This window comes from Bacillus rossius, chromosome 7, assembly GCF_032445375.1.
Source record: "Bacillus rossius redtenbacheri isolate Brsri chromosome 7, Brsri_v3, whole genome shotgun sequence".
NCBI lineage: Eukaryota > Metazoa > Arthropoda > Insecta > Phasmatodea > Bacillidae > Bacillus > Bacillus rossius.
In genome coordinates this window covers 55,150,099-55,294,277 of record NC_086335.1, presented here as the reverse complement: position 1 = coordinate 55,294,277, position 144,179 = coordinate 55,150,099, and the positions used below count along the sequence as shown (strand labels likewise).

The 144,179-nt window shown below is 37.5% G+C and overlaps 8 protein-coding genes across 28 annotated transcripts; 3 read left to right on the top strand and 5 right to left on the bottom strand.

Moving 5' to 3' along the window:
- Nucleotides 1-1,856: 1,856 nt before the first annotated feature.
- On the bottom strand, nucleotides 1,857-4,491 carry LOC134534062 (nucleoporin NDC1). Its single transcript, XM_063372050.1, has one exon. The coding sequence runs from the start codon at nucleotides 4,263-4,265 to the stop codon at nucleotides 2,550-2,552; it is 1,716 nt and encodes a 571-aa protein (XP_063228120.1). The 5' UTR covers nucleotides 4,266-4,491; the 3' UTR covers nucleotides 1,857-2,549.
- Nucleotides 4,492-6,288: 1,797 nt separating this feature from the next.
- LOC134534060 (transcription regulator protein BACH2-like) lies at nucleotides 6,289-26,062 on the top strand. Of its 2 annotated transcripts, XM_063372047.1 has the most exons (7): nucleotides 6,289-6,442; nucleotides 9,236-9,381; nucleotides 9,750-9,928; nucleotides 11,442-11,646; nucleotides 13,155-13,296; nucleotides 14,875-14,928; nucleotides 23,070-26,062. In XM_063372047.1, exons 2-7 carry the CDS (start codon nucleotides 9,236-9,238, stop codon nucleotides 23,319-23,321), a joined length of 978 nt encoding a protein of 325 aa, XP_063228117.1. In that variant the 5' UTR covers nucleotides 6,289-6,442; the 3' UTR covers nucleotides 23,322-26,062. The 2 variants fall into 2 exon arrangements, with proteins under 2 accessions (XP_063228117.1, XP_063228118.1); XM_063372048.1 differs by lacking the exon at nucleotides 9,750-9,928 and having other exon boundaries at nucleotides 6,324-6,442; nucleotides 9,236-9,371.
- Nucleotides 26,063-34,801: 8,739 nt separating this feature from the next.
- On the bottom strand, nucleotides 34,802-61,644 carry LOC134534059 (histone-lysine N-methyltransferase SETD1B). Of its 2 annotated transcripts, none has more exons than XM_063372045.1 (14): nucleotides 61,607-61,644; nucleotides 60,607-61,112; nucleotides 57,142-57,234; nucleotides 55,320-55,497; nucleotides 52,336-54,532; nucleotides 51,987-52,116; nucleotides 49,959-50,144; nucleotides 48,752-48,862; nucleotides 48,125-48,354; nucleotides 45,223-46,229; nucleotides 42,594-42,712; nucleotides 41,566-41,757; nucleotides 36,355-36,612; nucleotides 34,802-35,462 (listed from the first exon to the last, which is right to left on the bottom strand). In XM_063372045.1, the coding sequence occupies exons 2-14, from the start codon at nucleotides 61,108-61,110 to the stop codon at nucleotides 35,289-35,291; spliced, it is 5,379 nt and encodes a 1,792-aa protein (XP_063228115.1). In that variant the 5' UTR covers nucleotides 61,111-61,112; nucleotides 61,607-61,644; the 3' UTR covers nucleotides 34,802-35,288. The 2 variants fall into 2 exon arrangements, with proteins under 2 accessions (XP_063228115.1, XP_063228114.1); XM_063372044.1 differs by having other exon boundaries at nucleotides 61,402-61,629.
- Nucleotides 61,645-63,274: 1,630 nt separating this feature from the next.
- Nucleotides 63,275-81,495, top strand: LOC134534058 (large ribosomal subunit protein uL30). The gene is made up of 7 exons (XM_063372043.1): nucleotides 63,275-63,364; nucleotides 66,836-66,962; nucleotides 67,083-67,258; nucleotides 67,974-68,064; nucleotides 70,837-70,993; nucleotides 78,036-78,133; nucleotides 81,309-81,495. The coding sequence occupies exons 1-7, from the start codon at nucleotides 63,351-63,353 to the stop codon at nucleotides 81,417-81,419; spliced, it is 774 nt and encodes a 257-aa protein (XP_063228113.1). The 5' UTR covers nucleotides 63,275-63,350; the 3' UTR covers nucleotides 81,420-81,495.
- Nucleotides 78,406-89,822, bottom strand: LOC134534057 (uncharacterized). Of its 5 annotated transcripts, none has more exons than XR_010075438.1 (3): nucleotides 89,596-89,822; nucleotides 85,240-85,297; nucleotides 78,406-78,620 (listed from the first exon to the last, which is right to left on the bottom strand). XR_010075438.1 is itself a non-coding variant. In XM_063372042.1 (2 exons), the coding sequence occupies exon 2, from the start codon at nucleotides 88,197-88,199 to the stop codon at nucleotides 86,934-86,936; it is 1,266 nt and encodes a 421-aa protein (XP_063228112.1). In that variant the 5' UTR covers nucleotides 88,200-88,843; nucleotides 89,121-89,341; the 3' UTR covers nucleotides 83,713-86,933. The 5 variants fall into 5 exon arrangements, 1 of the variants encoding a protein (XP_063228112.1); XR_010075439.1 differs by lacking the exon at nucleotides 89,596-89,822 and adding an exon at nucleotides 89,361-89,447; XR_010075440.1 differs by lacking the exon at nucleotides 89,596-89,822 and adding an exon at nucleotides 89,121-89,341.
- Nucleotides 89,823-90,758: 936 nt separating this feature from the next.
- On the bottom strand, nucleotides 90,759-93,364 carry LOC134534567 (uncharacterized). The gene is made up of 3 exons (XM_063373048.1): nucleotides 93,349-93,364; nucleotides 92,014-92,588; nucleotides 90,759-90,764 (listed from the first exon to the last, which is right to left on the bottom strand). The coding sequence occupies exons 1-3, from the start codon at nucleotides 93,362-93,364 to the stop codon at nucleotides 90,759-90,761; spliced, it is 597 nt and encodes a 198-aa protein (XP_063229118.1).
- A 51-nt stretch (nucleotides 93,365-93,415) lies between these two features.
- On the top strand, nucleotides 93,416-104,633 carry LOC134534056 (probable enoyl-CoA hydratase). Of its 6 annotated transcripts, XM_063372036.1 has the most exons (8): nucleotides 93,879-93,998; nucleotides 97,588-97,676; nucleotides 97,961-98,108; nucleotides 98,704-98,936; nucleotides 100,413-100,557; nucleotides 102,317-102,466; nucleotides 102,708-102,868; nucleotides 103,472-104,633. In XM_063372036.1, exons 2-8 carry the CDS (start codon nucleotides 97,656-97,658, stop codon nucleotides 103,586-103,588), a joined length of 975 nt encoding a protein of 324 aa, XP_063228106.1. In that variant the 5' UTR covers nucleotides 93,879-93,998; nucleotides 97,588-97,655; the 3' UTR covers nucleotides 103,589-104,633. The 6 variants fall into 6 exon arrangements, with proteins under 6 accessions (XP_063228105.1, XP_063228111.1, XP_063228108.1 ...); XM_063372035.1 differs by lacking the exons at nucleotides 93,879-93,998; nucleotides 97,588-97,676 and adding an exon at nucleotides 93,416-93,663; XM_063372038.1 differs by lacking the exon at nucleotides 97,588-97,676 and having other exon boundaries at nucleotides 93,815-93,998; nucleotides 103,472-104,632.
- Nucleotides 104,634-107,769: 3,136 nt separating this feature from the next.
- LOC134534055 (phenylalanine--tRNA ligase beta subunit) lies at nucleotides 107,770-143,079 on the bottom strand. 10 transcript variants are annotated; one of them, XM_063372029.1, is made up of 13 exons: nucleotides 138,989-143,078; nucleotides 137,688-137,917; nucleotides 129,417-129,472; nucleotides 126,143-126,297; nucleotides 123,946-124,018; nucleotides 121,797-122,063; nucleotides 118,551-118,730; nucleotides 117,491-117,666; nucleotides 114,812-115,016; nucleotides 113,808-113,888; nucleotides 110,500-110,710; nucleotides 109,368-109,529; nucleotides 107,770-108,146 (listed from the first exon to the last, which is right to left on the bottom strand). In XM_063372029.1, exons 4-13 carry the CDS (start codon nucleotides 126,280-126,282, stop codon nucleotides 107,995-107,997), a joined length of 1,647 nt encoding a protein of 548 aa, XP_063228099.1. In that variant the 5' UTR covers nucleotides 126,283-126,297; nucleotides 129,417-129,472; nucleotides 137,688-137,917; nucleotides 138,989-143,078; the 3' UTR covers nucleotides 107,770-107,994. The 10 variants fall into 10 exon arrangements, with proteins under 10 accessions (XP_063228099.1, XP_063228101.1, XP_063228102.1 ...); XM_063372031.1 differs by having other exon boundaries at nucleotides 139,058-143,078; XM_063372032.1 differs by having other exon boundaries at nucleotides 139,098-143,078.
- Between the last annotated feature and the right edge of the window lie 1,100 nt (nucleotides 143,080-144,179).

The following is a 144,179-nucleotide window of genomic DNA, read 5'->3' as shown; positions in this document are numbered from 1 at the left end:
TGAATGATGTATGATAGTAGCATCTCCCTCTCTCAGGTTCATTAAAGATAAAGGGGGAAGAGATAATGGAGCAGACGGAATGTACCTGCTCACAGCAACAACAGACGTGTACCAGACTGGTCGTTCAAGAGCACAACATGCTTGTTTCACATGGTACATACATCATATTCTCTATTGAACATAAAATAGAAATTTTAAGTCTTTAAACAAGGTTGAGAGCCCATTAAAATTGTCTGAAAAGGGGAAGGGATACTCAGTGATTAGCTTAAACAGTTCTGTGCATAGTTGGTTTTGTGCAAATGTGCAACATTGACTGGTTGAAGGAATGGAAAAATTAAGATCTAGTGAAATCCATTACTGAATATATTTTTGATCCATATGTTCATGCAATAAGTCCAATCATTTAGGTACAAAAATTATTTCCTCCAGCACACCTACGGTTTTTTCCATACAAAACATGCCTTGCAATGGCACTACTGAAAGCAAACTAAATAAAGTAGAATGAAAATAGAATTAAAAATAAATGAATTCATAAAAAAAAACTTTCAAATAATGTTAAATGCTACTTTTAAAAAGGAACTTTACTTCAAGCACTTTCAACATATGACATTATACATTTATACTACATGGTGTTACAAACATTTGAATTAAAAAGTTAACACATCCCATTAGCCATTATGTATTCCAGATATAAAATTACAAAGTTCACAAGGTGATAATGTCGATAACATTTAGTTTTTAAAGGTTTTACAATCATTACATTGCAGTGTCAGGTTCTAAAACAATAAACACCACTTTTCTATTAATAATCTGCTTTTACCGATTGTGAATCCTGCAAGACACCAGTTGTTTCATAAGAATAAGGCCTTCCAAAGGAGCAGTTACTTACTGTACAAGCAGATGCAATAAATTAAATAAATTAAAGAATTCACTATAAAACACAATATTACCCTTACATACTTTAAGGACATAATTTGGTAACAATCACAGGCATTTGTTACACAAATTTTATGAAACACTCATTTTAAAATAAATATATATATATTTTTTTTTTTGCAGATTAACTCTCAGACTGTATTTCCAGTTTTTAACCGTATTCTGCTACATCAAAAATAAACATATTTTCCTTAATTCAAAATTTATTATTAGTTTAATTTAGTTTCCAAAGAAAATGTACGACAATTTGTAAACAATATCCAAGAGCAAACCTTGTGGTACATTAGGTTCTTATGAAAATTACCACTTTGTATTGTGAAGTAAAAACTGCCATTAGAATATTATCAATTAAAACTTTCACATTGAACGCTATAAACCTTGGAAATTAGAGTACCCTGACTTTTCTAGATGACATACTCAATATAATCCTAGTTTTTCTGGTTTTTGCCAATCGGGGCATTACAGATTCGCCTGTGGTGGTTGTTGTGTAAAACTGATAGGTCTAGATTTCAGAACTGACCGAGCATTCTGTTAGTATTTCACCTGTATCCTAAAATATGCATGAACACTGTTGGTTAGCATAGGTCAAATGTCATTCACCAAATACTATAATGCTGTTAGCAAGGGTCACTGTGATTCATTCATTTAAGCTTCATTCACAGTGGTTTCCTGCAACTACACTGTCATAAGTGAAGTCAACCATATTTATAAATATGACAACTTAGTAACCTTTTAGTTTCAATTTTGTAGAGTGAAATTAATTAAAATGTGTTTTTTTTTCAATGGTTTTTTATGATCCTTTGTTTTGACCAAAATTATAATAGTACATAAACAATTCTATGAATAAAATTGTATCAATTACTAAGAAAACATAATAGACAATACCTCTCTACTTACAATTTTTTCACTAAAAGAAAATCAATATTTTTTTACAAATCTTATTAAATTACTATATTTCCAATGTGAAAACTTAACCATGCATTAAGTCATTTGCCATGTTACACTAGAAAAATTTGCATCTTAAAATTCACCTCAATACAGTATCTCAGACAAAAAAAAAATAAGCACTATAAAAACAGATGCAGTACTATTTTAAAAACTGCAACTTTGCAGATATTTCACAACACAAATGGCACTAATTACACTCTCAAAATGAATAGGATAACACAGCCCCTTTATGTCAGGAATTCACATATAATCCTTAACACTTGTGTAACAACTATGGCCAGTAAATTTGAGTTTTTACACAATCATACACAACTTTAATTAAAAAATAAGGAATACCCTATGACCCACAGTTGCATCACCTCATACCGTGACTGACCTGCTTTATAGCAAACTAATTACCACAATGTTATGAAAACCAACTCTATTGATCTGGACTAATTAAATAAATGGTCAGAACTTAATTTACATAAGCCTTACTAAACACTTTGTGCAGTCATGTTTATAACAAATATATTCTTGTGTCAGAATCAAATATTATTAGTCCACCAAATTGTCAGATTAACAAGTCTGTCACACTTGATTTGCAGGACAAAGGCAACATGTGTCCCTATTCTGAAGAACAAAGAACTTGAAAACTACAACAGTTTATTAAATTGTGTATTAGTTCAACCTTCCTTGAAGAGGATGAAGGGTTTCAATTGGCCCTTTACACCACTTGACAATGGAAGTTCATTAATGTGGTGCTGAAATGCAATGGTTATCCTATACAGGCTACGTTTCACCAAAGCCTGGAGCGAAAGTCTCATCTTCACATCTTCTTGGTAACTTCTCAACTCCTTCTTGAATGTGCTCATCTTGTGTAACCTGTCCAGCACTTGCTTCAGGTCCAAAAGAGCAGTAATAAGTGCTGGCAAGTCCTTCAAGGCAACACCATACTTATCCGTCACTATTGAGCTTGCTGCCAGCAAAGACAGGCCATCAGCAGCCCACATAACTGGCTGAGCGTGCGACAGCACATGATGTACATTTAACTCCATGCGGTCTCCAAAGAAATAACAAATTACTGGTTTCTCCAACAGTTGAGTGAATGCTCCCTTGACGTGCCGAGCAACAATATCCAATAATGTATCCTCAGGGACAGGAGCTAGAACTGTCATGTTGATGGGGTTTAGGGTAGTAGGTTCACTACCACTGGTTACTAAACTACGCAAAGTATATCTATATGGTGAGCCCACCTCCAACTTGGTATTATTTTCTTTCAATTCAGTCTTGCAAGCAGATGCAACCAATTTTGGTTCATCGCTCACAGCCATCCTCAATCTGCCTGTGAATTCACAGATCATCTTCAAGGCTGTTTCTACAACCGCATTCCAATTGTGGGGATGCCCTCCCAAATGACTGAGTGTAAATAACTCACTCCGTCTGGAGAGGTCTTTTTCAGCTAACACTCTTAGATCCAAATATCCCAGCTGCATGATCACAGGGTTGCTGGACAACAATGCTTCATGAATGGTTAACAACGAACCACTGCTAAATGGAGCAGTGACTGGGAATTTATGGTGTTCTGTCAAAAAAACCCTAAAAAGTAGTTTCATTATGTAAACAGTGTAGAAGTAAATGCTTGAAAAAAACCAAGTCAAGAGAATTGTGCTAATAGACAAGACACTGTACGATGTATCCTTACACCATTCATTGTTAGCAAGGCCATATTCATACACAATTTCTCGAAGTGTGTTTCCTTTCCATATATAGAACGCAAAAAAAACTAATGTTAGAGAAACAGCATCCACCACAGATCGTTGAAATAATGGGAACAGAGACATTTTCACTTGTAAGAACTTCAGTTGGTGAATGACAGGAAACTGAAGATACCTAGGGGTTGGCTTCTGAACATTTCTGCAGTCAAATATAAGAAAATATCCTCCAAACCAAACACCACTGGCCAGCAAAACAACACGATTTTCACTTAAACATTTGTCCTCCGCATCAATTAAATTTTTTTCAAAGAGTTCCATAATCATCCAACTCATAATTCCCCACACAACCATATGCAAATTTAACAGTAGCCAATAATTAAGCGAAAAAAACGTTCTCAACTGAGCAAACCGATTAACAGCAAATTTGCTTTCATTAACAAAGTTTTTGGAGTATGAATAACACTGAACCGCTGTAACGCAGACAATTCCGGCGAAACAGCCCCAAATCCTAAGAGAGACAAACTTAACCAAAGCGGAGGTTAACCACTCTAAAGGATTCCACGGATCAAAATGTGTTAAACATAGCAATACAAATAAAAAACACAACTGTAAAACAGACACGCTTAAAGATGAGTAGAAAACTCTTTTCTTAAAAATACTAGCCGACGTTTTACACCGTTCCATGCTGAAAATAATCAACAAAACAAATGCAGTAGTTAACAGAATTCTTCGACCACAATAGTAACATACGTTTTCTTTCGTTGTCACAACAGTTCTGCAATAAAATTAATCGTTTTCATCCAACCTCCACTGAATATAAAACAATAACGGTTGCATCAAATATTTTGTTAATCCTACATTCTTCGTCGCTCCGTTTTGAATATAACAAAACCCTGTGCTCTGATTGGTTGTTCCCAAAACGGGAAACTATTTTAGTCAATCGCGAAAAAAACATTTTCCCTACAACTGCTTAATAATTTTTAATTTTATTTTTTATTTTTTAAATAAAAATATTAAAACGAAGGCATCTTGATACTACATATAATAAAGATAATATATTTAAGCAACTAATCTATTTTTTAACACTTAAAAAAAAAGCTCAATTTTATCAACAAAACTTAAATTCAACAGAAACAGAAAAAGTGTTAGTACAAATTTAAATTGATAACTTCCATTTTCAAAGTCTCTAAATAATTGTTTGCAATTCAGTTGAAACAACATCTATTGCCAGCCCCACACAGACGATTTAATGCAATGGCCTCAGAATTAAATTTTTGTGCACGAATGCATTTTTATCGTAGATACATAAAGCCAAGCCTGGACTCGAAACATGCCTAGGACTAAACCTAACTGTAATTATTTCTTCAATAATTTCTTAGTAGTAGATATAGTATAGTAGTCTTTCATTTCGCTTGGACAGTACAGCTAATAGAAGATACATTTGCATATTATTAAACCTCCAAAGAACTATCAGTGACCACATTTAATAAACAAATTTGGTTTCTAACGAAATCTCCAACCTAGATAGTCTTTACTATCAAATAGTTGTTTTCGCAATGTGTAAAATTCAAGATCGTAAGATACAAAGAGCACGTTGTTCTGCATATGATGCGTTTGAACTAATGAGCTAGGAAAACCCACGTCATCTTATGGTGGTCCACGAGGCACTGTAATCACTGGCCCAGACAGCCACCAGAATATTTTGCTTTCTTATAAACTTGACGCCATACAGCACTGGGTAGTAGTCGAAACCCGCTCATTGCAGCTGTCAGAAAGCACCTGGTGACATAGCCATTGTGGTCAACAGCTGTCTTGTAGTAAATTGTTTAAATTAGTTTTGAAAGACAGTTTTCCTCAAAACGGACTTGATTAATTACAATGAAAATTATGTTTAATTTTTTAGTAGGTACTTTTCAGAAAAACTGGGTGCCATAAATTTTAAATAAATTGTTTTCCATTAGGTACATATTTCATCATCACTGACATATGAACACATTAACACTTAAATACAGAAATGTGCAACTTCGGCATTGCCACCGATGGTTGCACTTGAACATACTTTAATACTGCCCCAGATCATTTAAATGTCAAATTTAACTTCAGCCCTTGAATTTCAGTTTTATTTTCCATATTTACAAAAAAAATTGTTTTCCTAGCCCTCTGGTTTTTTTGTGTGAAAATATTTATACAATCACTTATACAATATGTACGAAATACATACAGGTATCTATAGCATTGCTGTGTACCATTGTATTTTCCATTAAGTTTTTTTCCATATCCCCTTTCCACCCCCACCCAGCCCACCAAACAATCTGTAGATATTGCGCACACTGTAACCAAATATTGTAGATGGACAATATAGGAAACTCAGGACTTTTTTACATGTTTGTATGCTGGTGACACTCGACTGCAACGATTCTAGCAGCTCAGCCTGAAGAACCCCCGCGAAATTCAAATTCTCCACTCCTATTAGAAAAGTAAAAGTGGTACGGTTCATTTGAATGTATAACCGACTTCCGTAGCGTAATCGGATGCATCCTGGCTTATGGTGCGAGGGGATCTGGGTTATGAAAGTCTCGGACAAGACATGGGTGTTAATCTACTAACGGCAATTGGATTGATGATATGATAAAAATAAGAGGTTTTGAATAAGGAAGAAATTACCCTATGGCCGTTAATGCACACGAGTAGGCCACACTGCAAAAACAATATCTCTTTTCTATGGCTCGTCGTAAAGTACAGGCTCTCGAACTGGAACATAGCCAGTTTTCAGGTGTTTGAAATATCAAAAGAGCGCGGAAAAGGGTCTTTATACTATTATTTTGAACGAATTTATTTGGAAATAAAATAAGAAGTGTGAAGTAAGTTAAATTCTTTTTCTGGCATCTTGTTACCGATTTCTCGTGGAAACAACTTTAAAGTGGGGGAAATGTGGATTTAACCTTCAGTAGTTTTTTTTTTGTAGTACTACCTTTTCCTCCGATCATAAATAGGTTTCCTCCACGTATAGATTCTGTCGTTGCTCCATTCATATCGCTTCATCTATTATTGTGTAGAATGACTTAAATTCGAAGATCCACTGTTCATTTTTAGTTTCAAAATCGCCGGAATTTATTAATAACCATCATAATGTTACCTTAAAAAAAAAAAAAAAAATACGATCACGTATTTGTGCAAGGGATGAAAAATAGTAATTTTGAAGATCAAAAATAATTGCATGATATAACTACGTTAGTAGGCATAATATGTAATTCGTTAAAACATTCAATACTGGAAGCATAAAGTTTAAAATATTCAAATAGTATTGCGGCATTTTACAAACATATTGTGAGCACATACTATGTTATGTAGGTTACATTAAGTTCTTAAAATGTTCCAGAAGTTTATATAAGTCTCCAAAATAATTCCAGAAGAAATAGTTACTTTGAAATGTAGGTACCTACTTCTGTAGGCTGTACTGAAAGGAATTTTTTTTATATCACATCTCTTAGGCCTTCAAATCATATTTAATGTATATCTTCTGTTCTGTTTTACAGTTTACTAACTTAAAAAATGTTACTGTGGCAAAATTAACCAATAACGTAAATTACCTCTAATCGAAAACTTTCAGGGGAAGAAGGCTTGAGGCAACCCTCCTCAGGTGTTGGAATTCTACCCTGACCCTTGTCCTTGTAGGTGATGGTGTCTATCACTGTGTCGTCGCCTGGCCGACTAGCCCCTGAATGATAGTATTTAGCCGGCTACTCAGTGTTCGGTAGAGAGGGTTCGGGCCGCGTGGCCAAGGGACTAAGTCACCAGGATAGCAATTAATACACTCAAAGACGGTTTCCAGGTTCTTTATATACGGAAAATCAAACCCTTTACAAGGGGCTGCCGCGTTCCCGCCTGTGACCGATCCTGTAGGGCGGAGCCCGGTTCTGCGCACTGTTGCTGTATGGGAAAATACGTGATGTCCTGTTCGTGAGGAGCAAGACCCGAAAATTACCGTGCAAACGAAGGCGAAAATCCAGCCAGCAAAAGAACTCAGCGACTCGTAAACTGCCGGAGAAAACACGCACGCGAGAGAAGTGACAGACTGCACGCCGCGACTGAATGACACGATGACACACCAAAATGACCACACGACTGTGACAGAGGAATCACTTCCTCTCGGCAATGCATGAACTGCAGCGAGACACCGCGCCCGTCCTCACCGTCTCGGAGAGCTCTCGTAGACACGTCTGTCGCCTCCTGAGTCCAGCTGCCGACTGACTCCCTCCCCGCCTCGCGCGACCCAGCGCCTGTGTCCCACCCCTCCCCGCGAGCCCGCAGAACACGCTGATTGGTCACAGGCGGAAGCCACGGCCTTGGCGCCCGGTAAACACGTGAGAACTTATTCTACATAACATTTCATACAATATAAAAACTATTTACAACAAAGAAAACACGACCCTTCAAATAATATTAAAATACACCAGTTACAATAAGTAATGTTACAAAATATATACAACTATTCGTCCCGTCCGGTTATTAAGTATTTACATTAATTTTCACTGACGCGTGAACCTCCCCCCTGCCCTAGCCGCACTGCACATCGGCGCACACGCAACACAGGGCAGGAGAAGGCGTTGGCGTGGCATAGCGGGCTGTGCGAGCTGGTTCGACACTTGGGTCAACGTCAACTGTCACCAAGAACCTTAAATGTAAATACAGCCACCAGACTAGTGAGAGTGCTGTGAGGTTACCTTTACGGTTTATCACTTTCGCGTCTGGTCTGTGACTACTTTTTGAACTTCCAGGCAGCATGATATGTTTTATTATGGCTTAAAGGCAGCATCCTAACTGTTACAATGATTGAGCAGAATCAAAATGGTTTAAACTAGTTTAATATTCAAAATTTTACACCCACTCGCATGCACATATGTGTAAAAATCTGTCTTTGGGCACAAACATTTTACATGGTTCACTGCATGTGAGAGAACGCATCACATGAAATCTTAATGTGAAAATTTGGCCCGTTGATCTTGGGCACAACCTGATTATTCATCGTAATCTAAAAAAATTGTGAGGCCACTTTACATAACATTAGTAGTGTGCTGGGTTAACATTACTTGTGTGTGTGTGTCACATTTGAGTCTAAACTATATATTTAATATTTTAATTTATATACAGTGAAATGGCTCTGGTCTGACACATTCAATGGTTCGGCATATTTTGTCATCTGGCATCAAGCGAGCAACTCGTACAGAGGCTGAGTTTTTAGTTCGCCCAGAGTTTATCGTGATTGCCGGTTTTAATTTTAATACAGTGTTTCTTGTTTTCTAGGAGGTTACGTTTCACATTTTACAGGTACATTTCCGTACTTAATTTTTGAAGAAAATCAAAGTTTACCTCTATTTTTTCTTTATTTGAGTAGTTTATTACAACTTGTTATAAACACCATTGTACAGAATAACAGAATAATAATGATTATTTCATATTCCTGTTAAAACTGGAACCATGCCTTGCTGTGGTTCCTTAAACAATTTCTTATATTTACAAGTTCCTGGGCTGTTTATAGTGTACTGTTTCTTTATGTATTTTGCGTGAAATAGTTTTTGCATATATTTTGAAAATGTGGTTATTTTAAATGTAATTTTTGACGCTTGTGAGCGTGTCCGTCGTACCTTGTGCAGATGTCGGGAGTCCTGTTCAAGTGGCACGCCCACAACCTGCACCAGTCGCTGCAGCAGATGTTCCAGTCGGAGACCATGGTGGACGTGACGCTCGCTGTGGAGGGGCAGCTGCTCAAGGCCCACCGCGTCGTCCTCTGTGCGTGCAGGCAAGTGGCGGCCATCGAAAGGCGTAGAAAATGTCACCAATTTTTATTTTAGTAGTCTAGCAGACACCCTGTCATGTCTCCCATCAGTTGGAGGATAGGGAAATCTTTTTTTTTTTTCCCCAAAGGAAAGGGGTGTTTTTTAAAAAAAAATTAGAGAATAAAATAAAATTAGATTTTGAGTATTAAAAAAACGTACATCAACTGCAAGGAGTTTGGACTCTTAGATTACCATTCTCAGCATGCGTCACACAAAATCACATACTGCCTCCTGGAACTTTTGGGCAAGGGGGAACGGGGTAGGAGAGTGGAATCATTACTCCCTTGTGCCACGCTGACGTGTGCTGTGTTCGCTGACGCCTGCCTCTCAGCAAGTACCTGAGCAGCATGCTGGGCGCGTGCTCCAACCCCCACCCCATCGTCTTCATGCGGGACGTGCGGGCGGAGGAGATGAGGGCGCTGCTGGACTTCATGTACGCGGGGGAGGCGACGGTGAGCCGCGACCTGCTTCCGGGCGTGCTCAGGACCGCAGAGGCCCTGCAGGTCACAGGTAGGTGCGTCCGTCGCGTCTGCCATTGTATCAGTGGTACCATTAGCATGTGTTCAATGTTTTTTTTATCATTCCTTTAACGATATGAGGCAAATGAGACTGTTTGTCTAACATAATCCTACAACTTTTTGTCAACAGGACTGTTGAGAGAAAGAGGCAGGGAAGAGAAGGAACCAGGCACCAGGGAGGCTCCGGTTGATTTTCGAGATTTTTTTTAAAAATTCATGGTTTTACTCTCATAGAACGAAATTTAAAAGTCTATTGTAAATAGAATTCATAGGAAACCGTTCAAGTAATGTGATATGCAAAGATCATATTTACTATAGAATGTCAAAATTCTGGAAAGTCAAGGGAAAGTCACGGAAGTTTTAATTGGTCATGGAAAGTCAGGGAATTTACTTAAAAACTTTGAAAAGTCATGGGAAAAATCTCAGTGATAATAATTTGATGAAGCAATGTAATGCTCTGATACGCAATGACCTAGACTTTAAAAACTCTTTTTTTTTTTGTTCCAGGTGGTGTTTAGTACATAGTCAGACATACTGTAAAATTGATTTATTTGAACTAGTACAGTTAGTATAGGGATAGGTGAGGCTGGATTGATTTTATTTCTTTCAGAAAATTGTGAAATATTAAATTATTTAAAAAAAAAAGAGGGGTTGTCTGTAAAGTCATTTTACGGACGATAATTTTACCTGATAATGTCATAAGAAAACATTGATGAAAAATTGCATACTTTTTAATTTTCAAATAGTATTTACAGTTTTTGCAAATTTAATTTAAATAATTTGTTTAAATATAATCACAAACAATTAGTTAAAAAGCCCGCCATAACCTGTTTGATATTATAGAAGATTTTCTCGCACGGTGGTTGGTTGGTTCGTGCACGCTCGGCTCAGGCGGAACGTGACAATGAGTAATGCAATGCTTTTTCGTGCGTGCAGCCGGCGTTCATTATTTATAAGACGTTATCACGTCAAAATTTCATCAGGGAAATTTGTAATTTTGGTCATGGAAAAGTCAGGAAAATTTTTCTACAGTTTTGTGTGGGTATACTATATATGTAGTTATGGTCACAGTAACATTTACAGTCTTTAGATTTTGTTTTTGAATGTGGGGGTTTATAAAGTTACACATTGATCATAGGGTGGGGGCTTGACATAATTATTTTCCCCAGAGTCCTTGGTTTTTTTTTCGATCGCCCTGTTGTTAAGAAACCACTAAACAATCATAATACACATTTCAAATGGGAGAAGTGTTTTTTATTAAGACTATTTATGACATGTTCATTTTCTGCTTGATTTATCTGCTGTATTCCTGTTAAAACTACATATATACAGACAGTTGATTATCCAGCATAATTGCTTGCCTGGCACAATATTGGTTTAAAAAATGCCGGATTAAAGATCCTTTACTGGAGCAGGATAAATATTTGATAAATATATTTTTTTTTAATATTCTACTTAATTGAACTTTTATTTAAAAAAATTGTTATTTTCCTGTTACTGTTCAGGCCTTATGAGCACATCGTCCGCAGAGCCGCAGTTGTATCTGCGAGTAGACGAAATGTCTCAGTGCGATGAGAACGATTTTGTGACGCTGGTGATAGGCTCACAAGTTAACGAAAAGAGTGGCGAAGCCATTGGTGGGGAGAACGCAAGCACCCAGGGCAGTGAGGGCGTGCTTCCCGAGACACTGTGCTTGGACTCCTTAGACTGGTAAGCAACGTCAGGTCTGTGGGGCCGAGTCTTGAAGTTAGGTGCTTGAAGCTAGTGCATGATTTAATGAACATCTGTTATTCTGTTAACTGTTGCTGCCTCAGCACGGGACATAGTTTTTATGTTTAAAAATATCCTTTGGCATGGTATATTTATCACATAGAATTTGAATAGAGGCATTCTTAAATTATTCTGGTTTTTCATTGTGGTCAAATGATTCATGATTATACATTTGTTATAACAAGGCTTCTTTGCTTAAGTTTTTGTAACATGGGTATTAGTGTATTCTTCAATTGATTTTGGTTTGCATGTGCATTTATTTCAACCTTTTCTGTTCACTTTCCTTGCCTTCAACACAACCTCTCCCTCTCTATTGTTCTCTGTGTTTTTTTTTTTTGTTTGTGCGTACTGGTACTGGTACCGGCAGACGTTTGTGCATGCCTGATAGGGGTGTAGCAGGGTAAGGAATCCGAGGACGTGTTGTAAGACTAAGCTGTCAGTCAGCTGCTCTAAAAATTTCTGTTACGATGAGTTCAGTTGTGTGGAAGGCTATGGAGGGTAAAGAACTGTCACAGCAGTACGGGAAAATTATCCACAGCAGTGAAATATTCTTCTCCTATTTTAATATTCTTTACGTTTTTGTTAAATATTGACAGAGAGTGTTTGGAATTATAAATATATTTCAATCAGTTAAGTACTTGAACTGAATTTTAAATATATTTTTTTGTACTCTATTAAACCCATTTAAATATATTTTGGCACTGGAAATTTTGTAGTTGCTTGAATTTAGAACAATTTGTACAAGTTGCATTATTTATTGGTATGAATGAGTGGTTATACATGTTAATCTGTGCCCTCTGACTGTACATTTGTAGTAGGTATGTATTGTTTATCAGAGAACTTTTTATGCATGTGTTATATCATTAAAAACCGCAATTCTTTATTTTTATTTGATTATATCCGAGCACTGTGCAAACTTTCCTATAAGTGCATTAGTTCTTTTTTACGATATTGTAAAGTGATGCTTACTGTTACAATATTTGTGTGAATACACTTAATGAAAATTATATAACTGATTTGACACAAAACAAGAACACTGTTATATGATGTAGCTCACAAATGCCTCCTTGTCTCGTATTGTTATCTAATATTCACTGTTGTTACTTAAGAACAAAAAGCAAATGGTTTTAGGTCCATGCGTATGCTGCCGGGCAGTACAGTTGTCGCCCGGCAACAGACAGGGCTGTGATAAACTTTAGTCAAGCAGGTGGGGGGACTCGCATGCACAGATATCTGCCGGTAACAGTACTTTGGATGTGTGGATGTGCACACGTGAGTTTGTGTAGGTGTGTTTCTCGTGAATACAGTGCAAGTTTTTTAATCCTGCATTCTGTGGTCCTGCACATAATGAAATTTGTCAACTGTTCTCTCTGGTGCAATGAGCTGTGTAGACAGTGGAGAGTGGGGGGAGACAGTAGCATTGTGATGTGGCGAGTGTTTGCTCGTAGCGCGGTGGAGGAGAAGTGTGTGCCGCCCGTCGCGAGCGAGTGCTTCTTGCTGGCGACCGGCTCTCCCGCCTCTCGGCTTGCGGACACCGTCATTGTTTCCACCTGTCCCGAGCCCGCCGTCGTCATCAGCACAGCACAGCAGGCACGTGGTCTGGTTCTGTCAGTACCTGGGCCAGCTTCAAATATTACACCTCTTTTCATGTTTAAAAGAGTTTAATTTACTTTTCTTTGCTATAGAAAATTAATAACTACACAAGCAACATGTTTAGTTTATATATATATATATATATATATATATATATATATATATATATATATATATATATATATATATATATATATATTTAATTTTTGGTTTTTTAAATATATTTGCTGCATTATTAATGACTGAAATATTTTAGGCATAGGGCCTAGGCCCCTAAGTCAGTTCATTTCATTCATTCCTTTTACAAGTGTGTGTATGTGTGTAGTATATGTATATATATTATGTGTGTATATATGTACACACATGCACGAGTGTGGCTTAGCAGGTTGATGGTGCCTCTTGTGTTGAAAGTTAGAAACACTCATTGTGCACTTTATACGTTACTTAATGTATCACTGTCTACATTGGCTAACACTGATGTGAGAGTCGAAAGCTGATAAATTTCATGAAGTAAACATTAAAGAAAGGAAAAATGTTTTCACAAAAAATATCATAGTGAGAATTTGTCGTAACAAGATCTCAAGCATGCAAATGCAGCAATAGAAGAATGAATGAATTAAGGCTTAAACATCTTTCTATTGGGATCATCACAGACTATGAGGAATGATCAAATGAGAAAAGAGAAATGTTAGAATTAATTGGAGGGGGCCGGGAAGTACCATGAAATATCCCATTGGATCATGGCAACATCCGCCACGTTTCTCATTGTCCGGAAATCAGGGTTTGACTCCACCAGAAATATAACCTTACTCAACGTAGTGAAAGGAGAGCGATCAGTGTCTTGAGTACCATATTTTCACTTTTAAGGTCGTCGACCTTAGTATCAAGTGATTCAACCATTTTAATTAAATCTTCTATTTTAAAATCTTCCAACTTGGAGACTTCTGTCGTGCGCAGTTGCTGTCTTTCAGCTGGTCTAGATCTCGTTTTCTTGGGAGACGTTTTAAACACGTTCCTGTGTTCGACCTGTCCTAGGTTTAAGGAAATGGCTAACTATGGGGTAAAAGGAAACCCCAGAAGTCCAGTTGTTCTGATTTTGAAGAATTAACATTGGTAAGATACTATGCAGACTATGATAAACTAAAGAATGTTCAAATAAATAGACAACGGTGCCACATCTGTCGGCTATGAACACCCGGCCGCAACTGATAATAACAGTTTAGTATAAAGTACTTTCATTATTAATAACCAAGGGCATGTATTTTGAGACTATCTGTGAGTTAAAACATTGTGGCATCATTTGTATTTTGTGATTTGTTGAGTTTTTTTCATGTACATGTCTACTGTGTGGAAGCAAACACGTCCTGAATGGTGTGGTCATATAATGCTCTGGCTTCTCTAGCAGACGGTCACCAACCACAAAGAAGAAACCATTGGCACTGGCGTATCTTATTGCAGTTTAATGAGCGTTCAGATTACATGGCCATATTAATAACCAAAACTGTGGTTTTTTTAAACTACATTGTAATGTGATTTTTTTTAAATTGAAACTAAGTTTTTGTATTTGGTTTTCAGGAGCAGCACAGTGCAAGACCACCTGGACGCCAGTACACAAGAGATGACATGAAAGTATGCTCACACCAGTTGTTACCATAGAAATAGCACAGTTGTACAGGTTTCTGCCGTTTCTGTGTTTGGGATTTATAAAATTGTATGCTCCTTTTTTTTTTTACAGTATTGACATTGTCCCGGGCTGCGCCTTTCTGAGCCCGATTTGTCACCACCTCCCCCCTTACAAGCTGCGAGCTCCCTCCTTCCACCACCACCCTCTACGACCCCGGTGTTTAACCGCCCGTTGAAGTGTGTGTGTGTGTGTGTGCGTGCGTGTGTCGGCCCGTGCCCACCGGTGTGACGTCAGTGCTCAGCTCCCGAAAGTTGCCGAGCGAGAACGAATGGGCAGTGAGTTGCGAGCTCTGCGAGAGGAAGGAGCTTCATGCACCTGTCATTGTTTTCGGAGGTTTTGAGTGATACAGGGGGAAACGGGCCTCGCCACACATGGGCTACGTCACGGCCCTGAGAACAGAGTAGCCGGGTCCACATGCCCGTTATACATGTGGTGGCGCCCTAAACTTCGACTGACACTTCAACCCCCATTGCGGTAGCAGTTGACGTCGTTACAAGTGCTCCCTTCGCTCGCACAGGTCGTTATGTTCCCTCGTCGCCTCACTAGGGTGGGGGGGGTAGTTCGCGGCTTGAGGAGTCCTGCTGCGCTTGGGACGTTTTTGCGGGAAGCGGGCTCCGGGTGACGCGCAGCGATGCGGAATGCAGGCAGTCGAGCTTCAGACCTGGACCAGGCAAGTTGTGTGTCGCGCCCGCAAGTGAACAGTTCCGCCGGGAACTGAGCAGCTCCACCCTCACCGGACCACCACCTCTACCGATCCAGCTCCCTGCCAGCCACTTGGCGACGTCACGACCCCGAGGATCTCCGCTCTACCTGTGAACTGGCCCACAGAGTCTAAACTTAGGCTTGTTTGGCGCCCTCAGCAACGGCAACATCGTAGCAGGGACCGGTAGGGCGACAAATGGCGCCCAGCTAGTGTGGCTACCAAATTTTAGGCAAATCAAAAAAAAAAAAAAATTCAGCTTGATAGAGACGTACAGCGCAAACCAGTGAAAAACGCAGGCGAAAACGGCATAACTCGCAGGGTAGGGACAAAGGACTTCAGGCGCGCATCACTAGACAGACAGGCGCCGGGAAACGGGACCCGCTGGAGAAATAAGGTCACAGCACCCCCCACCCCAGCAGCGCGCAGGCTCCAGGACACCACCCCTCCACCCGCGCGCGCTAGCGCGCGCGAGAACGCCCGAGGATCACCGAGGTAACACATTTCACCACCGACCGCGACCGCGCAAACATCCGCGGGGCGAGGACGTGCGGACAAGACCGCTCGGACGATAGCGAAGGGAGCGCCCTCCCGGATCTGTCCGCGCCCGCCACCGACGCCGCGACCCGTCGTCCGGGTCTGACAGCCGCGAACCACGCCATGTACGCGGGAGCTGACGTAACCATCGCCATGGAGGAGCCCTGCGACCGCTGCGGAAAACCATACACCAACAACAGCTGCGCTGGTGAGTACCCTCATAAGTGCTGCACATGTCAGTTTCCGCACTTAAGGGCAGAGAGCAATCTCCGAGCCCCGACAGGCCCTCTGTGCGCCGCGAACAGGTGTCCGGGCCGCCATGACGAAGTAGCACATTGTCAACAGTGTGGGACTATCAGGCACCGCGCATGCGCTGACGCACTCGAGTTTGTAAACTTCCGCGACGGACTTTACCTATGTGTCGAGTGCGAAGGACGCGCACGTAGGCGACAGAGTGGCTCCCTGGCCTTAGTGCACCGCCCCCCTAGCGGACCTGTCACTCTCCCAGAATTCATGGGCCACGCCCACGACGACCCGCGTTTATTCCTAAGTGCCTGTGAAGAGAAACTAACCCGGCACAACACAGCGCCCGAAGACTGGACGGAGCGGGTCAGCGGACAGCTGCGAGGGGAAGCGCGCACTTGGTGGTCTCAGGCGGGGGGATACGATGTGGGCTGGGATGACTTCTCACGCCGGTTGGAGGCTCGGTTCAACGACGCGCGCACCCAGAACAAATGCCGCAGTGAACTGTTCAGCCGCGCGCAAGAGAGTGGGGAGAGCGTGGAGGCGTTTGTTTATGGCAAACTCCGGCTTTACCGCCGCCTTTCACTCGGGGGCCGCGCCGACGACGTGCTCCCTTTCATCGTAGAGTTGGTGTCTCCCGAACTACGCCCATTCTTGCGCGGGGTAGTTTCGCACGGACTAGAAAACTTCCTCGCCCGAGCCAGGGACATAGAATACGATCTGATGGCGCACCGACGTACCAAAAACATCGCGACGCCGCGCCCAACTCCGCAAACTCAGGAGGCGGTGCAACCAGAGGACGCGCAAGCAGTCGTTCCGTACGTAGAACAGCCGCCTCCGAGAGATAACTACCGGCCTTACACTCCGCCCCGGGGGAGGGGGGGAGCGTCACAAACCAGCCCGCCCAGCCGGGCCGCGCAACAACCGCGCCGCGAGGAGTGCCGCGGCGGACCACAGGGTGCCCAAGACAGTCGCCCGCCTCGCTGTCGCTACTGCCCCACGGCGGAAAACCACTGGCACAATGTGTGTCCGACACGCGAGGCCATCTGGCAGGCGCGAGGGGGGCAGGCCGTACCTCCGGGAAACTCCGTCTAGGGAGCAGTGACATCGCTGGCCACCGCCCCCCTACCCTTCGTCCAGCCCCGCACACGAGTGCGCCACCACGGCCACCAGGTCGCGATGACGCCCCACCCAAGCGCACCATGTTCCAGGACATCAGGGAGCAACGCCTCCCTCCAAGAAGCGACGCCGCTAATCCGGCGTCGGCGTCACCCCCGCCCGCGTCTGCAGCAGTCGTCCAGCCGCCGTCTCATCCCCCTAGCACTAGTGGGGTCGGCCCGCCTTATCCGTTCGGGGCCCGCCCCAGGTCGTCGGCGAGAAACGCCGCCCACCAGGCATCGGCGCCGCCCCCGCCCGCAGCTGCAGGGCCCGACGAAGCACCGCCCTGTCCATCAGGGACCACTGGGGACGGCCCGCCTCATCCGTTCGGGGCCCGCCCTAGGTCGTCGGCGAGAAACGCCGCCCACCAGGCATCGGCGCCGCCCCCGCCCGCAGCTGCAGGGCCCGACGAAGCACCGCCCTGTCCATCAGGGACCACTGGGGACGGCCCGCCTCATCCGTTCGGGGCCCGCCCCAGGTCGCCGGCGAGCGACGCCGCCCACCAGGCATCGGCGCCGCCCCCGCCCGCAGCTGCAGGGCCGAGTCGGTCCAAAACCCGCCTGGGCCGAATGGGGCCAGATGCAGCGGAGCTGATCCGGATCCCAGTGGAGCTGAATGGGCAGTCCATAGCCGCGCTAGTGGACACCGCAGCCACACACACTTATGTCGCGGCCCACCTCATTCCTGAGGGGGACCTTGTGCCGGAGGTCAACACCATCCAGCTGGCCACTACTGGGACTAGCACGCTAACGACTGGGCGTGCCCAGGTAAGGATTGGCATTAGAGACATTGTGAGCTGCACCAGTGCCCTGGTTGTACAGGACCTTCACGATAACCTCATCCTGGGGCTACCCTGGCTGGTGCAAGAGGACGCCACTGTTGAGGTCCGCGCAGGGAGGATACATGTGGGGACCAGGGGCCGCCGAACTGTATATGGGCTGAGGCACACCCCACCCCCTTCCCGGGCCGAACCCCCCCGCCTAGCTGATCTCCGCCACAATGTTCCCCCTGAGTACCACAGATTGTTAGAGACAGTCCTGGAGCAGCAGCCCCAGGTGTTCTCCGCAGCAGACCAACTACGCCGAACCAATGTCACAGAGCATTGCATCCCCACCATCCCTCACATTCCGCCTTACGAGAAACCATTCGGGTTTGGGCCCCGCGAACTACTTGCCATCAGGGAGCAAATAGCAGAGATGTTGTGCGATGGCGTCATAGAGCCTAGCGAGTCCCCATACAACTGTAGGATCGTAATGGCAGACAAAAAAGACGGCTCACTTAGATTCTGTGTTAATTTCAAGCCAATCAATAACCTCACCATCCCCGCACCACCACCCCTCATCAACATCTCAGAGGCCCTCACGAGGTTAGGAGACGCCCGCATCTTTTCGACACTTGACCTGAAGTCGGGGTACTGGCAAGTCCCAGTAAGCCCCAAGGATCGCCCCAAGACCGCGTTCACGGCGCCCGATGGGCGGCGCTTTCAGTTCTGCGCGATGCCGTTCGGGCTGCAGGATGCCCCCGCGACATTCCAGACCATGATGGTCCGCGTCCTGGACGGGTACATTGGCGAGTTTGCCACCGCGTACCTGGATGACGTGATCATCTGGTCACGGACGTGGGAGGACCATGCCCACCATCTCTCGCTGGTCCTCGAACGGCTCGCCACACACGGACTCACATGCGCGCCACACAAGTGTTACATCGGCGCCCGTGAGCTAGAGTTCTTGGGGCACATCGTCAGCGCCGAGGGCTACCGCCCCATCCCCGAACAGCTAAGCCTCATTGACAGTAAACAGGCGCCCCGCACCAGGAAGCAGCTCCAGAAGCTAATGGGGCTGTTAAACTGGTTACGTTCATTCATTCCCAATTTTGCCACAATCACCGCACCCATGACGGACCTTCTCTCCCCGAAAACAAAGTTCCGGTGGACAGAAGCAGCGGACCAATCACTCATCCTAGTGAAGCAACAGTTCCGCGAGTGCCACAACCTGTCACGTCTGGCCCCAGACAAGCCCATCTTTGTCCAGACGGATGCCAGCCAGGACGGTATGGGCGCGGTTCTCTACCAGGTGGGTGATGATGGGGAGCGGCTGGTAGCAGAGTATGCAAGTGCCAAGTTCGGCCCCGCAGAACGACGCTATCACGTGAATGAGCAGGAGTGTCTCGCGGTGGTGTGGGCCCTCAAACGCTACCGGCACCACCTTGAAGGGAGACCATTCACCCTGCGCACGGATAGTCAGTGTCTGCGGTGGCTGGACTCCGCCCAGGGACGAAAATCAAAGTTCACCCGCTGGGCACTCATGCTCCAGGGCTTCACATTTCATGTCGAACACATCCCTGGGCGAGAGAACCAGCTGGCAGATGAGCTGTCCCGTCACCCAGACCCCAATACCATCTTCCAAGACAGTCAAGGGTGGGATGACCTGATGCCACCGTCCCACCAGCCAGCTACCGGTCTAGCAGCATCACCTCCAGCGGCACTCTACGTCATCGGACGAGCGGATCCCACGGTCCAAGCAGAGGCATCGCCCACCCTGGCCACTCTGGTAGATCACGTTAAACTGGCCCAGCAGGATGACCCAGACACGCAGCGCAACCTGGCAGCATGCGGTGAACGCGCCCTCCCACACCAGCGCAACCTGGACGGGGTCCTGCAGAGCAGGTTGCCGGGTGACATGGACACCTGGCAGACCCATGTACCCCCCACTGCACGACAGCTGGTGCTGCAGTATTTCCACAACCATGACCTAGCAGGCCACCCGGGAGCAGATCAGACCCAACGGGAGAACAGGAAGCTGTTCCATTGGCCGGGCATAGCACGGGATGTCCGGGAATACGTGCGCAACTGCCAGCTCTGCCAGCAGCGCAAGGCCCGCCGGGCCGATGGGATTGAGCAACAGCGCCCCAGGCGACCGGAGGAACCATTCCACACAGTAGCCCTCGATGTCATGGGCCCCTACCCTCGCACGTCGCGGGGCAAGCGGTTCCTCGTCGTGGTCACGGATGTGTTCACACGTTGGTCGGAGGCATTCGCCGTATCCAACGTACGAGCAGGGACAGTAGCAGCCCTAATGGACAATGAGGTCTTCCCCCGTTATGGGTTTCCGAGAGTGTTACTAACGGACAACGGGACACAGTTCGCAGGACGGCGGTGGAAGGCCGACTGCCGCAGATGGGACGTAGAGCATCACACTACCCCGACTTACCACCCCAGGGCGAACCCGACGGAACGTCGCAACCAGGACATAAAAATCCAGTTGCGCCTCCGTCTGGGGGAAGACCATTCCAAATGGGACCTCCACCTGCCCAAGCTGCTCTATTGCCTGCGGCGGCGGACCAATGTGGTCACGGGCCACACCCCTGCTGAACTGCTTCATGGGCAGAATCTCGCCCTACCAGGGGAGCTCCGGGTCGCAGAAGCAGCAGGAGTTGTCACCCGTCCCCCTGTCACTGACTTTAGAGAAGAGGCACGGCAACACCAGGCTCGATTCCTAGCCACGCGCACTCCACAATCACCAAATCCACCGACGCCATTGGAGCCCGGGCAAATGGTGTATGCCCGGTGTCACCACTTGTCGTCTAGCAGCAAGCGCTACTGCACAGGTCTGAGCCCCAAATGGGCCGCCCCCCGGGAGGTACTGCGACGTCTAGGGCCCACTTCTTACTTGATCCGACTCCCGAACGGTAGGTCGACAAAGATCCACCGGGATGATTTGCGTCTCGTCCCACCCACAGGCGCCCCAACTGTCCCAGCGGGGGACAGGGACAGTGGAAATGACCAGCATACATCCACTGCTCACCCCACGTCCCCAGCTGCTCAACACCCAAGCACTTCTTGTCCCACATCCCCATCAGACCAACACCCAACAACCATTCGTCCCACATCACCATCAGATCAACACTTAACTACTCCTTGTCCCACGTCCCCATCAGCTCAACACCTAAGCACCATTCGTACTGCGTCCCCATCAGACCAACACCCATCTACTGCTCACCCCGTGCTCCGTTCGAGCGGCGCAACTTTACGCGAGCTCGAGAGCCTGATGGATCGGCTGGACCCAGAGGGATTGTCCGTAGAACTTTACGATGGGGACGACCCAACCCTGCTCAACCTCGTGTCGCATCCGCAGATCACATTCCCTGATGGAATAGACGACGACTCCCGATCCAGTTCGCCAGGATGGCCCGGATGGGATCAACCACGCTGGCCATTGGATGCGAGCCATGGCAGTTCAATGTTCAGGATGAACATGGAGGAGCCAGAGCAATCCGAAACCGGACCATCTCAGGAAGGACGTCCATGCAACACGCGGCAAGTATTGGTGGAACAGGGCTGCGAGAACAGCCCCAGGACAACGGCAGTTACACCCAGCGGCCTAACGGGAGACAGGGATAAAGTCGAACCGCAACGGGAGAGTCAAGGGGAGTCCAGCATCCCGGAGGAAGCCAGACACGAGGGACTGAGGCGCTCTACCCGAGTCCGTGTAGCCCCACGACACCTGGTGGACTACGAATGGGAAAACCCACATGAGAAGATCAACCGAGCGCCACACCCCGATGCACCACGCCTTCATGTAATGACCCTCCTCCCTTTGGATGCCCGGTCCATTCTCCCCATCATTGACAGCCAAACCCCGAGCAGAGAACCCTCCAGATACATTCCGAACATTGGTGGGGAACAGGCCCCAAGGCAATGCGTGTGACATGGGGCTTCGAGGGGCATAACGGCCTCAGTGAAGGGGGGGCATTTGACGTCGTTCCAAGTGCTCCCTTCGCTCGCACAGGTCGTTATGTTCCCTCGTCGCCTCACTAGGGTGGGGGGGGTAGTTCGCGGCTTGAGGAGTCCTGCTGCGCTTGGGACGTTTTTGCGGGAAGCGGGCTCCGGGTGACGCGCAGCGATGCGGAATGCAGGCAGTCGAGCTTCAGACCTGGACCAGGCAAGTTGTGTGTCGCGCCCGCAAGTGAACAGTTCCGCCGGGAACTGAGCAGCTCCACCCTCACCGGACCACCACCTCTACCGATCCAGCTCCCTGCCAGCCACTTGGCGACGTCACGACCCCGAGGATCTCCGCTCTACCTGTGAACTGGCCCACAGGGTCTAAACTTAGGCTAGTTGGCGCCCTCAGCAACGGCAACATCGTAGCAGGGACCGGTAGGGCGACACAGTATTAATCAAGAAATATACGTACATACTTAACTTGTATTCTCCTCACACCATCTGCTGTTATGATCAGTGGAATATAATGTAACTCTGCAGTGATAAACACCATTCAAAATGTGTGCTTGTACTCAAAGGTTACATTGCTAACTGTCGCTACGTCGCAGTTGAAGGAGAAATAATTTGGTTCCGTGCAGCTTCGTCCTGCTGTGATCTCCAGGACCTTGGTTGTTTACCGAGTGTTTGCTGGCTTGTGACGAAACACTTCCCACGTGCGTGTGTTCCAGCAAGCACTGGAGCAGATTCGTGCCGGCAAGATGGGCATCAAGCCAGCGGCGCGGGCGTACAACATCCCGGTGGCAACGCTGCACAACGCCGCCAGGCGCTGCAACATTGCCAGCCCGATGCAGCAGGGCGCCAACCACGGCAACGCGCACGCCCGGCAGCTCAAGAGACCCACCACTGCCACGGCAACCACGGCAACCACCGCTGGCCCCGTGAGGCGGGGCTCGTGCTCTGCCACGCTGGAGGGAGACTAGTTCAGTTAGACAGTTGCAAAATGTGCATAAATCATTTTTTTATTTTTTATTTATTCATGGAAATATTTGTTTTTAGAACATAACTTTTTGTAATTTTGTACAGATGTACAGTTAAACTGACACTGTTTAACTCAGTTATAATTTGGAACAAAATTATTTGATGAATTGTGATAAAATCAAAATAACACTGAAAAGCATGTCAGTGCATCATAAGCACCGAAATGCAAGTTAGTAGGTACACCACAAACCACCAAAATTCAGCTAAAATCATGAAATGAATCAGCAATCAACACTTTACTCAAATCACAAGAAGTAATTTTTTTATATATGTTGTAGCTCTAAGTTTGTAAATAGATTGGGAAAAAGTTTTAGGTACTTTTTTTTATCTTGCAACTGTTATTAGTAATACATTTTGACATAACAATTTTATCACATTTTTAAAAAAACAAAATTTCTTGCCAATTAATTTATATTGTTTAGAGTAGTTTTGTCTACACATGTGTATTACAAATTATTTTGTTGTTTAAGTGCATCATTTATAAGTCATAATGACTCTGTTTTGGTGAAGTAAGTATGATGAAATATTTAAGTGTCATATTTGTTTGATAATATAATATCTTAATGAATAAACAGAATTCATAAACAATAATACGAATGTATCCTGTTTTAAAACATAATTTCCCTAAATATAAAACCACAAAATCTTGTCTCCAGTTACAATATAACGGATCATTGTTCAAACAGTTCACTACTCAAATGCATAACATGTTTTTTGAGAATTGTTCGCAAACACCTTAAAAATTTGGTTACTAATTACAACTCAACCCAGCTTTATGCAACAAAAAAAATATATATAAATTAAATTGGGTAACATTTTATAGAAGTGATAACATAGCCAGCTATGATTATTCTTTGATTATGCCATTTATGAAATGAATCAGAATCAAAGAATAAAAATTTTAAATCAGTTTCTTTATTACTTAAAAATTCACTGCATGAATCGTAAATATTGCTTTCCACCATCAAATGCAGATAGCAATGAGAAGCATAAACAACTCTGGTAAAACCCCGGCTTTGGACCTAATTTCAGACAAGGAATTTTATTAAGATAATTTCCACCTCTGTTGTAAGATTTCACTGTATAGCTATTCTGTATATTATAGTATTTTCTTTTGTGGTTTTTTTTTTAAATGGATGCATTTCTATTTTCAACTGTTTGGTAATTTAACTTGTCTGTTAAAGAATAATTTTACATGTGCAGTAGTAGTGTAAGCGGGGCGACACCGCTTGACCGTATGGTCGTTAGACCGTATCAGGGAAAAGTGTGTCAGAATCACCGCAAGCTCCACCCCCTCGCTGCCATTGGCCTGGTAGCTAGCGGGGAAAGGGAATGTGACCAGGAGAAGAACAACATAAGTACGGGAACTCTCAGATACAATCAGGGTGTTCACAGCTAGTACTTTTTCAAGTTTTTCGCCTTCAATATAATATTATGTTAACACTAAATTGTTTTATTATTAAGTGTTGTTCAAACACACACAGGATTGGAAGGGAATCTAATTTTTAGTTGACGAGTCAGGTCAGGAACTCAAGTCAGTCGTTTGGCATTAGCTAAGTTTATCTAGGAGCGAGAGTGGAAGCTCATTTTGATGGGATTAGACAAGAGCATAGTTAGTGTGCTGTTACATGACTATCCCGTGCACAGAAAGTGTATTGTTTTTATTATAAATAACATTTTTAAAATTATTATTATTATTATTTGTTTACATTTTCATGTTTTTGCTCTATTGTTGTTTATTGGACGTATCTACGAGTGCTACACTCTATGGCGTAGCCCAAGTGACATTGAAGCCTCAATTAGCAAGATTGGCAAATTGGACTTTTTGCACGTAATTTGCATAAAAGAACTTTCATTGTTGAAAAATCACGTTTTAAATTTGAGACATTTTAGTATTTTAAGATGTATTGTTGAATGTCTGTATTTTGTTTTGATGTGTTAATTAAGTCAACGATCTTTGTGTCTCGGCCAATGAGAGGCCATGTTGCTTAAGTTAAGCGTCATTAATTAAGTTAAGAAAAAAGTTTGGAATGACTACGGCGTTGGCTAGACAGCCTGCGTTTCAATCCCCTTAAAAATCTGATAATTCTACGAGATAAATAGATCATCCAGTTGAAGGGATGCTTTTAATCGCCGTTTAAACATAATTCTATGTAATTTATTTAGGGCACATCCTATATGATGTTTAATTAGGTGTGAAATCAACGTAAGTAAAATCGACTCATAATGCTATTTTTAACGGACCGTATTTCTGCATAAACGTAATTTGATCCTACCAACACATACATAAACATTGATTTTTGTGTCGAACACAGTAAAGCCCTGCAGAAATAAAAAATTTTTAAGCCAATTACCATTCTGAGTTACACGTTCTAAGTTCTAACCCAGAGGTGAAATGAGACGGAGTTCTCATGATGTTCTACCATACCTACACACTGAATTCAGCCGGGGTACACTAAATTAAATTAAATGACAAAGATAATAAACTATATTTTAACACACTAACTTCGATCTAGAGTGAGAGCAACAGACACGATAATTTGAATTTATGAACTTTTGTTGTATTTTATCATGTGTGCAACATATCTCCTGTTTGTTTGAAAACATAAGAGTATACCACTGGCCAAACCAATAATTACATATATATATATTTGTCTCATTAAAGATTATTTGTTTGATTCTATTTTCATTCTATTATTACGTTACAGTGTACATGTTTGTTTTTAATGACCCTAAATTACATATTGTCACTCTTATACCAATACTAGATCTGAAGTGATATATTATTTTCTTTTTCTTATGTATTACACTACACTTATCCTATCCTGATAACGAAGTTAAGTTTTACGTAAGAGTGGCGCCCAGAAACAATTCAAAATAATCAAAGAGCCTACACTCGACAGAGTGACCTTACTAAAGAGTATTAATATCCAGTGTTATTAATATTCCGAGAACTATTATTATTACATAGTTCAGAGTTTATTATTATTCAGAGAAATATTACATAAATAAATATTCATTAGACAAAGTGATGTAGGCTAACACGATTGAAAGTTAATTGTTTGGCCTTCTATGTTGAATTTTGCAGCCAAGTTTTAAAACGAATAACTTTTAATGACTCTGTTCTGAAAGGTTTAGCCTTGCTGAGTCCCGAAAAGTACAAATCAGATGACAATCACAGTATAATGCCACTTGCCAAATATTTTCTTAATGTTATTGAAGAAAACTATTACGAAAACCTGGATAGGAAATGGCGTTTATTAAAGACTGTTGAAACACTGAAGAAAGACGACGAATTTATGGTGTGCGGTAACAATGACCCACACAGATTTTATTTTAAATATTATTTATTTATTTTCCTGCCATACTATTTCGTTTTGATTGTTATTATTTATGCTCGGTCTAAAAGCCAATTAACTACATGTATGTATTCATGTTTAAAAGCCGTCGACAACGTTTGTAATAGAAATATGAACAAACCAAGTAAAAGTCATTTGACATAACCCAAACATTGTATTTACGTCTGTAAATGATATAATATGATTTAATTTTATTTATAACACTAATTTTATGTTGTGACTATTTCCTAATAGATTTCCTGTTTGTTTTCATATATTGTATTGTTGACTGGAGTTCTATCTATGTGTCTAGCCTTCCAGGCAATCAGGGATCAGGATTCATTAATAATGAGTTTTTAAATATAATTTGAGAGAGAATGTTTTAGCGTCATCGTCGTGTGGGTAAAGCCGCAGACGCTGTTGCTTTAATTGCAACTTTTATTGAAATAATCATATACATTGTGTTGTGATTGTGAGTATTATCAAAACGTTCTGCGATATAAATTACCTACATGTGAGTGGATGCAAAGGTATTTTTGCATTTTAAGTACTTTAAATCAGTAATTGAAACTCAAGTCAAGGCAAAGTCATTGTTCAACTAGAAATGCAATTTTGTACATGTTAACTGAAACGTCCTAATATTGCAATGTAAAAACGAATACCTTACAAATAACTGTGATTTTTTTTATTAAGTATTTGGAACTTACATAAATTGAGATACATTTTTTTCTGGTTAAATCTTCAACTTAAGAAAAGATTTTTATGCCTCCCTGAGTAACCAAACTAGCCGGTAATAAAACTGATAATTATAAAGCAGGAACTACAGTACATATTTTTTTAAGTCATATAATTGATACAAGTGAAATTAAATAATGTTGGATTAGACTCAGAAATCTTGGTAAAATAGTGCTCGACGTATTGTCCTGAGTGTGCATCATCTACTTCTGACTTATCCGTGATATTATATTCATATAAATAATAATTTTAATATATAAATTTAGGAAGAAAAATTCTAATATTATATTGTTGAAAATCCTTGTGCCATTATAGTGTACTGTGTTGTGTTGAATAAATGTTTATTGTGTGTTTGTTAAGTAAAATAAGGATTTGTACATACATAACTATAGTCCTACACTTTTACCTAACAATCAAATAAAGTTAATAATTGAATTATTAATGCAGTGTCAACACCTACACACAATATAGCTACCTGTAAGTTACAGTAGAGAAGAAATATAATGGATTTTTGGAATACAGTTTTTGGAATAATAAATGCTGTAGAAGACCAAACGTTCCCTTCTATAACAGTGTTCATTAAAGCCATGCTATACTTGCCTCATTGATCCGCAGCAACTGAAAGAATATTTTCAGCAGTAACATTGACTAAAAATAAAATTAGAATCAAAGTACAATCTCCACTGGTAAATGCACATCTTTAAGTCAAATTAAATTGATGAACACATCAGCTGCAGATTTTAATGTTTCAGGAGAACTGATTAAGTTAGCAAGCTCTGCTAGAAAAAATGAGAGAATATGTACTTCCTGTGGTTTATTTTGTGAGTGGGAACTCAGAAAATGTGTAAATATAATATTTAGTAATTGCAAGTCTAATGCATAATTATTTTTACCAAAAAAAACTATTTTTTTTGCAAATTCTAAACATTATATTTAATCACATGTATGTCAAGTGCAAGATTAATACATTGGCCATCGTTGTTTCTATGGCCGGACACCCACTAGATTTTAACGAGAATATCCATTCTTGGTTTCATACAATCTCAATCATGCATTTTTCAATTGGATTTCTAAACAGGTTTACTCTAAACAAGAATACAACTCCAAATGTATGCTAGTGATAAAATGGTGCGTTTAAAATTTTATTTATCTTTGCATGTGTTATTTTAGGTACCTACTGTGTATTTTCAATTCATTAATAAATTGTAAGAGCGTTGCAATGTCATAACTCCATTAATTGTTAAAACTATAAAAAATTATTTTTTAGTACTTTTTTCAAATCTAGTACTTTTTTCTCGCCTAAGTTGGTACGAAATATTTATAAGTAAATTTTTTGATGAATTTTGAAATTTTTCCTGAATTTCTAGGATTGAAATTACAGATTTTCAAGATGGTGGCCGTAACGAAAAATGCAACGGTTTTTTTAAAGATTTTTATTATTTTATTCGATTGATTTATTCTTTTAATGATTTAAAAAAAAAATTCCCGAATTTCTAACATAATAATTACGGATATTAGAGATGACAGACATGACATACTATCTGATGATATATATGCTATGAAACAAGTGGTGGGGGTCAGTCTGCCAGAAGCCACTGTGAGGGAAGGATCGGTCACCATTTTTATTTTATTTTTTTCCCTCACCAGGTTCGAACCGAGGACTCCGAGCTCCATGACGTAAGTGTAAATTTTTTTAAATATAATTTATTAAATTTTTATTAATTGAAATTTTTTATAAATTTTAATTTTTTTTTTCATTAAAATCGTATAATAAATAAAGAATTTCAAGATGGTGGCCGTAACGGAAATTACAACGGTGACATCATAATCCTAGATGGCGGTCATGGAATCCTAGATGACGTCAGAGGCTTATCGGAGGCTGTAGACATGGATGCTTAAGCCTCTTTTAGGATTTTGAGTTCTTTCTAAGGCAAAACGACTTTTGAGGATTTTCGGAATCCTAATTTTTGAATTGTGGAATTTTTTTGAGGATTTGTGGCAAAATTTTTTTCAAAAAAAAAAATGAAATTTTGGGCGAATTTTGAGGAATTTTGGGCAAATTGTGGAAATTTTTGGCAAATTTTGACAAGTTTTGAAGGTCAAAGGTCAAGGTCACAACCATCAAAGATGGCTGCCGTGATGTCAAAATCCAAGATGGTGGTTCGGCACCCGGCACCAGCGCCTGGCGCCTGCGCCAGTAGCCCCATTTACATACTACTAGTGAGGATTACTTCAGGCACACATTTTGGTTTGGTTAATCGGCAAAATCAGTCCTGAAGAAATCAATAATATAATTTCTGCTGAAATTCCAGATCCGTCTACTGACCAATTACTGTTTGATATTGTTACAGCAAACATGATTCATGGCCCATGCGGTACTCCTAATCGTTCATCGCCTTGCATGGCAGATGGCCAGATGGGATATGTACCAAAAATTTCCCTAAAGATTTTACTAACGATACGATTACAAATGTCGACGGATATCCAATATATCGTCGAAGAAATCCCGATTATGGCGGACGATCATTTATTAAAAACATCAGCAACAGAGATATTGACATTGACAATCGTTGGGTGGTGCCATATTCGCCTCTGCTGAGCAAGACTTACAATGCTCATATTAATGTTGAGTTCTGCAGTTCTGTGAAGAGCATCAAATACATTTGCAAGTATGTACATAAAGGCAGTGATATGGCTGTGTTTAGAGTGGAAAATACCAATGTGAATGCTCCTCCGGTGAATAAAAACGATGAAATAAATATCTACCAAATTGGTCGGTACATCAGCTCCAATGAAGCTGCTTGGTGTATCTTTGGTTTTCCTATTCATGAACGAGATCCAGCAGTTGTTCAGTTAGCCGTCCATCTTGAAAATGGTCAGCGTGTATTTTTCACGACCGAGACAGCGATTGATTGTGCTATAAATCCACCAAAAACTACACTCACTGAATTTTTTGAATTGTGTAATCGTGATGATGATTTTGGTGCATTTGCACGAACATTACTCTATTCACAAGTACCATGCTATTTCACATGGGCTCAAACAAAAAAATGGATGCCCCGCAAGCAAGGCTCACCAATTGATGCATGTCTCAATTTATTTAAATCAAACACCTTGGGGCGAGTATTTACAGTCAATCCAAGGCAGACTGAGTGCTTTTATCTTCGACAGTTGTTGGTTAATATTACTAGCCCATTGTCATTTATAGATATACGTAAAGTTACAGTATCCAACGTATAAAGATGCATGCCTTGCACTCGGCTTGCTGGAAGACGACAACCAGTGGGAATGTATGCTTGCTGAAGCAGGATTAAACTATACAGCAATACATATTCGTCTACTATTCGCTATAGTGTTGACTACATGTTTCCCAACCTGAGCAGAGATATTGTGGGATAATCACAATGATTCAATGACTGATAATATATTGCATCAACATGGTACACGGTGCAACGATCAAACGGTAACATTCAGTGACAATACGTACAATGAAGCATTGATTGCTATTGAGGATCTTTGCATTATCATTGCCAACTTACCACTCAGTCATTTCGGTATGAATTCGCCAAATCGAACTGCATCTGATTTAATTAACACTGAAATGAATCGTGAACTGCAGTACAACACTGTAGAAATGGCGGCGATTGTTACTCGCAATGTCCCATGGGAACAAAGAACCATTTACTACCGCATTATGCTCGCAGTTTCAGCAGGACAAGGTGGGTTCTTCTTTTTGGATGCACCAGGTGTAACTGGCAAAACATTCCTTATTTCAATAATTCTCGCCGAAATACGATCAAATAATGGCATCGCATTGGCCATTGCATCATCGGGCATTCCGGCAACTTTATTGGATGGAGGCAAAACAGCTCATTCAGTATTTAAGCTGCCACTAATAATTCAAAATAACCCTGACTCAGCGTGCAACATAAAAAACAATCGTACATGGCTACAGTGCTAAAACAGTGTAAAATTATCATCTGGGATGAATGTACTATGTTACACAAACATTCGCTTGAGGCGTTGAACAGGACATTGAAAGATATTAAAAACAACGACAAACTATTTGGCGGCACTCTGTTTGTCCTTTCAGGTGATTTCAGAAAAACACTTCCCGTCATTCCACGTTCAACATACGCTGATGAGATCAACGCTTGCTTAAAATCATCACTATTGTGGCTTAATATATAGAAACTACAGCTGAAAGTAAATATGCGCGTTCAAATGCTTCAAGATCCATCCGCTGAAAAATTCTCAAAACAACTCTTAGATATCGGTGATGGAAAAGTTACAATAGATGAAACTGGATGCGTAAAATTATCGACCGATTTCTGCACAATTATTGATTCGCAAGATGCTCTCATTGAACAAATATTTTCCGATGTACACACACAGTACATAGATCATGAGTGGCTTGCAGAAAGAGCAATTTTAGCGGCCAAAAATGTGGACGTTGACGATTTAAATCTAAAGATACAACAGTTGTTGCCAGGTAACTTGGTATCATACAAATCTAATACAGTTTGCGATACCAATGAAGCTGTAAAGTTTCCAACAGAGTTTTTGAACTCACTGGATTTCCCAGGCATGCCACCGCATAATTTACAATTGAAGGTTTGATCTCAGATTATTTTACTTCGTAATTTGAACCCACCACGGCTGTGCAACGGTACACGATAAGTCATTAAAAAATTAATGATAAACGTTATCGAAGCCAGCATTTTAAATGGCAAGTTCCGAGGTGAAAATATATTAATACCACGAATCCCTGTTATACCTACAGATGTGCCAATTCAATTTAAACGTATTCAGTTCCCGATTAGATTGGCATTGCAATGACTATCAATAAGTCCCAAGGCCAAACGATGTCTATTTGAGGCTTAGATTTGAGCACACCGTGTTTTTCTCACGGCCAATTATACGTGGCATGCTCTCGAGTGGGTAAACCATTCAGTTTGTTTGTGTTAGCTAAAGATGGGCTAACAAAAAATATTGTTCCCGCTATAGCATTATGATTGTTACTATTACTATCGTAATTAATGATTTATATAATTTAAAATAATAAATTAAAATAAATTATAAAAAATAATTTTTGGTGTTTTATTTTTATATTCACTCATCGTTCACATGGCTCAATGCCTCTTTCACCACATGCTCATATACCACATCCTTACACACTTACAATAAGTTGGTTATTTTTTTCTACACTAGAAATTCCCTAGAAATTATTTAGGCCTATATGGCAAAACAACGTTTGCCGGGTCAGCTAGTATATCACTTTCTTGTGGACACGATAACTGTCGTAATTTTTCTCAAATCAATTCTAAACTAATACATAAAATCTAAAAGTGGAATATCTTGGTCGAGTTCGTTAATGAGCAATATCCAAGCAAAGGAGTAGTAATGGGGAAGGTTTTTTCAAAAACAGAAAAAACGTTCTAAATCACGCAATATGGAAAATATTACATCCGTTTGAATTTATTTAAATTCTTAGGAGTAATGCCAAAATATTTTCTCTGAATACGTTTTTGATACGACCGACGGTATCTCCAAGGGGTTGAAAAAACAAGGGTTGGCGGACAAAAAAAAATCATTACTCTGTTCGTAGGCATAGCATTGAATTTGTTCAAATTATGTATTTTTCTTATTAGGCCTACTATCTTAAAATTTTGTCTGGAACAATTTTGGATTAGACGAACCGTTGCAGCAATGTAGTAAATAAAATAACGGTAAAAATTAAAAATAAATCATAACTCCCTCAGTAAGTACACCATCAAAACCGTTCTAATTGTTCGTTAATCTTATGATTTTTATCTAAAACTTTTGTCTGAAACAATTTTTATATGACTATACATTGTTGCAGGGGATTGAAAAAATTAAGGGGTAGAGTTTATAAATAAATCATAATTAATGTAGGCTACCATGTACACTGTTAAATCTGTTATGTTTTATCGTGAAACCTTAAATTATTATGTGGGCTACATCTTTCGTCCGAAATAATTTTTATATGACCAACCACAACTGCAAGGGGTTGAAACAATTAGGGTTGGTGGACAAAAAAAATCATAACTTCCTTCGTAGGCACAACATCGAATTCGTTCAAAATTGTGTATTAATCTTATAAATTTTATCTAAAATGTTTTTCTGAAACAATTATCGATAGGACGAACCATTGTTGCAGAAGGTTGAAAAATATTACGGGTAGAAATTTAAAAAATCAAAATTTCCTAAAAAGTACACTATCAATTCCATTCTCTTTTACTGTAAAAACTTGAACAGACATAGGTAATATGGAGCATGAAAGTCGTACTTAGCTGTGCGACACCCCCAGGGCAGGAGAGAAGTCTGCCGGCTTCCCGGTAAACAAGTCAGCCTACACTGGGTGAAAAATTGTCCTACGAATAACTAACGCCTTACGTTTTTCACACAATGAATGATGTATTTAAAAGTTACTTCTACATTTTATTAAATACACGCAAACTGATTTAAATAAACGTATGGGCAAAGTAAGTCAAGTTACAAGTTTCAACGAGATATTATGTAAGGTGCAAAAATAAACAGAGTTAATTTTACAATTAAACCGAGATAATATAATTTCTCGCAAGTTAATTTATAAACGCTTTCTAAAAAACAGTGAATATTAAATGAGATCTACACATTTGTAGGTTTATTTGTCACCCATATTATAATGTTTAAAACATAAGCTATAAAAATTATATCGCATTTCAATATATTAAAAAACCATTACTTACCGTAACCTTTAATTAAACTATTAACTTACGTGACTCTAAACAAACGCGTTTCAACAGTTAATTAAAAATTATAATAAATTATCAATAATTTAATTAAAAACATAAACTTTGACTTGTGTGGTTGCTCTGTCAGGACTGTGAACACAGGCGTGTTGAAGGAACAGCTAAATGACTGGCTAACTGGCGTGAGGAAAGCCGCATGACCCGCCCCCCCACTGCCATTGGCCAGGTAGGTAGCGTACGATCTAGTGTCGCTACGGTCTTCTGGGGGCGACCCGTGTAAGCTATACCATATTCACACACTCCATTTCTTCAATTCTCAGCAAGTGAAATACTCTTTTGGACATTCCTGCTTTTGTCAATTAGCACTGCTGATTTTCCTCCTTTGTGTGTTTATGTTTTTAGCTCCACTTTAAAAACATTTTAGCTGTCAATACAGGTAACAGAGATGTGATTCATGTCTCTTATTTCAAAATGGTGTCATTTGGCTGCCCACTATAACTTACAAACCAAATTTGGAGTGTAAAAACCTTTATAACAATTCTTTTCCAAGAATGCAAAGGGACATTCGGGAGAAAGTGAAAGTTGAAATCCGACTCCACAGAAATAGTTTTAATATTTGTCGCAAAAATGCTCGATGGCAACATTTTACAGTTACACAATAATATTTTTATCGTCGATGCATACAAATCACAAATAAATTAAAAACAATATAAAATTAGGTAATCAATTTATATACATTCAAGGAGCATTATAACTACAACTCTCGCATTACACACCCAACGAACACACACACACACACACACACACACACACACACATGCACAACTGTTTTATCAACAGTACCCGACAGCTTCAGAAGAGAGCACATCACAAGAGTTGTCCAATTTTACGTATCACTTCATTACTATCTCAAATATAGTATTCAAAAGCTATTTTACAGTATGTACAATACAAATTAATTTTATAAATATACATCGTCAAACAACAAACGTTCAAGTTTTCATTTACCGTCCCTGAGAAAATGTCCACAGTATTGAAATTAACTTCATTGAACCTTTTTGTGTGTTACAACTACACCTCACTAGTTGAGTGTTCCTCTACACTGCACATGTCCACACAAACAAGGAATTTTCTCATCTTCGATTGGGAACTTGTAGTCGTACGTAATTTCTTCATTGACGTTGATCTGCTGTTTGGAGTAGATCACTATCTTTTTCTGGCCTTCTATTGTAATAATTTTTGCATAGCAGTTGGGCTGTAACAAAAAAAAAAGAATCACAAAGTGCAACTTGTTATAGTATTATTGTTAAATGTATGTGCTGTCCTCAGTTCATTATTTCCATTTCTTAAATCACTTGAATGAAACATGAAAGAGGAAAATGAATTTACCGATTATGTCAACATAACCGACATCTAAACACACAAAATACACCAAAAAGTTACAATACCCTGAGATATCCATTCATGTTATATGCAAAAAGCAGCGCCTTGCAATGTCACAAACACACAGTGTTAACGCATTTAATGTTTTTTAAGTTCCCTCAGTCATATGTTTTACCATTTCGACGCCATTAAGAAGTGAATTGGTATCAAATAGGAACTAGATTTCAATAACCCATGCAAACACACTACCTTGGTGCTGGTATGTTGGAAAAAATTTCTGATATGATGAATTGCAATAAAAATCACTGAAAAACATGTTTTCTTTAGTTATTGTACATAAAATGCTTGCAGAATTAAATTATTGTTTATACATCAGGTGTCTAGAATTTCACTAAAGAGGTGATAGTTTTTTTCCAGTACCAATAGATTAAACTACACACATTATGTATTCATTCTTCATGTTTTAGCAAATTTTTTTCTAATGATAGAATGTCAATTAGCAGGAAAAACATGATAAAACAAACAAAATACACTAATGATAATAAAAAAAATTATTACGTGCAAAATCATTTTTTAAAGTATTGTGCATGTGCTGTGAGGTAATTGCAAACCGTAAATTCAAAAACGTGTAAAATTCACAATGCAATATCTCATACTCACTTTCTCTCACTCTTATGGAAAAACTGGTTCTTTCCCAAGTTTATATCATATTGGTACAACAATGTAAACATACACATTTATAATATTAAATAACCAATACTCACATTGCAGCTGTGGTTGATGAATCTAGCCAAATTCCCGCATTTTGTGGCATCAATTATTGTGTCTAGATCTATCCGGAAAAGGTAGGAGCTGCCAATGCCAGTCGCCTCGTAGTGCCTCTCCCTCAGATCTGCGACAGACGGCCGGACCATCTGCCCTACGTACTCAATCACCATCTCGTCTGCTGCTATGGGCTCCATGGCGAACAGGCCCCAGTCGTGTATGGCAGATTTTGCGAACTTCAGTTGCTTCTTGCGGAACTAGAAAAAAAAAACCACAAAATTCAACTGTTATTTCACATTAATAAGTGTATTGTCCAATTAATAAGAAATTGTTACATTTAATTACGGTTCTATATTTTGATTTAATGCAACGGAAGTACCTTTCACTGGTTGAAAACTGTACAATTATAACAGGTAGTTTAACTTTATTGAATGAAAACCCTTCTTTACAAAAAAATTCATTATATGTAAGTAAAGATTATATGGTGGCTTGCGATTAAACCAAAAAACACCTAACAGCATGTCAATGGACCATATAACACCAAAATGCAAATTGATACACCATATAGCACCAAAATTAAACCAAAATCATATAATTGTTAAGCATTAAAAATAAAACCACAAAGGAGGCTTTTAATTGATTATAAACAACACTCGAAAATCAAAGATAAAGTATCCAACTAAGAAGTTAATTAAACAGTATTCAAACAAAACTATAGATGTTACACTCAAAATTGCAAAGAGTGATTTGGAAAAAAAAATTTTAAAAATTGAATTAGCAATACTGTTATTATATAAAAAATAATCCTTATATATACCATTATTACATTTTTAAATATATTTTTGAGTTGCAACATCTGTTTCATCATAGAGAGACAAAGCTAGTAAGCTGCTACTGTATCCCCATGGTGTTATATCGATTGTGACTATCGATTTATACGCAGTTAAAACTACGACATTACAGTTAACCCTCGATTAGTCGACCTTGATGTTCCGGACATCAGATAAGTCGGACAACCATTAAAAATTAATAAATAAATTTAAAAAATTTGCAACAGACAATATTAATTTCTTTAACATATAAGACGCCACAATAGCAATGGTGGTGTTCAATAATGTGCAAAAAAAAAAGTATGTACAGCGTGGTATGGGCCGATTCTTTGAAGGAAAAAAAAAGTGGCAATTCGGATGTCAGAGACTTGACAACGCTGCCTTGCCGGCGGAGATGTGGAGTCATAGCCGGTCGGCCGCTAGCTAGAACACGTCCTTCTCTTCCCCTCTTTCAAGATCTCGGCAGCAGGTGCACGGACTACAGTGCATCACGTGTTGTTAAACAGCAGGTGTACATGTCAGTATGCGGCTAGCTTATTGTTAACATTCATTACACTTCCCCAGTTCTGCACTCCGCGATTTTTTTGTGTTATGAACATTCACATTTCACAATGGGGCCTAAAAGAAAGTGCGTGACTTTGACTGTTGCTGAAAAATTAAAATTGATAAAAAAACTTGAGTCTGGTGTTTCTGTGGCGAATCTATGTCTTGAGTACGGTATTGTGAAACAAACAGTGTCGGACAAAAAAAAAATAAAGACAAGTTTAAGCAGTTTGTGTTCAAGTGTGACTCGGAAAAAATTGTTTTCAGCAGAAAACGGCTTAAGCAGCCTACAGAAACAGATCTTGAAGAAGCAGTTTACAAATGTTATGTACAGCAACGATCAAGTGGTGTCGCAGTGCGTGGTGTAGAGCAAGCAGCCGCTCAAAAACTAGCGATGCACCTGAACATAGAGTTCCGAGCAAGTGATGGCTGGTTGTGGAGTTTTCGCAACAGACACGGCATAATCAACAAGAGAATGTTTGGCGAAGCCCTAAGTGCTGATACTGCTAGTGTTGAGCCATTTAGAAAGTGGCTTAATGATCTACTTGAAGAAGAAAACCTATCTCGTGCACAACTATACAACGCTGACGAGACAGGGCTGTTTTGGAGATCACTACCAGAAAACACACAGGCCTACAAGCATGAGGGTACTGCACCTGGACGAAAACTTAGTAAGGAGAGACTTTTGGCTTTACTGTGTGCAAACGCTGATGGAAGTCACCGTCTTAAATCAGTTGTTGTGGGAAAATCTCACAAGCCGCATGTCCTCAAGGACATTACAAATAACCTGCCTGTTCACTATTACAACTCAAAGAATGTGTGGTTCACACAAGAAATCACAAACGACTGGTTTCAAAACCACTTTGTACCTGAAGTGCGTCGATTCCAGGAGGATGTTTTGAAGATTTCTCCCAATGAAGTCAAAGCTTTGTTGCTCGTTGATAATGCCCCTTCCCACCCCCAAAGTGAGAAGATGTGTAGTAGTGACGGCAAAATTAAGTGTATGGCACTGCCTCCAAACACAACATCCCTGATTCAGCCTATGGATCAGGGAATTATCTTGGCCTCTAAGAGATTGTACAAAAATAAATTTCTTTTTGAGGTGATGGCTGTATTGGAGGAACCACAAGATTCTAAAGAGGACACACGGGGCCAGAGAACACTGCAAAAACTTCGGGTCTACAACAAAGTCAGCCATTTTCAATTGGGCCTCGGCTTGGAGGGAAATAAAAACATCCACGCTAGTCAATGGATGGAATAAGCTTCTCTTCGACAAAGACGTAGAGCACGACTTTAAGGGGTTTGAGGCTACTGATTACCAGAAGACATTGTTGGCATGTGGTGAAACTGGCCCCACAGAAGCAGCTATCCGCGAGTGGTTAGATGCTGACGAGGCAGAACTTCGTTGTCAGATACTGCCTGACGAAGAAATTGCTCGAGAGGTTATGTATCCTAACACAGAACATAGCACAGATGAAGAAGAGGAATTAGAACCCCTCTCAAAATCAAAATTATCAAGTGCCAGAGATGCGTTAGATACTCTGATTAGCATTATTGATTCAACCACTGACACTGAACTGCAGCCATTCTATCATTCCGGTCTGCACGAGAAATTGTGATTTGAAAGCAGCACCACAAGACCACGCAGTTGAAGATTGACAGTTTCTTCCAGGCAACACCTCTGTCAACTCTGACAGCTCCCACCACAGTGCCACAAAGTGTAGACGAGTTTCCATCATGTTCATACAGTAGGCCTAAGGAAAGTGTAGTGTTCCCGATCCCGAAAAGTGTTACTGATTCTGACAGTGATTAAATTGCTACTCGTATTAAATGAAGGTCTGAAAGTTTGTGGTAGCCTAAAATTCATAGTTCTTATACCGTATATTGGTATGTATAAGCAGCGCCGATATTTTGAGCCTTCAAAATTGGAAAAACTTTAAATTTTTTATGCCCGGTGTTGTGTACGAGGTACGTGCGGCGGCAACGCAGCAACAGCTGAGTTGATAGATACGCACAGCGCGCCGGCAGACTACTGTGACCCTGCTCGCGACCTTGCCTGGCCGTCTCGTGCTCGCTGCTCACAGTTGACCTTGCTAGCGGCCATACGCAGCTACGGACTTGTGTTTCGCTGCAGAATGTTTGCCGTGCTACTTTTATTTCGTAACACTGGTATGTAGTTATCTTTGGGTGTAACCTAAAATTATCCACTCGATAACTCGGACAAATCATAACTCGTACAACTTCTCCCCCCTTTTAGTCAAAATTATCGAGGGTTTACTGTACTTCTTTTAATGGCCATCGCAATGGAGTGTCCACGTTTTGTGGCGTTGTAGTCCTTGGTTGTTGATGTTTGTTTAGTTTTTTCTAACTTCTGGTGTGTGTCATGAAAAGAATACAAATAATATTTTTTTATTAAGTTTGAAAAGACAAATATGCTGTGTTTTGAATAATTTGCAAAAATTTCTGTTACTGTTTATCAAGAGACATAAAAAAAAAAAACCTCTAATACTTGCTGTATGTTAAAAATGTTGCTTATTTTTATTGTTTTTAATTATAATGTCCCATTAAAGGGTATTTATATAGCTCAAATGACTTAATCTCAACAGGTATGCTACGTCAAATATTCTTAAGTAGGTAAACTAATATTCATTAGTTTGAAGTGTTAGTATTCGAGGTCAAATCAAATACAAATAGTTTATTATTCGTATTTGTATTCAAAAATTAGAATATTTACACAGTCCTACTTTCAACAAAATGGGTTTAGAGGATTACATGGCTAACAACTTAAACCTGAACTGGGTCAATTGCCTACAGTAACAGGATGATAGAATCAATTTTATAGTTTCTAAAATTAAACAAGTTTCACCTTGCCCGATGCATGCCTTACAGGTCACTAAGCTCATGACAGTGCTATTGAAGCATGTGGCAGAAGGATAGTGAAAGAGTGAAAGTAGATCTTAAGGGTGCATGCAACTATGGTGCTTCCAAGAATTTCTACTGGGAGTTTCATAAACTTTAGTAAACATCATTAGAAATGTTTTTTAGATGAATCATAATATGTACGAGTGATATGAAAATTCACCCTTAAATAAGTCATAAAAATCAATTGACCAACATGGCATAACACAGAACGTTTAAATTTTATATTCAAAGGGACTAGAAATATTTTCTATCACAGGGTCATTTTTATATATATGAAAAATTAAACATAGTAAAAAAAAAATCTAAAATTCGAAGGAACGTGCTGATTTTTGTCAGCAAGCTAAAACCGTATCGGAGATAATTCCCACATGATTTAAGTAACAGTCTAACTGTTTATATTTATGTGCGACTAAACTGTAAAGTGACACGTCAAAAAAAATAAAATTGCCACCTAGCAAAATGCTGCTGGAACACGACTTCCAACACGGTTGATGTTTGTTCCAAGATTTTAATTGCGACCAGGCCTTCAATTTCACTAATTTTTTTTTTGTGAACATCACGACCGGCCCTTCAATGCCGTGGGTTGCGTAACCTCACTGTTCAGACTGTGTATTAGCGTGTGTAATTTTGTGTTAGTAACATTGATTAGACCTCAACGTAATCAGTGCTTCTGAGAAGTCTCTGAATACTTCAAGTTTGTATTTCTCGCGCTTCTGTGTAGCGGCAACCGTTATTCAGCATCCTCTGCCAGTAGTTGGCAGCCCTGGACTTCCAGCCGGAAGTCAGTCATATTTTTTTCACCGTGGCGGTGAGTAGTACCGTGGCGTAGCCTCGCCGTTAAGTTGTCGTATCGTAATGGCATCTGTAATCGTTGTCGTACGCAGTCCACCAAAGCTATCGCGCTATGACACCCACCTTCAGCTGGTTGAACTTGAGGAGGTCGCTGTCCGTGTCGGTGCCGAAGGCCGTGAGCAGCCGCCGCTGGTTGCTTCGCGCCTCGCGCATGAGGGCCTGCAGCTTGCCGGACAGCGACTTGGAGCTGCCGGCCTGCGCGTCGGGGTCCGCCCGCTCGCCCTCCGCCGGCTCCGCCGTCTGCCCGTAGTGGCTCTGCACACACGTCACTCTCCCGCTGTACGCTGCCGTGCAACGGAACTCTCACGGGACCAAGTCCCAACGCGTGTACGCGTTTCGTCCAGCTGTGTTCGAACGCAAGGTGTAAAACTTAGCAGAGGTTTGTTTTCTGACGAATAACAAATATAGTCGGGGAGAAGATCATACGGTGAATCGTAATAAAACCCAAAAGCACGTTAATGCAACATAGTAAAACACTGAAATGCAATTGAAATAAAAACTAAGCACCCAAAATTTTCAGCTAAAATCGCGAAATTAATCCGGCGTTACAGCAAAACTTTGTTTAATCACAAAATTTTACTGTATAAAATTCAATGAATGTAGTTCATCATCTAAACAGATTTGACTTTGAATTTCCAGCTCTTATTGTAACTCATTTTTTTTTTATATTCATGACAACTGTTCATTTCACAAATGCACATTCACTTACAGATTTATTTTTATTACAAATAGTTCTGCATTAAATATATTTATTACTTATTATTTTATTGTAAAAAAACATCATGTATTAATCAAAATGGCACTATTTTGGTGAAATTAGTCCTAAAACATATCTGAGTGCATTATTTGTTGAAACGTGCACTATCTTTATGAACAAAAATAACTTATAAAAACATTGATTTTGTCCCTACAAATTGAAAAACATATGCCATTATATATTTTTAATATTGAACTAACAGAAGATAGGGGGAGGGGAAATGCAACATAAAATTTCCGAAGAGGCTTTGTAGCATGTGCTAATACGTATTTTGGCTTCAGCCTTAAGTCCATATATTTTAAAAGCAAAGAGAAAGCTAATAATAGTTTCTCACCTTGTGTTTTAACTTCTCAAACATGTCGATTCTGTAGAAGCCCTCGCATCTGGCACAACCAGAGGCATGTATTCTGGTGATGTCTCGTTTTCTTCTCTTAGGAGGTGGAATGGCAGTCAGTGAGAATGTGTTAAGGAAGCTATTTGTACATTATCAACAATATAACAATAGTTCCAAATAAATCTCTCAATTCATGTAAATCATTTAATTTCTGAACAAGAGCTAATAAAACTTATGTTGTAAATCAAACACCACTAATCTAAAATTGAACTTTTGCTGCTAAGAAAGAGAAATCATTCCATAATATTCCTTTATAATATACATATAGTAAAACTTATGTTTACATTTTTAAGACACTAGGAAACATGTTGAGAAATTATCTGGAGAAAAAAATTTAAACTGGATTAAGACAGTGTCAAAAACAAGAAAAAAGTACAGGGAAGTGTAAAACCATTCTACGACAGTGGTAAGCTGGTGTTTACCAAAAACATATTGTTTCTGAACTTGGCAGGTGGTGCCTTACAAGAAAATAGTACAAAAACATTTTAGATGGAATTTATGAATACTATAAACTACCTACTTACAGCTAAGCAACAAATTGAAGAGTTATGCTGCTTAAAACCAAGATCTTACACCTGGGAAAACATTTTTTTGCAATATCACTACCCTAAGGTAATAAAATGTACGTGGTCACCCTTTTCACACTACATTGAAATATATATTTTTATTGTAATACCACAGAGTATGCTAAACTTGAATGGCTTGAACAGTAGTCAACATGCACAACATATAATAAATTATGTTGGGGTACACCAAGAGGCAGAACGTAAAGCAATGGCAAAGTATACATACATTATTTATCTACTTAAGTTAGATGCATTTAGTGAAAATTTACAAAGGACTATAACAGTGCACTATTTACAAAATGTTCAATTTTTTATATGACTTGAGAGCATAAATACAGGCACTGCATCCCCGCAATCGCATGTCCTAACGCCACAAGTAGTTTTTTTTTTTTTTTTAATAATGGTGTAATAACTTGTAAAAGATGAGTTATATTTAATCTGATCACTATAAATAAAAAGTTATAAATACGTTTTATCTTACTTTCTCGTAAGAAATAACCCGTCAGTGATGTTTGGAAACATCCCGTACTTCTTTCTTGTTTGCAACACTCATATTTTTGGACCATTCTTTTTTTGATTAAAATTTTATAGAATCATAAATCCATAAGGCAAATGGCAGAATTCTTTCAAGATTTTTTATGATGTATAACCATGCTAAATTTTCAACTGCAATAGTTTCTTGCATCCAGTATCTCAACTGAAGAAAAGGACAGATTCCAGGTCTCTAAACGTTACAAGGACTTGTGGTGTTATGTCTGTCGTGTAAGTTGTGCTCCTCCTCTCATTATGTCCCCTTGTTTGGATTTGCTTAGTGTTACTACTGTTGTATTATGATCCCCCCCCCCCCCCTTTTTTTTTACTGTCCCAAGTTTTTTACCTCAATTATCACGTTAGGTTATGTTTTTTCTTTTGGTTGCTACTTTGTTGACAATGATTTATCATCCTTATATGTAGTTATACTTTTTTGTTTTTATGTTTTTCTATTAGTTTTATTGCTATATGACTGCTAGCATCTCTACCGAGTCCAGAGTTTGTGTTCATCTATCCCAAGATTTATTCATTTGAATGGTTAGGCAATAGCAAAAGTTCATTTAAACTTGCATGGTAGTAAGACTTGTTAAGCCACTGCCATACTACAGGCATTCTGTGGACATGTCTCCAGGACCTGAGGACACTTGGCTTCATAATTGGCCTGGTGACAAGTAGTAATGTTACTGCCTCAACTCACTCGTACGAGAAGAATAGCACAACACAATCTAACAAGGTGGTTACGACTGTAGACATGACAGTTGCAGAGGGGCAATTAAAGAATTGCAAATTATTTTGTGCGTATGACACTATGAAATTTTTTAACTGATAAAAAGTTTCAATTTTACTATCCTGCTGTTTTGAATAAAAATCAATTTTAATAAATTTGAAAATAAAATTTTGAACTAACTCAGTTTAAAAATGTATGAATAAATACACATTTCAGAGAGAAACGGATGATAAAATTGTATTTTGGCCACAAACGTATGTCACCTCGTAATTAACAGAAAATTAATTTTGGCAAAACCAACTCAGTGCAAATTTTTACTATATAGCTCTTTAAATTTTACTGTTGCCTATTATTACTATGTACTTACAGATAAATGTTATCTAAGCTGTTTAACTCAATGAAACATCAAACTTGTTTCCTAGATATCAAAACCAATAAAAAATCAATAACAAGAGCGTTATTACTTTACAGAAGATATAAAATGACAATTATAATTTAATTTTACCTGCTACTTTTATATCAGTATTTGTTTTCATAAACTATGCTTTACTTAACTCATTATATTTTTTAATATGTACCAGGATTTTTGTAGGAGCAAAAACCATTTGCCACTCAATCAAAAGGACTAAATAATATAAGATTTGTGGGTACCTTCTTTATGTAACATAGGTAGGAAACTAGTATTAATAAAAAATTGTTAAAAATATACTACGAAAAAAGTTAGGCACCATGAATAAAAGGATATATGGATGGTCGACCCAATGAGTATCATTGAGCCAGTACCCAATGGCATCATCAGCTAACATCATTTCATAACTTCGCTTCAGATATTTCACATCTTCAGCATCAATGCCATTTGTCAAAAAGTCATAAAAAACATGCATTTCTGCCACAATATCCCTCTTTCCAAAAGACACTGCTGGTGTCACAATCCCTCTAGAGAACATTTTCTGATAAGATGGGTACTTGAAGTCTTCAACTAGTTTTGCCAGTTCTGTTTGCAAATTTTTGCCTTCCTGGGGTGCTGCAAGCTGAGGAGTTCTCCCTCTCTGAACATAGCCGTGATCATGGTCAAATGCATTCATATTCTGCTGATCAGATATTAATTTTCTTTGCTTTGGAGGCGTCAGGCCACTTTCCTCTTCGCTCTCTGCTGGGGGGCGACATTTGCTCGGCGGAAGACTGTAGGAATGCTCTATGGCGAAATGAGGAGGCGGAAGTTCGCCATCTTCGACTTCTCGCCGGTGCGACGGCACCTCCACAACGTCGGGCGATCTCACGCTCTCCGCGTACGCATCGTTCGGAGGTTCCACTTCGGGACTCACGACGGCCTCCGGAAGCCTCTCCAACACGACTCTGCTCGGAATACTCCTGTCCACGTGTGCAGGACGATGGTCAGGGCTGTGAGGCGAGAAGATGACCGGAGCCTCTTCGCTAGCCAAGCTCTTACGACCGTGCAGGCTGCCGGAGTCCGCCACTTCACTGCTTGCAGGAACAACCGGGTCCTCACGGGCAAACGACACCCGTTTGTCAGAGATCGCAAATTCCTCTGCGTCATAGTCATACGACCCGTCCTCTCCTTCATCAGCATCCTCCGTGGTTGAACCTGTGTGCTCTTCGTACACTTGCTTTACGCCTGCAGCCTCAACTCGCTGGTCTGGCAGCTCCGCAACTTCTTCCAACTCTAGCTGTTCCTCTGCAAGTTCCTCTGCCGGGACTGGAGTCGTCCTGCCCTCAGGGGTCTTCTCCCTACTGCAGCCACAACACACCAGGGAAAACATGCAATCAAAGTGTTATATAACAACTAGGGACAAGACTAGTGGTTTTATTTTCAGATCCATTTTGTTTTTTAAACAGGTGATTTCGGTATTATTGTTTTTATTTAATATATTGTTTTTATTAAAAAAAAAAGTGTATTGTTCAACAAATATGAAACTTCATTCATTCTTAGTACTTATTCCACCAAAATAGTCTCATTTGGACTGACAAATCATGCACTTATACAATAAAATCATTAGTAATAAACTAATAAGCATGTCTCAAAAAGAACGACCGAGAAAAATAAAAATATAGGTATCTCCAAATGTGAGTCTATTTGAAAAATATTTCCATGTCATTAATACAAAAACGTGTTACTAATAAATAAAAAAATACAAAATTATATATTTCAATCCATTTTGTTAATAGTATAAATTTGGTACAAAATTCATGCTAAATAAATTAAATTCAATGTATTTACCATAATAAAATATAAAATTTTATAATTTGAGTTACTTTTGTCAAATTGCTGAATTGTTTCATGTTTCGAGTAATATCTCGATGCTAAATGGTGTATTAACTTGCATTTTGGTGTTATATGGTGTATTACATGCTTTGTGGTGTTATTTAGGTAAGTTTTATCACAATTCACCATATAATCTTGTCCCTAATAATGGCACATGGAACATATCAACTAAAGTAAAAAAAAAAACTACCAATATCCCAAATCACTACAAAAAACATCACATAAAAATAAAAAGATGAATTTGAAGCACACTCTCAGCTGTTTGCTAACATTGTAGTCTGCCAAGTTACCGAATACTGCATACAAATTAATTACCTTTAATAAAGTTACATATTTCTCTAAATTCTCATTCTAAAACATATTTCCAATAATCATAAAGGCATAATAAATAAATCTGGAAGAATGTTTTATACAATCAGTTAAACCAATCATTCTAATGTTAGCAACTGAAATGAGCATTAAATATTTTGTGAAAATACTTATATGAATGTGTGTGCTACGTATGTGTTCCACATACCAGTGATAATGATGAAGAAAAATAAAACTTGCAAGCTGCAATTAATTTTCTCCCCACAAAATGTAAAAATTAACAACGCAGTATATTACTTTATCATTATTGATTTAGTGAGTCTTTTATGCCCCTTCATGTCAAAATCCACACCTTAACATCTCCACCAGTGCAGGAGAGCCAGGTCACGTTTGATCCCAGAGTTAAGATCTACCCATCGTAGCCCAAGAACAACTTCCAACACAACGTATTGTGAGTTAGGTTAAGGTGCATCTACTTGGTGAACCAATTCATTAGCTGACATGGAGAAAATGAAAATCTACTAGCACATAATCTAATTAAGCTCATGAATCAGAAATAAGTAATCATATATTAAAAGATAGTTTATCACAGTGCAAATTTATGAAATGCCAAAAATGTTCTATAAGGAAAGAAGCACAAGTATTTTAAAACATACATATACTTTAGCATAGCAAAATCAAAACCTCTTACTGGAAACTTAACTGTTTATAAAAACAATTGTGTACAAATTTGTTAAAAACAGTTTGGCACCAAAAAAAATCAAACATTTAAAACAAATAATTGATAGCAATAAAATTAACTAAAATATATTATTTATTGATCATTGTTATTAGTAAAATATTTAGATCCTCAATTTTACACTTTTAGCATGTTACAGCAAGCACTCTTCCGTTGGATCACTATTTCATTAAATTTTTTTGATGGTACCCTCGTTTTATCGCTTTCCTGCATTTTTCCTCGTTCATTTCACTGCACTTCTCTACAATGACTACAAACCAAAATTATTTCTGTTTGTGATCACAGTAAAAATATTAGGACTGCTCATTACTTTACCTGTACTCATAGAGTTCCTCCAACTCCATTTCTAGAAGCTTTTTAACAAAGTCTTCACTTGTGGAGGAGTCCAAGTCGTCGTCTTCAACTTCGTACTCGCACTCAGAGCTGCTTTCGTCGCCTGAAGTGGAAAAGTCAGATGATGACGACGACATCTTGGAGCTTCTATCAGAGTCGAAATGTGAGGCATCGACAGGCGACAACTTATCATCTGCATTCGAAAACTCCTTCTGAGAATATGAGAATACGTTAATTATTAGTAATGTTAATATTTAAAGGATCTAATATTTTATGTCATCTGCAATATATAAAAATAGTTGATAATATCAAAATTAGGAGAAAAAAACACATTCAGTAATACCGTTAAAAGAAAAATGTTTGAAAGAACTAATTCAAACATAACTATCAAGTAAATATTTAATTAGCTATATTAGTTCATTTTCTAATGTAGCAAAAAAAAAAATTATTTAAATGTTTGAAAGCACTAATTCAAACATAAATATCAAGCTAATATTTAATCAGCTATGTTAGTTCATTTTATAATGTAGTAAAAAATAAATAAAATATTTTTTAAATTAGGTTTATTACTTTAATCGAAGCAGCACTAGCAAACAGCTCAAGGCTCACCTGTACTGATGCTTCCGAACTAGAGTGCATGGTCTCATCTTGATCACTTTCTGCCATGTCTCGCCAGGAATCATCTCCGTTCAGCGTCGGAGATGGAGCTTTCATTTTACGCTGAAATTAATTGCCAGCCACCATTTTCTTTACAATATAGTATCTGCACTGAACAATTTAACAAACATTTCTAACTCTGTCAATGCATCTGTACTCGTACTGATGTCTAAACATTTTAAACTGTAGTTTTTAAAAGTCTAAATATCTATTGGTTTACATATCCTAATTATTTAAATGTAAGTTATTATTCACTAAATGCTCAAATCAAAATACAATCTCTATTAGATTCAATGCCTGATGCTTGCCTTGAAAAGATATTTCAGATTTCACATTCCTAATTTTCAAACATCTGGCAAATGACCAGTTCAGGCCTGCCTATAACTTCAAATAAAACAATATGAAATTATTGTAACAGTAAGCTCAAAGTATCCAATTTTTTTTGTAATTTATTTAATTTTGTACAAGTTTAATTAAAACAGTGAAAATCATATTTCACAGCCTACATAGGAAAGATTGCTAACAGCTGAGAAAGGCTAACTAGAAACCTATTGGTACATATGCAGTAGTTAGGTTGAAAAATAAGGCTAATTTTAATGCAACTTCTGCGACAGCCAATAAACAGAGCTTGCTGATTTATGCTTATGTGAAAATAACTATTCTGGCTAACACCATTAAAAGTAAAGAGATTACAGTGAAATGTATAATCCGGTACATTTCAGAGTAACAGTTTTGCCAGATTGGGATACAAATGAAAACTGTACAACGTTCTTCAAAACAAAATGTAATACGCTGATCTATAGAAATAAAAAAAAAATACAGATGAGTGATACTGTTTAACAAAATGACTAATATCATGTTACTTCCCTTATTCAGATCTCTTCTTCAAAAAATCATTATGAAATGCAACGTGATAGAAAACAGAAACACTGTGCTAAAATAAAAACCGACAGTAACGATGAAGTCTTCACAAACTGAAATGGCCAGCAGCAAGTTTACCTTGTAAACAACCATAATCTACTCTAATAAATTATGAACGCGAGGGGCTCAACTGGTGCCAGACTACAGAATGAGCTGAATCACAGAATGAAGTACTGAAGACCTTTCACTACAGACTGTACTTAAAAAAAAGCACCAAAATACCAACTATTGTATGTACCTTGAATGACGGCATCTTAGGAATGGCTGCTCTGAAACCAAGTCCGAGTCCAGAGATGCCAATGGAATCCATGCCAAAGCAGTCTCTCCCGCTGTCCAGGAAAGAGCTCAGCACGTTCTCCTTAACACTTGTGCTTACATTTGCTTCCGGAACGACAGCACTATCAGAAACGGAGCGAGTAGCTGCCTGAAAAAAAATTAAGAGGCAAGCTACTCAACTAGAGCATTAAGGCTTTGCTTCAACAAACATGTTTTTTTTTTTTTTTTTTTTTTTTTTTTAAACTGAAGATGTTTATGAAGAAATATTAGAAAAATCAGATTATAGAAGCAGTTTAATGTGTTACCCAGCATTGCATACCCACAAAATGAACTTCTAGTGAGTAACCACAATGCAATTACCCTGGCAAAAATTACAATTCAGTACCACAGAGGTAAAGAGAACACAGTGTCAAATTTTTATGAAATAACTGTATAGTTGGCACCTTGTCAGTGGTGTACATATTTTGCCAAACGAATTGCTATCAGAACACATACAATTATATCATAACAAATTTTTTTTTCTCCCCAGAAAAACATTTAAAAAAAATGAAAACATTTAACTATTATATTGAAAACATTATTTTTGTCTCATAAAGAAGTTTAAGAACAATGTATTTAAGTTTCATAAATCAATTACTACAACTATTTAATAGTAGCAGAAAATAAATACAGTTGTAAAAAATAGAAAACGTGTTATCCTGAGTAGTTACATTTTGTTGCATGGTGTCCTATACCTCCAGGTACAGAAATAAGAATATTTGAATAACGTTTTTACAAATAGCAAATGCCCATAAGCATATATCTGATAGCAAAATGTACCGAAGGACACAAAGTGCAGTCAGTACTTATAAAGTGGAACAGCCAAAAAAATTGTTCTACATTAAAACAATGTCATGAAAATAACAAAATAGAAAACCCAAAATGGCATGTAAAACAAAGCCCTAACTAACTCATCCATCTGGTGTTAATGTCAAAGTTCAAATCAGAACAATATTTAAAAAAAAAATTGTAATTAATTTTAATGAGTTGTAAACAGGATACTACTAAACAAGCATGTGCTAAGAGGATCAATAAAATATTTATGATTTATGATGTACCGATACAAGAAAATTATTACAGAGTGATTTACTGATAATCTACATGAGTCTGATGCAAATAATTCATTGTACTACTTAAAAAACACCCAGGTTAATTAAATTAACAAAGATTAATAATGAAACACAAGCACAATGCATTTTAACTTTCAGGAAAAATTAAATTTTTTTAGTATTTCAAGTTGTGTATCATCACACAAACATGATCCAATATTTCTAGTTCATTGAATTGTTCAGTTATTGGATGGTCCAAATTTTAAAATACTGATTATTTCTCGACAAGGATAGACGGAACTCCAATAACGCACAATTGAATCAGCGCACTTTAAAACTGAAACAAGAGCACCTTCAAATTTACATGAAAATTAGAACTTTGTGGCAGCATATTGACCTCAACCGAAGTACAGCCATGAAAATTGTGACTGATCACGTCAATGATTCCCGGTTTAGTTTGACGCAACTAGGTATGACTCTCTATTCTGTGTAAATCTTACTTTCTCCTCACAACTAGCAAATGTTACATCTATAATTTCCTAAATGTTTTATATTTATAGCCTTTGTTGACAGATACTGTTCTCACTCTCAAATCCAAAGTTAACTAAATAGATCTTTAAATTTTGTTAATCAAGTCCACATTTTTCAATAGTGTTATCACAAGCTCGTACCTTCACCATTGTTTTCCTATACATTTTCGTTTACTTACCTCGTTTTCAGCATTTGTCAGCAACTCTCTCTCTCTCTCTCTCAATATTTTGTCTAAAAATCACAAATCTGTCTCGAAAACTCTTGAAGACATCTTAAGTGGATACCCACAGCAAAATGATGTGTTACAGGCTCATAGTGAGCATTAGAAAGAAATGTTAACAGCACTGGTACAGAAATGATTAAAATATTACCTTGTGTTTGTTTTCACATTCATCCCACCAGTTTTCAAACGCCTTGAATGCAGTGTTCTCAATCATTTTTTTGTTGAAATCACGTTTCAGAATCTGTTTCAACTCATCAACCACCTTCTCCAAGACGGCACTGAAAAGGAGATTAAAATGCTCTCAAGTTACTTGCCGATTCCATTCAAAGAAGTTCTGAAAATATCATTACATTATTCTATGGACAATCTCCTAAAAAAAATCTTATGCTAAAAATACCATATGTTACTCTCACTCATTCCTTCCCATCCCATGCTCCTTTGGCCTAGCTCAAAAAATGTACATGCTCTGGTTGAGATAAAAACACATGGATACGCACGTGATGGTGGGAGCCTGCGGATCCAGACTGTCGCTACTGACGCACTGCGGCAGCATGTGGTAGCCGTACAGAGCCCACGACGGCGCAGTCAGCGTGCCTGTCGGGCAATGCTGGTTCAAGTACGATGCCGATGGGCAGGTGTAACCGCTCCCCGCCAGCGGCTTGGTCCACGACGCTTCCGAGCCGGAGAACTGTCCCGGCTGGTAGTACGGATACTTAGGGTACGTCGGAGGCATCGTGTACCCGGCGACCGACGGGGGAGGTATGCTCATGTCCAGGTAGGACGTCTGCGCCGGGTAGTCGCCGACCGGCGCCGGTTGTGCCGACACCTCTATCCGTCCATCGGTGGAACCCAGACTCGACAACGACATTCCGTCATCGTCGCGCTTTTCGTCCTGCAGGGGCGTCGACTGTCTGCTCACTTCCACATTCCCGTCCTCTGAACGATCGAAAAAATTAAGAAATGTTGGTATTGCATCACTATGAACATGGGACTGGAACTGTTTGGGGCTGAAGTACGAATGATGCTCCGCATCCCCGGCGGTTAACACCTCGTCTTCACTACTACTAATAGGGCTACCATTCTCGGTATCCAGAACACAATTTTTCTTACCTGCATGCGTAGCTATCTTATTCTTGCCAGCCTTTCGAGACTGAGACACACGAAAACTATGCCACTTATGATAAAGTTCCTTGGACAGGAATGGAGACGGTGGATCCAACAGCAATTCATCAGGATCATCAGAGTCGCCTTCACTTACCCTGCTGCTGAGCTGGGTATGTTCATGATTCGAGTTACTGGATGATTCTGAAGACCTTCGCGTGTCTGTCCTTGGAAACCTGTTTGCGGGAAACTGATTCTTCACAAAGGATTGGGAAATTCTCGGCTCCAACTTGGAAGCTTCTTCCTCTGTGTCACTAGGCCCACTTAACTGCAAAAACTGAGGTGCCAAGCTTCCCACGCACTTACCCTTCAGAAGCATATCGAGTCTCGTGTCCAGGTCCAAGTGTTTCGAACTGTCAATCACATCCGGAGCCTTGACAGGTGGCTTACTGTGCCTGGTATCTACGACTGGAGGAGGTGGAAGTGCCGGGCTATGAACCATCTCTGGCTGGTCCCAATGAGGCACAGACATAGACCTCCACCAGTGGTGGGGCTGTACCACAGGGGCAGGCATGGTGGGTATGTGAGGGGGTAGTGCCACAGGGTGAATCATCGGTGGGGGGATAGTGCTGCGCGTGATGCTGGGAGGAGGTATCGATGGATCGTAATCAGGATAGTGAACCGACTGGGTCTGACGAACTGATGGAGCTTGATGTATCGAAGAGGGCTGATGCATCGATGGTATCGACTGTGGCTGGTGTATTGATGGTGGTTGATGTATAGATGGCGACTGGTGTATCGAAGGGGGTTGATGTATTGACAACGGTTGGTGAATCGAAGTGGCCTGGTGTAGTGATGGCATCTGTTGTAGCGATGGGAGCTGATGCATCGACGGAGTCTGATGTATCGACGAGGCCTGGTGTATCGACGAGGCCTGGTGTATCGACGAGGCCTGGTGTATCGATGAGGCTTGATGAATCGATGAGGCCTGGTGTATCGACGAGGCCTGGTGTATCGACGAAGCCTGGTGTATCGACGAGGCCTGGTGTATCGACGAGGTCTGATGTAGTGACGAAGACTGGCGAACTGATGTGTACTGGTCATGGTACATGTACTGCTGTTGTACGACCGGCACTGTTGCAGCACTTGATAGTGTTTTTGACTCGACTGCACCGTGGTAGTTCAGATCACTGCTGCTGACATAACCATTCTCCGTGTAGCTACTACTTTCACTAAGCCCAGTTCCGTAGTCACTGGTGTTGGATCCTGGAGTGGAAAAATCATGGGAGGGAATGCCTGCTTCAGGCATCAATTTGTAGTCTTTCTCCAGATGAGGTTTTATGCTGTCTTTTCTAACAGTCTGTGGATGAGCTGCGGCAGCAACATCCTTCTCACCCCATCGCACTGAGTCTTCGAGATTGGAAGCCAATGGAACCTGAGGTCCAAGCTTCTTGCTACTAAATGCAGTGTTGCTACTGTCCTTTTCTGTAACCGCAGGCGAAGTTTTATCAGTTTCGGGGGGAAAGTCCAAAATAGAACTATCTGCTTTTTTACTGTCCACTTGGTCTTGGTACTTTCTTTTACATTCTGTACCTGTAAATAAAAACATGCATTTAAAAAATTGACTAGCCATATATACAAATATATTCAATATGTACAGACAAAAAATAATTAAAAATAATTAACACATCTTTACAACTAGACTAAATGCATATAACCTGTAAATGGCTTAAAAGTTAGTCTCAGACCCTGATTGTATAACAGTTTAATTAAGACACAATTTTCACTTTCCAGCATATACCCTTTAAATTCTATTCCACCTCAATTCACCAAATCTTAACCTTACACTTCTTTTAGACTGGCTAACCATAACATTCTGCCCATTAATTATAACAGCCAGCTCTAATTAACACTAATCCTATCAAATTTCTATTGACTCCACTACAGATGGTAAATTGTGAAAACCACCTTTTTTTCTCTACGTGGACAGAGGCTGTCTTACGAAGAAGGGGAGTCATGTATTGATAAGCATTTCGCTTAGCAGACTTGATGACAATGACAGACAGGAACACAAAACACAAATATTGTCAAATAAAGTAATTAAACCATCTCCATGAAGATCTTGTTTGTAGCTGTCCACACGCCATCATCATCGTGCAAAGTTTCAACTCGCTGGCTGAGTCTATACTCTATCTTTCCACAATAGCTGAGTCTATACTTTACGTTTCTACAAAAAAAGTGTTTTGACATTTTTGTATTCAAGTTTCTTTTGTTTAGAAGTAAAAACATTGCTCCAATTACTTAGTTCTGCAATTAAAGTTAATTCAGTGATTTGAGCATGGGCTGGAAAATTGATGTACATGTGAAGTCAAAAGCTTACCAAATGAGTCTAGGAACACACTCAGCACTTTCCCCATCACAGATGTATTATTCAACTTGTCAACACAACCTCGAGCTGATTTAACATTTTCAAAAACCACTCTTGCCAAGCTCAAGTGTTTGTTGGAGACAGGATGGTAGTATACTATCAATTCCTCCACAATCCCGAACTTCTGGACCTGAAACACATTCGAGCATCAACTCTATGATCTCCCGCTGGAGTGCAGGCCCTTCAAGTACTGTCATAAACATAGACTAAACACGGACACACACCATGCGCCCAAGCTGCGCAGAAAGGGATTTTTCCAATCCATCATTGAACATCTTATACACCAACAGAACTGTCAAAATTGTGAGGTCATGGTGGACATAGCTGGTCCACTGGCGGAGCTATTAAATCCCATATTGCTTTGTTCATCAGAGTTTCAAAACAGTTAGTGTTTGATGTTTTATAACTGGTGAATTTTTAATGTGCTTTGCATCTAATCCAATTTTTTAAAATTATTTTAAACAATTTTTGAAGAATTATTTGTAAACAAATCTAAAAGTCAATGTCAGCAACAACTGATTTTGACTGCTCCACTGCTAATGTTGACCTCATGCACAGCAGACAAGATTTGGCCTGTATAATTTTTTAGTCTATGTTCTCAAACTACAGCAGTCTATTAACCGAGGTTCTGCTTCATCCGAGCCAACCTAGAGTACCATTCCTGGCAAATACTATTGTAACATTGGCTTGAGGAACTAGAAAATGATCTTACCATTCTCGAACAGCTGGAAACTGAAGATACCCCGAAAAACTATAAAACTGGGCCAACTGAAAACCATGAATATTATCTTATTATAATATCAGTGCCATCCAAGATTTTGCTTAGCCGAGGTTGCAGTGGTCCGCATTAACTCTGTTAATCCAGACTTAATTCTACCATTTTTTCCCAAATAAAAAAAATCAGCTAAGATGTGATGTCAGTATCGACAGATTTGTCAATTGCGTCTCTGGCATGTCTCACTAATGGATGCAGGTGACTGAAACTCTGGTGCAGTCATCGAGTTACCTAGAGTTGCTTTCAGAGATAAAAATGAATTTGTTAAAGGATTTAACATCAACAGCTGCGCACAGGGGCTTAATGCAACGGGACCTCTACGATCACAGTGGGCTCCAAAACACCTAAGTACCAACTCTGTGCTCACAAACTTGAGTTGTGCTGGCGTTTTGGGATTCAAATCCACAACCCTCGCCACATGTGCATGATCACGACCACACAGGATCCTCAGAAGAAAATAAGAGGGATGAAGGATTCACAATATCATTTAGCAGCCTGTTTCCTACATACATAATATATTAAATGATTTTATAATGTGAGTTTGTCAGTTTTTTTACTTGGCAATTCACTCTTCTGTCACATTATTATTAATAATGTATTAATGTGTTATCAATGAGCAGTAAACGTTTTATTGTAAGTTATCAAAAGCTTACATGAGTAAAAATGTAAGAGAGAGCGAGAAATATGCAACAAGCCTTCTGTTGCATGCTTTGTTTGATGATCTCTCCACCTGTAAGAAATTCATTCAAATGAAATACTTGATGGCTGACCATTTTTCAGTGTTTCAAGATCTCTGTTGAATTATAAGTACATATTTTAGATACTCAGAAATCACATCTTTATTTTCTATAGCATACGCTGACTTTGCAGTTGACTCACATTGAAGAGCTACCCTCAACAGGTTAAACTAAACTTGGGAATAATTTTGTACCATAGGTTCAACTTTTTTCTTTGACAATCACACAATTAAAATAGATTACGTAGAACAGAGTTTCTTACCATGTCCGTTAGGAATGCTGCATCAATATTGTCGTTCAGGTTGCATATTGTCACTTCTACAGGTGGCCTGTCACCCACATAGTTATCATCAATCTGTAGAATAAAAATACACAAAATAGTTTGTTTTTTTAATGCACTAAACCACAATCCTCGCAACTAACATTAACAGTTTACCAATATTCAAAAAAACACTAAATCAAGTTTTAGCAGAACACCCTTCCTAATGTCTGAAGGAGAGCTTAGTAGATGTAGAAGTAGGACTGTGGTAAAATACACCTATTTTATAAATTCCAACCCTGAGAAATTTATTAAAACTATTTTACGTGGTAATTATAAAAATATGTTCAAGACTTAATTTATACCTTTATTTTGAACAAAATGAACAGAAATACAGCAAAGCAATGCATTAACAAATAAAATTAATACCAATATAACAACTTTTTTAAGTTACTTAAATAATAAAATTTCTAATAAAAAAATTAAAGGGTGTTTTTTATAAATGTTTCCTAACAAAAATGTCATAAAAATTAATTTAAGGTATTCAACACGATATTCAAGTGCAATCAAAAACTCATTAAAGATCCGAAAATTCTGAAATAATGTTATAAACAAATCTTTATAGTTTTCACATAAATTTCACCAAAATAAACATACACAAAACAAAAAAAAAAATAAACTTTGATGCTTAAACCTTCTTCAAATTGCTACTATTCTTGTAATTCAACTGAGATTAAGTACAGCAACAAATTAAAATGTAACAAATTTATTTTTACAAAAAGGCTTTTATTTATTAGTTTTTATCCACTAGTCTTATTGTTGTGAAACAATTGGTTGATAATGTGACAGAATTAACACTACCTAGCAGATGTCATATCACGTATAATCACAAAGTAAGCATATGTCACAATCCTCAAACACAATGACCTTGACCAAATTTTGCAATGAATGCAGTTTTGAAACTAGTGACCGAAGGTTTGTGTAAAACACCTTCACTGACCGTTGTTTCGTTGTTATAAAAGGTTTTTTCTCTATATAAATGTGGCAGCTGCCTGCAACTCACTGTTTGGTTTGGCTTGTGAGACCACTACCCATCACGAGGTTCTCTGGCAACGCACGATCAATACGGAACTTACGGTGGCGTTTGTCTAGAACTGTCACTCTCACAACCTATTCCTAACCACTGAACCCTTTTCTGAACCATAATATGCTTGACAGATCCCTAATACAGTTTACATTAAAATATGATAAAAATAAATAAAACATGGAAACAACACATCAAGGTTATAACTGTTAAAATATTTTTGCCTTGCAAAATTACACAGTTAATATTAAGTAATGACTGAATTGAAAAAAAAAAAAAAAATGATTATAAAAATTTCAAACAAAACTTTAAAATAAAAATTAAAAAAAAAAAAACAAGGGTACAAGGCTCCAATGAGTGTTAGATGTTAAATAAAGATGAAAAATAAAACAAATATTCAATATTTCACTTGAAGGATAAAACTAAGCAATAAAGTGCACAATAACATACTTAACACCATCACGTGTAGGAAATGGGCAGCTGGGATACAACCAGTGTTTCCAGTGGGCTGTGCCCACGAGGAGTGGCGGTCAGCCAGAAAAAGTGTTTCACAGTTAACAAAAAGTGCAGCACTGTACCGGTAGTGTTGTTTCTCTGACGCTTGCCCGAGAATGGGGAATGTGACACTCAATAATATTCCCCTCCCCCAATCGACCACTTCACTCCCCAATATTGCACTTTTCGTTACACTCTGACGTGTCATTACCGAAACTTACCCTCCCGGCTGTAAAAAAAAAAGATCCTCTTCAAAATAACTTAATATAGGAATTTTAATTACTAGAGGAAGATGCAATTTCTTGATTCTGTTCAGAAATGCTGCAAATGTTCCCTTTCAAACACTGATCCAAGATTATAAGGCACTTACATTTTTAATGTCCTAAGTGAAAAACTAAATCAAAAACAGAAAACAACTCTCATTGAGAATATGGTGGCACTTTTCTTAAAAGTTCTGGTTTTGTTATTGGGCCTATGAAACTAGTGTCCATACACCAATGTTTTGATAGTATAATATTTATATGCCATCATGTGACATACCAAACCGTCAGTTTGGTTTGTTTATATTCAAACAATATTGGTGACGTGAAGTGAACTGAGAGATTTCTTCATATAAAAATAAACATTTTTTTTTTGCTTTAGCTGCTATCAAGTGTTATTGGCTTTGCAACTTCTGGACCCAAAGGCATAAAGGGTGAAGTAGAAAAAACGTTTTTGCAATAGAGATTACAACAGGAGTACATATTATTACCAATTAAATGGTTGAGGGCTAATAAAGCAAAATATTTTAGTTAAAAAGTGTAAAATAACTGTAATTAATAAACCATCATTTTATATTATGAAAAAAATCTCAAGATAAAAAATATAAACAATATTTATTTGAAATTAAGCAAAAAATATAAAATTTTTGTTCAATGAATAACATTATTTTCTCCATTTATTCCAATAAAAAGGTTTTACATGTAAATTTTTCCTTAATACTACTCTACTTATTAAGGTATTTATTTTGAAAAATGTAACTATTTAAATGCATAACCTGTCACAATGTTACATTACTAAACCCTATATTCATATTTGTAATTCACCCGCCTGCACCTTCTGCATGTTTGACACCAGTTCCCGAGCAATGGTAGGATTAACATCCTAGGTGGAACCATTAGGTTGCAGCAACCTGAGCACTACATTCGGTGTCAAGGATGCCAAGTTACTGTTTCACCGTAGTTTGGGTGCAAAAGTTGTAAAAGATACAGCACATACAAAAAAGCCACTGTCATATATGTATACTACTTCTGGTGCAGAAATTTTGCTAATTTTAATAGTGATGGACAGTTGCTTAGGGGTAGGTTAGCTACATTAAAAATAATGATGAAACATTGCAATGAGTGGTTAGGGATTACCAATTTAAAATGTTAACTTAACCTTATCAACCCTCACTAGTTTATATAAAAGGATTTTTAAAGCTAACCTAACCTAAACAACTGTTATCATTTTTAATGTAACTGACATAACCACTCATTAAATAGGATGCTTGAAGAATCACAGCACCCACTTCAAAATATTTCAAAAATATGTGTCAGCAAGTGGAAAAGGATTTTGGACTGCTTCTCTTTCATGAATCACCAAAAATATTTAATACAATGCTGCCAACGCCACATGTGTAAATTCTAATGTTACCATTCCAACACAATTTTTTTCAGGCATCATTGGCAGCCATCTCCCAACATAATGTAAACATATAATATAATAACAATATTATATATAAAATACTGTCATAAGTGGAAGCCTTGGGAACCATTAGGTTGATTTCAATGTCTACCTCTAAATTTTTCTTAGAAAAAAAAATGGTGAGTACTGTTGATTAAACCAATTAAATAATTTAAATTATCTACCTTGAATTTAGGCACTGGAATGTCCAGTGGTTCCAACCTCGTCCATATCCTTGTCATCTGTGAACGTGGATCTCGTAATTGCACAGGTGGACAAAGTGGATCACTTGGGTTAACGCCATCATAACGATAAACCTTTGAAGAACCTTTAGCAATGCACGGGTCAACCAGAAGCTTGTAGTTTCGAAGTTTCCTATGATTTGTCTGGTTTTGTTGATTCTGATGGTTATGCTGAGTATGCTGGCTGTGATGACTGTTTTGACTGTGTTGACTGTGTTGACCATGATGTGAATGCTGATTATGTGTGGAATGTTGAATGTGTTGAGAGGGTTGGTTATGTTGTGAATGTTGATTATGCTGTGAATGTTGGGTGTGCTGGCTATGCTGAGCATGTTGGGTTTGTTGGTTATGGTAGTGCCTATGATGGTGTCTATGGTGGTGGTGACGATGATGATGATGCAGCTCTGCCCTATTACTGGAGGGGCCTTGCTCCATAACTCCAGTCATTCCTGTAACAGGCACAATAATATGCACTATAACTTTCTAACTACATATTACGTTTATTGTTAATTATAGCCTGTAAGAACCATCGCAAAGTACGACAGGATAGTTTCCATAGTTACTTTAACTGATGATCCGGATTATCTTTGAAACTTCTGCATTTCCATCAGTTACTACTATGACATATAGTTAGCGCACTCAATAAAATATCGACCTCAGGCTGAGATCCACCATAATATGAGCATGGAAAATTAATCATAATGTAATATTTAAATTTACTTAATTACGGATACCCACCGTGGCATTAATACTAGCCATTATTTTTCTGATACATCAACATATTCGCCTTCAAAATAGTTATAACTGGATTTTAAACAATTCAGTGCTTCCAGGAAAACACCTTTCATTTTGAAACTAGCATTGTTATTATGTCGAGTGTAAAAATTAAACACTTCTATAACACAACACTAATTACAAAAATAGACAGAATAACAACACTCACATCTTCACCAAAACACTCTGTATGCTCTTCTCTTTTCGACGTCTTGTTTTTATTTTTATTTTTATAAAAGGACAGCCTTCGGTTAGAAAAATTTTAAGTTTTCTGAAAATTTCATGTTCTATTCAAATATTACACTATGTCTAACATTTAAAAATTTATGAAAAAACATAAAAAAAAAATATTTATAACAAAAATAAACTAAACAATTTAACTGTCAACACTTAATTAAGAGAGCATTTTAAAAACTATACTCGTCAGGTACTGTTAACTAATATGTATTTAGACTAACTGCGTGAAGGTTAATTAGTATGCAATGTTGATTTGACATTACACAATACTAACATTTTTTGACCTGTGACTGCCACATGATTATATGCTCAAACAAATCCTGGCACACAAATAACATTACATGATGCTTAAAGCAGGAGGCTAGTAGTATTTGACAATTGAGTTGCATATTGTATTGTTTTACTCTAACATGAAGTAAAGTAACATAACACTTAACATCATGACCCTTGCCAGCAGTTCGAGTTCAAATGCTCAAAAAACCTTGACATACAAAAAAAATACTTTATGCTGAAACCTAAGGAGGTTATTCTCAGTCCCAGTGTAATCTGGAAATTGATCTGAAGTGTAATCTTCCATTGAGTTAGTCCAAAGTTACTCCTGATTAGCGATGGGACAACTAATAGCCAGCAAAATTATCAGTGTTATTGTTGAGAGATGTGGTTGTAGTTGCACTTTTAAGAGCATAGTATGGCAATAATCTACCCACTATGTATCAGTGAATTTAAATTATTGAATTTTTTAACCCCAGTCATTGTCCATAACTTTTTTTTTTAAATATTTTGTATCTATATGAGTTTGGGTGTGCTTGCCGACATAATGGAATGCTCACAAGCTCAAACAACAAATCAGCCCGGTGCATCTTACATCTTTCAAGTAATTGTTGTGGCTTCCGATGTTGTTTATTCCTGGTGAGCACAGGGTACATACGATCCACTTTCCGCCTTATTTTAAAAGTGCTCTCTGGAAACTGGAGCTGTGCGTCATGACTTACTACAATCATTTAACGATGTCAACTACATTTCCATTCTGATGAGAAATGGGCCAGCATCAAAGCAAACATTTGATTAGTTGAAAGAAATTATTTTCTATAGTATCAAAATTGTATATGAACAATTAAGAAATAATAGATTTGTGGTTATTACTTTCCTCACCTAATTTAATGTTAAAATGTAATACGTGTTGATGTATTGTTTTTAATAATTCATAAATTTATTATTCTGCTAATAATCGAATTAAGAAATTTAGCATGTAATCTCAACTATACTTTTTTTTAGGTCTTTGCCAGCCTGTCAATTTTCCTATTTTAATTATTTTCTTACTATAGAATAAGTGCGAACAGTTAAAGACTACATTGTCAATACATTAATTTGTTTTGATTTGTTGATGTATTCATGCGTTAAAGTAATTAGGATTTATACATGATTGGAAAATAGTCTGTTAAATGATATAATATATATTATATACATATATAGTTCAGGTCAATCAATTTTTTTTAACAGTGGGTTTGTTTGAAATATCGTTTAGTATTTTTTTTTTTTTTTATTTCACGCGGGGTATATTGGAAAATATTAAAATATCCATAGAAATTTTATTATGTACACATTTACTCGTATTTGTCTTTGGGTTTAACTTATGTTGCTACACGTATCTATGACTCTTCTGTTTTGTGTGTAAAATGGCTAAGGAAGCGTGAGTATTTTTAATAATTTATATCGAATGTCATCCTCGCTGTACAAAAACTTTATTAAGATGATTTGAGTATATATATTTATTTTTTAGATATATATTTTTAGTGTAGTTTTTTTAATTCTACATCAATTTAAATTTGTCAAAAATATGTTAAATGTGAATACCTTCCGTCTGGTTTTTTCATCGGTCTTAATATTTTAGGGTTACAATTCCCTGATATTTTATTTTGTACATTTTAATATATCATGTCATAACAAAAACATGGCAATTTACAGAGCCTGCTCATCTGCCTGTGTAAGGACATTCGTAGATTAATGGGCCAAAATGAAAGAATTGATAGTATTTAAACTTCTGGTTCTGCAATGAATGTTTAAGCCACAAACTTTGGTCGTTGGTAATTATTCCTGGTAAAGAATAAGAGTGAAATGTTGGTGTGGCTGCTGAGCAATGGGATTGAAACGTGAATATCTTTACAATCATATCATGTTTACATTATTAAAATTTTTGGTTTGTACAGCATTTTACAGAGCTATAGGACAAGTGATATGATATTTAAAATTACAAATTGAATACACACACTATTTATTTGTATCTTTTGTTATTTAGAAGTATATCGTTTTATGTAGCTGGTCAGTTTTCATTTGTCAAAAAGAAAAAAATTCTTAGGAGAGAAAAATGTCCAGAACAAAATTTACAGTTACAAGTTTAAATGTGTATTGATTACAATTATGCAAATATGAAATTATGATTTAAAGAATAGCCAGTGGTACTGTTATGTTTTTCCTTATAAAGCTGTCAGTGAGAGAGGCATATATTTGTAAATATTGAAGAAACTTAATAGCTTGGTGATCAAGTTCCTTTTATTTCAGTCAATGGGGGGACCTTCGATCTGTTGCGAACATTTGTTGTCTGTCCATCACCTGTACCGATAGAGCTGGTATGTAGGTACCTTCCTACAGGTTGTCCCAGGAGCCCTGAAGTCCTCCAATGTGTTGTTTTCATAGAGTATTTCACAAACTTTTTCTTCGCCCATTTTGGCCATTGGTACCGATAGGACTGGCACCTTGTACCATAGTCTGAATTTCCAATTTATATTTCAATTTAAAATAATTAATTATAGAAATGTAACCTCTTTAAAAACAAGAAACAGTGTACTAAAATTCGCAGCTTTGGCGGCACAGTAAAGGGACCAGTAGTCTGGTCAACAGTTGGAGTCAAAAAATGTTTAACCTGAGTGGCTCAATTAGTGTCTGATCATAGAATATACCTAACCATAGATTGTTGCATACCTGCCAACCCTCCCGCTTAAGGCGGGAGACTCCCGATTTTATAACCTTTCTCCTGCCCTCCCGATTTGTCATTCAAATCTCCCGCTTTTTGGTTCTGTTTCTCTTGAAGTTTTTAATGCCGTAAATTTATAGTATTAATATGTTTGTACCATTAATCCGTACAAGCGTTTAGTAACTACGGTTCGTACCATAATGTGTGGTTATTTTAATAGCCTCAATGCCCACAATTGTTGGCTAAAACTCTTGGTTAAGCGTAGAAAGAAACGTAGTTATTTACGATAATTATGGGAGCTGTTTTGGTACACGTTCGTCATTGGTGTTTGTTAGCCAACCAGAAAAAGGTTTCATTTGTTTTCCAAGATGGCGTGTGCTGTCAACATTGAAAACTGTTTTCGGTGGTGGTGGTTTGAAATAAAGACGGACTGAATTAATGAGTTTATGATACCACTGTTTACATTCGTGCCCAATTTCGCTTCGGTTTGTAAGCCGGCTATGTGTGAATTGTTAGTTTTTTGCCCGATCAAATTCGCCTTTGTTCGCGACTGTGCTGTGTGCTCACAGACGAAGTGTAGAGTTAGCATTATAGTCTTTAAATTTATTCAACGGTGTATTCATAAAAATATTATTTTGTGAAGCAGTTGCGTGATGAGTATTTTTGTTTAGTTGTAGGTCTACTCCGCAATAGGGATTTAATAGAAATGGCGCTAAGTAAGCCTACAGTGAAGTATCTTGCTCTGTACAAGAAGACATTCAGTGACGAATTTCCGTGCATTTTGCAATCGAGGAAAGGTGAACATGCTGCATTTTGTAAAGTGGTAAATTTCTATAAAATATTGATAATGACAAAGGTCTTATTCAGGCATAGTAAATATCAAGAAACTTAAAGATGTTGATTGAAAATTGGGGGAAAAAAAATTAACAATCTAGAATTAACGCATGTTAAAGATGAGTAAATTTTCAATTTGTTTTTATACGGTGTGCACGTACTATGCTCTCTTTTTGTGGCCCTGTCTACCCTATATTTTGTAAATGGGAAAATCTTTCTCTTTTGAACTCTCCACAGTAGGCACGTGCAGACAATTCTTAAAAATAGCAACTAGCCCAATAAAAATATTACAATTTCAACCAGCTGTTTTTTATAATTTTTACTTAGAAATATGCTTAAAAGCACTATTTTGCGTCTTCAAAACAAAATTTTCCCGGACCCCGCTTTATTGGGGGAACAAGTATTTACTCCACTAAAAAACCTCCCTCTTTTGGACTGGCCAAAGTTGGCAGGTATGATGTTGGTTTAAAGAAGACATTACATTATAATAGGTAGAGAAAAATTATGTTGTAAGATACATAAATATAAATTTTTAAAACTGTTGTAAAAAGTAAATTTCAGCAAAACTATAGTTTTCTTATACATATTTTTTTTTTACTTTGGAGTGTATTCATAACTACTAATTTTATAGAACATAGTTGGAATAAAGTGTGCATTTTGCAGGAATTTATTTACTTTCACCATTTTACAGTATTTTAAATGTCGCATAACCAATATATTATCTATAAGATGTGCAAAAACTTAGTTTTTTGGTTGGGGGTGGGGGGTTAATCATAGTACAAAGGTTTACGTAATCAAGAGAACCCTTTTCACATTTGTATTTCTATCTTTTGGATCATGACACTGTTGTATATATTTAACTAAACATTCCTATATTAGAATTTGTATAATATGTGATTGTTAAGAATTTTCATTAAACTTGAAAAATTACTAAATCCCACCAAACAAAAGTAAATAATACCTTGAGTATCCCACCAAACAAAAGTAAATAATACCTTGAGTACTGTAAGTAATTTGACTATTGGGATTGATTCTTACTTTCAAATTCTTTCAGCAATGAAATTATTGAAAAGTCATCAAAGGGTGGGCTAATTAATTAGTTATCAATTAAATAGTAAAATTTAATTCATTGAGAAATTGACACACATGCAATATTTGTTGCAGAGAAACTAGTCATGACTACTTAAATTACCTAATTTATCATATGACTAAAGCTAATCTTTGCTTGCTTCAAGTTTTTTGTACATATTACAAAAATCCATATTTTATTGGCAGCGAACTGCATATGCTGACGATTGCAACAATGATGAGATGTGATAGTAATTTTGTCGGTGTTATTTTGTGTGCTTGACGCAGGAAGAAGAAAGAAAAAGAGGTGAAAGTGAAGACTGTGAAGGGACTGCCTGTAGTTCCCGAGTCAATTTTGAAACGCAGGAAGAGGAGAGATGCGACTAAATTAGACCAGATAAAGCGTGCAATCAAGGTGCGAACATTTCTGCTACGTTGTCTGCTGTTGGTGTTATAGAAATGAGATAAATCTTTAGCGAGCGCGTGAGCATGTGTTGGTTGTCGGGAGAGTGATTGTAGAGGATGGGTGTTGCAGCGGCGCGTGTCGCTGCAGAAGAAGAGGAAGACCATCTTCAAGCGCGCGGAGCAGTACGTGCGGGAGTACCGCACGCTCGAGGCGGACGAGCTGCGGCTGGCGCGGGAAGCCAGGAAGAAGGGCAACTACTACATTCCCGGCGAGCCCAAGCTAGCGTTCGTCATACGTATAAGAGGGTCAGTACTGTGTGCTTGCTACAGCAAAACCCCTTATTTGCACTTTTCATGGGGAGAACGTAAAAAAGTGTAAATAAAGGGAAAAGTAAGAAATACGTTAAAGTTAATTAAAATACAGTCTCATCCTGCAGCATTCATAACAAATACGGGCTACATTACACATACGCATTGCACCACAGTAAAAAAAAAATTAAAAAAGGCAGCAAATTTGAAATTTACGGTCAATAGCGCGTCGTGCGCGGAGAAAAGTTAAGTAACAAAAAAAATTTACGTGAGTTGTTACTGTTCATCCTTTGTCCCGGTTTGTTAGGTCAGGTCAGTTACATTATAAATACTTTAAAACTAAAGAACCGTTGAAATTAATTCATATATTTTTTAATGTACACTTAGTTTCAAAGTATTTATAATGTAACTGACCTGACATAATTAACCATTTTCATTAATTAGGCATTCACCAACATATGGCAATAAAAAAATTGAAAATGTTAAATGATTACACAGGTCTTGTAGAGCAAAATAAAAACGGCGATATCTCCTAAAGTATTTGGAATTTCTTATCTCTGCCGCTTTGAATGAAAAGAGGAATTTGAAGAGCATACAATAAAAGTATTTTCAGATTTTTAACATTTTTTTTTCGCAAATACCGCTCAACTACATATTTACCAATAAATGTATAATATTGTCACACATGTGAATGGTGAGGTTTATGTTACAGTGTCAACCAAGTATCTCCCAAGGTACGCAAAACTCTGAAGCTCTTCCGGTTACTGCAAATCAACAACGGAGTCTTCATCAAGCTGAACAAGGTTTGTGCTCTTATTTTGTTTTAGCGCTGGATTTCTGTTACAGGCAGGCAGCTTTTTGGAGGCCCGCTTTTATGGTTAATGGGGAATAAGAAAGATTTTATAGAACGTAAATTTTACCTTTATTTTGGTGGAGAATTACAAAACAGCTTTTATAAAATTAAAATAATACTGAAATATTCTGTTTTGAAAAAATGAAATTGAACTATAAAAAATTCTTGTCTATGCATTGTTACTAATGCTGTGTTTTCTTAAATAGTTTCTAGAGTTATTTTGTCTCTCATAGTTTAAACAATATTTAGAGCTACGAAATATGTTCAGGGAAAACAACTATCACAGAAGTAATATAATCTTACAGGAATACTTTTTTTTATTTATTTAATATTAAATACTTGTTTTAGTTTTATTAGCTATGATGTAACCAGAAAGGTTACCTATATTTTTATGAAAATTATTATAAAAACCTTTAGAACCCTGGAATTTGGATTTACCAAAAGATTGTCTACCCTGTTGTAAAATAAGCTATTATGCACTTTATATTAAACCTGATATTAATACAGTAGAACCCTGTTATAACGAATCTGAAGGGAGTAGTTTATATGTTCACTATAGAGGGGAAACTTTATATCTGGGAAAACTTTTATATTGGCAATACATACTCAAAAGCAAAATCTTAACTACACATAGGCTTAAGCCAAGAAAAGAACGAATGGAAATACTCAAAGCAACAGTTTTATGAGCAAATGCAGATATTATTTTTAATGAACTATACATGTACAAACTTTCTATTACCTAATGGTTTTTGGACATCGGCTTATTATCCTTTTTTCAGGCATTTAATACTCTGTGACGTTTTCGCAGCTTGAGAAAGAACATTGTTCAGCTTGTTCAATATTGTACTTAATGTGGATGTTGCAATTCCCAGTTCCTTTGCTATTAACACGTGCGGGACAGTGGGGTTGGAGTCTACCTTTTCAATAATGTCCAGTTTATCTCGCACAGATAATGCCTTACGTTTTTTACCACGTTTTTCGCCATATTTTATGTACGTATTTCTTATTGAAGCACATTTGCAGCTTAATAACACGAAATTCTTTTTACAGTCAAAAGTAAATAAACGAAAAATAACGAGTGGTGCATCAAAGATCACTACGTATCATTTACAGTCAAACCTCTATATATCGAACTCGCATGTATCGATTGTCCGTGTTTATCGTATACTTTCTACGGTCCCGGCAAATTGCCATACAACTAAGGTTAAAAAAGTCCGCTTGTACCGATGTTCGAATTATCGTTTTGTCCGCATTGATCGTACAAAATATGTGGTCCCGTCACTATAAATTATAATAGATGATCGTTTAACCATAAAGATTTTGCAGAAATAACCATTTATTAGAAAGAAACCGTCATAAAAACAGTAACGATAGTATACAGTAGTAAAGATCACTTTAAATCTGCAGCCAAGTAATGGAGCACGTAAATATGAAGAAAAGACAAATGAACAACTTACGAAGAAATATGGATGATGTACCATAACTACAGTACAAACCCAATTGTTATCCTAAGATAATTACCATAAAAAGAACCAAAGATTCTTTGTCGATACCATAATTACTACAGAAGCACGATAGCTACCACATTTGCACTACAGTTACCGTAACAACAGAGATGTATATTTACCGTGACGGTAATGTATTTATTTATGACATACTAAAATTAAAGAACATTATTGAAAAAAAGGATGTTAAATTTTTATATGTACGTTTGGCACATGTTGCGAAGAAAGAATGCGATCTGAAAGAATGCAGTACTACTACGAAAAGTGAAAAGGGTAATCGTGGATTTTTAGGTAATGGCAGTCTCTCTCGTTTTTCAGTAATATCGGCCGAAAATTAACAAGCGTATCGGAAGTCGGCAGAAATGTTGATTCAACTAAATATTGGCAAAATCGGCTTTTTCAGTACAGCTCTACATTTGATGACATGAGTAAACATATTTCAGACTTCAGGATATTGAAAAAGACTTTAATTTCCATGTAGATTTATTGTGTGTATGTTTTTTTTTTTTGCAAGTGTAAATTGAATTAAGTAAAATGCTTCCATTTTTATTTATTTTTCAACTGATTAACTTTAATGATAAGTAACTGATATATTTCTGACACTAATTTTGAGGTTGTAATATTTTTAAAAAATTCTTAGAGTGAAGTCCACATCTATTGAATGTCCGCATCTACTGAATTTTTTTGTTGGTCCCCTGAAAAACGATAGATAGAGGTTTGACTGTATTGCATTACTTAGTACCTTCCATGTGTCTTAATGATTTAACAGTTATATTTTGGTTCAATTTTTTAATGTTAAAGAAGTGATCACATGTATGTACTATTCCAAATAAAAAAAAGTAATTTGGTTAAACCTATTTTCTTGGTGGGGTGGGGGTTAAACCTTAAAAAAAAATTGCTTACATTTTTACCAATTATTCACCAAAAGTATCATACTTCTAGTTCTTTATTTTGAGTGGTTAGGTTAGACATTTATACTGTGAAAACATACTTCTGTGATGTTTGTTCGTTAACTACATAAACACTGTGTAACTGATGTCATGTTTCAATTTAATGCTTACTTTTTACACCGCTTGAGTCTTATTCTAATACTTTTTTGGTTAATTTAAATTTTCTATTGTTCCTGGGTACAATGTGTAAGCAGAAACATTTATAACAAGTGGTGTTTTAATCTATTTCATTTCATACATTTTGAGAGAACATGTGGAATGTTGCAGGCAACCATCAACATGTTGCGAATTTGCGAACCCTACATTACGTGGGGCATCCCCAACTTGAAGAGTGTGCGGGAGCTCATCTACAAGAGAGGTTTTGCAAAAATAAAAGGTCAAAGAATTCCAATAACCTCAAACGAACTAATTGAGATGAAGCTTGGTGAGTATATTTTGTTTGAATTATTCTTGGTACAGTGGAATCTCGTTACTATGAGAGCTGACGACGGCAAAAATTCTCGTTACAAGTACTCGTAATAACAGAATATAAAAAATTAAAATTCAAGTTAGATTCTGGACTGTCCAAACAGTCTTAATTTCACACCGTAACTTGAAAACGGTGCACTATAGCGAAAAAACGTTTTGAATAAAAGTTGTAGCAAATTAAATTACGAATAGAAAATGTCTGGAATTTTTTGTATCTACAATGGTTTTTTATTTAATCACGAATGAAATTGCCTGATACAAAGACCGGTGCCGTTCATGGTTCAGGAGGAAAGGTATGTGAAGTGGTGGGAAGAAAAAGAGCAAAGGAAGGAAGAAAGGAAGGGTGTTAGCTGGTCTATTTTAAGATTTACCCCTCCGCTGACTAAGGAGGGGAAGCAACTGGTGCCATCAACAGACAAGGAAGGAAAGAGAGAGAGCAAATACTGTTTGTCACCAGTCCTTCCTCCCCTGACCAGTGCTTATACCTGCTAAGGACCCAGCCGCGTAGACACGCAACTGTCTGTATTGCGTGCACATTGAAGATGCCATTCAAATCGTACTTATGAAAGTACCAATAATGAGGCACTTGTAATAACCGGTTTAATTTAGTATGATTGACGTAGTCAAACTGACGGTGCATTACAAAACTGTCGTAACAACGAAGGTCTCGTAGTATCCCATACTTGTAATAATGAGGTTCCACTGTATTTTACTCTTACAGGAAGCCAATCTTATGAGTTTCTTCACAGTCTATCGTGTGTTCTGCATTCATCCAGCCTTTTAGCGATGACGACAGCTAGAGGTCTGCGAGCCTAAGAATTTTACTTCGAGCCGAGCTCGAGCGAGCCTACTTGAAAGTTCTCGAGCTTCGAGTGAGCTTGATCTCGAGTTTTTATGGTGCAATTGGACTTTTTGAAAATTATTTTTATCTTAAACTTAGTATACTGTTTGAATAAAGTTTTAAAATGAAGTGGGCTTATTAATTTTGGTAACTATTTACATTTTGCACTGCTAGAAAGGGGGAAAAAAACATTTTTGCCATTGAGTCTTACCTGTTTACATTGGTTTATCTCTTGCAAAAAAAAAACATACACACAATAGACCTACAAGGAAATTAAAATCTTATTTTTAATATCCTGAAGGCTAAAATATGTTTACTCATTCCATCAATTGTAGAGCTGTACCGATAAGAATCTACAGAAGCTGATTTTGCGATATTTAGTTTAGTCAGCATTTCTGCCGATTTCCGATACACTTGTTAATTTTTGGCCCATATTACTGAAAAACGAAAGAGTGCCATAACCTAAAAATCCGAGACTACCCTTTTCACTTTTCATAGTAGTACTGCATTCTTTCAACTCACATTATTTCTTAGCAACATGTGCCAAACGTACATATGAAAATTTAACCTTTTTTTCCCCCTCAACAATATTCTTTAATTTTAATACGTCATAAATAAATACATTACCACGATGGTAAAAATACATCTCTGTTGATACGGTAACTATAGTGCAAGTGTGGTAGCTATCATGCTTCTGTAGTAATTATGGTATCTACAAAGAATCTTTAGTTCTTCTTATGGTAGTTATCTTAAGATAACTATTGGGTTTGTACTGTAGGTATGGTACAACATCCATATTTATTCGTAAGTTGTTGTTCATTTGTCTTTTCTTCGCATTTACGTGCGCCATTACTATTTGAGATAAGAATTTCGGAAAAATTTTAAACGGGAATTTAGATCACACATTTAATGGCGTAATTGACAAGACCCCGGACAATTTAAATGCTTTACACGGGAAAATTTACCATACGGAACCGTCGTTAGCGAGTTTTACTGTATTTTCTTCCGTAAATGGTAAAACACCGTCACAATGCTTTTCGGCCAAATAACCTGCTGCTGTTGAAGCTCAAAATTTTTGAGCCGAGCTCGAGCCTTGAAATAAGTATTTTGAGCTCGATTTTCGAGTACTCGCAGACCTCTAACGACAGCACAGAGAACGCAGTAGGCTTCCTAGAACATTTGTGATGTTTCTGGAACTGAGGTCTGTTCACGTCCTCTGGCTCAGACTGATGGCACAATGGCGCATGTCCAAAACTACATTTTGAATCAATCTTCCTAATGCAAGAACCATTCACTGAACGTTTCAAGAGTCTTTTAACACAAATTTTCTAGTTTCCACCCTCCCGCCCCTCAAGTGTAATTACAGCAAAACCCCTTATTTTCACTAGGCTTCTGCGAGCAAAAGATTTTCACTTCGAGTCGAGCTCGAGCGAGTTTGCTAAAATACTCGCGAGTATCGAGTCGAGTTCGAGTTTTTTTTTTTTTTTTTTTTTCAGTTTATTGCACATAAATTTACTGTGATGGAGTAATAAAATGTGAGAACTTTTGAGAAAAATATGGAAATAAAAAAAGAAACCATTATCATTGTTAGCCTACTAAATAGATAGACCTACATTAGAGGTCTGCGAGCCTAAGAATTTTACTTTGAGCCAAGCTCGAGCGAGCCTACTTGAAAGTTCTCGAAGCTTGAGCTTTTGTGATACAGTTACACTTTTGGGAAATTATTTTTACCTTAAACTTAGTAGGTATAATGTTTGAATAAAGTATTAAAATGAAGTGGGCTTATTAATTTTGGGTAACTATTTACAGAGTGCTTTTATAATTTGCACTGCTAGGAAAAAAAAACATGCTTTCCATTGAATCTAACCTGTTTCCATTGGTTCATTAGTAACTGATATCATCCAACTAACATAACCACAGTTTACAAGTACGTATATGTTTGTGTAAATGTAACATAACTTTGGAATAATTTCATCCTTGTCAATTTTTCTGGAGTCCTTACTGAGCTTCAACTAACTGAACACCAAAAATCATGTTGTTTGAAAAGTACATTCACATTGTTTCAACATTTCCACTTTTCGGCACAAAAATTCTGAGAGAGATTGTCATAGAGTATTAAATTCTGTTCTTCAATCTATCATGCAGAAAAATAATTTGTTCTGCACGTTCAGGAGTTAAATTAGCTCTACGATTGGAGATGGTGTTTACAGCAGATGAGAAGCATTTCTCGCTGGCAACCTGTGTGGCTGGAATGCTTTAGTAAAATTGTTGGTAAATATGTAGAGTCGCGGTATATGCGGGAAAAAAATGCTAAAATTCCGAAAATACTTTTATTCTATGCTCTTTCACTTCCTCTTTTCAAATCAACCGGCGGAGATAAGAAATTCCAAATACTTTAGATTATCAAATTTTTTAATTTTCATCACAATACCTGGGTATTCATGCGGCGATCACCATTGTTTCTGGTTTACGAGTATCTATTATGTTTCTTATTGGACAATTTTGTCACGTGACAGTTCCGTGATTGGCCAGTATTCAAATGAACCAATACGTGATTATTTATTTATTTATTAATCCGTCGGAGGTATCGCGACGTAGGTGAACGACTACATCATTTCCTTCTAATGGCAAAGGAAATGTACCCGCCTCCAACTTAGGTGGGTTTTTAACGTTTCTAATTTTAAAGTCTTATTTTTTATTTGGATATTGTCCGGGTTTGTTAGGTCAGGTCAGTTACATTATAAATACTTTAAAACTAAAGAACCATTGAAATTAATTCACATTATTTTTTATGTCCGCTTAGTTTGAAAGTATTAATAATGTAACTGACCTGACCTAATCAACCATTTTATTTATTACGCATTCACGAACACACGGCAAAATAACAAAAATGGCGTCGGTCTAATGGTTGTACAGGTGTTGTATTGCAAAATTAAAAAATTCTATATCTCCTAAAGTATTTGGAATTTCTTATCTCCGCCGGTTGATTTGAAAAGAGGAAGTGAAAGAGCATAGAATAAAAGTATTTTCGGATTTTTAGCATTTTTTTTCGCATATACCGTTACTCTACATATTTACCTAATTGTTTAACCTCAAAATTAGTGTCAAATATCTGTAACTTGTCATAAAGTTTAATCAATTTAAAGTAATAAAAATAGAAGCATTTTACTTAATTCAATTTACACTTGCAAAAAAAACTTACGCACAATAAACCTACATGGAAATTAAAGTCTTTTTCAATATCCTGAAGTCTGAAATATGTTTACTCATGTCATTAAATGTAGAGCTGTGCTGTATTGAAGAAGCCGATTTTGCCAATATTTAGTTGAATCGGCATTTCTGCCGACTTCCGATACAGTACGCTCGTTAATTTTCGGCCGATATTACTGAAAAACGAAAGATACTGCCATAACCTAAAAATCCACGAGAACCATTTTCACTTTTCGTAGTAGTACTGCATTCTTTCAGATCGCATTATTTCTTAGCAACATGTGCCAACCGTACATATCAAGATTTAACATCCTTTTTTTTTAATATGTCCTAAATAAATACATTACCATCACGGTAAATACACATCTCGGTTATTACGGCAACTATAGTGCAAATGTGGTAACTATCATGCTTCTGCAGTAGTTATGGTATCCACAAAGAATCTTTAGTTCTTTTTATGGTAATTATCTTAAGATAACTATTGGAATTGTACTGTAGTTATGGTACATCATCCATATTTCTTCGTAAGTTGTTGTACATTTGTCTTTTCTTCATATTTATATTTACGTGCGCCATTACTGGCAGGAACTTTCATAAAAATTTTAAACGGGACTTTATATCACACATTTTATGGCGTAAATGATGAGACCCCGGACAATTTAAACGCTTTTTACAGTAAAATGCGGGAAATGTTTCCGCATAAAGCGGGAAATACTTCCGCATAAAGCAGGAAAGTGATACATTAAAACTATGCGGAAAATTATAGAAGTAAAAAAAATTCATCACGGAAATTCGTAAATCCCGGGTACGTAAAAATGATGTGTTCATGTTACATTATAAAGTAAAGGATAATAGTGTTGTAAGACTTTTATTCCCTTATAATGAGAGTCTTTTTTTTTCTATAGGTAGAGTGCAAGAAAAGCTCGCTCGAATTTCGAGTTGTTGAAAAGCCACGAGCTCGAGTTCGAGTATTACTAAAAAAACTCGACTCGAAACTCGAATTTCGAGTACTCGCAGGTGTCTAATTTTCACTTTTCATGGGGACAAAGTAAAAAAGTGTAAAAAGCGGGAAAGTGTAAATAAAGGGAAAAGTATAAAAAGGAGTACAGTTTATCTTATTTAGAATTTTTTTCCTTTTGTTTAATAGAACATACTACAATGCAGGTACAAACACACTAACAACAAATTTTACTTTAGTATTTAATCAATTATTAATTTACCACATTTGACAAAAATAAAAAAAGAATGAAAGCCAAAATGTTTTTCTGATTACTTCCTAAAAAATAAATTTGAAATTTTCTTCTGCTTTCTTTTTTGGCTGTTCAAGGAGATTATTTGCCTCTCCAAATTATAAATACAGTTGCAACCGGCAGGGTTTATAACAAATACGGGCTACATACACATTGCTCACAGTAAAAAAATTTTTAAGAAAAGGCCGCAAATTGATGAATATTTACCATCAATAGCGCGCCAAACGCGGAGAAAGGTCATTGTACTCGGTCAGCTGCTGTAACGACGCGGCGGCGCATGCGCACTCTATGCTCCGCCCAGACTCATGACGCCATCAGCCGCCAACCAATAGATGCGAGCTTAGCGGAAAAAAATATAAGCTCCACCTCCCGTGTACCAATTTTATCCAGTTCTAATACCAGTTTATTGGTATACGCACCAGTTTTCTCGCTGCCGTGACATGTTCAAGTTTACGTTTATCATGATGTCTTGATACCAATAATTAATTATTTACGATCCCCAGAAATAAATGGTTAGTTTAAAAAATATGGCGTCAACTGTACAATACTTCCCAAATTATAAAAGACGTATAAAACAGTTACCAAGACACCGCTCATTTTATCTTGTGAAGTTTATGTCTCGTACCAGTATTTCGGCTAAGTTGTGACATAAATACAGTATCAGAACTTACAAGCAGCCATGTTTGTACATTCATGAGTTTACGTTTTTCCCTCGTGCATTTTAGATTGTCTCCTGCTATAATTACTCGTACTCTTATACGCCTAGGCTTAAATTATTACATGTTTAGAAATAAAAGCAACTTTTCATGTTATAAAATATGTATATTTTGCTATTTAAAATGTTCATTGCCTACTAGCTCCACGGTATTTTCTGGTTGTTTATGGTTGTTACGTGACGCAAATAGCGGGATTGATTCGATTTTTGAGACGTAATTCGCGGGAAAGTATTGTATTGGACTATATGGGAACCAAACGGGACCTGAAGAATATAGTGCAAATAACGAGAAAACGTAAATAACGGTAACGTAAATAAGGGGTTTCGCTGTAGTTTTGCAGGGTGTCCATATCTGAAAAAATTGCAGAAATTACTTGAAATCTTTTAAAAGTCATGGAAATTCCCAAGATGGTAATTTGAGATGAGACTACCTTCTCCCAGGCAGTAAGCATTTTTTTCTTCCAGATTTTATATACACTTCAAAGCACCAAATTTACATTCTTTCTGCTTCTGCTTTTCGCTGACTGTAACATGTGTGTTAGTTTTTATAAAAGAATTTGGCAAGTAAGGATAGCTTGCTGTCTTTTTTAAATCTGGTTAAAAAAATAAAACAGCCGGTAAGTGATATTGGGTCAGATAACTGGTGCAACCCAAATATAAGGATGACCTGTGCGGTGAAAAAGTTGTAAATTGTATTTTTATGACCCAAAATATAGGTGCGATTTGCAGGGGCAACCCTTCGGAATTTATATATGGTCGTTTGTTGCATTCTCACAACATAATGGTGAATGATAACAATTTTTTCAGTGTTTTCTTTGGTTATTTCTTATAGATTGATCTCTCAGATATCGTTGCATGAACCTCATGATGCAGATACAGCTTGCTTTGAATTGCGCATGTGAAGTGGTGTACTTTGGATACTTTGATAATACCAACTTTTTTTTTTTTTAATCATTTGCTCTGTCTGAATTTTGTTATCCAGGCAGAAACAATATCATCTGTGTGGAGGACTTGATCCATGAAATATTTACAGTGGGTCCAAACTTCAAGTGGGCTTCAAACTTCCTGTGGCCATTCAAGGTGAGGTAGTGGTAATGTTGCATGTGACCAACAAATCCATTGCAGTTGTTTGAACATAAACCTCTGCTTTCCATTTTGTTGAAGAGCATTTGGCTGACCCTATGGCATTGTTATCTTCCAACAATGACTGTGGAAAAATGCCGTACATTAAAAAAAATTAAATTTAAATTTTTTTATGGCATTGGTCTGGGTAAAAAAAATTTAAATCTTGAGATCTGCTTGGACTCAAAAATAACTTTTTTTTATTTTTCGAACCAAATAAAGGGGGTATTATTAGTTTGTATTTGATTTTAATAAATAAAATAACTTTTAATATTGTAAATACTTTTAATGTGACACAAAAACCTGGCCACAGCGTGTGAACATGGAATGTACGTTCTTTTCCTCCGCAGCCCACTGCCGTGCAGGCAGACAGCCGCCCGCCTATCCCTCCCTCCTGCCTGTGCTCTGCGGCTCCCGGACGCTTGCCCGTCTCCTGTTGCATTCCCTGGAAGAATGTCATGCCTCACATATTAGCATGTTGCAATTGCAGAGTTACCAGAATACCAATACTGTTTCATAAGTGATTATAGGCATTTGTGCTGAAGTAAAACAAAGCACTGTAAGGACAAACAAATTCATTGAAACATGCTTGCTGTTAGTGCGACAAACCAGTGGATTTTAAAAGCCACCCAAAATATACGCTGTGCTTTAATATATAAGCTATTTTTTTATATAGCTGAACCAATTCATAAAAGGTAAATTATATGCCAATACAACTGATGCCGATTCACCGATTCTAAACAGATACAGGGAAAACACATTTTGGTTAAAATATTTTTTATAAATTTACTAAATTACCCTATAAAAAAGAGCATGCAATGCAAATGCACGTATATTTTAGTTTATAAATGGAACATGTCATTAGTACTGTGTGAGTTGTTGATAGGCTGTAGTAAATTATAGTGTGTTGAATATTCCACCTTTCCCTTTCCCTTCCCTTCATTATGAAACTTTCTTTATGGTCCCTACCTTTTCCTTGAAAACTCGTAAGGTGGGCAAGTCTTAATAATTTTCACTTTGGTTAAGACCATGCAAAATGAGCATTTGTTGCAGAAAATCTGCAGTATTGGTGTTATGTTTTTCTAGTGCATCAGTGTAACAATATAAGTTGTATTGGGTGATTTAAATGTACATGTACATGTTTATTGTTGCCTAAAATTTTCTAGTACACTAGGCGAAATATAACTCCGAGCTTGAGCTACGCCACACATGAGAAGTAGGGACTGCAACACGTGTGGGGGGTCGGATGGTTGAGGAGGGGGTATAAGCAGATACGACCTTTCACGGCAGGTAGAGAAAAGCAGAAAACATTGACCACTTACCACTGATGTTCCCAGCACTACCTCAGTTCTTCAACGCCACTGACTGTTCCATCCGAAGAGTCTGATGTGTAAACGTCATTGCTGTCACTGTTTGCATCACCTAACTGAACAATCACTTTATCAATTTCAATGTCAAAACACACATCCTTATCCCAGTATTCGTTCTCGAGTGTCTTGACGTGATTTCAAATCGGTATCCAATCTTCTGGACCCATTCGGTTAAATATCTCCTCGCAAAGTTTTTTTACATTTGCTAAATTGCAAGTAACATTTCTTGAAGCGACTTCTCCTTTAACTTCAGCCCATATGCTTTCTATCGGATTCAAATCAGGATGATAAGGGGGCAGACGAAGTTATGTGTGGCCACTATTTACCAATAGTCTGTCTGCCGAGTATTGCGCTTGCGAAAGTTTGTGCTTCTTTATGAGGTTATACAAGTTTGGTTTGAGCATGTCGCTAGTAAAGGAAATATTCTCCTTACTTAGCCACTGCTGCATTTCCAGTTTTGTCGAGCTGGAGGTAGGTGTTTTATTTATTTTACATTGTGATAGGGAGCATTATTTATCACAACAACACTTTGGTGGAAGATTTGGTTTTAATTGTTCGGTGAGCCATTTTTCATAATTATCTTTATTCATGTTTTTGTGATAATCCCTTGTTGCCTGGTGCGACTTCCACATTGCAAGAACATTTGGGATAAAACCTTTTTCGCCACCTGCGTGAATCATTATTAATCTTTGACCCTTCGTGACAGGCACTAGTAAACCATTTGAGGACATGTCACTCCACATTTTATTTTTTACATGAGACGACAATATGTACTACTCATCCATGTATATACTTGTGCGTTCATTGTTTCTATATTGACACATACTCTTGAGATATTCTATACATTTTTGACGAATATCTGATTTTTCTATTAAAAGTAAGCGCTGCGATTTGGTTTTCTGCCACCTGAATCTTAGCTTCTTCAAAGTCATCCTTAAGGTTGTATTGCTACCTTGGTAATTTATGTCATTCTTTAGATTACATCGTACAGTTTCTACAGTTGGCACACGTTTTTCAAGTAAGTAAAAATTGTACGCAGTACGTCGTACCACAGCTTCATCAAAGGTGTCAAGTTCGTGTTTACATGTTTTCTTTCGCTTCTTGTTGGGCGTCTTAAAGATGTTCCTTCACCAGCTTCATTCCTCTTAGCCTCCCGTTTAATTGTTTATACAGTCGTGCGAGACACACCCGTCGCCTTAGCTGTTCTCAGCTGTGCTTTCTCTAGTGAAATGGAGGGTTCCTGCAATCGTGCTTGATTTTCCATAAACTGCAGAACGTTATAGACGATTTCCCGCGCCTGCGAGTGCAGTTTTTTACTCTTAACTTTTGACAACACTGGAGGCATTTTATGTATAAAGTTGTACTTTACTGAAGTACTGCATTACATATGTAACACTGGCTCTGAACAAAAGTGATACACTACATGCACACAAACCTCAGATCCAAACTATAAACGAAAACGTTTAGTAAGTACCACGGATGTGTTAACGAACGTATTCGTCGGATTTCACAGAAGGATTAAGTTTTAACTCTATGCAGTAGCGTGTAGTTCCTGTTGACAAGTTATGCATTATCACTATTTTCCGCACCATGTCTGCCTTCCCCTATGTCGTGACTCACATACACACATCTATTTTCTAATCGTCACCCAGGCTCGGGAGTTATGTTGCGTCTACTGTAGATATGGTGTTAAATTTTTCTAACCCAAAAATACAGTAAACCAGTGTGTAAAGGTCATAATTATATTTTCCTTTCCTTCTCAGTTGAACACACCTACGGGAGGCTGGCGCAAGAAGACCAACCATTATGTTGAAGGGGGAGACTTTGGTAACCGTGAAGACAAAATTAATGCACTTCTGAGGAGGATGGTTTAAGTTTTGTACAGAGTTATGTACCACATTGTGGTTGCGGTTTTGTATCCATAAATGTCTGGTACTACAGTTTACCACATTTATTGTTTCATGATTCATTATCCCCTTATTTCCATAGTTCCTAATTTGAATATTTATTTCTTTAAACCTATTCTGTGGCTGGTGTAATTGTCCTTTATGTTGTCTCCTAATTTGAATATTTATTTCTTTAAACCTATTCTGTGGCTGGTGTAATTGTCCTTTATGTTGTCTGGAGTGTATGGTAAACTATGCGTTTATTTGCAGTCATTTCATTTTTAATATATTGCAAGTTACATAGTATGGAAATAATTACAGTTTATTTAAATATGTTTATGATATAAATGTTTGTGTCTTCCAATACAAATTATTCAGTTCATCTGCCCTCCAACGTATTTTTTTATGTTAGAACACTATAATATTCAATTAAATTATTGTCAATAGTAAAAATTACTCTGTCCATTTAACCCCCACCTCAAATAAAAGTGGTGCCTGGGGCACAAGCCATTTTTACGAAAGCAACATGCAGTTTATGTTGCTATACTTGGTTCCGCCATATTTGTGACTCATTTCTGCTCATGACATTCCTGTTGCATTTTCACAAAATTACTCCTGCCAAATACTGTTCACTGAGAACTGTGATTTTTACACTGAAAAATAAACTGAGGAAACACTGATTGTCATAAAACATACACAAACTAAAAAACCAGTGTTGGTGTGAGTTTATTGAGTAATATTCATAGCATAATCAACATGTAGGCTGAATATGTTGAAACAGTGAACACAAAACCTCTGTAGATAGAAGAGCAATAGATGAACCAGACTGTCACTGGTTTTAAATTGATGATGTACAGCCCTGGGTAGTAAGCAAAGCTTGGTTACAGAACCTCTCCACTGCTGTTGACGATCACACCATGCGACATCAGGACCAAATAGCGTGGTCAGTCCAAGTCTCGTGGAGCTACAATTATTTACTTTCTTTACCTAAATTGTAAACTTCATAGTTTAAGTATTGCTTTTAACATATTTTACCTTTTATATACAGTGAAACCTCGTTAATAAAATACCGGTTATTTCAAAGTTCGCGTTTATTCGAACACTTTTAATTCCCCTTCAGACTGGGATAGCATATTTAATGTCAATACGGTTAATACGAAATATTCGTTATTATGTATTACGAAGTAACCTCACGTCCGCTCACGTAGTGTACTATTGTTTTATTATCGGATAAACCGAATGAAATTTTAGAACAAGAATCGCACACTTTAATCACGTGCACGCAGCTTCACTATAATTCTGTTAACGGCAAATAATTTGTACGGTAAATGGTCTACAGTCAAACCTCTATCTATCGAACTCGCATGTATTGATTGTCCGTGTTTATCGTATACTTTCTACGGTCCCGGCAAAATTGCCATACAACTAAGGTTAAAAAAGTCCGCTTGTACCGATGTTCGAATTATCGTTTTGTCCGCATTGATCGTACAAAATATGTGGTCCCGTCACTATAAATTATAATAGATGATCGTTTAACCATAAAGATTTTGCAGAAATAACCATTTCTTAGAAAGAAACCGTCATAAAAACAGTAACGATAGTATACAGTAGTAAAAATCAACTTAAATCTGCAGCCAAGTAATGGAGCACGTAAATATGAAGAAAAGACAAATGAATAGGGATGGGGAATATTTACTGTCACGGCGACTGCAATGTCACGTGTCACGGTGGTGACTTTAGCTATAAGTAACAGGGTCAGTGTCACGTCTCTTCGCGCTTGTCGCTGCGATGCGTGTCACGGGTCTCGTGTCGCTACGAGTGTGTCACCGCGGTGCGAGTCGCTGCGGCGTGGGTCGCAGGTCGCTAAGAGTAACGGCGCGGTTGGCATGTCACGGGTCATGTGTCGCTGCAGAGCGTGTCGCTGCGGGCGTGTCACTGCGGTGCGAGTCGCAGGTCCCTAAGAGTAACGGCGCCGGGAAATTAATGGTGACTTGCCGCAGCAGCAACACGTGACACACGAGTACTTTCTCGGCGAGGTATGGGACACTGGTGTGTCCAGTTACTCTGTTCAAAATTATTTGTGAATCTCAACTAAATGTTATTGTCCAAATTGAAAAAAAAAAAAGCCAAACAAACACTGTTAATTCAGTGAAGTAGGATACTGCCCAGTTTTCGTGTTTTGCGCATTATTAAAAAATGTGATGATTAATGTTATATTTTATTAAAAATATTTTATTTAAAAATATTTATAAATAATATAGAAGATATTTATTTCATTTGTTAAAATGCATAGTTAATAATTCCAATAAACTATGAACTAATTTGGTTTATCAATGATTACATATTGTATGTCACATATATAAAAATATACAATTATTAGGAGATTATGTTACACTATATTTATTAATAAAAAACTCCGGTTTTACATTTTAGCAACAAGGTCACTAACAATGACAATGTCACGGTGACTTGACCCTGTGACTTTCATGTCACTGGTCACGGCGTGTCACAGGAACAAAATTTGTCACTGCTCCCATCACTACAAATGAACAACAACTTACGAAGACATTGAATGATGTACCATAACTACAGTACAAACCCAATTGTTATCCTAAGATAATTACCATAAAAAGAACTAAAGATTCTTTGTCGATACCATAATTACTACAGAAGCACGATAGCTACCACATTTGCACTACAGTTACCGTAACAACCGAGATGTATATTTACAGTGACGGTAATGTATTTATTTATGACATATTAAAAATAAAGAACATTTTGGAAAAATAGGATGTTAAATTTTTATATGTACGTTTGGCACATGTTGCGAAGAAATAATGCGATCTGAAAAAATGCAGTACTACTACGAAAAGCGAAAAGGGTAATCGTGGATTTTTAGGTTATGGCAGTCACTCTCGTTTTTCAGTAATATCGGCCGAAAATTAACAAGCGTATCGGAAGTCGGCAGAAATGCCGATTCAACTAAATATTGGCAAAATCGGCTTCTTCAGTACAGCTCTACATTTGATGACATGAGTAAACATATTTCAGACTTCATGATATTGAAAAAGACTTTAATTTCCATGTAGATTTATTGTGCGTATGTTTTTTTTGCAAGTGTAAATTGAATTAAGTGAAATACTTCCATTTTTATTTATTTTTCAACTGATTTAACTTTAATGACAAGTAACTGATATATTTCTGACACTAATTTTGAGGTTGAAATATTTTTTAAAAATTCTTAGAGTGAAGTCCACTTCAGCATTAATTGTCTTGGAAAATGTTCTGGCTGCTAGTGATGTAGACACTGATGTCTTGTCTTCCTTCGACAAACTTTGCAGTGCAGTAAAGGACATTTATGCAACTAAAAAAGTGCAGGAAAAAAATCAATGAATTTTTCAAGCCTCTTCTTTATTTGACTAATTTTTGAGTAAAAAATCAATACTTGATTTTGTTGATTATTATTAATGTGAGCATATGCACCTGTTAATACAAACTGCAAAATTTTAGGTCCCTTCAGGTTTGTATTAAAGAGGTTTCACTGTATCTCCAAACACATCTCACGTGCTTTTTGAGTATGGAGAGGTAACACATGGGACTGTTCAATTCCAGAGTGTTATTTGAAGTACATCTCCAGCAGACATTTGTAGGCCTAAATATTTCGGACCAGGAACAAGTGCCATCATAGCTGTATAAAATTACCATTTTATCAAGGAGATTGGAGTATTATGCAATTGTACTTGTAAGTAAATTTGGGTGCTGCATTAAAGCTGGGTGTGGATGTTACTGACATGTGAGTACTGTTTACCCCTGATAGTTTTCCTGTCCCTGTGAGTCCACGGAGTCTTGCAGGTGTATCCACGGGCCTGCAACACGACAGTCAATGAGTTAAGGTGAGGCTTCTTAGCAACGTTTCTCTAATGTAGATGACATCACTTGGTAAAGAGACAATGGCTGAAATGTCCATGACTCACCACCCTTACTGATAAAACTGGTGAATATACTGAGGGACAACCGCGACATCCCCGAACAATCCTGTCTGAGAATATACCCAGGGCAGTGTAGAACGTGGTATACATATTTATTTATTTAATGAAATTGGGCGCCTAATTTTATATATATTTTTTTCTCCAGAAATAAACAATTGATTATGATTCCTCTTACTAATATTGTTATATCCAAGTTATTACACTCATTTGTTTCAGCTTACAAGACATGTAAGTGTCTAAAATGTGTAATAAGTAAGTGTAGAGTAAATCATAAACTAAATATTCATTTATGAATTCGATTTGTAAAATGTAAATGTTAACAAGTAATGCCAAAGGTTAGGAATTTGACGTAACTAGTTAAAATCATATTTCACGCTTAAATATCTGAGCACGTTTAAATAAGAGAATCAAAATTCAATGTCTGCGCAAGTCTTGATTCAATGCACAATGTTCCTAGGTAACCAAATCTTTATTCTGCTAAGCACACTGAAAGAGCTTTCTGCTTGTGCAACAGAAACAAGAAGTACCTACGCATATAAACACATTTGGAATAAGTTAGCAATACTGAATTATTACTTTGTTGATCTATTTTAGAGGCTGCTTAGTAGATTCAGAACTGGTTGCCTTGTGAATCATTTCCTGTTAAGTCTTTACGCCCTCATCACTGTTGTAGACTTGGGCAAACTGATTGGCTGGATTTATAAAATGCCCTTCATCTTGTTTGTTATGTGGAATGCAATGAAAAGCCCACACAATTCTTCAAAATTTTGCATATTTTAGGGCTACAGCTAAATAAATCAACACTCGTATTTCTAGATCCTAACAAAATTAGACTTGACGTCAATTTAATATGTCATGTAAAAAAAAAAAAACATTTTAAGCTACCCTATTTATTATCTAAATTTTCAGTTATCTTATAGGGGAAGGTGTTGTACCTTTGACCAATTTTGTATGTCAATTTTTATCTGATCCAATTTTCATTAAAAAAAATTCCTGTCTGATTTGGAATAGTAGTAATACTGTTTTGGGAACAATATTACAATTATTTCAATACTGAATAATCCATTTTTAAGTGTGTTTTTGTAGAATTTTTGTAAGCAAGCAATTTGGTCAAAGGTACAACATGGTCTTGTACCTCTGACCAGGGGTATTTGTACCTTTGACCACCATGGACAATGGAAAAATTAGTACATCAAAACCTAAATATATTTTACAATATGCATAAATAACTCAAAATATTGAAATATAATATTCACTTGCTCTCAAAAATAGCTTATATGAAGAAAGCATTAATGAAGATAACCAGCTAACCATCAATGAAAAAAAACTGCCTAGCACTCAAATTTGTTTAATAAAAAAGACAATTCATGGTAGCATGGTATTCAAGATATGAACCATTATTATCATAAGAATTTGACTATCTATGAAACATTGTAATTACATAAATTGACACCAAATAACAAATGGCATTGCTGCCGGGCTGATGTGCCTGCTTGTATTGGATTCGGGAGCTTCAAAACAATGTCATTATTGTATAAATCAAACAAATTATCATCCCCCCGACAAATTTTGCACTTCTGGGTGTTAATTTTTTCAAATATTTCACTACGAAGATGTCTTGTGATGTAACTGATACCACCTCTGCAACAAAATGCTTAACAATCTTTTTTCCACACACTTTTGCGAGAACAAAATTGCCTGCTTCAATGCTGTCTCTTTCAAATTGAGCATCTTCATTGAATTCCCTAAGTTCTGAAGACATTCCATACTCGCTGTCTGATGATGGCAATTCAAATTCATTTTCAGTATCGGAATTCAAGATCTCTTGTTGGAAGGAAAGTGCTCGTTGAAATGATTTTTTACTTTTTGGTTTTGGCAACTTTTTGGCCATTCTTTTTCTAATATTCTCCTCCAGTAATTTTTTTTCTGGCGTGTCAGTCAATATGCGGGATTTTCCTTTTTGCCTTTTTACATTATTTGATATTTTTCTTGGATGTGCCTTAGGATGTGGTCGTATAATTTCTGGTGACCGGATTACATGTCCAGAAGTGCAGGGAAGATTCTCATCGGGTCCATCTACATTTCGTAGATCTACAACAGAATGAGGCTCTTCAGGTGATGCAAGACTAGCTGTAGAAACAGGGGGTTGCCTCTCAGTGTCCTGTGGCATTGGTCGATCAGTGACATTAGCTGCCATGAAGTCAATATCAGTGAATATATTCTCATTGAACGGGACAATACCAGATACTTTAAATCCTTTCAAAATATTTGATGGTGTGAATGAACGAGGAAATGCTATTCCAGCCATCGCTGCTACCTCATATATTGTAACTGGTTTCCCAGCATTTCCAGGTGATATCATCCAGTTGTTCATGGCTTCGTGGTAGTAAGTCTTGAAAGGCCCAAAGACACCTCTGTCGAGAGGCTGCATCTTATGACTGGTATGTGGGTGAAAAGTCAGCAGAACAATTCCAGATTGTTTTGCCAAGTCAATAGCTGGAATATTAACATGGCTTTCGTGATTGTCCATGAGCAAGAGCACAGGTCTTTCCACACTTGGTCGAACATGTTTCACAAAATGTTGCATGAATTGAACAAATATTGTTTCATTTGACCATCCCGATGGATTACCTACACCAACACTTCCACATGGAGCTCCATTCAGCATGAAAAGTTTAAAGTTCACACGAGGGAAAATGAATAATGGGGGGATACTATTTCCTGCCGCATTCACTGCAGCAATCATCGTAACATTCGTTCCGCGCTCCCCGGAAGTCATACCACCGATTTGCTTCTTTCCTTTTGGTGCTTAAAATCTTTGGTGGAACATGCACAGTTGAAATCCCTGTTTCATCACAGTTCCAGATTTCATTGGGCTCAAAATTATACCTATCAAGGACACTTCTATAGTTAGTGAAAAATTTTTCCACGTTGTCCCTATTAAAAGCAGTTGCTCTGGACAAACTAGTTGCTTCTGGCTTACGCAGTGATAGTTGGTTTGCATACTTCTTTCGAAAGTCTCGTAGCCATTGCTCTCCTGCACATTTATTTACTTCCCACGAAGGGTCAACTTTCTTGTGGTTTTGAACTGCGTACTCATAGGCCAGACCACGTACCTGCTTCAATGTCAACCCGTAGTGCATATTTGCGGCATCATGCAAATACTGTACAAGAAGAAGCTCTTCTTTATCACTGAAAACTCGCTTAGGTTTCTTAGGTAAATATTTATATTGTTCATTCCCACATTCCTTGGTTTTCTTCAAGTGAAAAATCAAAGTTGGTTTCTTTAGATCAAAATGTTTTGCTGCTTCACCTATTGTCATTCTTTGCTTACGAACTAAGCTTACTGCAATTTCCAAGTCATCCTTGTTTATCTTCTTCCTTTTAATGCCTAGTTTGCTACTAGGCATCTTATCCAGTCACCTGAAAAAATATATAAAACATTAATTGTAGAGAAACGTGGCTGCATCAGTTGTACCTTTGACCGGTCAATGGTACAATGGCCTATAGTGGTCAAAGGTACAACAGTACCTCAGTTTTGAATAAAAAAATCATGCTCATTTGGAGGTTAGGTTCACATATTTACTATGATACACATTTTTGTCTAGAATGATTACAGCACATTCTGGTATATTTACAATTGTTCTAACATAAATAGAAATAAAATAATAACAAATAATATCATTAAAGAAATACTTACTTTTATGGATTCAAACAGATATAATTAATTTTACAAAAACACAGGAGCTTCTTTCTAAATGGAAAGCAAAGCTACATTACTCCTGGTGGTGGAAGTACAGACTAAGAGTACCAAATCATGAAATTTTCCTGTATAACACATAAAAACATTGAGTGGTTAAAGGTACAACTGGTCAAAGGAACACCACCTTCCCCTACACACCACCGTTTATAGCAGGAGACTTTGGATCTACGTTCTTACAGGCATTTAAATTCACATTCCAAGCGAAGAGGAGAAAACTTAATTGAAAATAAATACACACATATATATAACACATTTATTCTTTGCCAGCTGTTTGTGTTGGTGCTCACTGTAACATGCTAGGGGTAGACAAATGAAGGAGCATAACTAAATCTGAGATACTGCCTGCAACCAAAGCTGTCATTCTTAGGGCGGTATTCCAAAACATTCAGGTAGGGTAGCGAATAAGCACTACCTTGTTGGGATACAACTGTAACCTATCTCGCAGACTGTATTCCAGAACGCGTCCCAATCCAATTCCTGTTAGGAAACGAAAAAGCAACTGTTTTAATAAACTGTGCCCTGTACGAGGCTAGAAACTGATTTCAATGCATTCTAGCGGATGTTTGGCAACCATCGATGGATTTGCTACGCCAAAATCCTACAGATAGCAGCACTATCGTGCGAATTAATTGGCGTAATTTTAATTTTCTCAGGTAATTTTTAAGTGGTTGATTATTTGTTTTTATGACCATTAAACTATTCAAATATTTTCCAGAATGGTTTTTGCTATTATAAAGTTTTATTTGACACACTAGGTAATTTTAAAGTTGTTGATTATTTGTTTTTATGACCATTAAAGTAATCAAATATATTTCAGAATAGTTTTTGCTATTATAAAGTTTTATTTGACACACTAAAACACATTATATATCCCCAGATTATAATTAAAATGACTATATATGAGTTAATGGCGCCAGATGCGATTCAGCCATCTGGGAGAAATCAACGAAAAAGTGAGCTCTGCGCATGCGCGTGATTTTGGCAACGAAACGGCAACAGATAGGACACCAAAAATCAGTGCCCTAAATATAAAGTACTGGTCGTGTCCTATCGTGCACTTGGAATATGGTTAGGGTACAGGTATCGCATATTCAACACCTGAACCCTTATTTTTGTGTCTTGGAATACGGCCCTTATTGTCTTGAAATACAATCGTCCTTACAACATCTACCTACGGTGGCCTGCAGATTTTTCATTGCCTTATCAATTTTTAACAATCCACCTCCAAGCGATATCCTAGCTTCCTCTTCATCCAAGATGAAACATAACTTTTAAATATATACATTGACGTCGTCCGACCGACATACAACCGCCAGTATTCAACCCCGCTGACGGAACGCGCCCCTAGCCATGGCCCACCTGAGTCAAGCGAGCCACCAGCAACCAAGGTAGAACCCGGCCCCCTAATAAACAGACCGACATTACAGCCGACCACGTTGCAAAAACAAACACAGAATATTAAACAATATTACGTATAAATTAAAAAACTTGATTAACGAATGTGCGATGTAGGAGTGCCCGGTCACTCACGTGTGTAAATACGTCGATACATGTGTGAGTGTCTCCCTGGCGGCCTTATGCCTAGATTAGTTAATTATCCCATGTGACATAATTATTAACCCCTTGTGTTCGTTATTAACCCCCACCAGAGCAGTCCAGCAAGAGACGAACAGTCGCTGGTGTGACGTATAATTTAAAGGACATAATTCGTAAACATACTAACTCTAATTTGTAGAAGGGACGAGTGATGTTAATTTAGCCTTAATAATTAATGTAGGAATTTAGCGCCCTTAAAATCTCTTATTAACGTGTCACATTAGAAACTAACGTAATGAGGTCAACCCTGGCGCGAGGGCCACCGAGCCTCGGCTGGGCGCCATGACATCACGCGAGTACAGCGCGACTCGTGGACCGGGGTGGACGCACGTCCCACGGAGAGACATCATCCATTGTCTGCATTGAACTCACTTCTGGTAATTATAGTCACTTCCTCGATACCTCTTTTTACTAATCTCTGCCGCCTAGTGCTACGCTAATACGTACTTAATAGTAATTTTGTGCGACGCTTTGAATCTGGAACGTCTTTAGTAAACATGTGCGACGCGCCACCACATAACATTCTGTTAACTTGTGTGACGTCCCATCACGTAACATTTTTTTGTAACTTGTGCCACGTCTTATTACGTAACTTTTCAGACTAACTTTGTGTAATTGTGTAACTTCTGTATTGTGTGACGTCACCCTCTGTACGACGTGGTGTGTAATCAACGGTATTACACCAAACCCACAGTCGCATGAATAAACGACGCACGTCATTTGTTGCATTACTTCAGCGCCTAATCAATTAACCATACGGCTCCCCACCACCGCCAAGTAGGGAATTCCTCATATCCCACGCAACACCGACGACTGTCCTAGTGGGCCACGCAGGGCAACCAACTTCACGACACATCCTATCGACTAGAAACAGAGCTAGTCTGGCGCCCACCCGAAAACACTACAACGACAACAGCCATTCCCCAGTGGTAGTGTCAGCTGTAATGTCAGTCTGTTTATTATGGGGCCGGGTTCTACCTTGGTTGCTGGTGGCTCGCCTGACTCAGGTGGGCCATGGCTAGGGGCGCGTACCGTTAGTGGGGTTGGATGCTGGCGATTGCAGGTCGGGCTTTAGGGTGGCCTTCGTTCAGACGACGTCAAACGCTCCCGCCCCCCCTCAAGAATCCCGACCTTGCCACGCTAGTGACCCCGCCACGTGGGGGCGCCCCTAGCATCGGCAGCAGCTCCATCCAGGTGGTGCTCGCGGTGGCCGCTGCTGGTAGGTCCTGCGTACTGGGCCCAGGTCGTCCCACGTCGAACAGCCAGGTGTCGGTTCGTCGGAGTGGTCCGGCAGCTGGTAGGGCCTGCGCTCTGGACCTGGATCGTCGCGCGTCGAATGTCCGGGGTGGTCCGGCAGCTGGTAGGGCCTGCGCTCTGGACCTGGATCGTCCCGCGTCGGATGTCCGGGTGGTGGGACGTTGGTGGGGGCCCGTGGCGCCTTCTCCCGTACGTAGTCGTCCAGGTACCTGGGCGGTCGGCGGGTCCTCTGGGGAAGGTTCCCTGGGGCGTCTCCTGGGCCCGAAGGCCCATGGGGAGACGTGGTGGCGTCTGGCCGTAGATCGTCCAGGGCTGGGCGTGGCGTAGATTGGTACGGGCACCTCTCCCGCTCTGGGATGCCAGGCGGCCCCAGGTCGGTGGCCTCGTCGTCTGGTTCTGTCACCACGGGGATGCTATCAGCATCGCAGTCTTCTGTCGGGGTGCCGGGGGGGTCAGAGAGCTCGGTGATCGAGAGTGCCCCGACGCCGTCCTCTGGCGGACCCGGTGTTGTCGTGAGTTTGTCAGTGTCGGGGGGCCACTCGATGAGGCGTCCTTGTAGTCCAGAGAGCAGGGTAATGTCCAAAAATCAATGAATTATAAATTAAATATATGAAAACAAATAATAAAAATATATTGTTAACAGCTTTGAATATCCCGCTGTGACTTGTTACGTCACGTTGGATAGAGCAGAAAAGAGTATACCATGCGGGGGGGTTGGGGGCTTGGACTTTGCTGTCCGCCCTGGTTTGGGTGGCACTGGTTGTTTCGGGGGTGACTTTAGTCGTTTCCCGACAGCCCACTTAAATTATGAAGAAAGAAAATTATTTAGTAATTCAATTATTTAGAAATTCAAAATCTCATTAATGCAGTAATTTTAATTTTAAAATTTTTTAAAGCTGCGATTATTTGTTTCCATGACAATTTAAGTGTACAAAATGGATTTTAAGATAGTTTCGCTATAATTTTTTTTTTTGGTACACCAACGTGATCGATGTCCCCTGACTTTCTATATTCGAGTTAATGTCTCCAGATGCGGTTCAGCTTTCTGAAGGAAATAAACGAAAAAGTGTACTTTGCGCATGCGCATAATTTGGGCAACAGAACGAAAAAAGATAGGACCGTAGATAGGACAGCAAAGTCTGTTGTCAAAAATAAAAGGAACTGGTCGTGTCACCATCATGCACTTGGAATATGATTAATTTACAAGTGTATTTTATTAAACACCAAACCTTAATTTTAGTGTCTTAGAATTCCGGCGATGATTTGTTTAGTTTGAGTACTATAAAGTATAAAGAAATTAGTTTAGTATTGCCAATGTTTGTAAACATGCTAAAAACAAATGCAATTATCTCTTATTTAATAAAAAAAAATATATATGAAATTAATATTAATATTCTATATGGCAAAACATTGGAAGAATATGCAACAAAAAGAGATATTGATACAGCATTTTTTGATTCTACATTTCAGACATATATAAGAATGGATTTGGATCATACTGAGAATGGATAATAAAAGTAATGGGAAAATTCTGATGATTTCCATTTCGTTTCCTATGAATTTTGTTTGACTCGAAACAAAATCTTATCTTATGAAAGATGTAAATATGAATCAAATATTTCAAAAGGTAGGTAGTTCATTTTTCATAGATTCGGGATAAGGTTAGTTTGAATCCACTCTCCTCATTTATACAATTTATATAACATAAAACTGCAATTCAAATCAAATCGAACAAATAAAACCCTTGAAACAAAATTAATTTCAAAATAAAATATGTCTACCTAGAATATTTTTAAAAATTTCAAATACTTTTGTGTTTCTTACGCACAGGCCTATTGCAGCGATGCAGTGTCTGTTTTCTATACTAATCACGAACCTACAATTGTACATATAAGCGCAAGACATGTTTATAAATACATTCAATATGAAGTATTGTAATAATTAGGTCAACTGGATACTATGGTAATTTAGGATTAGGCTTTATTCATACATAACCCAAAAAATATATTGCCCAGGTATTGAACTAGGTGTTTATCATTTACATACACATATTAGTTTAGGTTATTTTGAACATTCAATCACTACATTCCGTGCATAACCACTCAATAATTGAAAATTAAAATTTTTATGTGATGATGGTACTTTTTCCGTAGTAATACATTTTAAACCAGTATTCAGATTGTATTGAAAATAAATCGTATTGTTTACGTCCGTTGATTTAAAATTATATCGGTTAAAAAAAAAAAGAAAATTAAATAAAATTCCTACATTAAAGTTATAAAACTTTACAGTCGTTCCTCTTACTTCTCTGGAAAGTGCTTTCGGATATTTGGGACTTTTCTAAAATGTTATACAACAACCATTTTTCATAACGTGAATATGTCACCCCTATTTTTTTTTGTACAAATCTGGTAATATGGGTGTTTTGAGCATGGAACATTTTATTTCCTATTTTTTACCTATGTCATGTTCTTATGATTATTGTTTTCTGGTATTGTTAATTAGAATATAATCCTCCTGTCCTCTCTATTGTACATTCTGATACAAATGACACATTTTCTGGAAATTGAGGGTAGTATTCTTACAGCACGGCTTTCCCATTAAGTAATAATATTCAATAAATACATTTTTCAAACACTTAAGATGTTCTTATATTTATTCCTACTGGTTTCTCAAGAAATCACTTATGCGGCCGCCACCATTTTTTGCTTTCCCATGTCGGCCTGTTTGTATGAGTCTGAGAATTTCAGTTAAATTGTGTGAATGGTCAATTACTACATTAAAAATGCTGTAAGCTTAAAATATTTTCAATGGTTGCTCAGAAATTATCAATTTAAGTTGTAGCTATCCTAACCTAACCAATTCATATGATTTCACAGTATTTTTTATTTTTTATTATTATATATATAGCTGCAAATGGGTACAGAAGTGCCCGGTGGCAAGCATTCTCCCTACTTTCCCCGCACTCTCCTTCTGAACTGGTCCACACTCCCAGCCAACACACTCCTCCTCCAGCCTATTCCATTCCCCTACTGTCCTCACGACCATCACATTTTTTCCCCTTTCTGTTCTCCTCCTCTCTTTGAAGACCTTCCTAGTATTTTCCGTCCTACTTCTAGGCATTCCCATTTTGACTCGTCCCCCCAGCTCTCCCCATCCTTCCACTCCACTCAGCACCTGGTACATCTTGACTAGTCTCTCCTTCTGTCTTCTATCCTTTAAGCTCTCCCATCTCATTCCTATCATAATCTCTGTGGTACTGCACTCCCCCTTCCCTTCTCTGTCCGTTCTCCTCCACTTGCCCTTCACCCATCTAGCTGTTCTCCTCTGCACCCCCTCCAGCTCCCTCTCAAGCACTGTCGTGTATGGGTCCCACACTGCTGCGGCATACTCCAGCATGGGGCGGACCATAGTTTTGTAGGCCTTGTCACGTAAGGTGCTGCTTCCACCCCTGAGCACTCATCCCAGCATGCCCAGGGCCTGTCTGCTCTTCTTCACTACCTTGGCTACATGCTCCCCCCACCCCAGGTTACCCTGCAGCACCACCCCTAGATATTTATAACTGGTGGCCTCACTTATCACGTCTCCCCTCCAGCGATATTCCTTCCTATCAATCTTCCACATTATTATTTATACTCCATGATCTCGAATTATTGTCAACTTTGACTTCACTCCACTTTGCTATAGCTAGACAATTCTTGTATGGATATTTCAAATTATTTATTATTTATTTATTAGTATCACAAAATAGACAACACTGAGGGCTGTTTTCACCAACGCCTCCTAAACACACCCTCAGCAAAGGACTGCTTAAGTTTAGGCGTTCTTTAAAGTCAATTCTCACGAAATTGGTTTTCACCATCGTCACATTCACTTATGTAGGGGTTGCTTAGTTAGGGACTGGCTTGCCATAGAGCGAGGGTTCGTACAGATATAAGTACTAATAGTTTTCAGGTTGGTACTTCAAACTTTTTGTCACGTGACATACATAAGCCAATCAAATATTTTAACTAAACAGTAAGCAAATATCTGAATGTTTATTAATTTCGCGGTAATTGGATGTTACGATGTTAGTGTATTTTCACGGAAAGTAGTAGCTATATGGTCGTTGCAAAGTAGTGTGAAAATGTTTGAAACAAAGAGAATGAAAACGCAAAACTTTTCTTCTGATGAGAAAATGAAGGTGTTGAGCCTAGTTGAGAGGCATAAAAATATAATAGAAAATAAGAGGACGGATGCTGTTTCGAGCAAAGAAAAGGACGCAGCATGGGAGAATTTATCGCTATTGTAATTTTGTCTAAGTTTAAACTAAGTTTTAATAGCAGATGAAAAAAAAAAATATCAGTTTTTTCCTTTAGAACATACAAAATTCCTTGTAATAAATGTTATTTTAAGACTTTTCAAAAGAAAAACCTTTAATTACTTCCTTATTAAATGAGTTCTTAAATAAAAGTGGCGTATGCGAACATTCTCGAATGTATTTATAATAAAGGATTTCACATTAAGTTCACCTTAAAAATGTTCCACAACTTCAGCAATAACATTTATATAAAAAATAAAATGTACACCTTCGGTTAGTTCTTCGTATTCCTCCACGGCATCCATTTTATTTTTCTTGTTTTGTGACAGTAAGTGCCGCTTAAATAGTTAGGGGCCCGATTTCCACCACTTAAACTAAGGGATGCTTAAGATTACTTAAGAGTTCCTTAACTGTTGGTGAAACGATTCAATGTGCTAGGCAGCCCTTACACATGCATTAAGCAGCTCTTAAAAGTTATGGGACATTGGTGAAACCGGCCATGAGTAGGATTGTAATTTACTTAATGATATAGAGAATTCATCCTCTATTAATTTTTCCCTCCCTATTTGAAACACACACCTATCAAATTCACAGTTTATTGTATCTCCTCCTTTAATAACATAGCTTTTTAAAGTCTATTTATTCATATCTTCCCTTTTTCCACACCATATATGAAATCAATTTACTTTACATCTACTCCTTTTGACACATGCACATTTCACATACACTTATTAACACTAACTGCAACAGTCCATTACTCGTGAAACTATCAAAATAATTCGTAAACTCATTTTAAAACTTCCACTGATATCATATTTTCCATAAAAAATCATTTTTGTGATAAAAATACAAAAACATTTCATTGAAAATAATTATTCCAATTTTTAACTTCCTCAATTGCCGGTGTTACGTTAGTGATGTAGCCGTTGCCATGCTGTATTTTTTATTAGCGTAGCCGATATTGTTTTCCACAAAAGACATGCCTAATCACTTTTTTTTTGCTAAAGTTAATGCAAATTGGTTTTGTTGATTAATAGCGTAGCTGAGACAGTTTTTAACAAAAGATTAGCCTGATTGTTATCGCTGCCTTTTGATTTATTGATAGTAGTCACAACTTGATCCTGTGGTTCCCCAGAGATCCTCAGGAATACAGGCAAGCATGTTTAATGAGTGTACGTTATGGCCAGGGCAAAGACGAAGATTGTTTTCCACTCTAACTGATTTTCACTTGAAGTGGAAATAATTTTGTAGGATAACCCAGCAACACTTGCTGGGAGTTCACGGACATCCGAGACAGCAGGGACACAGTGGAGGGTCTCATGAAGCTTGCAGGTCACAGGGTATGACCACATTCTTACTCTTAGCATCTCGTAACCAACAATTTGCTGCTCCTCATGTTCTGCTGTGAAATTAAAACACAAAATTTAGTCGGTATTAAATATATAATCCCCCCCCCCCCCCCTCCTCCTCCTCCTCCTGAAAATAACATTAGGTATAAATCCGATCAAGGAGATATCTTTTTTAGTTACGTTTCTTACATCTATGGCCTCAGTAAGAGACAGCTGACAAGGTAATTCAATAAAGACGTAAACACTACCTTCATGATTGTTGTATTTTTTCTCAGATAAATGCGGAAATGCAGGGAGCTTGCCAAACTAGGATGAGGGCTATTGTCGCTGCTTGTGAGTCAACAAGGTTGTTCGCCAGAAACCTGGATAATGGCATGTTTTACACACAGAAGTGTTTGCGGTCGACTGAAGAAAAAGAAAATGGTTTGTTTGAGGTACTTTAAAGTACTATGTCAAGGTATTTTACATAAAAATATTTACAATTAATGCTATTCTTGCTAATATTACATTAAAGTACGTGCACAGGATGATACTGAAAGCTGCTGTCCATTAATTTATACTTTGGGGAAAATTTTGTTTAGGTAAGTCCATTCTCATTAAAGTGTGATTATACTAATTTATAAGTTTTGATGTTCAATTATTCTACATTTTAGTAATAAAATTTTTTTTTAGGCTGCCATTGTTATGTCTTATTACTAGACATAAGTTGGGTCTAGTAACCAACAAAGATAGGAAATTCACAGTGCCCATATTAATTTCATTTGACCGTAAGTGCTATTACTACTAAGCTGTTATTATTAGTATTGGTTTGATGGTTTTCTTTATTCCTACGATTCCTGTGGTGATGTGTAGAAGAGAGATAATTTAAGTTTTAATGTGACCGCTCCCATTTACCGTGCTGTTATTCAGCCGAGGGTTGTGGTTGCATGCTAGCGTCAGAAGTAGCCGGTCTTGCGGTGTCGCACGGATCCCGGCCAGCAGAACGCCGGCCCTCACTGGGCCGTGACCCGTGTTCCAGATGAAGTTATAGTGGGGCAGGTGGGCGGAGTCACGACCATCGGCATAAACAGGCCTCAGAAAAGGAACTGCATTAACGACACAACGGTGGCAAAGTTGCTGGAAGCGTTCAGCCGGTTCGAGAGCGACGACGGGGCTTGCGTTGGCGTGCTGTACGGCACAGGGGGCAACTTCTGTGCGGGCTACGACCTGGAGGAGCTCCATGAGCAGCAAGCGCACGGTCTAGCAGCCTTGGTGAGTGCCGTCTCTGACAACTGCACAGGGAACATTTAGTCGAGTGTATGGGAATTATAGCTTGACTGTGTTTTTGAAAAAAGACGTAGATACATTTATTTTGATTTTATCATGTTCTGTCTAAGACAAACAGAAACCAGTACCTAGTGCTGTTAACAACTTATTGTTTTATAAGGATTTAACGCTTTGTTGGCAGCAAAGCGAAGACATGGAACAGGGGTATTGGGGAACCATCCCAGCATTTGCTTGGAGTAATGTCTGGGAACATGTGGAAAACAGAAATAAAAATGACATGAACGGACTTGAACCTGGTACTACTGGAAAGAGTCCACCTTGCTCCACAAGCTCATTCAACGAGATCTAAAGCAAATTGCTAAACTAGGAGACATAGTTTCAAGTTTAGCATTTGTATGGACAGTAAAGATTGATTAATTTCGTGATCTGCTAAAATTAAGATAGTGTGACCAACGGTTTGCTATTAATCTAGAGCACTGTTGGCCAATTAGAAACCAAGCAAGAAGTATTGAATTGCGAGTTACCCATTTGAAGCCTCACAAGTCAGCAGCCATTTAACAGGTGTAGTTTGCCCAAATATGCAGAGGATTGTGGAGTCCATCCTAGTTTTCCAGTTGCTACATATGTACTTTTAAGTTTTAAGGTGTTTATATCGGAGATTGCCATAAAAGTAACGTATTTCTGTTTTAAGCAGTTTCTTGGTTGCGTATCGCTGATGTAGGAATGCAAGTGTCATTACGGTTCACAATATGCAGAACACTTTTCAAATATGCTCACTCAACAGATTACTCAATAAAGAAATTTTTAAACTTTTATTTTATTTTTATAAAACCATGCTTAGAAATTTGACTTTAAGGTCTACTTGATTGATTTCTCTTAATATATAATGTTTACGTGGAGTGGCACTCACCATAGAAATAAAACCTGAAAGGTATTCCCATAAAGAAAAGAATCAAAGTTTTTGAAATGGTGTTATAGAAAAAACCTAAAAAAAAAAAAAACACAAAATGATAAGAATTTAAAACACAGTAGATTATTTATGGGGGGATAGAAGTTTGTAGCAATGTTTGACAAAATAAAGAAATAATCTGGTTGGACATGTTTAAGACATTCAGGGCTAGTTAGCTCAAAACGTAGAGAGTAGGGTTGATGCTAGACACACACAAGAGTTGCAGTTTGTAAAGGTGATTGTACAGGATGTCGCATGTGATTTTCGGGCAATGCATTGATAAACATTAAGTTACATAGCATGAAATTCGCATAAAAAATTGGTCTTGGGACTATTCAATGCAATGTAAACATTTTATTTGGCATGGGGCTCATTGTATATCAAACTCCTGAGGTTTGTATAGTATGCTGTAATGTGCTAGGGTGCTGTTCTCACAGTTGGAAATCAAGAAATGTAAGAATATTTTCCTATCTTAAGATTTTGAAGCCCTTACTATGAAAAGTTGTTCACAGGTGCCCTGTAATAGTCACCTAAGGAAACCAATTGTGGCAGCGGTGAGTGGTTACGCGCTGGGAGCCGGTTTTGAACTGGCGCTCATGTGTGACCTAAGGGTGGTAGAAGAGACAGCTGTCTTTGGATTCTTCAATCGCAGGTTTGGTTAGTTCACTCATTTGCTTAACAGAAAGTTAACCATGTTATTTCATTCACCATACAACTAGGGCTGGGCCGATGCCGATCACCGATCACAATAATCAGCCGATTTTAACACATCGGCATCAGTACCGATCTGCAAATTATTTACCGATCACCAAACGGCGATCATTACATACTAAATCAAAATTAATAAATACTGAATTAAGCTTAAAAATGCAAAGTTGTACATTTCATATTTACTTACAAAATAACTAAATAAGGTAGGCCTACAATCACGTATCAACAAAAACACGAATTTACAGTATTAATTTGCTTCTGGGTATTTTTAAAACATGCCAAACCATTATTTTACGGAGTTTTTAATAATTCATAATAAAAACTTTGATTTATATGAAATAATACTTATTTTAACTTACGTCTATTGCACTTACGAAACCAAAGCCATAGAATATTGTGTGTTGACCACAAAATACAAAACAAAACATTCGCCTGCAGGTTAACCAACTTTCTTATCCTCTAGGGTGTGTTCCATTGCAAATCAGTATGTGGGGGAACAAGCAGAAAAACTGTGATACATGCGAATGATAGTTCAATATTGGAACACAGTTTGGATCACCGCTGGTATTTTAGTAGAAATAGGAAATACTTAGCTTACATTACATTATTGTTCATTTTTAAAAACCAATGAAAAAATTGTCTTCTGTCAAAGTGTTAAATAAATGGTAAGTTATCATTAGGTAACTTTTTCATTAAATTTTTTTTTAGTTTTTTATTATTAACATCAAACAAGCTGTACGTATAATTATTCTTAATTTGTCTGATCGGCAATGATCGGCGCCGGTCATCGGCGCAAATGATCAGTATGAGAATGATCGACAAATTTAGTGATCGGCTCAGCCCTACTTACAACTACTTTTAATTGTAACTTTAAAAACTTAATCTTAGGGCTTGAGCAAGCACAGTACCAAACTGAGATGACGTAACTGTGAGGTTTGGTTGGTCTTGTTACACTGTAGGTATTTATGCAATGATCTGAAGGAAATGGCGAAGTGGCGATGAACTGTCTCTAAATCTCTAAATCTCTAAACCTCTAAACCTTAGGACACATAAAATATTGTGTTTTCCAGGTTAAGCAGGACCTTATTAATCTGAATAGTTGTTCTCAATAATTGGGCAACTTAATGAGTTTTTGAATTTTTGTGTAATTTATACTTTGATAGCGGAGTCACCACCTCCTTACAGACAAACGCAAGCTTTTGAGAGAGAGATGAGAGAGAGAGAGAGAGAGAGAGAAATTAATCAGGCCATGGCCATAGGTTGAAAAAACTTTAAATATTATGGAAGCAATTACCTGGAATGGTTTTGGGGAAACCACGTAAAAAAAGATCAGAATGTTCAGACCAAGATTTTAACCTGGATCCTTTACAAAATGTGCCTTCAAGCTATTTTGTAGCTAGGCGTGTGGGAATGAAACCATCTCACATTCATTAGTGCAATTTCTGTTCATTAGACTCAATTTTTATTTGAGTTGCATGTAGAATAGAGTTATTGGTGAGGGGAAAAAAAAAAAGCTATATCCCAAATTCTTGTATCCACCAGTCCAATTAAAGTTGGTTTCTGAGATGCTTTTCACAGTTAAATACTAAATAGGTACACATCACTTAACTTCATTAAATGTATTATTTGACAGCTTCTAGAGCTCGTGCTTAGCATCACAGCCAAGGCTTGTAGTGGTTGAATGAAATGTTTGTTGCTGCGCAAGGCGTGCCTTCAGTGAGCGGAGGAACGGTGCGGCTTCAGGCTGTAGTCGGTCTCTCTCGAGCCCTCGACCTCATCCTCACAGGGCGCCCGGTCAAGTCAGAGGAGGCCCTAGCGTGTGGGCTGGCGAACAGGGTCGTCGCTTGTGGGACAGGTGAGGTCATCGTGTTGCCTGGTCACTAGGTGCCAGTTGTCTTACGTCCTTTACGATACTCTTGTTTCTAATAGCATACGTACACTAAGATTATGATATTAGTTTAATTTTGGTTTAGTTAAAGAATAACCACTTTCGCACAACTGTGGTTATTTCAAAACAACGTAGTTACGTAATTGTTTTCAGAACCAACCTACTTTGTCGCAGCCTTAAAGATGTTCTGCATCCTGCTTTTGTGCAGCGCTAGGACAAGCAGTTAATCTGGCCAGCTCCATGAGGAAGTTCCCTCAGGCAAGCCTGTCGGCTGACCGCATCTCCACTTACTACGCAGCCTTTGCAGCTTCCAGCATGAAGGATGCATTGACATTTGAACGAGACAATGCTCAAGATGCAATTGAAAAGGTCGATATTAAAAATTCTTAACTTTTAATTTTTATTTATTAAAAAAAGGAAAACTTTTGACAATAGGTGCTATTTAATCTTGCACATTCTGTAGTTAGGCATTATCAAGCCGCTTCTATTGAAATTTAAGGTGGTTTGGGGGTCTCAGGTATTTGAAATCCCATAAGAATTGGAATGAAAATTGATTTAACAAATTTTTGGTAGCTATAACTGATAAATTAATTGTATGGGTTTGATTGTTGCTTCCTGTAGTTTATAGTTACCAGATTCCTTGCTTATTTATTCTTTTAGTTTCAATTAAAGGTCATATTTTTCCTTGTGTGCTGCTGTTTTACTCAGATTACATCTACCTTCAGATGTTAATTTTTATTTCATTAAATTGTTTTATTAGAAGCCTATGAAAATGAACTTTACACACACATTTTGTTTAACTTCAGTTTTTGAGTTAGGAAGAATACCAAAATAAAAAAGTCAGCTCACAGTAATTACTACTACATTTTCCATTTGTGGAAAAGCAGAGTTAAAACATACTGGGAATAGAGTTTGAATCACCCAGCAAGCAACCTAATACCTCTGCAGTACATGATTGGTCTTGTTTTTCAGGAAACTTTTGGCGGAGCTGCAAAGTTTGTATCTGGAATAGGAAAGCATGGTGAATTCAAGAATATTTCTGATAGTTATACACCTGTGAAACCACAAAATAAATTGAAGAAAGTTTAATTTGTGATTATAATTTAATTACTAGCATTCATATCAGTTCAAATAGCAACTGGTACAGATATGGTCTCCTCTTTCATACTGTCATACACCCAATACATAATACATTATTCTTAGATGGAAATGTAAAAGTAGAGCTGGGCTGATACCATCATTTTCAGGGATAAAGGAAATAAGTCTTTGTAATACACTATTACCTATGTTAGGTCATTTTTGGATACATAATCGCAAAAATTTTTTTACCACAGTAAAACCTCATTTAAAAAATTTAACACTTCACCTATGATTACATTAGTGATGGGTCAATTCCGGTTTTTTCCCGGTTCTCGGTTCGGTACCGGTTCTTAAAAATCGGTTCTCGGTTCTGACTTAAACAATAAAATAAATATTATGCACACATTATTTATGAGGTGTTTAAAGTAATACTCTATTTATTGTTTTGGCTAAAAAAAAAAAGCACTGTTTAAAGCTACAGTAAACACAGCAACCTATTAAAAATGTAATATGTATTAATAAAAAAAATTAATTCGAAATAATATAGAGAACAAATAATAAAACTAAAATTTACTATACCTATCAATCTAGTAATTACCTCAAGAAATCTACATACACCCTCCTTTAAAACATAGGAATAAAAAATATGTTACAATAATGGAAATGAATACAATGATGGTGAACTTTCAAAGAATTAAAATATTAAATTGTCCATCAAACTTATTGCCTACATTGAATTCAGTTTGTTTGCACAGTCAACAGTAAATTACTGCCACACTTATGATGCCATTTCTTACACAATTTGCTCTATTTGGCCAGAATAATTATACTTTACAAGTGTCAACAAGCATTTCGTTTGACCAGCCAATAGTAAAATACATCTACACATCCATACACCACTTTACTAAAAAAAAAAGACTTTCCCCTTCAAAGCAATCCCATTTACCTAAAAGAGAAAGTTACTAGCCATTATGCTAGATGGCTGCAGATTCAGTGAACTTACACTTCAAAGCACTGCACAAAAAGAATAAAATTTTAGAATGCCGAAAATTATATCGGAAAAATTTTGAACCAATCATTTATTCTATTAAACAAATATTTTGTGGAATTTTGCACTTTTAATTGACCAGTCACCCTTACTTACGTGTCAATGACTCAATTAACTACCTATTTTTAAAAACAAATTGAAACAAACATGGCGTCTTTATGTTCTCACATCTCTGCTGAGGCACATTATAGAGTTGCACATATCTATGAACTACATACATCTATGGCACCTTCAACTGTTATATTTTGATTGTATAACGTACTTTGTTTACAGATGGGACGAGAACATTAAATATTTTCACGTGTAATTTATTTTATAGTTAAAGATGAATATTATTCCACAGAAGTCGAAAAAAATAATTCATATGTGAATTGAACGTGAGTTGAGCCATTTCATGCTGCAGTTAAGTTGTAGTGAAGGGCTATTTTCGTAAAGGGTTTTGCTATACTGCCGGCACCGGCACCGGCACCGACATTTTAGCTGCGGTTCTCGGTGCCGGTTAAAATGCTGAGAACCGTAGGAACCGAGAACCGGTACCGACCCATCCCTAGATTACATACAATTTTAACCTTTAAATAAGTTTACCCTGATACCTATTAGGTCAAAATATCTAAGTATCTTAAAAAATTTCTTTACAGCGTTTTACTGTATAATAATATAAATTTTTACTACTACTAAAAATAAGGTTCATGTTAGAAAAAAAATAAATGTTTTATGGCCAATCACAACATTTGAAGTACCTATTATTCATGTTACAAATTGCCTTAAGGCATCTCACATGCCATGTTAGATTTTTTTCCCTCTTAATTTTGAATTAACTTTAAGAAATGTTACAAATAGTTGATTTAGTCTGCGTCATGTAAGATTTCTCAAATTTGGCAGCTCCGAAAAGCAGTACCAGCAGTACTCATTTCACACATATAGGGACTTGAACAAATAGTGATTGTGGTAAACTTTAATGTGAATTGTGATGTTTTGAAGTCAAAATGTGATTTTCTAATTTTTTCCATGTTTTTCACGAACTTCTACACAAATAAATTAGTGATGGGATTTTCGAAACTTCAATACCTTGATACTTGACGGTATCGAAAAGTATCGAGTATCGAAACTATAAGTTCGATACATTTTTTCGATACCGGAAAGCTTGTTCATTTGAATTGAATTAAGTTTTGAGTCGCCATCGTACAAAAGACAACTGCAGTAGAACCTCGATGATACGTTCCCGTTTCATACATTTTCCCGTGTCATACGCGGATTAATTTTGGTCCTGCCGAAAGTACTACTATATTTACAATGGTTTACTTTCCCGGAACATACACTTATAAAATCATTAATTTCCCGTTTCATACGTTTTTACGAAGCGGAAAAGTCCTAAAATTCACAAATTTTTTTGTTAGATATATTCCTCCTGATAAATTACGTTTTAATTAATGCTTTTATTTTGAAAAACGTTCATTGTTTACCTTTGCAAACGTAAGAAAATATCTTTATCGCACCATAGATATGGATAGTATCAGGAAGACTGTGCACTTCACTAGTAGCATCTATGGCCAGCATCAAGCGAGACTAGTGGCGCAAACTAGCAATGATTATGGTGCACGCGCTTTAACAAGGCACGGATCTCATATTTTGTGCATTCATTAATCTTTGAACTGAATATACATGTTTGTTATTGTTTTCTACGATCGGATTGTTTTCTATTTTACGTTTCTCAAGTTAAAATTTTATTGAAAATTGTTCTGTTGCATAAAGTTGTTTGTAAAATGAAACAAACAAGCAAAAATTTCTGATTTTCTATTTGCAATAGCCTAATTTTTTTATTTCTAATTTAGGCTTGGAGACTTTTCCCCCCCTCCAAGAAAGGACTTCAAACATTTTGTAAGGCCACTGTTTCTCATGTCAGCTTTACTTGATTATGGACTGTATTTTACATTTCTGGTGGTTTTATTATATGTATACCGTATATACTCGTGTATAGCGTGCCCTTTTTTCCCCTCAAGTAAAGGAAAAAAATAAGGATGCGCGCTATACACGGGAAAAAAAATTTTTTTTGGGGGGGGGGGGGGGGGGGGGGGAGGAGTGGAAGTCGTTAACTGCCGGGTGACGGGTGACGTTTCTGGCCAGCCCCCACACATACGCACAAGCAACAAGGCCTCTGTTTCACACACACAAACACACGCACACGCGCGCGCGCAAGCTCGCACATCATGGTCTCTTGTTTATTGTTAGACCTCCCCCCTTTACAGAAAGCCAGCTCAGAAGCTAGTAAAAAGAGAGAGAGAGAAAGAGAGAATGTTGTCACCAGTTCCCCCCCCCCCCCCCCCCAACCCCCCGGCAACTTCTTCGCTTCCTCCATTCCTCACCGGTGAGTCATCAAGTTCTCCGCGCCAGCTTAGCAACGTAGCGCGGCACGCCTCCCTCCCTTCCTTCCTTCCACGTACCAGTTGTGACGATATAGCGCTTCATTATCTTCCGTTTAGACAGCAGAGTTTATGTATTTTCCTGACGCATCACCACACATCAATTTAAATAATCAGGTACCACAAAATGTTAGTAAAATTTATTTATGGGGGAAAAAAAAAATTTCAATTTTTTTTTCTTTGGAATTAGTTGCAAAAATCGTGGTGCGCGCTATACACGAGGGCGCGCTATACACGAGTAAATACGGTATATAATGATGAATTCATGTCTTTTGTTAATATAATGCAATTATTTACACATTATGTATTTAAGTTTAATCTGACATAATGCTGGTATGATAGATTGAATTTATAGAGTTTAAAACTAATTTATGTTATTTGTAATTATTGTTACTTAATGGGAAAATATTTTTCCCTGGAGTATCGAAAGTATCGAAGTATCGAACTGAAAAAACAATACAGAATCGAGTATCGAAAGTGTGGTATCGTCCCACCTCTAAAATAAATGAATGTTACGTTTCCTACTGTGCTCGTTTAGTACCTCTTCTCTCCAACACCACGAACCGTCACAGGCCAGGCCGAGGGCTCGAACGGCTTGGTTGAAAAAGACACGCTTTGCATCTAAACTGCATTACTTAAACCTGTTTTGACTGCAGATGATTTTATTTACCCTTTGAAATGTCAGCAGAAGGCTGGATGAGCTTAGTTGAAAAACTACATGCTCCAAACTCCCTTTTTTTTTATTTCAGTTCTCTGCCCATGTCCCTTCCAAAGGATCACATGCCAACACTGTCAACAGAACAGTGGCAGAAGGATACATAGAAAGTTGGTACTACTTAATAGCTGTCAAACTTGAGACAAGTTGCTCGACTCAGACATACAAATTCAATAAACTAACATGGAGGGTGAGACAGCTTTTACACTCACCATTCACACAGCAGTAAGAGTTAGACAAAAGGTTCAATAGTGATCTCTAAAACAGCCACAGGTAAAGTAAGGTCAAAATTTGTAATGACATCAGGATGGAGCACGCCCATGATCCCGATTACCCTGCCATCAACGATGATTTCTGCGCAGCGCTGAGGAAAGAAAGTTGGATCTGAAAATAAAAATAAGTCTTGTATCCATGGTATAAATATCAACTAAAGGATACATTTACAGAAATACTGACATTCTGAATATTATTTGGCATCAGTTTTTCTTTTAAAGCACTATAATTATATAGTATATCTGACATACAAGTCTACTTTTCTGAAAGTTAACTTTTATCATAAATTTAATTTTGATAGTCTAATGTTCCTCAATCTTTATACTGGTGATCACCATAAATGGTCCGCTACCTAAAAGCAAACTATATTATATATTTAACAACTTGTGCATCTCTTGAATTTGTCAAGTGTAAAAATTCTTGGGATTGTTTCAAAGTGTCACAGAGCTACACAGAACCTGAGACTTTGAGAAGACTATCTTTTCTGTTCATTCGGGACGTTGATTATAATTGGTTAATGCACTTCCCTTTATCAAAATTCTATTCTAAGATGAGGGTAGCTAATAGTGATGGGTGATACAGATTCCAAAACATTTCTAACAGCTTCAATAATCAATACTTTGTGTAAATAATTACAGTGCAAGTATCTAGAAATAAGTTTTAGTTTGACACATTAATACCAGACAGAGAAAATCTGGAAACTTTGAATTAGCCAGGAATTTTTTTTGGAGCCAAATTTTTTTTTCTGTGGTATGGTTGAGATACACAGTGTACTAATAAACAGTCTTACATAAAGAATTGTCAAAATATTAACTGTAAAAGTAGAAAAATTTTTTTAAAGTTTCTTTCATGAATTTACACCGTTGCTGATTTACACTGGTAATCATAGAAAAGCCTCAATATTGGACAACCAAAATGAACACACAAATTCCCTGTATTGTTTATTAATTTTAACATGTGATATCAGCTGATTTGGGGTTCTTTGCTAAGTATTTAAGTATTTGTCCATTCTTGAGGTTTGTTTTTATGACAACCAGTATAAAATATAAATGGTGTAGGTCTATTAAATTCATTTAAATAGAAAATATGTATATATTATATAATGTATTCAAAAATTAAAATTAAAAAAAAAATTAGGTTACAATAAAAATTTTTCTTGCATCTACAAAAATTGTAATTATCTTAAATGTTATGGTTTTAAAAATATGTACTTACAAAAAAACAGCCCAATTAAATTCAAACAATAGACTTGCCATTTGAAACAAAAGAGAACATGACAGGCATGAACAGTGTGATCCAGATCGCCACAAAAACACGGTGTTCAACACTTGCCGTGCGCTGCTCTCAAGTGGAACCCGAAGCTGTCCTTGGCGGTGCTCCTCGGGACCTCGAGCAGCTGCATCACGCGGTCCAGGAGGCCGTGCACCACCTCGAAGCCAGGGGACTTGTTGCAGTTCACAGCGCACAGCCTTCGCTCGTTCCTCACGCCCACTTCTAGCAGCCACCAGACACAAACACCCTCATCAGCATTGCGCCCTTCCAGAGCAGACTAATCACATTTTTTTAATAACATCATGTAACATATGACACATGTGGTTGAAACACATTCTAAAGTAGGCATGAGCACAATCTTCACACAGCCACTGTGATGACCGCAGGTAAAAGGGTATAATCTATTTCTGTACCGTTATCAGAACTAGCCCTGGTTGAGTTTCGAGACCTTTTTAACGCTTGGGTTTATCCTGATAGGACAAAACTGCAAGTCCGTTTTTAATAGAATTACAAGTAATGCAATACTAATGCAGTACCTAATAAAAATGTTTATACTTATGGCCCCAGTTATATATATTTTTTAAAATAATTGCAAGGGTTGAATATTATGAAGGGGCCCTACAAAATTATTTTCCCCCGGGCCCTCTCGATGGGTCTGGCCAGATCTAGAAAACCAAATATGGGAAGCCAAAGAAGCTGGTATCTTTTTACCTATACTGTGGCTTGAATATTCTAAACATTTTGCACTCTTGAATACCGATAACAAATCTTTTCCCCAAAACATTATGGAAACAGCCATGGCTTATGGCAAGAAGCCAGCCATCACAGCTTTTGCCTTTTTAGAAAACAGTGGAAGACAAATCATTATGGCTGAACTGGCATTTGAGCCTTGGTCTTCCTAAATTTCAATTTCACCATTATCCACCTTCCTCTATGTGCAGTAAAAATTTGTGGTTTTAAAGCCATATATCTAATAAACATAAGCAAGAGGAGGAAAAACCTTAAGTTTAACTACGTACATATAACAGACGCAGAAATTACAACAAATGTCAGCTACAAGCCTATCAAATGTAGATGACATGCAAGATTTCAGTAAGATCCTCTAGAAGGCAGGTGAATTCTTGTACTTTTCCATATTTGTTGCTACAAGGCAGCCCAAGCATGATCAATGTTAAATCCACGCAAGACATACCTGCAGAGCTATCTTTCAGCACCACATCAGACACTTCAAACAGTTTGTGAGGCAACGGCATCTTCTTGTTGGCTGCAATGGTCTTCAGCAGTCCTGGCAGTAAAGTCGTCCGAGCAACTTGAAACTCCAAAGTTTTGGGGTTGGAAATGTGCACGGCCGGTACCTCCTGAATTTTTTTTTTCAGCTTCGTGGAAACATCATCACTGGAACACTGTAAAATTATCTATCTTTAGTAATAAATTAAAAATAACAGATGGTTGGTAGATACTACATACATCTTAGTAGTTCTAATATACGAGGGAAAATATTTGAAGAAAAATATTGGTGGAAATGTAGTACCTTCACTCCAAAATGTTAACACTAACAGCTAAGTTTACTAGGGTCTATTTGAGTTTTTTTTTTGTACCTATCCTCTTACCATTTCCCAAGGTACTTTATTGTATTTACTAAGTGTGTGTATATTATATTTATCAATTCGGAAAACATAGTTTGAATAAATAACATTTAAAGGGTTGATTCATTTAACTATTGTTCTTATTTTATTTCTTATACTTTTTTATTACCCTTGAGATCTATATTTTAATTTTTTTAATGACAAATAGTGCAAAACTGCAATAGCCTATGTCCAAGAAATTATATTAAAATTGCATGAAAAATGTACATAAAGTATCAATGAAATTAACTAGTGATTTTTTTTGGGAGGGAGGGGTGAATAAGTACCTGAGTTAGGGGAGGTTGCTGCATGGAATGCATGGCCTATTGCATAAGCTGCTCTTCTGTGCAGTTCAGGGCAGACATGTCACATGTTTAAAGAGGATCTAGGAGCCAGGCCGTGCCCTCAAGCCACCCCACAGGTGCGCTCTGTGGTGGTCAGGACTCCCACCACTAGCTGTCAGCCTGCCTGTCAGAGTGCTAGCAGGAGGTGAGGCTCGACATTGGCTCTCCAATGTTTATCTCTTACCGTGCACCTCAGTCCCAACACACTGCTTCGAGTTACTCGCTCATCTGCATCCTTGTGACAACAGTCCCAGATGCTCCGATATTCGCACACAAAGCCCGCCAAGGGGTTGCTCAACCTCCTCGCTACACTACAGCTCATAAGTCGGTTTCCCTTTCATACCTCTCTGAAGTGTTGTCCTCAAAGTCCCCCGACTTAACACTCGAAGCCACAAGAACAATGGCAACCTTGCTACGCCACTTTATGTTACAGTGCTCTGGACTTTTTGGGAAAGCTGCTAATGGGATTTCTGAGGTAAAGGAGGGACTGGTGCTAACTGCATCCTGCATCACGCCTACTGCCTACGAATCCCACAGGCTGGCGTGCTAGGCTGGCTGGACCCAGCCTCTGGCAGCCTCAAAACAGTATAGTACTTTATAAAACTACTTAATCATGTTCACCGTGCACTGACAGCAGAGCAGATGATGTGACCTGACATTGGTCATCTCTGATAAGTAGGGCCACGATTATATGGTGAATCGCGAAATCGCGAAATTTTCCGCGAATTTATATGGAAAATGCGAAAAAAGCGATTTTTAAGAAAAACTGCTAAATAACACCGAAATTACACAATACAAGTCTCTTATATTTTAATGTGAAAAGCTTGATAGTCAAGACTTGCCCGGGTCCTGGTTGATAAGCTGGAAGAATTTCCTGCCTTGCATTTCTAAGTGCTTCCTCTAATCAGCTTTAGGGTGCCGTCGGGTCAGCGTGTGAGTTAGTGAAGCGGGATGATAAGAGCGACGCTCAATGGTAGTTCTAGCGCAAGGCTCTGCACTGGCGCACAGTCATCTCGTTCCCGTCAGATAACTGTGAAATTTGAGCGGTGACCGTAACATTATATGTCGGAAAAATAAAGATAAAGGTGTAATGCATATCCCTCTGATACTTTCAAGAAATTTGTAACGGGTTTTTTACACCTAAAACTTCGAAAAAATGCCTTTTAGCCATTTTATCTCTAAATCCTCTTGATCCGATATCAAAAGAACCAGTTGGGCATTAACAAATTCTTAAATGCTTTTCGTAAACAGACTCCAGTCGGATATCTAGTGTAGTTTGGAAATCACGTAGGTTTTTCGTGGCTGTGCGCGGAACACGACTGTAGTTGCCATGCGTCATGCACCCAGAATGTTGTCCGGCAGGAAGGGCGAGTATAGTTCATTTGCGGTAAAAATGAATACTTTTACGGCCCTGCTAAATCTTTCCATTAAAGAAATTTTGAAGTTTCAGTGGTTTTCCAGCAGAAATAATGTTGTGTAACTAACAAATTGTATCAAAACAATTAACAGTAAATGGCTGTCCCGGTGACCCTTAAAAATTTTTCATTTTACCAGAAATGGACTATACAAACCTGGATTTCGTCGCACGCAGTTTGGTGAAGGGGAGGAAGGATGTTGACAGTTTCACATGTCAAAGGACGTTAAGGAAGGAGGGGGAGAGAGACACGATGGTATGTATGCCTGGGAGTGATGAACCTTGAAGACTGGTCAAGGGAAGGAGAGGTAAGCCATATGACGTCATGCATCCGCCGCCTGTGCTGCCGCCAGCCTGTCTAGACGGATTCCCGCGCACCCACTTATGTTGCACAAGCTACTGCTGCCGTATTTTTAAGCAGAATGTCCGATTATTTTTTTTCTCTTCTTATACGAACATTAGTACAATTATTATAAACCCACACAAGATATATGCTGCGTGTTTAATAATGGCATTTTATAAGCTTTTATTGTGAGTTATACAATTTTTTCCCCAATTATTTTTGTTTCAGATTTTTTTGACGGTTCCTGAGAATTTATGGTACTTTTTAAGAGAAAATGTTTAACCATAACATTAAAATGTTGAGTACATGTGATTCTAAACAACACAATAGGCCCAACTGCTATTTTTTATGTCACAATCGTGAAAGTACCATGTGTAGCTTAAAAAAGCCATATATTTTTTAAAAAGACGAAATAACGACGAAATGTGTGGTTTTAAATGACGAAATCAGGTTGAAAATAAAACCATATAATCTTGGCTCTACTGATAAGAAAAGCAACCATCACTTTCAGCTGATAACATTCCCTGATAAAAACGTGATCAGGACTACCTTCAAGTCAGTCTGCTGTGTGCAGATGAATCCAGTGAACAATTTGTTGCCTACAATTAAAGTATCATCATAAATGAACTTTTCAACCACATCTCAACCAAAAAGTACAATAAAAAAATTACAGCACTGTTTTTGACATGCCAAACACACTAACACAAATATTGTGTAAAACTCCTGTTGAAACCACAGAACTTATAATGAACCTTCGCACACATTGAAACATACCAGGGAGAAAGTTAAAGCCTCCGTGAACCCAGCCTGTGCTATCTCTTCCCGCAGCTGGTCAGACAATTTGTTCAATGGAAACTGAAAGAAAAAAAAAAAAATTACACACACACACACACACATATATATATATATATATATATATATATATATATATAATGGACTGCTTACTAAGTTATAAAGCTGTAGTTATATTCTACATAATGCATCATAAAAGAAATTTGTGGCTACATTTAGCCTTTTCAATACCATAAAAGGATATTTCTCAACTTTATGCATAGGAAGTGAATAAATTTTAAAAACCACAAAATATTACGTGATCACATAGCACAACTGTTACTTATGAAAAGACAATCTCGCATAAACAGAGTGAATTGCGGCTATGCAGTAAAAGTGCTGATTAAGACATTACGCTCAGACACAGTGAAAGTGCTTATCACAACATTATGCTCAAAGCCCCAGTGAAATTGTTCACCAAGACATTACCCTCAGAACTGCAGTAAAAGTGCTCATAAAGAAATGACGTGCATCAGAGCCGCATCAAAAGAGCTCATCAAGAAATTACGCTCAGAGCCACAGAAGAAGTATTAGCATTTGAAGTTATAAATTTTGAATGTAAAATTTTCTCTATTACCAAAATGATATCAGAATTACTAAAAACAGGTTAACAACTTCAATCTGGCTAATGACTTTCCTATAAGAGCAGGAAAAAACAATATACATATGCACAACTGGACACATGAGAAGAGACAGATGTTGATTCCAGAATTGTGAATTGTTTCAACTGTATAAAAAAGTACAGAACTAAATGCAGAGCGTACATTCTAATTAGTGCAAATTATTTACTATTTAATCATCATGTACTATTCTCTGTTAATAAACCGATGAATTTCAACTTTTAAAAAAAAAATACTTAATAAAAATTTATGTAACCCATATAGCATATAGGTAAATACTTGAAATAAAACTTAATAACTGAATTTGCCATCATGATGAAATTCTACCTGGGAACCGACAGTGTTGCACTGTGGGAATGTTTTCTTGATGTTATTGTAGCCATATGCAATAGCCACGTCTTCATAAATATCACATGGGTGGATTATGTCATGCCTGGTTGGTGGAACTGTCACTTTCAAACTGTTCTCTGACACAAATGTCGTCTTCAGGCACATCTGATTCAGTAAAAATGATAACTTGTCAGGTGCAGCACTGAAACAAGCATCTGTTACTAGTTACTACAAATATCCACACATCTTCTGATACATGAACATTAACTGTTTAGTGATCTTTGAAAACCATTTGTACCATTGAATTGGGAATTTTTTTTTTCACCTCCCATTTGCCAAAATGTTCCACCCAAAACATCGTGGAAATGGTGCTTGACCACTTCTGATGATTGTTAGTAAGTGAATTAGAATCTGTCATTAAAAACAATCACTTTCATATATATATAAAAAAAGACTATTTAAAACTGTTTCCACAATGCAAGCACTACACTTAAGCCAATGTTTTGGGTGTCTAACCAGTATGACACAACAATCACCTGAAGAAAAAAAATGGCTTCACACTAACCATGTAATCATGGAGAGGTATCAACACCCTAATTTGTACATAATATGATTCAAACTTCTTGCTAGTGCTTTGGAGTTTTAACACAAGGTATTTTATTTTGTGCGTTTTTCTTAATTAGATGCAGACAAAACTTTCTTTGAGCTTAGAGTTTTCATGTAAAAAACTAAAAAGCAGTCAACATTCAAGATGGCCACTAATACATAAATTGGTGTCGGGTGCTGTTAGTTTCCATAAATTTTTGGGTGAATTTTAAGTCTTCCGTCATCACAGAACATGAGTTTTACTTATTAACATGGGCTCCTATGCTAAACTGAAGGGGTCTGGACCAAGTAGTTTGGCTCAATTTGATAGTAAAAATTATTTTAACACATAAAATTCCATTATCTGTTGACCTGAAGTCTAAATATGAGTGTTGTCTGCATTCACTTCATATGTACTTCTATTTGAACAAAATTTGTTCCATTTTATATTCACATGAAAAATACTATATAATCAAAATCAATAACAGACGACAACATTATGTTTGCCCAAATAAATATTCTGAATACACTACTGTATTATATTATAATTATTATTATTATTATTATTATTATTATTATTATTATTCCACTTGTGTCTGCTCTGTGGTCATAAAACTCTTTGCCTGTGTGCTGTGATGAGGGCAGTGCATTCGACAATGCAGCACTTCACTGGCCGGTATATCAGGTTTGTAACTGTTCCGACATAACAGGATAACTGAATGGTATGCATTAGTGGTGCACCGATATGACTTTACCGATTACCGATTCGATTACCGATTATGAGAGCAATAATCGGCAGATACCGATTCAGTTACCGATTATAATGAAGAAATTTTTTTTAAGTGTAATAATGCACACAAAATTTTTTATTCCCATGTGAATTTAATAACAAGATTAGGTAAAATTGAGAATACAGTTATAATAACAGTATAAAAATATATAAAATACACTATTAAGTCATTGCAAAGTGTAAATTAAATTAACTTCTATTTAAATATTTGTTATTGTAAACAACTTGAACTACAGTCTAATAATTGTAATTTACAATGGGTAAGTATTTGTTGCGGAAAACTAGCATTATTATCGACTATCACATAAGGTTGCATCAAGAAATTACCGTTTAACAATGTAAACATGCTGCTTTATTTTGTTCACTTGAGTTTATAGAAAAATGTTTCCACACTTCATTTTTTTTCTCCCTACTCGCCATCTCACTATAATTATATAAAAATGACTAAAAATCAATTCTAGCACATGTTACTTTATTTATGTTGACTGAATATATAAAATTATAAATACTTTTTCACTTTTCACGTCACATACAAATAACACAAGAACGGATGTTACCAAAGACGCCCATAACGAGTTGGTAAAATGCAGTGATAAACTCTAGAAGGTATCGGGACCACGATTTTGAACCGCTACTACGACTCGAAAAGATCGATTGTCATAGAATCCACTGCAACTGTTTGTGGTATTTTGATTGCGTGACATCTATTTTACGTGTCTGGCTATAGGTAATGAACAAGGCCACTAAACAAACAAAAGACGAAACGTAAATAAACGTGTAGGAAAAATGTATTTTTTATTGTTCAAGGCAATGAGATTTATTAAACTTAACGAAATATCCGTAATTATGATATGACGGAGTTAGATGAATTTTGTAATATATACAAATATTACAGTATTTCGTCCTAAAATCTGTAACAAAATATTACACGGAAAAAACCTACTTAATTACGCCGGGACGTAAATAATCGGCAAAGTAATCGTTAAGATAATCGCCGATTACGATTAATCGGTAAGTACCCATAATCGCAGATTACGATTCATCGGTATCCGCATCGGTGCACCACTAGTATGCATGATTGAACGAAAGAGAGGTGAGGGTGATGAATGGCAAAGAGCTACAACTTGGACTATTATTGACATGAGCACTGAATTCCATGATTCTCTTATAACATTTTCTGGTTAAAAATTCAAATTTTTTAGTGCCCTTAATAAACTTCTTGACCAAGTTAATAGAATGGCTGGTAACAGAAATACCAAACAAAGAAACATACATAGAACGAAGGCATTCAAGTGCCTCACCTAATTCCAATGTACTCGTTGGCAACAGCTGGACTGATGAGCTGGTCCCAATACGACAGCTCTGGGTAGCGCACGGTGGTGCCATCTGGCTGGACAACCTCGCAACCCTCCACAGAGTACTTATCAGCACAGTACTCACTGAACATGCAAACCAGCGTGTCCAGTACAACTTTGGCCTGCACAAAACAAACAAGAGTCGACTCACACCAACTGCATTTCTGACCAACTAGTCCAATTTATAGCACAATTATAGCAAACAGGCAAATAATGGATGACCACAGAGCAGACACAAATGGAATAATTATAATATAATACAGTAGTGTATTCAAATTTTTTTTTTTGGCTCATAACGGGTTGAAAACTATGGGCAAACATAATGTTGTCGCCTGTTAGTGATTTTGATTATAGTATTTTTCAAGTGAATATAAAATGAAACAAATTTTGTTCAAATAGAAGTATGAAGTGAATGCAGACAACACTCATATTTACACTTCAGGTCCACAGATAATGGAATTTTATGTGTTAAATAATTTTTAATATCAAATTGAGCCAAACTACTAGTTGGTCAGAAATGGACTAGCACTGCTGAGATGCCCAAATTTTCCTGTAAGTTTGTGTCCTGTCTCACAGCAAAACCAAACAGCTGCAGCAACCATATCTTTTGTTTTCGCCCATCTCTAATAGGCTTAAAACTATGATTTCTGAAGGTACTTAAAGCACCTGTACCTAACATGATGGGAAATTATACATAACACAATGGGAAGCACAAAAGCATGTTTGGGGATAAACATAGGCAGAATGAGTGTTAAAAAAAAATATATATATATATGAGCTAAATAATTATAGCAAGGTTTGAATGTTGACAATGGGAAATAATGCAAGAAACATTATTGCAAACTTTAGCTAACATCTTGCATGGACACTGCAAAAGTGGTTTGTCATAATAGATCAACAGTTTTTCTCAGGCATATGTGAAATGAATATAAATCAGCAACAAGCTTATCACAAAAAAAAAGAAAAAGAAAAAAAAAGGCTACAATTTTCACATAAAAATAATAACCTTGGTTAAATCTGTAGCTGTGCACTCTATGAACACGTTCTTAGTGTTGAGTGTGATCTTCGAGTGATCGCCGTTGATGATCGGTGGCATTGACAGTACCACTCCATTACTGTCATAAATGATAGGATACACTGGACTACCCCTGATAATTGGAAGGTACTGCTTCAACTGGGCATGAGTCTGCAACAACAAATTGATAAAGATAAACACCACTTTGTAAAATGAAAGTCATATCTATGTATCACAAATTAAACAAAATAAGAACACTACAGCATACTTTAGGAATAAATAAATGTAATTTCAAGTCGTAATACATAAGACCACTAGTTTAATATAAATAAATAATGATCTTAAGTATTGGGTAGTTAATAACTACATGACTAATCTTTTTTTTAATTTGGGCTTAACATCTTGTAAATAAATAGCTAGATAATCATAGACAAAAGAACTAAACACAAAAAGAAATCACCTTTACAAAGAAACAAACCCAGTTTTTATTTGCATTTTGGAAACCCATGGGAAATTAAAATCTGGATGGTTTGACAGATTCCAACCAAATTCCTCTTGTGGCGTCGGTTTGTGATCAATAATCATAACGTCTTTGAAATCAAAGAAATGAGGAAGGCAATACCAGGTTGTAATAAACCTGTAAGTCAGAAATCACCAGAGGTCAACCACTGAGACACACTTAAATTTAAATTCTATACAGGCTCAACAGTAATGCCTATATATAGGGATGGTGATTTTTCGTTTTCGCGAAATAGATGCGAAAATATGATAAATTATATTTTTTCCGCTATAAAATGTGAAATCTAGACTATTCCGAGATAAATGAGAAATCAAGGTAAAAAACGTAGATTCGTCTTCACTCTACACAATTTATTTACAGATTGTATTTCGTTTCAGTTCAGTATCAAAAGAAACTATCATTTTATGGCGTATTTAGCACAAGTATCTTATTGTCACGTCATTCACAACACTATTGTTCGTAAATATTGAATGAAAAATGGCCATCCGTGCCTCTCGATTGTAAACAAAGCAGAGAACAACTAGTTGAAAGAGTGTCCGTCATCTTGCAGAGCACAAGTTTTTAGGCCGCCATATTGCGACATCTCTGCTTCGCCGCGCTAACAATTGTAAGTCCCATTTTCTGGCTGTGTTTCACGTGAAAGCCGCGGTGTTTACAAATACGTGCATACTCGTGAATGTGTTGTATACTGTTATTTCTCGTGGTAAAAATGGGACGAAACGTAATTTCCATTCGCGATCGCCTAAATGAATACAAAAGTGAACAGTTCTACGAAAGTGATACGAATATTTTAATGCGCAATTTATGTAATCGCCGTCTGGAGTGGGAAAAAAAAAGTTGTACTTGAAAAGCACATTAAATCTGAGGGACATCGGGCTGCAAAAAAAAAAAAAAAAGATTCACCGAGAAATTGGATGAAGAAAAGTCGGTAAAACGGCAAGCAACGGTTTCTGCCATGATCGAAAACCAAAAGACGAAAATTGAAAAAACGAAAGAAAAAAAATTGAAAAAAAAAAAAAGTTTAAATAACATTATTTGTGCACTCTACATCAACTATGGCCATGAACATGGCTAAAACATATTTATTGTAATTTTAAGTATTAAATTTATTACATTCATAAGTGCTAAAAAGTTGTTTAGAAACCTGCCAAGATAGGCTATCTTTGTAGTTGTGCTAGATCTTTATTTCTGTGGTTGTTAATAATTAATGTGTGTAATTAATGCTTTTTAAAAATATACTTTTCTTCGGTACCTAATGTAAAATGAGAGAATTGGCTAAATCTTGTTTTTAAAAATGCTACAAAATGCTAAATTTCAAATTCAAAATGCTAAATGTTATTATTTTAAATGCTATAAATCACCATCTCTACCTATATAGAATGGAATATTGTCACTACCAAGTAAATAACTAAAAGAGAAAAGCGTTAAGTGTTTCATTTCGCCTTTATTACTGATAGCTTTTTAATTTAATTTTTGTTTTGGATAAGAGACACTTAAAAACATTTAAAGATTAATTGATTTAACAAAGGAAATGGGAAAAAGTGGGCCAACTTACATAAAATTAATTATGAATATATTCAGTTCATTTTTGAATTCAAATTATAAAGATACCATGAACTTAGAATATTTTAGCCATATAGGTAGTTTGCTCAGTCAATATTCAGATGTCTCTTGTTTAATGGTTCGTGGGTCTGAAATTAGTTGTTCTAGCGCTGGAATGGACTTATTAAGAAGGCAAACTGGACCCGCCGTGAAGATGGAGTTGTTGGGGGATGCTGGAACAATGTGCTTCACAGGCCGTTACTGAAGCATGCACGCTCCTGGGAGCAGGAACATCTCCCGGAAATATTGGGGGGGGGGGGGGGGGGGGGGGGGGGAAGTTGCCGGTGTCAATGTGGGGGGTGACACTAGGGCCCAAGGTTTCATGGTGAGAAAAGATTAAGCAGGTGGGCCGGGGGGGAGGAGAGAAAATTTCAGAGTAGCTGGGAACCGTGTTTGTGCAAGCCGTATGCATGGCGCTGTGCATGCCTGGCACAACGGGAATGGGAGGCCAGACGTAACGAAAGATGCAGCGCCTACGCCGGGCACTTGAAACCATATTGCGGACGGGCGAGGAAACCCTGACATGCTGTTAGTGTGGCGTGGGACAGATGGCGCGTCCGGCCGCTTAGCGCAGTGGCACTAGCAGTAGGTGGGCCGACTGCGTGAAGCTTAATTAATAAGGACCTCCCATAGAATTTAAAAGAAAATATTATTTCATGTGAGCCCCATAATACTCAACCAAAGCATGAATAAATAAGAACAAAAACTGTGCCGAGAAAATCACTAATTTGCGGCACACACTGTAATTAGAGTCCAGTGGCTTATCACTGCACCACCTTGCTTCATTCTAGGAAGTTGTAATGCTTGAAAATAGAGCTGGCCAATTACATTTATTCCAGATGTACCAGATACCTATGCTGTAATATAGTACCAAGTCCACATACCAATTATGTCATACAGTACAGATGCTGCCGATACTCTAAGCACAAACTTTTTAAAAATACTTCACAATATTCACAAAATGTACTCTATTATAAATATTGGCATGTTTATAGGTCGTAACTAAAAATTATAATTTCCTGATTCCTCAATAAATACAACCATCCTGCAGGTTAATTATGCTAGAAGAATTGTGGCGTCGCCCGGTTGTGCTAAAGCCAGTCGTGGTTTCTCACCGAGTACAGCTCCATGATCTCGGCCCCAGTGTACTCCTTGTGCTGGTTCAAGGGCTTGAAGCGGATGTCCCCGGGAGGCTTGGCGTCGTAGACGAAGGGCCCCTGGACGGTGTCCAGGTCGTGGGTGCCGATCGCGACCAACGACCTCTTCCGGCAGATGTTGTGGTGCAGCTTGTCCTGCAGGTCTATGAAGCTGTTGTACGAGTCCTTCGTGAAAGTCACGTTCCGAAGGACCGCAGCGACCGCGTGTGGTCGCACCACCTGGGTCTGGACCACAAACACAATCTTTCAAATCATAACGTAATGCCACCTTAAAAAACTAGGTACAGCATCCCAACTAACTAACGTATTTTTGAATCAACTTCTGACGGCCGTCCTTGTCAACAGCTACACAAAATTACACTAAAATGTAGCCTTCGTGAAGATGTGCAGTCACATATGTGTAGCACATATATAGGAGTTAAAACTCTCTAACACTTGTGTAACTGTAGTTATATTATGTTGGCACTTCATTAAGTTCCCTCTTTCCGTTACATTCCTTCAAGCACTCTTCTCATACATTATTTGTATCTCCTGTACAAATTTACTGCACATTTAATTGCTGAGTCAGCCTGCAGCAAACAACTTTCGAATTACATCAACAGAAGGGAGACAGTTCCACAAGCACATATCCTTGATACAATCCATGTCTAATTTATACACACAAAATTATATGGTTTTACTTTTAGTCCAATTTTGTATTTAAAAAAGAGGATTGTGATGTTATTGTTTTTATTTTCATATAAGCTGTTTTACTGTACTTACTTCATCAAAATTGTCATAATTTATATGCTGTATTTATAAATTAAAATAATTTGTAATAAATTGGTCTAAAACTCATACATACAGAACAATAACAAACATTTGCTAGCAATTTTGTATTAAAAGTGATTCAATAAGAGATGCACAATAAAACAAATTAAATTGATTTTTCTGATCCATGCATATTGGTAAAACTTTTTGTCTGGAAATAACGACGTTCCTTGTATTTCAAACATTCCTGCAAAAACATGTTCCGGTCTAGATAATTCGCTATTTGACTCTAGAACTGAAACATCTGAGTTGAAACAGGAAATCACCCTGATAAAACAAGATATACGTGTGAACGGCTCTACAATATTATTCAGTCAAACTTTGAAACAAACCACACGAACTTCAAAATCTGAGCATGCATCAACATCTGGAGACAGTAGGTCGCACGCTGACCTACTCACGACTCAGCGGAGTTCGTGCAAGGTCAACAGTTCCCTGAACAAAAAATTACGTAGACGACCAAGGCTTTACTCTAGTTCATAGCTCACGCAAACCTAAATCAACAGCAATCAAGAGTCAAATGAACATAAGAAAACACCCCTGAAAGCATAGATTAGAAACCATACAAAACCAATATTTAAGAAAACAAAAGCTCTTTTTGTAAACCCTTTGAACCTTCCATGCACGAAAACGAGATTACAGACAATATCACAAATGAACTGGATCACTCTCAAGTGAAAGTGACTGAACAACGCACAAAGTATGACATATATGCATCTTTCCATATCTCAGTCTTAGAAGAAAATTTCTCAAAAATAAATAACTTAGTTTTTGGCTTAATGGATGTCTCATTAGCCAATTTAATGGGAAATTGACCACAATTTTTGTACAATTTGGTATCTGCTTAGTAATCATAAATCTTTCTGTTATAATACGTTGGCTATCTGCTGGTAGTGCCCACCTGTCTGAGTTCTCTCCTTGCAGGTGGTGCCTACCTGGGTCTGGTGCTTGCATGCCTGTACAGACTACAATGTCCTTTGTACCTGTTTGTATGCCGTGCCCACCTAAACTGTTAGTGGGTTTGTTACAAATTTAAACTTATAAAAAAATTGTGTATTAACTTGCATTTCTGTGTTGAGCTTTACATGCTTTTTGGTGTTATGTTGGTTTTATCTCAATTCACCCTATAATCTTGTCCATACTAATTTAACACAGCCTTTTGGGTGAAAGTAGAGCTGGGGAATGAACCCGTATTGTAATCTGCTCAGTCGCAGGGAGCAAGTTTCAAGAAGCAGGTGAAGGACAGCCAATGCTACTCTGTTCCACTCGCAAGAGACTCACAACAGTAGTGACTTACACTAGGTTGTATTGCGAGTTGCTGAAGGGCTCCATCGGCAGGGAAGACAGCCTTGTAAACTGGTGGTGGTATCCTGCAACAAATGAATTGGTCTCACCGGCACGCAGCACTATATCATCTGGAGTAAAGAGGGCAACGAAACGTACAGCAAACAACTTTATTATTTTTCCACAACTGTTCACCATTTACCATTGACTTCTTTCGTTTGAGACACCTAGAACACTGATGAATATAGCCAATTTTCATTCTAACATAAACTAGCTTGTTGAAGATATATATTTAATCAATATTCTCTCAGCCGAAAATTACTAAGTATGTTTATATTAAATAATTTCTTTACATATTTAATTAGACCGTAGATTTTCTAGTGATAAGTCAATTATCTCTTCCTTTATTTATGATTGTTTTCAAAGAAGCCAAGATAAAAAAAAACTGATACTGGTTCCAAAATTCTGTATGAACAAGTCTACCCGACCAGGCATGTAAGAGGACTTTTGATTTAAGACAATTTAAGATACAAGATGCCCACAAACAGAAGCAACCTCAACCTAGAATTAAAACCACCTCAAATTGTTTAAAATCAAACGTGGCCTTAAATTTCTACTCTGTAATTTAGCTGCAGTGTTTAAAATATATTGTATCAGTGATCAAAAATTTTAATACATCTAAGCAAATGTTTGTCGAACTCCTTCATTGGGAGGTCTAATCAAGACATACTTTTTAAAATTCTGACGTCCAGCATTCCTGAGTGGTTACGAAAAACAAGACGAAAATCATCCGTCAGCTCTAGGGCTATGGAATCCAGTAAAAAAAAAATAACCTTTAACACAACCAAAAATGTGAATTATAAATATTTGCCTGACTTTTAGCAAATAGCAAGCAACAAGAAGCATCTGACCACAAAACACGCTACAGAACACCAAATGCAATGTTAATTTAGTGAAACTTCTGAAGAAATAGTCCAGAATAAAAAAAAATAACGGCATGGGAATGCAATAATACAACATAGTGGTTGCCACCAAGCCTTTATAATTAATGTTTGAATAAAGAATATGTCCTTTATCACTTACAAGCCATAAGAAGAATGGTCTCAATATGGCAACTTACCGACATCTTAGATCATTATACCTTGTATTTTTCTACTGAACAAACTTTAAACACTGATATGCCTACCCCACATCTAAAAGTTTTAAAATGTTTTTACATCTCGCATACGAAAATTAAAGCCAAATAATGCACTTCAGGTTTTGGAACCACTTGGACCTTACGACAGTCTGTACTGTTAGATGAATATTCTTGATTATGCATGACTGGGCCATCCCTCGGAACGACACGGGGAGCAGTTGCAAAAGCATTTAATGTTAGTAGCACTCTCCCACGTCATATTGTCAAACGTGTGCTGGCTTCTTAAAGATGCTTACTGGCAGTAATTTGCAAATCATGCGAAGGGCATCGCAACAGGAATTTGGAAAAAATGTATCATGAGAGCAGAGCTTCTCGCGGGAAAGCGGACATGTAACCTATGAGAATTGTTTTAATGCTCCTACTTTGGTTATTCAACAGTTGGCGGATTTATAAGAGGTCGTTTCGATTGTGGATGGTGCTTAGGGCGATATCGTACAGAACACCAAGCATTATTTAATCTCTGTTATAATTTAAACAAAGAGTACTGAAAACAATTAGATTCTATTATATACACCATGTAGGAATCCCTAAATATATTGAGAATGTAATAGCACTACGCAAGACGAAGATTATATAAAAGACATAATTGTTTTAGAAACTCATTGAATGAAATGTATGGCTATTGAAAATTAAAAAAGTATGTTATAGTAGGGAATAAAAATAAATTAACATTTTTCTCAAAAATTTTTGTGATGGTAAATGAGGGACATCCCGAGAAATGTTTAAAAACAAGGCTAAACTATGCTTCTACATGAAATAATTAATGAAATAATCAATTGTAACCTCTGTAAAAAAAAAGTTAAACAGATTTAATTAGTTTTTAATTTTTTTTTAAATATGGAAAATTAATTAATGATTGAGCAACTTTTGAGACTCTGCAATACAGAGTTTCAGCAGCTATGATAAATCCTCTTAAGGGGGGTTCTAGCAGAAAAAAAAAATTATTAAAGATTACCCTGCCTTATACACACAGCTAAAAGTAAACCTCTGCACAAACATGTTTCCCACTCACCTTCCCAAGAACACGAGCAAACCCCTGGCCAAACCTTCCAGGCACAGCAAGTCATAACGATTGGCCGGGATGTCTATCTTGTAGATGACATCTTCGGATGCCCCCTCAGACTGATCTGCTCCCTGCTCTTTCGTTATCATCTGTTTCTCCGTCGTCTACAGCAAAAACAACTTAAGTAAATCGGTATGTGCATAAAATCAAACAGAGAAACTAAGGCCTGCTCTACAATGACCCAAACATGGAAAAGGATCACAGAAGCGCAAGATATTTAGGTTTTCCTATCCATCAACCTATTTCACACTGTACGCAAAAAGTAACTCACAGTAACTAATGAAACTGTTACGTAATTCTGTGACCAATATCATCCTGATGAAGTTGCCTAAGAGTGTTAAAATTTGAGTTTTGGTCTGCTCATGTAATAAAGCAGTCAAATAAGCAAACATTTAATGCTTGAAAGTCAAGATTATTTTCTGGAAAACTAAAAAAAAAATCAGTCACGTAAAATGGAGATATGCACTAAAATATTTTAGAGTGACAACATACTCCTGTTGAGAAAAATTAAATACATAATAATATTACCTTATTTGGTTGTGTACAACATTCTTTTAGTTGAGACCATTTTCAATGTATTAAAAACTTGATAAAACATGGTTACTATTGCAGCACTCCTATTAGTCACACAAAATGTTCACTGTATCAGGTAGACAGAAGAGTTGGGAACTGACAACTGGCGTGTAATCTGAACGTGTCCTTGTCAGCAAGCGTGCCGTTGGAGACCTCATTTTCCATGATTAATGCACCCACATAAATTACATATCTGGCCTTAAGGAAATGTTAAAGGACGGGCGGAGGAGAAATTGGCACTGGGGCTGCAGTGCTAAGTCAAGCCACAAAAAAAAAAAAAACATTTCTGCTAGTTGCCAAGTAAAGTAGCTCAAGTCAGCCAAAGCTTAAATCAAATCAGAACTGCTGGCCCTTGACCTGTCACCAAACCGCAGAACATAATGTGCCATGTCTTGAAATATAATTAAGGTGCAACAAAACAATACCAAACAATGTACACACAGATAATTACAATTCTTTGTTTTTAAACCTTTACTTTAATTGGCCTCAGTATCATTATTTGGCAGTCAGGTGCACAGTGAGAGTTTCAATATTGGAAGACCTGGCTCAGAAAAAATCAGCTGGATTACAATAGGGTTATGCACTGATGCTACGAAGTTTACCAAATATCTAAAACATTTCTAGCTTTTTTTTTTTTTGCAGAACTCAAGAAAACTACTATAAAACAACCATAGTCAAATTTATGTATGGCAACACAGACTGAGTGACACAACTTAATAATACTATTTCTTCTACGACATGTATTAAACAGCTTTTGGTTGGGTGAATTTCTTATTGAAGCTATGCTTATTATACGAGATTCTCGCTTTTAAAGTTTGCGTTACTTTCTAATGCTGCAGTGGAGGGGGAAAATAGACAGAGATAGCTATAAGTGATTGCTCGATGGAGCGATACACCAATATTGTTCAATGACGCTGGTTTACTGATGCAGCAACAGTGTATGATTTCATATGGGTACTTTCAAATACTTTTGTACACATTTACATACTTTATCTTACATTTGCCTTCTTTTGCAACTTATAATTCGCAACTCAAAACTCCAAGGTTGGATCCGGTGGTAACATTGTAATTGTGACAATATATATAGATATTTCCAATTTGGATATTAATCATATTTTTAGCTATCAAAAACCATTTGATTCATTCTTAGATTCTATTTTTAGACATGGACAGGCACTAGTAAAAACTACTTTCAATGCATGTTTAAAATATTAGAGTACCATAAAAATTTCCTTTTCTTCTTGGACTTCCAACGTATGTGGCAGCCACACACCAATTTTTTATTTTAATTTAAACGGGAAGGCAATCTTCACAAATTATCATATTGCCATGATAATAATATACCAAAGTACTTTACATTTGCTCAGTACACGCACATAAGGGGAACTGTAAATTACCATCAGGGTGACAGTATATCACATACCTACTAAGTCCAGATAGCTAAAATAAAGTTACACGCTGGGTTTAGCTGGTGACGCACACAAAAGATTGCAATACAATTGTCTATATCATGACACACACAAAAGATTGCAATACAATTGTCTATATCACATTGAACATTAACTGCTGTATATCGTAATTAGGAGCAACTTCCTGAGTCCATTCACTATGGAACTTTTTAATTTGATAGAATTTATACTTGAGATAAAAAAAAAGTATTATCATAAGATTAGATATGATATGTATTTAAATAATTATTACTATGCAAATATACACATAAAACCTCTTCACCATGTTAATTCTTCTAATAATCATTTTCAATTTTCTACCCAGTAATTATACTTTTTTTTTTCTAGAAACCATTTTAATTTGTTTCTTTTACTTTATAATACAATGAAAAAGCACAACCGCGACAGCTAGTACCTACATGCAAACCTTACGTCGAATTCACTTTGAAGTGACAGTTGCAGGTTCGGACAGATGTGACTAGGCCTCGCTCTGAACACACCAGAACCGAGGCAATTGCTTGTGTGCGACACTTGGATCAAGGCAGCCCCGTTTGATCAGGACCTGCCTATTAAAGCTGTGCCAAAGCAGCACTGTTGGAAAATAAACAAGTTTTTTTTTTATAAAACAAAACAACTTTTTTGTTTTGTTTTTTTAAATCAAGATTTTTAGGTTCAAACCATGTTTTTTATTACTTTAGTTATTTTAGTTCTCACCACGTTCAAATGAAAGCCATACAACATCCAACTTTCTGCCACTCCTGTTGAACCAGTGCAATTGTAACATCAAAGAACTGAAGTTCAGCAAATCTACACATCTGACTGGGACTTAACCACAGAAAGGGTATTTCCCCACAGGATGATTCTCCATAGAACAGGGGTTTCTCACAGGATGGGGATTTACAGTACACTCTGGGTTTTCCCACAGAATAGATATTAACTATTTAATATTTTCCATTTTAAAAGAATATTTGGTTGGGTATTATTTACAACTTATCTAGATAATTTTAATGATATCATCTTGATTAGTATATAATTTTATGTTCCTGTGAATCACAAGAAACATTAATGACCAAACATTTGTAGTTATTAAGAGGAAAAATATGCCTTATATTTAATAAAATTAAGATAGTCTATTTAAAAATACATTATTTTTAAAACCATTTGGTTTTTTTTAAGTGTGATAAAACTTGTAAATAACTTACCACTTCGTCCAACTCAAGACCAAATTTGAAACACAGATCTTCAAACTCTTCATCAGCTGAAGTAAAGAGAGTACAGAATCAGTTAAGTATAGCATGTGCTAGGTAAATTTAAATACAACTTATTTTTTTTAATAAATAAAGAAGAGTAAAATCTTTACAGGTTCCTCATAATCTTTTCCAAAGAACTGTACTTACTGCAAAACTGTACATTTGTTTGAACTGTTACATCTTCACAGAGGCATCCAACAGACTCCTTAACCAATAAAAATATATTTCATAAAGCCCAATTTATAATTCCTTATTAAACATCAAATAATCTGAACACCTTGAATACATTAGTGCAAAAATTACCTAAAAACTCCAACTGAATGAACATTTTCATTGTCTGCTTAACTTATGTATGCCGCAAACTACAAAAGGGAGTTCTTTTGTCATAATATCTAATTAAAAGTTTGATGTTCAAATGAGAGGCCACTGAAATCAGTCACGTTTTTATTTTAAACCGACCAATGAATTAATCACATCAGTTTTCAAGATTCATTATCACCATCTAACAAAATCAACACATGGCTCGCAGTCTCACGAGCCTCTTGATGCCGGGCCAAATCTTGCAGAAACTGGGGTTCCTGCGTCTGATACTAGCGAGTTCCAAACTCCTGGATGTACCTTGTGTTCACCTTGACCTTGTCCTGACATAGTGTGAGGGGATCGGGTAGAAAACAGAGCTGGCCTCTACAAAATCTCTGAAAGTTTAAGAGCCAGACAAAAAATCTAGGAGCCAGAGATAAAAATCTATATGCTTCGTACTTCTGTTTTCAGGTTGACCTGTTGTCTAGTTGAAAATAAGCGATGTTGCCTGGTTCTGCATTCGCTGTGAGCATGCCTGGGAGACACTGGCGACCGATCTATACCAAGTGCTTTATTTACTTCCGAGCTCATGTTGTACTGTATAAAACACAGATAATAAAAAGTATGTGCACTAGTTTTAATACAATCCTGGTTCTTGAACAATTTTTTTGTAATAAAATTGGGTGATGATTTCAAAACCACTATGTCGTGTCTTGGAAGGAGTTACGTCCCCAGTGCGGAAAAAATAGGTGTCGTGGTGACCTGGCGCCTGGGATTTCTAGAGCGCTGAGACAGAGTAAACGAAGGTGGTGAGTGGACTGCCCAGCAGGAGTGCACACTGGGAGGGGGGAGAGGGGTGAAGCTAACAGATGATACCTTTCAGACAAGAGTGTCGAGTTCGGAAGCAAGGGTGAAGAGCACAGGAGTAACATTCAGCTACTTCAAAGAGTCTTTAAAGACTCTACTTATTAGACACCTCAGGCATTTATTCTGGTGAAAATGCAGGCGAAGCACAGAAACTTTTCATTTACATACTATGTTACATAAACACTGTATATTGTCCTGAAAGGTCACCTAGTCCTGGTGGGCAGGGCCGAACATGCCCCTAACTTCTATGAGTCCAATGGCGAGAACTACATTTTACGCCTACTTACAAAATATTAGGGTGCCATTATCCAATAGCACCAGCCAACAGTGGCAATTCGCACAATCACCCACACTCGCCTGGCACCAGAACAGAGCAGCAGCAATTGGATTCACTAGCGGCGCTCTAGTGCGCTGCCATATTCGTGCCACCTGGACAAGGCCAGTAGGATAGGCAGTGACGCTGTCTATCTGTATATGCCAGATTCCAGGTGGGCTCCCTCCCCCCTTCCCTTTATACAATCTTTCACATTCCCGTTACCCATATGGCTGCCCTTCGCTTTTCCTTCTGTAACTCCTTCACCTGTCTCTAGGAATGGCTCGGCAGGTTTGGTAAACAATTTTATATTCTAGTACAACCTTTCAGAGTTTTTCAAATCAATGTGATAATAAAAATATTTTGTAATTAAAGGTCCACTCAATAAGAAACTAATTTCATCCATCAGAAAACAAAAACAACCCAACTAATCTGTTCATACTTAAGCTGTTTTGAGACTTGAGCGTTTTATAATATAATCTGAAGTGCGCTCTAAAGTTAATGTAAATGTGTTCACTAACCATACTAATGTTTAATAGCCACTCAAAAAAAAAATGTGTTATTTGTTTTTAGTGCATTGTCAAGTTTTTCAGAAAGGGGAGGTTAATAGGAAAGGTAAGTTCAGCTTGGTCAGCTGCATTAACATTAGTGTAAAATCATTCCGATTTTTTAATTCATACGAAATTTTTATTATTTCTCTCCTTACATTTCCCTGCCGCAGATCCACCCAAGATAATTGCATCCCTCCGTCAACCTTATCAACGCCCCTTTCCACACATAATCTGTCTTTGTCAGCGCCTTTTCCTACAAAACAATATTTTTTTAACGAATGGTTATTCCAAACAATTAGCATTCCTTCATTTCATATCACATGAATAAAAAATAAAACGACTACAGAGATATTGTAAATCAATAAATTACTTACTGTACTTTTTATCGAGTACTTTAAATAGCAAATCCCTACGTACACCTATGGTCGGCATTTTATTGAGAAGCACGCAAAGACACGTGTCCAATCACAACATATTAACCTAATCATGAATTATAATCATATAGATAGGTATCCTATCATTTGCACCGGAGTCAAAATTATGCATTTGGACAGCAACAGCAACAGACAAACACATACATTGCGGCCATGACAGTTTTTGCGTTTCAAAAACATTTACCCAAACATAAAATAGACAAAATGTAAGCCAAAATACAACTACGAAGTCATAAAGGCAAAACGTAAGGCTAGTTAATAATATATTAAAAAAAGTGAATTTTTATACGTAATGTTAAAATTATTTAAAAGTCAAATATGATATATATTTCAAAAAATGGTATTATATTATAACAACTCCAGGACTCATACCAAGTATTGGCCGAATATCAGCCATGTACCAAATGAAAGCTGTAACATTTCTTAACAAAAAATAGTTTTCAGAATTTTTATCTGGGCCGACACTTTTAATGCCGACGGACAGCAACAGGATCGCGCGCCCAGTTTTCCTTGCAGGCAATAGATTTACCCGCCCATTACAGGCCCTGAAAAAAACCATTATATTTCTCCATTTAAAACTGAAATATATAAATCTAACTACAAAGTCCTAAACCCAAGATATGACGCTTTGTATTTAACAAAAAAATAGTATTTATTAATAGTATTCTTAAAATTATTTAAATTGAAAAAAAGTACATATTTCAAAAACTTGCATTATATTAAAACGACTCCAGGACTCATACCAAGTATTGGCCGAACATCAGCCATGTACCAAATGAAAGCTGTAACATTTCTTAACAAAATATACTAATCATAATTTTTGTCTGGGCCGACACTTTTAATGCCGACGGACAGCAACAAGATCGCGCGCCCTGTTTTCCTTGCAGGCAATAGCTTCACCCGCCCATTACAGGACCTGAAAAAACCATTTTATTTCTCAGTTAAAAACTGAAATATAAAAATACAACTACAAGGTCCTAAACGCAAGATATGACGGTTTGTATTTAACTAAAAAAATTGTATTATTTAATAGTATTCTTTAAATTATATAAGGTCAAAAAAGGTACATATTTCAAAAACCTGCATTTTATAAAAACGACTCCAGGACTCATATCAAGTATTGGCCGAATATCAGCCATGTACCAAATGAAACCTGTAACATTTCTTAACAAAATATACTTTTCAGAATTTTTGTCTGGGCCTACACTTTTAATGCCGACGGACAGCAACAAGATCGCGCGCCCTGTTTTCCTTGCAGGCAATAGCTTCACCCGCCCATTACAGGCCCTAAAAAAACCATTTTATTTCTCAGTTTAAAACTGAAATATAAAAATCCAACTACAAGGTCCTAAACGCAAGATATGACGCTTTGTATTTAACAAAAAATAGTATTTATTAATAGTATTCTTTAAATTATTTAAATTCAAAAATAGTACATATTTCAAAAACTTGCATTATATTAAAACGACTCCAGGACTCATACCAAGTATTGGCCGAACATCAGCCATGTACCAAATGAAAGCTGTAACATTTCTTAACAAAATATAATTTTCAGAATTTTTGTCTGGACCGACACTTTTAATGCCGACGGACAGCAACAAGATCGCGCGCCCAGTTTTCTTTGCAGGCAATAGATTTACCCGCCCATTACAGGCCCTGAAAAAACCATTTTATTTCTCCGTTTAAAACTGAAATATAAAAATACAACTACAAGGTCCTTATCGCAAGACATGACGCTTTGTATTAAACTAAAAAGAGAATATTTATTAATAGTATTCTAAAAATTATATAAGGTCAGAAAAGGTACATATTGAAAAAACTTGCATTTTATAAAAAACGACTCCAGGACTCATACCAAGTATTGGCCGAACATAAGCCATGTACCAAATGAAAGCTGTAACATTTCTTAACAAAATATACTTTTCAGAATTTTTGTCTGGGCCGACACTTTTAATGCCGACGGACAGCAACAAGATCGCGCGCCCTGTTTTCCTTGCAGGCAATAGCTTCACCCGCCCATTATAGGCCCTAAAAAAACCATTTTATTTCTCCGTTTAAAACTGAAATATATAAATCTAAATACAAAGTCCTAAACCCAAGATATGACGATATGTATTTTACAAAAAAATAGTATTTATTAATAGTATTCTTAAAATTATTTAAATTCAAAAAAAGTACATATTTAAAAAAATTGCATTATATTAAAACGACTCCAGGACTCGTACCAAGTATTGGCCGAACATCAGCCATGTACCAAATGAAAGCTGTAACATTTCTTAACAAAAAATAGTTTTCAGAATTTTTATCTGGGCCGACACTTTTAATGCCGACGGACAGCAACAGGATCGCGCGCCCAGTTTTCCTTGCAGGCAATAGATTTACCCGCCCATTACAGGCCCTGAAAAAAACCATTTTATTTCTCAGTTTAAAACTGAAATATAAAAATCCAACTACAAGGTCCTAAACGCAAGATATGACGCTTTGTATTTAACAAAAAAAATAGTATTTATTAATAGTATTCTTTAAATTATTTAAATTCAAAAAAAGTACATATTTCAAAAACTTGCATTATATTAAAACGACTCCAGGACTCATACCAAGTATTGGCCGAACATCAGCCATGTACCAAATGAAAGCTGTAACATTTCTTAACAAAATATACTAATCATAATTTTTGTCTGGGCCGACACTTTTAATGCCGACGGACAGCAACAAGATCGCACGCCCAGTTTTCTTTGCAGGCAATAGATTTACCCGCCCATTACAGGCCCTGAAAAAACCATTTTATTTCTTCGATTAAAACTGAAATATAAAAATCCAACTACAAGGTCCTAAACGCAAGATATGACGCTTTATATTAACTAAATAAATATTATTTATTAATAGTATTCTTTAAATTAAATAAGGTCAAAAAATATACATATTTCATAACGTGCATTATATTTAAACGACTCCAGGACTCATACCAAGTATTGGCCGAACATCAGCCATGTACCAAATGAAAGCTGTAACATTTCTTAACAAAATATACTTTTCAGAATTTTTGTCTGGGCCAACACATTTAATGCCGACGGTCAGCAACAAGATCGCGCGCCCAGTTTTCCTTGCAGCAAATAGATTTACCCGCCCATTACAGGCCCTGAAAAAACCATTTTATTTCTCCGTTTAAAACTGAAATATAAATATCCAACTACAAGGTCCTAAACGCAAGATATGACGCTTTATATTAACTAAATAAATATTATTTATTAATAGTATTCTTTAAATTAAATAAGGTCAAAAAATGTACATATGTCAAAAACGTGCATTACATTAAAACGACTCCAGGACTCGTACCAAGTATTGGCCGAACATCAGCCATGTACCAAATGAAAGCTGTAACATTTCTTAACAAAATATAAATTTCAGAATTTTTGTCTGGGCCGACACATTTAATGCCGACGGACAGCAACAAGATCGCGCGCCCTGTTTTCCTTGCAGGCAATAGCTTCACCCGCCCATTACAGGCCCTAAAAAAACCATTTTATTTCTCAGTTTAAAACTGAAATATAAAAATCCAACTACAAGGTCCTAAACGCAAGACATGACGCTTTGTATTAAACTAAAAAAATTGTATTTATTAATAGTATTCCTTAAATTATATAAGGTCAAAAAAGGTACATATTTCAAAAACTTGCATTTTATAAAAACGACTCCTGGACTCATACCAAGTATTGGCCGAACATAAGCCATGTACCAAATGAAAGATGTAACATTTCTTGACAAAATATACTAATCATAATTTTTGTCTGGGCCGACACTTTTAATGCCGACGGACAGCAACAAGATCGCGCGCCCAGTTTTCTTTGTAGGCAATAGATTTACCCGCCCATTACAGGCCCTGAAAAAACCATTTTATTTCTTCGATTAAAACTGAAATATAAAAATCCAACTACAAGGTCCTAAACGCAAGATATGACGCTTTGTATTTAACTAAATAAATATTATTTATTAATAGTATTCTTTAAATTAAATAAGGTCAAAAATATACATATTTAAAAAACGTGCATTATATTAAAACGACTCCAGGACTCATACCAAGTATTGGCCGAATATCAGCCATGTACCAAATGAAAGCTGTAACGTTTCTTAACAAAATATACGTTTCAGAATTTTTGTCTGGGCCGACACTTTAAATGCCGACGGACAGCAACAAGATCGCGTGCCCTGTTTTCCTTGCAGGCAATAGCTTCACCCGCCCATTACAGGACCTGAAAAAACCATTTTATTTCTCCGTTTAAAACTGAAATATAAAAATCCAACTACAAGGTCCTAAACGCAAGATATGACGCTTTGTATTAAACTAAAAAAAAGAATATTTATTAATAGTATTCTATAAATTATATAAGGTCAAAAAAGGTACATATTTCAAAAACTTGCATTTTATAAAAACGACTCCGGGACTCATACCAAGTATTGGCCGAATATCAGCCATGTATCAAATGAAAGCTGTAACATTTCTTAACAAAATATACTAATCATAATATTTGTCTGGGCCGACACTTTTAATGCCGACGGACAGCAACAAGATCGCGCGCCCAGTTATCCTTGCAGGCAATAAATTTACCCGCCCATTACAGGCCCTGAAAAAACCATTTTATTTCTCCGTTTAAAACTGAAATATAAAAATCCAACTACAAGGTCCTAAACGCAAGATATGGCGCTTTGTATTTAACTTAAATAATTGGTATTTATTCTAGTGTATAGGGTTTGCCCTGAGACACGCCTAGGTCCTACCTTAAATTGGCCCCTTTCCCACACACTTTAGCTTAGTTTAATTTAAGTTAGGAAAACATTTCAATTGTCATTCGAGTCAGGCTTTTCAGGGGGGTTTCTCCACGCTCCTGACTGGCTTTAGACACACGTAGAAAAGGGATGATAGTCGAAGTTCTGTCATTTATACTCGATCCTAAAACCGGACGATTCGACGGCCGGCCTGGAAATAACTTCTCATACACTCCATAGTTCACACATTTTTTAAGCATATTACCATGGTGTTCGCAATAATTGGGGTTAATTGTTTCAAAATAAAACAATAATATACCATGTCATGCACTTTTTTAATACACAGTATTTGAATAAATTTTCCCTAACACATAAACCATACACGCTGACGTCATGAGTTTTTCAAGGTAACCTAATTTGGTACGTCTCTGGAGTTATACTTAATTTATAACCCATTTGCAAGAAGTCAAATGAATCGGAAACACATTGTCGAATAAAATTATTAAGTATTAATTATTATATCTGTGACATCTTAATTATGTTACTTAGATACAGTGTGCTATCTGTACAAGAGTAAAATTTAACATTAGAGGTATGACAATTCATAATATTGTAAGTTTAATTGTACTTTTTTAATAACTACCAAAATACATACAAATTATGCAGATTTTCCTAGTTATATCCACTAAGAACACGGATATTTAATCATATAGGTAATTCATTTATTATTTATAGGGGAGACATTGAAGCAAACATTTTCTTTCAATTATTATACATATATGTGTAAGTATGCATGTGTATATATATATAAAGTCCACATTCGGCATTATCAATATGTATGTAATTGGGAAATTCATACATTGGAAGAATTTTTATAACTTGCAGGGTTATGCGGGATTGTGTAAAAAAATATGTACCTAACAATGAAAGGTGAGTATGTTAACATTTTCTAAATGAGACTCAAAGATAAAGTTACGACACATTTTAAATTTACCTTTTTTGATTCAGGACCGTAGCTTATCAACTGTTCTGGTTCAGAAACTATCTTAATTATTACAAAGTACATCAGAATCCAGTGACGACCGGTGTATGAGCTGCAGCAGGGGAGTCAGTTTGCAAGCGCACTGACATTCACGACAAGCTTGATTCACCAATGCCCACAATGTCACAGAGGAGCCAGCGATTATCAACCAGTCGCAGCCACGCAGTGCGACGCTGCGTCTACTGGAAACAATTCTGAAGAGTTGGAATCTGCTGCATTCATTCGCTAGTCACCACAATAACAATACATTAGAATAATGTTGTTTATATACTATTGAGACCTTGCATGTGATGGTAACGGGCCAGCATCTCGTTACCTGTATTTAAGGGGCGAGAACATATCAATTAGTTCTGGAAAAAAAATTCCCAAGAATTATTAAAATAAAGTACATGAAAGATGCTGTTAATTGTACACCATACAAAGTACATGCTGCATTTCAACAAATGTGCTTGCATGGTTAACGTAACGTTATATCAATGAGTAAATAGAAAATTTTATTCGAAATTTAGTCATTAGCCAACCCCAAGTGTGAAAGATATTCAAGCAATTATTTGCAATGTTGCAAATATGTTTTAAAATGGTGCAATTTATGGCTTACTTTTTCAATTTTTCTTTGTAATGAAACAAGAAACAACTTGCAACGTCACAAAAGGCTCGCTCAGGAAGGAGGGTGCAACCTCTCTTTGGAACGATCCTCTTGTTCAATGTCAAATGAGCTACTTGTCACTTGCATTTGTTATTTTCCTAGTGTTAACTAAGAGGTTTCTTATATTTCAATGGTGGTATACACCACAACACTTTATATTTGTTCGGTACATTCGTATAAGGGAAACTGTAATTACATAATCCAGAGAACATAACATCACTTGGAAACCACACGTACTAAGTGTAAGGTTCTATCATATAGTTAAACAAGTTTGGCTGGCAACAAACACAACAAATTATAATCGGCATTAAACGCAACATTCCCAGTCCATTGACCATAGTTCGAGTGCTTATAGAAGTTCTATATGAAACCAAATAAAAATAATTCTGTAATACTACTGTTATTATTCTCAAATGTATAGAAATATGGTTGTTCCTTCTTGTAATGGTACAGAACACAAAGGTTTACAGAAATATTGTGTCACTTAACAAACATTTGTATATTTACATATGAACCCCTAATTCGGTTCCAATTACAATTTATCTTAATCTGTTTTAGCACAATATTGAGCTTAAAATTTCTTATCCTAATTACACTTCTCAACTACCTATGCGGAAATCGGATCAAATTGTTTTCTAATAAATAAAAAATCGAATAAATAGATACTTCAGCCTACATAACACCATACAGTTTCTGCGAGAATATTTATTACGTACTCATAACACTTAAGAAAATGTTACACAAATCATTGCTTGATATTCATTCGTTCTTCTGTTCTGTCAACTGTGAACATAACGGGTGAATCATCGTGAAGTTATATATGTATCCTTTTGCGCACCTTTCTCTTTCACTGGCTAGCAATTTGTGACGTCACTCTGGAGATATTTTGCTAAAGTAGGCTATGTATACGGAAATATACGTTAATCTGAGTTTTACATTTTGTTAGAACGGCGGTTATCAACAAATGATGATTCTAATGGCAAATTTATTTCCATTCAAGTAAATAAATTAAGAAATTAGATACCTATAACTAATTTTATTGCCTCATTTATTACAAAATAAGTTTTTTTCTGTATTTTGTTTTGTCTCCGCCCAATTTAGGTTTCGAATGGACGAAAGCTACGATATCATTTAATTTTGACAATCTTTTTTTATATAGCCTGAAGTGATTTTATTATTTATTTCAGTGTAATACATTCACAACACAAGTTTGGCTAAATAATGTTAAACTTTTGTAGCAGTGACACCAGTTAACTGTTGTTTGCCACAACCGTAATAAATTATTTTGTGCACTATATATTGTGTACTATATATTGTACTAACAAAATACTAGGCAGGAAAATAATAACGCGGTAGTTTAGATACGGAAAAAAAATCATTTCGCTGGTTAGTACAACCTCATCCGAAAAAAAAAGCATTTATTTCAAAAATCAAGATTATATAATTAAAAATATGTCACTCTTGTAATATTAATATTGATTATTTAAAAATGTTGCATGGTTATTAATCGTTTCACAAAGCTTAAATATTTAAATTTTTCAAAAATTCGTACTTTTTATTCTGCAGTTTTAAATGCAAAATCTGCCACTCCTCTTCCCGGAACTTACCTAACACAATCTTTACTTCTCTACCTGCAGATTGTTATCCCTATTTCAAGTAATGCTAATTTTCTAGAGAAGGTTCTCCATTAAGAACATTTAATGGTTTTTTGAATAACACCTATCCCGAAGAACGCCGTTAAGTATTTTTAATGTGGCTAACGTAACTTACCCAAACATTTACACCAATATACAGTATTTTAAATGAATATTGTATACAACCAATCATTCAAATAATTGAACAGTGTTCGAAATTAAATTACCTTATCCCTCCAGCCATTCACACGATTAAACAATGTTTTAAATTAAGCTAACAAAACTTAACCAACCATCCAAATGACTTAAAAGTATTTTAAAAGTAGCTAACGTAATACAAAATACAAAACAAATGGTAAAATACCGGTAATCTACCTCAATTATCTCAACAACTATTAGCAGAATCATCACACATAATTAAAGAATCTCAAAAAACATTTATAAGAATTTTATGTAAATATTTTCATAAGTGCTTAAACTATGAAAAATTGCCAAAATAAATAGCCAAACAATAAAGCACGAATATCAAAAATTTGAATTTATATTTCGCCGTTTTTTGTTAGTTCTATCAACATAACATGACATCAATTAATAATATAATTAAATGAAAATATTTGGTTTGCGTTTACAACCGAAAATTTGGGACACGTTACAATTGTTCCGAAGTTAATGCAAGTTATTTTAATAACGCAAGTAAGCGTATCAGATATATTAATTCATGTAACAATATGAGCTAAATTTATTTTCTAAATGAAACGTATAAACATTAATACTAATAGTTCAGTTTATAATAAACTTGCATCTGTATGTATCCTACATAAAAATTTGTGACAAGGTTATAATTCAGAAATTCATTAAAAAATAAAACACTTATTGAAATGCTGTGCCTTTGTTTAAATAAACTTTACTCAGCTGTCAAAGTTGAGGCCTACACAAACAAAAAAATCATTTTCTCAAGATCAGTTGCTATAAAAACTTATTTTGACCATTCATATAACCCTACCTCCCTTACTTCGTGCAATAATCTTTGCTAAAATTAGTCTTTGTTTGCACAATAACACTCAGTTCTGACACGTTATAGTTTTAAAAGAGATGGTTATTTATTATTTAATTCATTTTTGTTGTTTTAGTGTTATTTGGGTAACTATATTACACACAGTCTAGCAGTTTGTCAATTCATATCATCAAACTACCATTCAAACCCGCGCTCGTCGGCAGTATCACCAACGAAAAGTATGCGCGCAGAACGTGAAAATATTCGTCCGCGGATCGGGCAGGCCTGTACACTTAGGCCATTCGATTTTTCGCAGTAATCACTTGACAGTGCACCAACTCATACGCCTCACTGAAGAGATAACAAGCGCCTTCAACGTAAAAGATTATGTAGTTGCGACGTTTTTAGACGTAGAAAAAGCCTTCGACAGAGTTTATCACGCGGGGCTAATCTATACAAACTATATCAAACTAATTTCCTGGTCTGCTATACCAAGCTAGTCGCGTCCTACCTAGAAGACAGAACGTTTTCAGTATCAACTTAAAGAACTATGTCTGACATCAAACAAATAAGAGCAGGCGTACCACAGGGCAGTATTCTAGGCCCTGTTCTATTTAACATATATAGCCTTCTAGAGATTTGCCACGCCCCGAACACCGCCTAGTGAAGTTAGGCTGCTATGTGCTATGCAAACGACACGTTTCTGTATAGCAGATCATACACACTTCACCTAGCCACTACCAGACTGCATTAGCTTAGATTAAATTAGGCTAGGAAAAAAAACGGATGCATTAGCTGTGTGCTAGCAATGGTGTACGACCTGGCTTAGCAAAGTGAACACAACGATGTCCGAAGCTATTGTGTTTACTCGCGGAAATCTTCCACCTGTAGAACACAGGCCATAAATACGTTTGTTTGGCGAACAAATTCCACACAAGGACGTCGTAAAATATCTAGGCGTCCACATGGACAGGAAGCTTCTCTGGCACCATCATATAGATGCCTAGAGAATTCAAACTGAGGTTAGACTAAGCTCACTATATCCAGTAATGAGCAGGCGATGTGGAGGCACAGTAACGAACGGTTTACTGTGCTCTACAAAACACTGATTCACCCTATTATTACGTACGCAGCCCCAGTCTGGGCAACCACTGCGAAAACACATTTATTAAAGCTGCAGCGAATTCAGAATAAATGTATTCGAATAGCTACAGACGCTCCAATGTATTACCCTACAGAAGCCTTGCATTGTGAAACGGACACGGAAACTTTGCAAGACTTTTACATTCGAACCCCAGAAACATTTTACGATAAATGCGTAAATAGTTAAAACCCACATGCTGTATCGCTCGGAAATTTTGATCCGGACGTAAGACAAAAATATAAGCGGCCGAAATCGCTCCTTGCCCACCGGCCGCCATAGTCGCGCGTGATTGGCCGCGCAGACTGCCGGCCAATGCGCGCGGAGCGAAAAAGCACAGTTCTTGCAATCCTAAGCTGGCAGCTCATAGTATTAAGTATTATTAAGTATAATATGGTTCTAATTGACATACAACGCCCAACACCGACGTAGCCCTCCCTGTAGGTCCTTCCGTGTAGGCGAAAAATACTGTCGTGTTTCGGCCCAGCAGGGCTCGAATTATCGTCTGATTTTCCACTTTTTTGGTCTCCTGAGACCTTGAATGGCGAAGCGCCCAAGAATAATCCCATACACATGTACACATTCATACTGATATTTCTAGTTTAAGAATGTGTGCTGGCTGGCATCATGGCGGGAACACGGACCAAACAGTCCAAGCTCACCACCTTCGCTTAGTAGTGCTTTTTTACTCTGTCCAACTCTTCTTCCAGAACAACCCTTCTGTTCCCGTAACCAACCTGCTTGTTAATTAATACATTAATTTTGCATCCAGCATGAATGAACCCAGGGTTTTCCCTCTGTCAATAGAGGCTTCACCTGGGCCCACCTTATCTAGTGTTAGTCTAGAGTAGTCAGTGAGGGGAGTTTGTCATGGCACTAATGGTGGCCATGGCTGACCAATTCCCTCCTAGCACATGATGCATGCGACCTCTCCTGCATGGCTAACCCCTGCATGATTAGAGCGTATAGACTTCGGCCTGAGACGGACCTAGGTCTCTCCCTAACCCAGACCCCTCCCAAATACATTTGGTTTTAGTTAGGTTAAGAAAAAAAAGGAAACGCACAAAGCATCTAAGTAATCCATAAAACTTCTTTTACTCTTAGCAGTATTTATACTTATTTCACTTAAAAATTTTAATTTTGTCATCACATGTATTCACCAAAATAAAGAAAATAATTATTTCCTCATTAATGGAGCACTATGATCCAATTGTATCTGTAGGAGACTTTAGGGATAATACTTTAGAAAAACAATGAAACTACATATTTTGATTATCATGTATGAATAAAATGTTAGGTATCTGTTACATAACAACACTGATTGACAGCATTTTGACTCATACTCTAGCTCCTATTTTTAGAGTTAAAAGTTATTTTATCTAATTATCGTTAGCTTTAATTGCAATAGCAAAGTTAAGTCTTCGAATAGGCAGCAATAGAAGTTTTCCCGTTTTCAAATAGAATAACAGTGAACTATCGCAATGGCAGAAAATGTTTTATACACCTGAACCACGTCCTTAAGGATGGCACCTTGGCGCTACGACTCTCGTCTTACCAGCAACAAAGCGTGTTGCATGTTTTGTTCTCACCACGTGGAACAATACCAAGTTGTCATAAATAAGAGCACAACGCTTTGGTAGTGTAACGTTTTACACGCAACTTTTTGTCAAATTTGTATTATTATAATATTCTCGTTCCTTTCCCATTATCGACTTGAAAAATCGGCTTCCACTGATCTTCTCAGGGCCGACGATACAACAGCGACTTCCGCCGAATTGTCCGCGAGTTGGTATTCACTATATTCCCAACAAAGAGCTCCTGTATTGGAAACCTCCAGGGCGTGACTGACTGCCTCTACGCCCTCCCCGCAGGCACACAGCCCGGGCGGGCGCCCCGGCTCCAGAGTGCCTGCAGCTGTCGCCCCCGGTTCTTGTTGCGAGGCGAGCACCCCGAGTCGTCCACGAAACAAAGCTTTCAATCTGTGAAAAATTTGCCCAAAGCTGAATTTTTGCACAGTGGTAGAGCCTAC

Bases quoted from the DNA above. Each gene is read 5' to 3' on its own strand.
- LOC134534062 (XM_063372050.1), bottom strand. From the start codon at position 4,265: ATGGAACGGTGTAAAACGTCGGCTAGTATTTTTAAGAAAAGAGTTTTC.
- LOC134534060 (XM_063372047.1), top strand. From the start codon at position 9,236: ATGTCGGGAGTCCTGTTCAAGTGGCACGCCCACAACCTGCACCAGTCG. The intron at 9,382-9,749 runs GCAAGTGGCGGC...CCTGCCTCTCAG, and splicing joins GTCGTCCTCTGTGCGTGCAG to CAAGTACCTGAGCAGCATGC. The intron at 14,929-23,069 runs GTATGCTCACAC...CGTGTGTTCCAG, and splicing joins ACACAAGAGATGACATGAAA to CAAGCACTGGAGCAGATTCG.
- LOC134534059 (XM_063372045.1), bottom strand. From the start codon at position 61,110: ATGACTGGAGTTATGGAGCAAGGCCCCTCCAGTAATAGGGCAGAGCTG. The intron at 54,533-55,319 runs GTAAGCTTTTGA...TTTTATTTACAG, and splicing joins TGTGTTCCTAGACTCATTTG to GTACAGAATGTAAAAGAAAG. The intron at 48,355-48,751 runs GTGAGCCTTGAG...TCATATTCTCAG, and splicing joins GTTCGGAAGCATCAGTACAG to AAGGAGTTTTCGAATGCAGA.
- LOC134534058 (XM_063372043.1), top strand. The intron at 70,994-78,035 runs GTGAGTATATTT...TTTGTTATCCAG, and splicing joins ACTAATTGAGATGAAGCTTG to GCAGAAACAATATCATCTGT. The intron at 78,134-81,308 runs GTGAGGTAGTGG...TTTCCTTCTCAG, and splicing joins ACTTCCTGTGGCCATTCAAG to TTGAACACACCTACGGGAGG.
- LOC134534057 (XM_063372042.1), bottom strand. From the start codon at position 88,199: ATGACTTCCGGGGAGCGCGGAACGAATGTTACGATGATTGCTGCAGTG.
- LOC134534056 (XM_063372035.1), top strand. From the start codon at position 93,628: ATGAAAGATGTAAATATGAATCAAATATTTCAAAAG. The intron at 98,109-98,703 runs GTTTGTTTGAGG...CCCGTGTTCCAG, and splicing joins GACTGAAGAAAAAGAAAATG to ATGAAGTTATAGTGGGGCAG. The intron at 98,937-100,412 runs GTGAGTGCCGTC...AGTTGTTCACAG, and splicing joins CGCACGGTCTAGCAGCCTTG to GTGCCCTGTAATAGTCACCT.
- LOC134534055 (XM_063372024.1), bottom strand. From the start codon at position 131,927: ATGCCGACCATAGGTGTACGTAGGGATTTGCTATTTAAAGTACTCGAT. The intron at 117,667-118,550 runs GTTATTATTTTT...TGTTTTGTGCAG, and splicing joins CAGCTACAGATTTAACCAAG to GCCAAAGTTGTACTGGACAC. The intron at 108,147-109,367 runs GCAAGTGTTGAA...TTTTATTTTCAG, and splicing joins CCACTTGAGAGCAGCGCACG to ATCCAACTTTCTTTCCTCAG.